General features: G+C 46.5%; 6 protein-coding genes across 10 annotated transcripts; 4 read left to right on the top strand and 2 right to left on the bottom strand.

The window, feature by feature from the left end:
* Window positions 1-10,210: 10,210 nt before the first annotated feature.
* UXT (ubiquitously-expressed, prefoldin-like chaperone) lies at window positions 10,211-16,114 on the top strand. The gene is made up of 7 exons (XM_012730270.1): window positions 10,211-10,256; window positions 10,430-10,536; window positions 11,465-11,546; window positions 11,656-11,723; window positions 11,992-12,099; window positions 15,733-15,796; window positions 16,012-16,114. Exons 2-7 carry the CDS (start codon window positions 10,439-10,441, stop codon window positions 16,063-16,065), a joined length of 474 nt encoding a protein of 157 aa, XP_012585724.1. The 5' UTR covers window positions 10,211-10,256; window positions 10,430-10,438; the 3' UTR covers window positions 16,066-16,114.
* A 1,239-nt stretch (window positions 16,115-17,353) lies between these two features.
* ELK1 (ELK1, member of ETS oncogene family) lies at window positions 17,354-29,053 on the top strand. 2 transcript variants are annotated; one of them, XM_004689992.2, is made up of 7 exons: window positions 17,354-17,445; window positions 20,929-21,021; window positions 24,425-24,697; window positions 26,637-27,086; window positions 27,708-28,154; window positions 28,674-28,775; window positions 28,860-29,053. In XM_004689992.2, exons 3-7 carry the CDS (start codon window positions 24,488-24,490, stop codon window positions 28,956-28,958), a joined length of 1,308 nt encoding a protein of 435 aa, XP_004690049.1. In that variant the 5' UTR covers window positions 17,354-17,445; window positions 20,929-21,021; window positions 24,425-24,487; the 3' UTR covers window positions 28,959-29,053. The 2 variants fall into 2 exon arrangements, with proteins under 2 accessions (XP_004690049.1, XP_012585718.1); XM_012730264.1 differs by having other exon boundaries at window positions 20,873-21,021.
* A 5,478-nt stretch (window positions 29,054-34,531) lies between these two features.
* Window positions 34,532-40,591, top strand: CFP (complement factor properdin). Its single transcript, XM_004690125.2, has 9 exons — window positions 34,532-34,686; window positions 34,772-34,922; window positions 36,359-36,534; window positions 36,939-37,109; window positions 37,242-37,433; window positions 37,602-37,775; window positions 38,003-38,194; window positions 38,329-38,440; window positions 39,956-40,591. The coding sequence occupies exons 1-9, from the start codon at window positions 34,602-34,604 to the stop codon at window positions 40,119-40,121; spliced, it is 1,419 nt and encodes a 472-aa protein (XP_004690182.1). The 5' UTR covers window positions 34,532-34,601; the 3' UTR covers window positions 40,122-40,591.
* A 3,763-nt stretch (window positions 40,592-44,354) lies between these two features.
* SYN1 (synapsin I) lies at window positions 44,355-85,165 on the top strand. Of its 2 annotated transcripts, none has more exons than XM_004689989.2 (13): window positions 44,355-44,869; window positions 55,378-55,435; window positions 55,542-55,633; window positions 57,164-57,320; window positions 57,494-57,583; window positions 79,538-79,600; window positions 80,248-80,390; window positions 80,471-80,545; window positions 80,642-80,744; window positions 81,909-82,061; window positions 82,383-82,470; window positions 82,573-83,164; window positions 84,089-85,165. In XM_004689989.2, the coding sequence occupies exons 1-13, from the start codon at window positions 44,493-44,495 to the stop codon at window positions 84,222-84,224; spliced, it is 2,127 nt and encodes a 708-aa protein (XP_004690046.1). In that variant the 5' UTR covers window positions 44,355-44,492; the 3' UTR covers window positions 84,225-85,165. The 2 variants fall into 2 exon arrangements, with proteins under 2 accessions (XP_004690046.1, XP_004690048.1); XM_004689991.2 differs by having other exon boundaries at window positions 84,127-85,162.
* On the bottom strand, window positions 71,232-75,208 carry TIMP1 (TIMP metallopeptidase inhibitor 1). 2 transcript variants are annotated; one of them, XM_012730268.1, is made up of 6 exons: window positions 75,098-75,208; window positions 74,165-74,373; window positions 73,046-73,125; window positions 72,761-72,887; window positions 72,282-72,406; window positions 71,232-71,499 (listed from the first exon to the last, which is right to left on the bottom strand). In XM_012730268.1, the coding sequence occupies exons 2-6, from the start codon at window positions 74,283-74,285 to the stop codon at window positions 71,329-71,331; spliced, it is 624 nt and encodes a 207-aa protein (XP_012585722.1). In that variant the 5' UTR covers window positions 74,286-74,373; window positions 75,098-75,208; the 3' UTR covers window positions 71,232-71,328. The 2 variants fall into 2 exon arrangements, with proteins under 2 accessions (XP_012585722.1, XP_012585723.1); XM_012730269.1 differs by having other exon boundaries at window positions 74,165-74,292; window positions 75,098-75,207.
* A 165-nt stretch (window positions 85,166-85,330) lies between the features above and the next one.
* ARAF (A-Raf proto-oncogene, serine/threonine kinase) lies at window positions 85,331-94,922 on the bottom strand. 2 transcript variants are annotated; one of them, XM_012730260.1, is made up of 16 exons: window positions 94,878-94,922; window positions 93,516-93,670; window positions 93,238-93,341; window positions 92,409-92,511; window positions 92,174-92,328; window positions 91,967-92,065; window positions 90,482-90,623; window positions 90,349-90,376; window positions 90,126-90,271; window positions 89,829-90,031; window positions 88,061-88,237; window positions 87,917-87,963; window positions 87,371-87,489; window positions 87,013-87,144; window positions 86,009-86,143; window positions 85,331-85,732 (listed from the first exon to the last, which is right to left on the bottom strand). In XM_012730260.1, exons 2-16 carry the CDS (start codon window positions 93,609-93,611, stop codon window positions 85,598-85,600), a joined length of 1,821 nt encoding a protein of 606 aa, XP_012585714.1. In that variant the 5' UTR covers window positions 93,612-93,670; window positions 94,878-94,922; the 3' UTR covers window positions 85,331-85,597. The 2 variants fall into 2 exon arrangements, with proteins under 2 accessions (XP_012585714.1, XP_012585715.1); XM_012730261.1 differs by lacking the exon at window positions 94,878-94,922 and adding an exon at window positions 93,973-94,637.
* Window positions 94,923-131,629: the final 36,707 nt, after the last annotated feature.

The raw sequence follows: 131,629 nt of genomic DNA, 5'->3' as shown, positions 1-131,629 counted from the left end.
ACATGAGTTCTGATTCCCGGAGGTGACCACAAGGCGCGGCAGACCTCTCCTGACCCGCCCGCTGCTCCTCTCAGCATTGCGCTTTGTCAGTTGGCCTGTTCTGCTCCCCACTCTGTCTCTGGTGAGTCCTCTCACTGCCCCTGCACCTCTGGCCTGTACCCCAGTTCTGTATGCATAAATAAATTAAAAAAAAGTATTGGAGTAGCAGGAGCGTAAAAGGAGGGGGGGAGGGATATAATAATAATGAACAACTATATACCAGAGACATTTTATGAAGGTGGAGTGGGGAATGGGATCAAAAATGGGGGGTGGAGTGAACGGGAATATGGTGATGGCACAGGGGTGATTGGGTGATGGGAAAGCCGGGAAGATTCCAACTGAGATGGAAAAAGGCACAAAATTATGTAAAAATAAACTATTATAAATAGGTATTGACAAGAATTTTAAAGCACTTTCCTCCTGCTGTATGTGCTGTTTGCTTGTGGCCTGATGTTTTTGTGGGGATTGGCTATTTGTTTTGGCCACACACACACAAAAAATAGGTATTGGAGAACCCTGATGGTGGTTTACCTTTCCCATTCTTTTATATAGATACATAGCATTCCATTATGTGACCGAATCACAGTTTATCTAACCATCCACTATTTGATTGATATTTGGATTTTTCTAGTACTTTATTATAAACAGTGATACAATTACATGTTTTTTCATATTTTTGTCAGTGTGACTTTGGAATAGATTGTGAAGCAGGGGATTGATGGATCAAAGGGTAAATGAGTGTGTTATTTCATGAGCTATTGCAAGAGATATCCTTTCACAGGAACTATGCCTGACCTGAGATATAGAAAGATAAATGCCTGTTTTTTTTTTTAAGGATTTATTTATTTTTTTCATACAGAACTGGGGTATAGGCCAGAGATGAGGAGGGTGAAAGGATTCACCAGAGACAGAGTGGGGAGCCGAACAGGCAGACAGACGAAGTACACTGCTGAGGGGAGCAGCGGGCGGGTCAGGAGAGGTCTGCCACGCCATGTGGTCACCTCCGGGGTAGGAGGGAATCAAACTCATGCGGAAGTGGCTTAAGCTTCTTAGTGCTGTGCTTTAACCCACTGTGCCACCAGGGAGGGCCGATAAATGCCTGTTTTAACACACACTCACCGATTGAGTATACTGTGAAAGTTGCCAGTCTTTTGGGTAAATAATGAGCTTAGTGCAGCTTCTTTTGTTTTCAGAATTAAATTTTATTTCACATTGATAAAACAGATTTATATTTTCCTATGTTAACAGCAGAGTAGTTCATTGGAATGAGTTTTCTTATAAACAAATTCTTCCAAATTTGAAGCCATTGAAGCAAAGTTCATGTTCTTCAAGATAAAAGAAAATTATTCCACTAATCAGGAGTTGCACACCATAACCTATAGGCCAAATCTGGCATGCCATCTTTTTTGATAAATAATCTTTATTGGGACACAACCATTCCATTCACTAACATATTGTCCATGACTGTTTTCAGTGCTACAGCGGAGTTGTTGAGTGTTTTGACAAAGACCATATGACCTACAAAGCCTAAAATATTTATTTTATGGCCCTTTCAGGAAAAAGACCATAAAGAGGTATTTAGAATATTAAAGTCCATACATTAAATATATGGTTTCATTATTAACATTCAATATAGCTCAAGACTTAAGTATGCCCATTATCCATTGAAACCAATCATAAAGACTTAGTCATAACTTAGTATGATTAGCAGGAATTGAGCAGACTAATAGTTCAGAAAATTATGTATTTCTGCTATGACTTAAATCCTGTGGTCATTGCTCTATAACCCCAGAATACTACAGACCCTCCTTGTTCTAATCATCAACAATTTTGATTTCAAAAGTTATTTGGCAGTAATATGGAATTTTTTGTACAGCAACTAATTTTTAAAAATCATTCAAAGTCAACTTTTCAAATTAGTGCATTGACAGACTCCTCCCCACCCAAGTTTTATTGCAATACAATGGACACATAATATGAGGGTTTTTTAAAGGTGTATTTATTTATGCGTACAAAAACTAGGGTACAAACCAGAGATGTGACTGAGGGCGGGGGGGACTTTGACAGGATTCACCAGAGACAGAGGGGAACAGAACAGGCAGATTGACTGAAATCCACTGCTGACGGTGAGACAGGAGAGGTCTACTATGCCCTGTGTGTCAGCTCCCTGGCTGGGGATCGAACTCCCGCACTGCAGTGGCTGCAGATAACTTCAGAGTGCTGTGCTTTAACCCATTGCACCACCAGGGAAGGCCCCTAATGTCAATGTTTTAATAGTTTAGGTGTACAACATAATTATTTGAATGCATTGAATATATTATGATGTGGTTGTCACAGTTTAGTTAACATCCATCACCTAACATAGTAACAAATATTTTTCTTGTGATAAATATTGTTAAGCTCTAAGGTTTACTCTCATAGCAACTTTCCAAACAGTATTGTTTACTATAGTCACCATGCATCCTCAGAACTTATTTATCCTATAACTTGGAATTTTGTAACATTTAATCACCTTCACCCACTTTGCTCAGCCGCAGCCTCCACCTCTGGCAGGCATGAAACTGTTGTTTTGTTTTGTTTTTAGATTTAACGTATAAGTGGGACTCTTAGCAAACAACCAAGGGGCACCCAGGGGCCCCAAACAAATGGGTACTCGCTCAACAATGGGTCCAGCCATTCACCACATTAAAGACAAAGGAAGCAGAATCTTGGTGCAGAAGCTCTTTATTAGAATTGGTGTTGCACAGATAGAGAAGAAGAAAGGGTGTTCCTAATGTAAACTCAGAAAATTGTCCATCCCCTTGTTGGTAAATGCCCAGTCAAATAGGGTTGTTCTGAAGCAGGGATTGAGACCAGAAAGCTTGCCACAAATCTAAGTCACCTTCTGGCAAGGAACCCCAGGAAAGGGGTTCTGAAGCAGGTCCCAAAGTCTGGAATTGAAGGAGATATCACACCAAAAGAAGAGTGGCCACTCTCAGCCTCCCCAAGTGTCTCTCACCCACGTGTCTCTTCCAAGTGTGCCTGCATGTCTCTCCTCCCCACATGTCCTCCAAATTCCCCCAACCCTCTGGATGCCAGTGTAAATCAGAGAAGCAAGAGGCCTCCTTCCTAGAATCTGCCTGCCGTCTGTGTTATGTAGCTTCACTGGGCTGCTCAGCTCCACCCCTAATTTCCAGGAGGTAGCCTTAGGTGCTGCATGTAAGTGGGGGTAAGTAGGGGCAGGGAACATAGTACACCCCCCAACAAGATCGAAACAGCTTTGTCTTTTCTGAGTTATTTAAATTTGCCTAATGCCCTCAGGGCCCATCCATGCTGTCACAAACGGCAACATTTCCCTTTTTATAGCTGAATAATATTCCACCGTGTACATATGGTCATGAGTCACTTAATGGCATTTCTGTCAGCAGCAAAGGGCACAGTCCATGGTGCTCCAATAGGCTATACTAGGTGTGTAGTAGGTTATACCAGGTATGTGTTTGACTACACTCTATGACATTGACACAATGACAAAATTGCCTAATGATGTATTTTTCAGAACACGTCCCCCTTGTTAAACAATAGACATTTGTTTCCAATACATGGGGGTGGAGATATCTTTTCGCTATGATGATATCATTTCTTTTATGTATACACCCAGAAGTGGAGTAGCTAAATCACATGGCATTTCTCTTTTTAATTATTATTTTTTAAAGATTTTATTTATTTATTCATATAGAACGGGGTACAGGCCAGAGATGCGGAGGGTGAGGGGATTCACCAGAGACAGAGCCAGGAGCAGAACAGGCAGATAGATGAAGTACACTGCTGAGGGGAGCAGCGGGCGGGTCAGGAGAGGTCTGCCTGGCCATGTGGATCTCCTCCAGGGCAGGCGGGGACTGAACTCATGCGGAAGTGACTTTAGCTTCTTAGTACAGTGCTTTAACCCGCTGAGCCACCAGGGAGGGCCTCTCTTTTTAATTATTTAAGGAAGCGCCACACTATATTCTATAGTGACTGCACCATCTACATGCCCACCAACAGCTTACACACCCTCATTGACACTCGTTATCTCTTGTCTTTTTGATGATAACATTCCAACAGAAGTGAGGTGCCATCTCATTGTGGTTTTGATTTCCATTTCTTGGATGATTAGTGACGCTGAACAACTTTCAAATGTATGTTGGCCACTCATTACAACTTGTTTTGGAAAATGTCTACCAAGTTCATGAGTCCATCTTTTGTTGGATTATTCTTGTTATTGAGTTATATGAGTTCATTTATTTAAATGGTAGGCCATATATTGAGAAATTATCTTCAAATTACAATGCCCATAAAGTATTTTCAGAGCTTGTTTAATAAACATAATAGGATAGTTAATACAAACAGATTTGAGATTCTAAAATTAGCCTTTGATGAATTAAAAGTATTCAGAAATAATATTTACCCCCTAGAAACCCAAAACTTATTTTCGCTCTGTTATTAGGAGAATAATTTTAGTAAATCATCTTAGAAAGCATAATTTTAATATCAAAATATTTAAAATTTCAAGTATGCTAGAATGTGATACTAATTATTTTCCCACTTGGTTACAGAAAAATAAAAGCACAAAATTATTCCAGTAGTCTAATCTAAGGTAATTGTTTTAGAAATCAGTAGTATAGGAAACTAAAAGTGATATCTAGTATCTCTTTATAAGGATGAATATATTTTAGAAACATCACCAGGTTGTGCATGTCAAGTTCCACCAGCGTATTAACCTCAGACATCCATAATCAGGAGGAATATTTCATCTCCTATGGGGGATATTAATGGAAAGCTGCATTTTGGGGGCCTAAATGTAAGAAAGACTGTTAAGCAGAAATAATGTGAAAAAAGGTGACAAAACTAGCCCCTGAAATACAGACACAATTATTAAGGGAGAGTAATAATTTTGCCCATTTACTGATGCTTGAATCCATTATCCTCCATTTTTGGGAAATAATATGATGTAACTCATTTTTATGTATCAAAATCATCACATAATACATAAACAAACATATATAAATATACAAACACAGCCTGGTGACTAATCAGTGATGGACCTTATCTTAATTCTAAGTCATAGCACGCATAAATTACTCTCCTCTAAACTGTCTATTTATACTGGTGTGTAGTTGAAGGAAGGGAGAGACTTCTGGGATGGCTAAATGAGGAAGTTGGTAAATCCTCTCCCCCAAAAGCAATTACAAAAGTGAACAAAATTGCCCAACCCAGCAAGAAAACTCTGGAAATGGCCAAAATCATATCACATATTGATAAGTGTTTATTCAAGATAATCTGCTGAATCTCAAAATAGCAGGCCTTTTTTAATCTAGAGTTATTCTCCTTCCCGTTAGCAGTCAGACACAGAAGTTTCACCAGGAAAGAGCAGGCTCTACACTAAAACTGGGAAGATTTTATTTAAAGCAGAGAGAAGCAATTTTTCATGTCTAAGAGCATTATTGAAAACAACAATGTTTTCTCAGTAGCTAACAATCAGAATCTTAAGATCTGTTAGCCTGAGGTCTCAACACTGATTAGGGCAAGCAAGAAATCAGTCATAAATCTGGCAGGGATGTGAAATGGATAAGAAAAGCCCCCTCACCTCTGGCCTGCACCCCAGCTCTTCTATGCAAAAACACATAAATGAAATCCAAAAAAGAAAGAAAAGCCTTATTCAGGTCGTACTTATCCTCAGTGGTCTGGAACGCCACACATATGAGCAATCTGCTTGCATTTTCTAGATAAACTGGAGAAGGCCCTAGAAAGCTACTCATCCCTCTCTAGGTGTAAAACACAATGAATGTAGGTAGGAAAAGGCAAGAAATGGCTGCACTTTGAATGTATTCCTCGAACTACATGCAGTCCCATCAGCAAAGCATATCCCTCTTACCACCTGAGCACATTTACTTGTAATCTCTGCCCAATCACATGGCTGACCATTAAGCTACACTCTCCCAGGGACTATCCCAACAAAGCCAGGCTGAAGTAAAAAACGATTTTTGTAAAAACTGAGCAGAAACTAAAGCAACCAGACACTTAAGAAACTGAGTCCTTAGAATTAGTTTAACATGTCACAATATGAATAAACAAACAAAACCACTCCTTAAGTATGAGAGGATCAGCAACTACAGCTGTTATGTTATTTTAAATGTCCTGTTTTCTCACATACATCAGATACACACTTAGTCATAAGTAACTGGTGGCTGAAGCCAAAAGACTGTTACAGGTGGTGCCCACCCTCCAACCCCCAGATGGGATTGCTCATGAGTATAGGTAGCTCCAGGGAAAAAGCTAAAAAGTATCACAATTTGGGATAGGGCAATGGATAAGAAATATGAGAGAGGGAAGCAGGGGTGCAGATTCATTCTGTCCTCAGAATTCAGCGTTTTCGGATCTTCCGTATTTGGGGTCAGCAGATTTCTGCCCTCACTGTGCCGATCTTCCAGAAGGCTGTTGTGGGCCTCTGAAGCTGGAGGCCTCCAGCAGCCAAACGCAGAGGGGAAAACTTCAGAGGCTTTGCAATTAGCCAAGCCACTAAAATTGTTCCCATTTTTGCTGCTATTACATCCTGGCAAAGAAGGCGAAGACCTGGAGCCAGGCGCCTCGCTGAGCTGTGACAGTGGCCATTTATCAGGTCATTCAGCTTCTGCAGCTGGTGTCTTGAGTGTCGCTTGTCTGGTGCTGTGCTAGGACATCCTGGCAACTTTGAGAGCTTCTCCTGTTGTGTCTTCTGTTGTCTTCATGAGTTGGAAACTGGCCTGGAGTCTGGCTTCGGTGTACTCCAGGTTGGCAGAGGCAGGAAGACCCCATCTTGGACACCTGGCCTATTGTTCAGGAGAGGAGTTCCATGTCTTCAGTGAGGAGAAGACACCACTTTAGCCCCTTTTGTTTAGGACTGAAAAACACTGGACACAGCTTTGGGTGAAGCAAAAGGTCATTTTTGGCTTCAATAACACTTTGTTTTTCCCTTGTTTGTTAGATAAATCCCATTGTTGTTGTTGTTCCTAAGCCTGAGTAGTCTTGCAATTGTGCACGTGCTGAAGAACTCAGAGAGTGACCGGTAAACTATTTGGGCAGCATCCTAGGCCAGTTTTAGCATCCTTGCTGCCCTGTAGCAATACCATAGTTAAACTGTTGAAAGACAAAGAGGAAAATGCGGAAATTGGCAGAGAAAATAACATTACTTTAACTACCACAATAAGCTTAAATCTGATGTGTTTTCAGAAACAGTACAGGGCAGAAGCCTGGGATGATAATCCTACTGCTGGAGGAAAGACACTGTCAACCGAGAATGCTCTATCTAGCAAATCTAAGCTTCAAAAATGAAGGCAAAATGGGAGTCCAGCAAGTCAGTGGCACAATGGAGATGCTAAACTATCCTTCTCCAGAGTCCCAACTAAACTACAGCAAACCAAAGTTAATAATGCATGAGAGATAGACAACTGCAGCATGAAACAGGAGCAATGGTCCAGTAGAAAGCATTAGGGAAAACTTTAATTGAACTGTGTTTGCAGCAATGTGGGAAAATGCAGCTTGAGGGAGGGTGGGGTGACTGCTGCACAGAACCCAATACAGCTGTTGACTCAGGGGCACGGACCCTCATCAGAGACTTGGGAGATGCAGCCCTGTACTGAATAAGGGTGTGCCTGTAGTCCCAGTAAGTCCCCTTCAGTAAGCTGAGGCTGGAGGATGGCTTGAGGCCAGTTCTGGGTTGTAGAGCACCACACCACACCACCAGTCTTCACTAAGACTGGCATCGATCTGGTGACCTCCCAGGGAACGGCCAGCTTGTCTAAGAAGGGATAAAATGGAGCAGGTCAATGAAAAGTCATTTCACCAAAGAATATCTGGGTGACGACACGACAAGATGTTCCATAGCATCAGCTTTCAGGGAAGTACAAACTAAGGTTGCCATGAGATCACTACACTACACAGTTATCAGAATGGCTACAGTTTCAAAAGTAGTGATGACCCAGTAGAAAAATGGGCCACTCATACATTGCTGATGGGACTGTAAAATGGAATTGCCACAAAATGTGTGCCTGATATTGAACATGTATATTGATATTGATGTTTATAACATTGAACCCAGCAATTGCACTCTTGTGCACTTGTCTGAGACATGAATACTTATGTCCACACAAAAACCTGTCCACTGATGCTCCTAATAACTTGATTTATAATAACCCCAAATTGGAATCCACACAGATGTTCTACAACAGGTGAATGGTTAAACTACAGTCAGGTCATGTATACATTGGAATACCACTCAGCAATAAAGAGGAATGAACTATTGACATAACTCCAAGGACAGTCCCTATAAACATGGTAATTACTAGAGAGGAAGGAGGGAAGAGCTTGGTTTTGGATAATGACAGAGGCAGGGGTTAAGGAGAGGGAGGAAGTCAGGTAACACACTGCATGGTATAGTAGGAAATGTACACACACATATTGTTTATGGCCTGTCTGTTCTGAGTTAACTTTCCAGCCCAAGGATACACCTATCTGAAGAAGCCTCAGCATGTGGGGCATGCCTGAGACTAGGTGTCCAGGAGAGTGATAAGGAGATCCTGGGGCTGAACAACATGAGCTCCTGGCAGTGGTGAAGGCCAATGAAAGGAAACGGGTTTGAGGAGAAATAGTTCAATTTGTCGATAAATCAAGCAGGCCAGTAGATCAGTGAATGAAAGCCCGCCATTCAGCTTTTAGGCAGAGGGCAAGGGTATTTATCTAGTTTCAAGGTAGTAGAAGCTGAGTGGGCAAGGGTTACAAAGGATAAGGGAGGAGTGGGCAAGGGTCAGCATGTCCATCCTTGCGACACAAGTGTCTGGAGGTTTCAGTGGACACCAGCTGCTTTTGCTATCACCTGGTGGTCAGCAATTCAGATATTATCAGATGCTCTTTCCCCTCGAAGGTAAGAAAACAAAGTTTGTTAAGCCTAGAGGGTAAATAAAGGAAACGGGAGAGTTTATGTGGTGGGACAGAGACAGACATATACTTTGTTGCTCCATCAATAAATCCATTCAGTAACTTAAGTACATAAAAATAACTAACAAAAATAAATTTTAAAAAACGTATACATTCAGGCCCTCTCTGGTGGCGCAGCGGGTTAAAGCACAGCACTGAGAAGCTAAAGCCACTTACGCATGAGTTCCATTCCCGCCTGCCCCGGAGGTGACCACATGGTGTGGCAGACCTCTCCTGACCCGCCCGCTGCTCCCCTCAGCAGTGTACTTCATTGATCTGCCTGTTCTGCTCCCCACTCTGTCTCTGGTGAAGCCTCTCGCCGCCCCTGAGCCTCTGGTTTGTACCCCAGTTCTGTATCCACAGATAAATAAATCTTAAAAAAAAAAAGCGTATACATTTTAAATAAGAAACTTTCTAACTACAAACTCGCTGATCTTGGGCAAAGGACTTGAGGGACCCTCATTTGACGCCCCTATTAAATGAAGTGATTGGACACAGAGTATTGTCAATATCTGCCTGAAGCTGTATGCACAAATACATAAATCTTTGGGGGAAAAAAAGCGTATACAGTTAAACAGAAACATAAGAAACTTTCTAACTACAAACTAGCTGATCTTGGGCGAAGGACTTGAGGGACTCTCATTTGACGCCCCTATTAAATGAAGTGATTGGACACGGAGTATTGTCAATACCTGCCTGAAGCCTAGTTATGGACTGCAGGTTGCAGGGCTAGGTTAAGTAAGACGAGGTTTTGAAAGTTTGTTTCTGTTTCAAACTTTTAAAATGTTTCCATTCATTCACGTTGCTGGAGTCTAACCCAATCCTCTCTAGTGAAATTCAAAATCCAGGGGACAGATCACAGGGATGTACTCGCTTTTTACAGACCAGAACCATACGCAATTCAGATGCCCTCTGCTTCCCAAACTTTAGCTTTTAAATACTAAACGTTTCACTCCTCTACCTCCACCTGAGCGCCCCGCCTCTCCCAAATCCACCAAATCCCATTAGCCCCATGAGCCACGCATGGCCCCACGCGCAATCCGTGTTCCCACGCTCCACAACTCGGCGAGCTCAGCAGATTCCACAGCGCCCAGCCCCTCCCTTCCTCACTTCTGCTGTTTTCTTGGGCTCAGGACCGCCCTTCTCCACCTGGCTATTTGGTTGGCCAGCGCCCTTACTGTACGTCATTCACCCGCGCCACCCGGAAGCCCTGGTTCATACCATCCGTCCTTATTGCCGGTGGCTCTAAGGTAATGGCTGCATTTGGGTACCCCTGGGTGGCGGGACCCCGGAGTTAGGAATTGCAGAAGGCGGAACCCCCAGCATGAGCTGGGCGATCCCACTCCCTACGTTGAGCGGGTACAGAGGTATTGCGCATGAAGTCAAACTGGTCAATGTGATCTACCCCCTCCCCATTCCTCAGGAGCCCATCATGGCGACGCCCCCTAAGCGGCGGGCTTTGGACATCACGGGGGAGAAAGTGCTGCGTTATGAGGCCTTCATCAGTGACGTGTTGCAGCGGGACCTGCAGTGAGTGACAGCGCCGGCCAGGGCGCTTGGAACGTTCCACGTGGTGGGCGGGACTTTCGGAGTCAGGGTCTAGCCTTCTGATTGGTGAGCGGGGCGCTCAGAGCCCAGCCCTGTGGCGCTCTTCACGGAAGGAGGGCGACTTCCGGGGTGCGCATTGGCTGGGACTTCGCGAGCTTCACGGAGGGTGTGTTGCGCATGCGCCGTATCAACCGTTGCTTAATGTGTAAGAGCTAAGTCTCTGAATCCGAAGTTCTCAGGTTCCTGCCCGGGCTTGACCGTTTCACCATCTGTGTGAACACGTTGCACCTTGCCTCGCTTTTCTCTGCCTTAATTTCCTCAGACGTGAAACGAGGAAGTTAAATGAGGCCTTGGTTAAGTGGCGGTTTTGAGTTTTCCATGTGTTCAGCACTTGAAAAGGATTTACATGAATATCAGAGGCTCTATGAGTATGAAAATTTATTTTTACTGTCATTATTACTCTGTTCAGAACTGGGACTTAGAGTTCTCTAAAAGGAATGGAGGATTTTTCAACAGTTAGAATAGGATATTCAGATTGGAGGAAGGTGTTGTGTAACACTTCTTACAGGTAACGGCTACCACAAATACAGAACTTACTATTTAGAAGGCACTATTCTTAGTGCTTTATGGTGAAAACTCATTTAATTCTCCTGATGACGCTAGAAAATAATATACTTATCCCTATTTTCTGAACCAAAGAGGTTACTTTCCGTAGTCACACAACTAGTAAGTAAAAATGGAGAGCCGGGATTCAAGCTCAAGCAGTCCAACCAGAGTCCAGATCTCCTGCACTAAAACACCTCTTTAGCCTAGGTGAATGAGGGTTTAGGATCATGTTAACATGTATGCCAAAAGGGACAAGGCTTCCTGATGGTCACCATTTTATTCTTGTCCCATCATCTCCCATCAGAAAGGTGTTGGACCATCGAGACAAGGTATATGAGCAGCTGGCCAAATACCTTCAACTGAAAAATGTCATTGAGCGACTCCAGGTAAAGACTCCAGGATTAGGTACCTTTTTGCAAGGGAGGAAGATGGGAGGAGACCAAAATCTGTCACATGATCCAAAAGTGGTCACTGACCCCTACCTCTTTTTCACAGGAAGCTAATCACTCGGAGTTATATATGCAGGTGGACTTGGGCTGTAACTTCTTCGTTGACACGGTGGTGTGAGTGTCTACCTGCCCCTCTGAGCCCACAGGGTTCAGCTTCCCCCTTCCTTCATTCAACAAATATTTTTCTGAGTATCTGGTACATACCAGACATTGTACTAGATGCTGGAGATGTGATGGTGAATGAAGTAGGACAAAACCCCTGCTGTCCCATAGAGCCTCAACTTGGGGAAGGAGGGGAAAGGGAAGTAATAAATCTTAAGTTGTGTGGTATGAGAAACATCATAAGTACTTTCTCTACTTCCTCTAATTATTCTGTCCTCAGCCCAGACACTTCCCGGATCTATGTTGCCCTTGGATATGGTTTTTTCCTGGAGTTGACACTGGCCGAAGCTCTCAAGTTCATTGATCGTAAGAGCTGTCTCCTCACAGAGTAAGTTTATTCCATGATGATAGTGTCTAAAAATACCACCCTTTGCCAGCACCCATCTCTTTGCCAATGGCCACCTGTGGGATCTATCTCCCTTCTTCCTCAGGACTCAGACTAAGGCAAGTGGGGCTGCAAAGCTCAGCCCCAGGTGTAGTGCATAATAAGCCCTTCATAAACGGTCTTCATGTTCTTCATTCACCCAAACGTTGATTGGGCATCCATGGTATGCCAGGCTCTGTAGTTGGTGGCATCCATTGTATGCCAGGCTTTGTAGTTGGTGGTGGGCAGACAGTAGTGAACAAGATAGAAAGGGTCCTTGAGGGTTTACATGAAGGATTATACCATTATACATTACTACAATTTTGATCAGATCTGGGGGTTCTCAGCCTATAAATAAAACAAATTACCTCTGACTTCTCCGTCTGCCAAATTCTGTGCTTTTCACTGTGCTTTCACCACACTGACCTTTAACAGACTTCTTTAAATACTGTTAGGATGGTCCCACCTTGGGGCGATTGTACTGGCTGTTCTCTTTGCCTGTAGCACTCTTTCCCCGGTACATGCATAGCATCCTTTCTCCTCACTCAATTTAAGTCTTGCTAAAATATCATTTTTCAGTGAGGCCTTCTATAACCTAACTTTGAAACTGCAACTGCAGGCACTCTTGATTCCCCTTCCTTACTCTTTTTCCTTTTCCCCCTAACACTTAGGACCTCCTTATGTTTACTGTGTAATTCACTTCTTTGTAATGTTGTTTGCCTCCTCCCACTAGCATATAAACTTCACAAATGGTATAGTTTGTACCCCGAAGTGACCAGACTAGTGCATAGTCTATAGTAGATACCCCTTGTTTGTTGGATGAGTTTAAAAGGAAACAAGTTGATGTGAGGGTTCAATGGGATCTAAATGGTGATGAGGAGGTGACGTGGGAAGAAAGTATGGGCTCCAGTTGGGTTTAAGGTTTTATGCAAGGGTGGGGGCTATTAAGAGTATGGATGAGAAGTTTGAAATGTAGCTAGGGAAGGAACACAGAGAAAGGAACATTTGAGTCACTCGGTCCAGTGAATAAGCCATTAGGCTCTGAAAGAGCATTCCTGGCAAGGGCACCAGCATGCCTGCTGAGTTAAAGGAACTACGAAGAGTGGAACATGGTTCCGAGGGAGGGAGGGAGGGAGGGAGGGAGGAAGTGGGTGCTGAGCAACTTAGATTGACAGCACCCCACCAGTATGAGTATCACTCACTGCAAATTCCTCTGGGTCACATTTGTCTTTATTATCACTCTATTCATTTCTTCCAAAGTCGCTTCCCCTAGGGTCTCAGTAAATCATTTGCCTGAGGGATGTGCTTTCACAGTGCAGTTCTGAGCCCTCGGCCATTTAAACTAAGTTAATTTACTAACAAAAGCTTTCCTTGTTACACTGCAAAATTTCTGAACCTTTTGAATAGATTTTAAGTTTTTGAGACTTGATTCTTTCCCCAAAATGGCATGTTTTAAGTTATCGGTCTTTTTAATATAGTGACCTGGTTTATTAGTAAAATGAAAAATGTGATTGAGTCTCTTACCACTTTACCATCATTAGTAGGACTCCTTAGAAGTTTAATCTTTCTAGAAGATGGGGATTTGAATCAATGTAGTTCACTCTCCTTTAAAAAAATACTTGGTTACTTTGAACTAACTTTCTTGCAAGTTATGGAACCAAAGCTATCTGTCAGTCCTTCCTGTTTTTAGTATCTCTTTGTTTGGGGAGCGGATCCTGTCTATGTGTCTATTCTTTCCTGATTACACAGAAAGGAGTGCACATCCACACCCATAAGTAGACATGTAAGGACTGTTAATACTACCTTACATAGTCACTAAGTAGTAATATTTAAACACCCCTTTTACGTTACAACCAGCAGTTGGTGAACTTTACATTTGTCTCCTTTTAAGTATTGTGCTCATAGCCTTTTATAGACTCAGCTTGTAGCATAAGCTAACTTTGTTCTTTTTTGATGTTCAAATTGTCCCTTAGAAGCTGATTAAGTTCAACATTCCAGTCAGAGCAGACAGACAAAAAAATAAATAAATGAGATAGTATGTCCCAGACTGACAATGCTGTGGAGAATAAGAAACATCACCTGGGATGGAGCAGTTGTGCTTTTAAATAATCTTTGATGGCCTGGGTGGGGAGGGGGTAAAGAAACAGAGAGGAGTCCAGGAACAACTGGAAGGATGGCCGGGTAGTCTGGACTGAAATATATATTTGGTAGATAGAGATTTAGAAATGGATTCATACTAATTGTTTCCAATTTAACACCCTGTGTTGTGACCTTCTGCTTTCCATGTAGCGTTTAGTTTCATTTATCCCTCAAACTGATTCCCAGCACAATGAAATCCACATTCCTTAGCACATCCAGATCCTGCACCCGCTTCCTACCGCTTCCTACTCCTTGGACCTTGTATCACTTTATTCTTCCACCATTTACTTAATTATTAACTCTCTGGCCTTCTCGCTGCTGCTCAAAAAGCCCCTTTATGCCTCTTTGGCTTTTTGTGGAAAAGATCCTCCTATTGTTTAACTCTTACTCGAAAGGCCTTCCTTCTCCTTTGTATTAGTTAGGATTCTTTTGGGTGACCAGTCAAAGCTGACTTAGATACAAGAAATTGACTGGTTTCTGTAATTCAGTCCAGGGGCAGTGAGGTTTCCAGCAACTCCACCTTCTTAGTTGCTAAGACCCTGACATCTTCAGAGTCTTCTCTCTCACACCGACATCCAACCCTTTGGTTGACCTACCTTGAAAATATACCCCAAATAATCATTGCCCATCACCCCAACTGCTGCAACTGTAGCCTCTGTCTCCATCTCTCACCTGGACTACTGCAATTGCTTCTCCACTGCACTTCTACTTCCACTCTCTCCTGAGCCCTAGCTAATTCTCCACACATCAGAAGGGTAGATCCTTTTCATCTTTTGTCAGTTCACATCCCTTCTCTGCTCACAGCCATCCTCTGGCTCTCATCTCACCTGACATAAAAGGGAGTCCTTTCCGTGGCCTTGTAGGCTTCACACGCGTGCTTACCACTCTGATCTCATCTCCTGCAGTGTCTCTTCACTTCTGCAACCACACAGGCCTCTTTGATGTGCCTCACTTGTGCCAGATACATTTCTACTTCAGCAACTTTGTATTTGTTACCCCTTGTGACCGGAATGCTCGGCCTCCATATGTCCACACAATTTTCTATATTTCAAATCTTTGTCCAAATGCTTCTCGTGAAGCCATCCTGAGCACTCTTAAGAGTTGCGGCCTCCACTTCTTATCCTCCCTTGTGGCTTAATTTTGCATTGTTCCATCATTTACTTGTTCCTCTTAATAAGAATTTAAGCTCCATGAAGCTAAAATTTTTGTTGTATTTGCTGCTGTCTCCCAGTATCTAAAACTACCTGGCCTAGAGTCAGCATTCAGTAAAAGTCTTTGAGTGCAGTCCAGATGGTGGCCAGGCATGCCTGCACAAGAGCAGGTCAGGTAGTCAGGTGTCCTGCCAACTGCAATGTGGAAGTCACGCAAGAGGTAGGTAGCTCTTCAAGTGAGGAGGGAGTATGGCCCTCAGGGTCATAAGTGGGGCCCACTTGGCCCTTTCTTGTTTCTTTTCTCCAGGCTCAGCGACAGCCTCACCAAGGACTCCATGAATATCAAGGCCCACATCCACATGTTACTAGAGGTGAGAACAGCTCACTCGATCCCAGACTCATGTCTCCTATGTGTATTTCGGGTGGTGACCTGAGAAAAGGAGAGAACCAGAAACCATCTTGCCTTCTAAACTGCAGCCAAGCTAGAGCCAGGCTGGCTGAGTGGGGTGTGCATGGGGGGTTAGAGCAAGCCTGGAGCTGGGCCTGGACCCAGCCTCTATTCAATCTCTTTCGTTCTCTTTTTCAGGGGCTTAGAGAATTACAAGGTCTGCAGAATTTCCCGGAGATGCCTCACCATTGACTTCTGCCCTCACGCCCCCGACATTAAAGAGCCTGAATTCTTTGAGTCACATGGCCCTTCTTTTCCCCCTTTAGCCCTTGCTGCTTGCTAAGGTACCCTGTTTATAAAGCACAAAGTTATGAGGAAACCCAGAGATCTCTCTTTGTGGAACCGTTAAGGCTCCCCTCAAGTCCCGCCTCCAGTCTGTTGCCTGGCAGCATTTACCACTTCACTTTCTGTGGTGCCCTCTATATTCTGTCTCCTTGACAACCTGGGCCCCTAACTTGACCCTTCTATCTTCCTGCACACACTCTGAATTAATGATGGTAGCCAATGGGCCCGTGCAGGGGAGAGATTCGTCCCCGAGGCAGTCAGCCTTTCACTCCAGGCCCTGAGGTTTACCCCTCTCCCACACTCCAGGTCGTTCCTCAGGTACCCTAAATTACGCCCACACCCGCCTCCGCCCAAACACGGCCAGGGCCGGCTTCTAAAGGGTCCCGGCTTCCACCAATGGGCGCAGAGCCGGATCCCGCCTCCCCGGCCCGGCCCTATTCCAGGTTGGGTCCAACTTCAGCCAATCAGTGCAGAGCCAGGTTCCGCCCCTCCATAACTAACTGCAGCTCGACCCTGCCCTCCTCACAGGCACTTGGTTTCCGCCACTCAGAGCTCCTTTGCACGTCTGGCAGCTGTCCTGCCCTCCTACCTCTGCTCGGTTCTAAATTTGTCTTTTCTAACCAATCACTGTAGCGTTGGCCTGCCCGCCTACGCAGAGCCCTGGTCCGACCCCCAACTTGCCGGCTGCTACGCCCACTCCTATACAAGTCCCGCTTCCGCTGAGCGGCGTGGAGTGCAGTACCGCCCCGTTGGTGTTTTGGCAGCTGTCTAGGAGAAGCCCGTCCGCCAACCAGCAGAAAGCAGGCCCACCCATCCCCTTCCTTGGCAGCGGGCAGCCTCCCTTCTGTCCCTTAAAGGCCAATCAGGGCGAAGCATGCGCCCTCAGACTTGTCAATCGCCTCTGGGCTCGGTGTCTTCCTGGAGCCAATCAGGATGGGGTGCCGGCGGCGAACAGGCCCCTCGGAGCCCAGGCGGCCATTTGCGTTCCGTCTGTTCCCCTTGGGCCTATCGCTGCTTCGCTCTGTGGGGCAGGGCCCGCCTCCCCGACCCTGGAAGCCGCGCAGTGCATCCGTGACGCTTTGGCCAATCTTCTAGCCTTGGAACGCTCGGCTCCTCCTTCATAGGCCCACGTGAGCGGTGGGGAAACGCAGGGGCGGCTTCTAAGGTGCTACCGCCGCCGCCGCCGCCGCCACCACCGCCTCGGATCCGGGGCCTGGGGGGCGGTGGGGCCGCGCATGGAGCCCCCGCCCCCCGGAGCTGCTAACACCGCCGCTGCGCTACGCACAGGTGAGCCAGGGGCTCGGAGGGTGGAGGGCCGGGTCCGTGACCCCACGTATCCTTCCCGCCCCCGCACGGGGGATGTGGCTTGGCCGGTGGCCTGCTGATGTTCGACTCCCCACCACGGCTGGTGGACCTGCCAGTGGCATTGTCCCCTCCCTCGCCCCTTGTAGTGGATCTGACCATGGCCTAATCCCCCCTTCTGTTTTATAATGGATCGGTCTGCGTGATTACATTTCTCCCCACCCCACCTTACAGTAGACTCGCCCGTGGTCTTGCCCCCCACCCCCACTTATTAGAGACCAATCTTTGGCATTGTCCAACTCCTTGACAGTAGGTGCATCTAAGTATGCTTCTTCCATCCTCAACTTTCAGACCCCGTCTGTGTGATCTTGTTTGTTTCATCCCTTCTGTTCCTTGTAGTGAATCAATCCGCGGTGTTGAGACCCCCCCCACCCGTGCCTCTCAACTGTTAATCTGTGAATTTGTATTTCTGCTTCCTCCAAACCCCCATCGCATCAGTCCATGGTTTTAGCACATACACACCCCCATTTTACAGTGGATCAGTCGACATGCTTGTAGTCACATCCCCTAGTTATCAGTCTTCCCTTTTGGTAGATACACTCCACTTCGTGGGCTTCTCCCCTCCTTTTAATAGTGGGCCATTTCAGTGCTTTCTATCCCCCGTTTTCAGTAGCCCAGTTCGTCGTGGCCTCGTCCCTCTCTCCTTTAGTCTCCACTATTGTGTAAGCGTCAAGGAGGGTTTCTTTCCCCTCGCCTCCAGTAAATAAGAGGAGCCTTGCCTCACCACCACTACCACCACCCCTTTACCTTTGCAGCAAATCTGCTCATTGGCCTTCCTGCTGCCAGTGCACTTGGGCTCACTCCCCACCCCCTCAAGCTCTCAAGTCTGGTCAGTGATTTGTAATCCTTTCCCCACGAGGGGCAGCCTGTATGCTTTTATTTCTCCCTCTTTTCCTTGTGGTGGATTAGTCTGTGGCCTTCCTGGCCTCTATCGCCTTTCTTAATAGTGGACCAGCCTGTGTGCTCGTTGAACCCAGGCCTGATTTTAGTCTAGAACACACACCCCCCACACACATTGTTAACAATTAAGACAGTTTGCCTTACTGTGATAAATGAGTAAATTAGTACTAGTACTAGTAAATTAGTCATACCATTAGAAGCTAACATTTATTGAACACCTACTAGGTACCAGACAAGGTGCTTTCTGATCAAGAGTTCATTTAATTTCTCAGCACTGCCCTGTGAGGAAACTGACATAGGGAGGTTAAATACTCAGAGGCAGCCAGTAAGTGCTTAGTTTTGGTTACCCTTCAGAACACAGGATAATTTTTGATATTCTCCTATCTCAGCTCATCCCATTCCACACAAAACCCCACTCCTTAAAAATCAAATTAGTTCCCATCACCCAGCCTTTTTTGTCCTGTTCTCTCTGCCTCCATTTATACCTTGTCTTGCAGGCATCCATTCCCAATCCCCGCAGACCTTCTATTAGTGATTTAACAACTTTGTGCACCTGTTTCCTCATTTGTAAAATTGAGGGGGGGGGTCAGAATTAGAAGCTCTGCAGTGTAAAGAAAGAATACCTGTGACTTAGTAATAGAACAAGCAACCTGCTTACTTCCCCACAACTCTGTTCCAGCCACACTGTCCTCCTCCCTCCTTAAATTCTCCAGGCAAGGTTCAACTGCTCGAGGCCTTTACATTGCCTCTTTTCTCTACCTGAACCCAAAGATCTACCCCTGGTCTTTGCACAGTTCTTTTCAAATGTCAGTCTCGCAGGACTCAGGGCCCCCTCTGTTTCATTTGCTTTAGCCCTTTATCACTGTCAGACACACACTGTAGAGTTTACAGGTTTATGTATTTATTGTCTGCCTCCCCCATTAGAATTGGAGTCCCGTGTGGGCTTACAGTTTTTGCCTGTGTGTTCACAGGCAGTGAACAAGCTGCTTAGTGAGAAGGATTGTGTACATGAATGAGGGTCATAACACTTCAGACCAGTGGGGGCCTGCGCAGGTAGAGATGAAGAGAGCATGTGAAAGCGGAGCAAGAGGCTGGTTAGTTGTAACTGTTCCATCAACAGGCACCCGCTGGGCACCTGCTGAGTACCAGGCAGTGCAGGACATATGGGAAGGCACAAAGCAGGCAGAAATTCCTGCCTAGGTAGAGCAAACACTTGCTACAGGTGAGGACTACTGACTATAGAAATACAGGTAAAATTAGTGTTTTAAACAAATGCTTCGGGTGAAGTAGGGAACGCAGGAAGAAAGTGTGGGGGTGGTTGAAATCTTGGGCGCAGGACAGGCCACACTTAGAAGGTGTCCAATTTAGGCCTGAAGGAGGTTAGGGTGGGAGGCAGGCTGAAGGAACAGCCAATGCAAAGGCCCTGAGATGAGAGAATGCCTGACATGTTCAAGGAACATGGCAGAGGCCAGTGTGGCTGGAGTAGAATGGAGAGGGGAGAGGGGAGAGGGGAAAGGAGCCAAATGGTAGGGTCCGTGGGAGGGGCTTGGGCCCCAAGTTGGAGGAGGATAACACACTGGCTAATGCAGGCATTTTTGAATGTCTAATGTGTGCCTGAGGTACTATTCTAAGTTACATATGTTGCCATTTAGCCCTCACAAAAGCTTTTGAGACTGGGTCTATTTTAAGGACACTTTCTTTTGAGAGTAAAGTATCTACATTTTACAGGTGTCAAAACAGACCCAGAGAGGTTGGGTAACTTGCTCAAGGTCACACAGCTGGAAAAGGGCAGGGGAGAATGAGACTGAAGACCCAGAGAGACCAGATTTGAGGACAGACAGGTTATTAGACACATTGAAATGCACCAAGGAAAAATTAATTTTGCCTGAGAAATGCTGGAACTTGGCACCTCCCTGGTGGCACAGGGGTTAAGCACAGTACTATGAAGCTATCAGCAGCCACGTCAGTGAGTTTGAGCCCCTGTCGGCTAGAGCTGACCCACACGGCACAGCAGACCTCTCTAGTCTCTCCTGCTTCTCCCCTCAGCAGTGTATTTCAGTCAATCTGCCTGTTCTGCTCCCCACTCTGTCTCTGGTGAATCTTCTCTGCCACCCCTACCACCACATCTCTGGCCTGCACCCCAGCTCTCTGGCCTGCACCCCAGCTCTTGTATGGATAAATAAATAAACCTTAAAAAAAAGAAACTTGATGATTGTGTAATAAAGGGGTCAACCAGGTGCGAAGGGGGAAGGGTGCTCCTGCAGGGAGAATGGCGCCCTCTGTGCTCAGAGGTGGGAACTGGATGAACTCCGGCTGCCTGTGATGTATGCATGCCAGGCTTGCCTTTGTACATGCTGTTCCATTTCAGAAGCGCCCTTCCCACAGATGTCAGGGTGACTTGCTGCTGCTGCCGCTGCTTTCTCAGGTCTCTACTCAAATGTCTCTTACTCAGGGAAGAGAATCCCCGACACTCTCTAGGACCTTACCTTTCTGCTTTTCTTCATCAAGAGCTGCTGTTGTACGTGGCCAGGATTACTAACCGGAGTCATACTACCTGGGTTTGAACCCCAGCTCTGCTGACTTCTGTCCGTGTGACCTTTGGTAAGTGACTTAACCTCTCTACCTGCATTTTCGCATCTGGAAAATGGGAGGTAATAATAATTCCTACAACCCGTAGTGTTAGTTTGAGGATTAAATAAGTTAATTAGTGAAAATGGTGTGTAGCACACAGTCAGGGTTGTATGACGGGTTTGTGTTTTTCAAATTAATATTAGTACTCATTGCATACGCTTAGGTACCTAACAAGCCTGTAAGACTGACCATCTCCAACCTTGACCTCCTGATCTTCCCTACAAACCTGCTCTCCTATTACCGTCCCATCTGATTTGATCCAAGTGGTCACTTTCCAGGTGACCAGGCCACAGACCTAGAATCACTCTTAATGTCTCTCTCATCTTGTCAGCAAATCCTTTTTGCTCTGCCTTCAGATTTTACCCAGAACTCAGCCACTTCTACCAGTTTTGCTGCTCCTACCACCATCTCACTCGGACTATTCCAGTAGCCTCTTCAGCTTCTCCAGTCAGTTCTCACAATAGCCAGAAGGACCCTGTTAGTCACCTCTGTTCACAACCCTCTCGTGGGTCCTGTATCCCCTGGCATCAAAGTGCAAGTCCTTGCAGGGCCCATAATGCCTCCCTGGGTCTGGCCCCTTAGCCCCTCTGCTTCATCTCCTGTTGCCTCCTCGCCGACCTCACCGTACTCCTTTCTCGTCCTCTGACTGTTCAGGCAGCACCCAGCCTCCAGGCCTGTCCCGCTGTTTCTTCTGTCCGGTGGTCACTGCCGGACTCCTTCACTTCTTTTAGGTCTTTGCTCGCATGTCACCTCATCGGCAACTACCCTCACAAATCACAGTTCTTAACCTTGCTTCATTTTTGTCCGTAGTTCTTAGCACCATTGGACATATTCTCTACTTGTCTACCTTGTATCTGGTCTGTCTCCCCCACTAAGAGGTATATTCCACCAGGGCAGGCTTTTTGTGGTTTGTTTTCTTTACTGCTGTATGCCCAGTACTGGCCCACAGGTGACACTCAATAAAAGCTTACTAAGTAAATGAGATAAATAAGCAGAGTCTGAGTAAGGATGATGACTAGAATTTTTATTGGGGGTTACATGAGATATGATAATAAACAAAAACCGTGTGGCTGTTGAGACTTGAAGCAGATCATTGGATTTTACCTGCCCTGGTAGGTTCTGTTGCAGCTGAAAGAGGAACTGGTAAAGTGCGTGCAGTCACTCTGAGCTCATGGCGCCTCTGGTACAAGAGACCTTCAAAATAAGCTCAGTGAAGCCTCTGATGACAGGACACTCTGATCTGGACGCTTCATGGCTTTGTGCCTTGTATAATTGCCTAAAATTGGGCCTGCTGAGCGAACTTCAAAACAGCTTAGACAGAAGAGGAACACACTGTATATTTCATTACAGATGAAAGAATCCAGCTGCAAATGACAGAGGGAGGTTCTTTGAAACCTTCTGATTTGGAAGGTCTTGTGTTTAACCCCACCCAACAATCCCAGCTAGTGAAGTTGATTGATGAAAGCTCGTTAAGGAACAGGAAATTCATGTATATTTCCAATTCACTCTCAGCATAGAGAACAGTTCTGAGGACAGGGAAGATCCGTGCTCTGTGAGACATGCTGAGGGAGCAGTCGGTGTAAAGGCCCAGTTTAGCTTCGTGCAAGTTTAGAAGCTAAGACAACTGGAACTCAACTGCCTGGGTCCAACTTCTGGCCCTGCTCAGAGCAGGGTGCTTAGACATCACTTAGTGCCTCCGCTTCCTCCTGTGTAAATCAGAATATTAAGAATACCTGCTTTTCAGAATTGGGCTGAGAGATGAGTGAGTCAATGCCTGTAAAAAGAACAGTGCAAGTCTCCGTGCCCTCATCCAAAACCCTTGGAGCCAGATGTGTTTCAGAATCTCGAATTTTTCAGAACGGTAACAAGGTACAGAGAAAGTGTTACGTAACACCGCAGCAAACTGTATCAACAGTCATGCTAAGTGAGGCTCAGTAAAAATCAGAGAAGGCCTTGTTTCATTTCAGATCAGGTTTTGCTGCCCAAAGGGTTGCAGAGAAACTTCTCACCTTTACAGCTTTTAGGATTTGGGAATAGCAGATAAGGAACTGCAAACAGATGAGGCACTAGTGCCCTGGCATATTGAATCCATGAAAAAACCTTCTGACGAGACAGTATTCTTAGTCTTATTTACAGGTGGAAAAAAGGAGGCACAGAGGTTAGAGAATATGCCCTGGGCCACAGCATATAAAGTAGCTGAGCCGAGATTCCAGGGATTCCAACCCTGGCAGTGGGGCTCCAGAGTCTGGGCCGTTGTCCATGGGCCATATACCTCTGATAGGAACAATGCCTGGCAGGGACTAAGTGCTCAGTAAATGTTATTGCCATTATCAAGGAGAACCGACAGAAGTAGGTGCAGAGAGTGTGTGATAGAGGACAGAGGAGAGCAGGCATCTAGTTGCAGGAGGGCTTCCCAAAGGCAGGCCCCTTGGGCTGGGACTCAAACTATGAGGAAGGAAACCCCACATGGAGTGAACAGCCTTGCAAGGGGCCAGCAGAAGGAACCTCCTGGAAAACTTGATGTTTGTTGTGGACCATTAGTGTAGTTTTCTATTCCTGCTGTACCAAGTTATTATAAACTTAGCAGCTTAAAAAACAAGTTTATTATTATCTGAGTTCTGTAGGTCATAAGGCTAACCTAGGTCTTATCAGGCTAAAATCACAGTGTCCACAGGACTACATTCTTCCCTAGAAGCTCCAGGGGTTCTTGATTGTTGGCAGAACTCACTTCCTTGAGGTTGTAGTATTAAAGCTTCTCAAAGACTGTCTGCTGGGGGCCATTCCCAGCTTTATGAGGTCAGCACATTCCTAGGCTCAGTGCCCCCTTCCGCTTTCAAAGGGTGAGTCCCTCCCATTCTTTGACCTGCTGCTGCCTTTCCGGTTAGTGCATCTGGTCAAGGCATCTTGCTAAGCTACCTTCCTATCTCCTGATTTATTAAGCGTTTGTGTGATTGGATTTAGCTCACCTGAATAATCCAGAATATTCTCCCTACCTTGAGGTCTGTAATCTTAAATTCATCTGCAAAGCTCCTTTTGCCGTGTTATATATTTGCAAGTTCCACAGGTTAGAACATGGACTTATTTGGGGGGGGCAGGAGAGGAGACGATTGTGTGTATTACAGTCTGCCCTCAGGCCCCCAAAAGAGTCATGTGTTTTTTATGTGTTCTGTCCCATGCAAAAACATTTACAACCACGCTAAGGTCCCCAAAAGTTTCACTCCGTGACAGGTCATCTGAAGCCAGGCTGAGGAGCTAAGCATTTAGCCTGAGGGTGTTTAGGGAATGATGGTGGGGTTCCAGGACAGAGTTGGGAGCAAGGTGGTAAGAAAGGAGTCCTCTTCCTGCTGACCTCCGCCCCCTCGTGTGTCCACAGCCTCTCAGCTCTGAGCCTCTGCCCTCCAGGTACCCCTGGGATGGCGTGAGCGCTTCCCCAGCGATGGACCCCTCTGTGACGCTGTGGCAGTTTCTGCTGCAGCTGCTGAGAGAGCAAGGCAATGGCCACATCATCTCTTGGACCTCACGGGATGGCGGTGAGTTCAAGCTGGTAGATGCCGAGGAGGTCGCCCGTCTGTGGGGGCTGCGCAAAAACAAGACCAACATGAATTATGACAAGCTCAGCCGGGCCTTGCGCTACTACTACGACAAGGTAAGGCGTCAGAGGTCAGGGCTGGACACCCCGACATCGATGGCAGTTATTTCATGTTATTGTCTGAATGGCTGGAACTTTGGAAACTACACTCGGGGTGGCCACTTCTCGGCCTTGCGCGTCCGCTGGTTCCCAGTCCATTGTTGCCCCAGCCCCACACCAGTTCCCATTTATCCCAGTCATTTCATGTCTTGGTCCTACTGTGTTGGCCAAAACCTTCACAGCAATATTAATACAGACCCACACGCACCCCCTTTCTGAGAGTCCCAGAGTCATACTGTCCCATCACCCCTTTCCAACATAAAATTGCTTTACTCCTATAACTAAAACTTTTTTAAAACACGACTAACGTGATTCTTCCTCCTCTAGAACCCCTGGGCCCATCCTGGGCTCCCCGCTTCTGTTGTAATCTGCTCTTATTCCAGCTAGTTGCCTTCGCTTAAACACCCATAGCAGTTTTAAGAATGAGGATTCCGTAAGATTCTTATTCCTGATATCCAGAACTATGACGACATTATACTAGCCTTTCCTTACCTCATTCTCTGGGACCCTCAACATTTTGATCAGTTCTTTTCTTCTCTCAGTACTTTCGCTAAATCCTCATGCATCATGCAAGCTCCTCGCCCCTTCCTCTTGATTCTCAAAGTAACACTGGTCTTGATATCAATCAACTGTTTTACTGTATTCTTCCTATGGCTAAACTTCAAAGTTTCCTCATCTTAGCCTCTCAGACTCCCAGACCAACACTGGGTTCTCTCTCATTACTGCTAATAGTTGACCAGTTCTTTCTTTTAAAAATTTTTTTACCTAAAGTTTCCAAAACAATATTCATTAATTCCTTTTCAGCCCTTTCCTGAGACGCGAAACCCACCCCATGATATATATACCTGACCATCACTGCAGATGCCCCCGGGTGTCCTTGTGGCGTCTGACGCCTCTGGTCCCAGAACAGCCTCAGGCCTATGCTGCACACCCCCAGTCACTTGCGGCATAGGCCATTTTCATATTTGAGACTTACAGTTCAAATCTCCAAAACAACAGTACCACTGTTGCTATCACTTGGTGTTCTGACACCATGCATCCCTGACACCCTCCAGACCTACTCTCAGAATACCCCCAACATGATCTGTGACCCACCAAGGCCAACTTGGAGATTATCCCCGATATTTATACTAGTGATTTAATGTTTTTGTCTAGCTACTCTCAGTTACTGCTTTTGCTAGCCGCCTTAGCTTAAACATCCATAACAGCGCTAAGAATGAGGGTCCTCGCCCTGTCTCCCTAGTGAACCTGACCTGTTCTACCCCAGTGTCAATAGCTTTAAATGATCCTCGGTACTAATCGTTTGTCACCACATTCTTCTATGCTAATTTAGTTTCTTTCAACATTTGTATCAATGACTTCATTTTCCTGTCTTACTTACCATGCTCTGGCAGCCATGCCCAGGGCCTGACCCTGTCAACCCACAGATACCTCTGGGTCCTAGAACCAGGGGGACAGCCACCCCGTACACCAACTCTCCTAGATGGGGGCCACTGTAGAGTGGAGCCAGTGGGTGAGGGGCTGAGGGATGGAGACTTGGAGGGGGATGTATGGGAGGAGAGAAGGGGCAGTAGACTAAAGGAAGAATTGTGGGGGAGAAACTGGAAAACAATGAGACAGGCATCTGGATGGGGAAGAAAGAGGTAGAAACTGCAGAAGGAAAAGGGAGGAGCCCCCAAATTGAGAAAGAGATGGGTAAGATGTGAAATGGGCTGGGAGGGGGAACATAGGAGGAGGTGGAGAGGAGTGTCTATGTAAAAAAAAAAAAAAAACAGGAAAGGGGTAGGTGGGAAGAAAGACACTAGGAGACATGCCCCTCCACCCAGCCCCATGTACACCCTCCCTCCACCCAGGCCCTTTCTTCTAAGCCCTTCTGTCCTGTCTTCGCCCTTCCCAGAACATCATTCGCAAAGTGAGCGGCCAGAAGTTTGTCTACAAATTTGTGTCCTACCCTGAGGTCGCAGGGTGTTCTACTGAGGACTGCCTGCCCCAACCTGAGATGGCTATCACCTCCACTGTGGCAAATGTGGCCCCCACTGCTATACATGCTATCCCAGGGGACACTGCCTCTGGGAAGCCAGGCACACCCAAGGGTGCGGGAATGGCAGGCCCCAGTGGCTTGGCACGCAGCAGCCGGAATGAGTACATGCGCTCAGGCCTCTATTCCACCTTCACCATCCAGTCCCTGCAGCCACAGCCACAGCCACCCACGCATCCTCGGCCTATCTCAGTGCTCCCCAGCACGGCCCCAGCAGGAACAGTAGTGCCCTCCTCGGGGAGCAGAAGCGCCAGCCCCAACCCCTTGGAGACCTGCTTGGAGGCTGAGGAGGCCTGCCTGCCTCTTCAGGTAAGGACTGGAATGTGGAAAATCAGTAAGAGGAGGGGTGTGCAATTCCAAAGTGAATGGGGCAGTAGAAGGGACATAAATGCCCTATGAAAGGACATGTGTCAGGAGGAAGGACACTTAAGTCCCCTTGGAGAAAGGGATGGGGAGAGCTGGGCTTGCACAGAGAGGGCAGGAGGTAAGCGCTGCGATTCCTTGTACCCTTATATAGTAGGTGCCCTGAACATATTTGTTAATGCACTGGTCCTCACATATTAGCACTCATTAGAAAAACCCAAGGTTTCTGACTATGTGGGGACGGATCAGAGAATTAGCACTTTTAACTAGTCCCCAGATGAGGCAGAGGTTGCTGGTCTCTGAGGCAGATTTTTTTTTGAGAACTACTGTGTTAATAAAACAGTAGGTATCCTGGGGATAACCCCCCAGGAGTCCTGGCCCTAGGGGCAGCTCTGCCCCCAGATAGGAGAAGCTGCCCTTGAAGAGGTCCCCCTTCACTGGCGAGGTCCAGTGCACTGCTGGAGCACCGGCCCCAATGTGCAGTATGTCCCCAGCACTATGATCACCCTTCTAATGGAAACTGACTTGGCTCCCGAGGCAATCTTTACACGCCCACTCCTTTCCAAGGTCATCCTGACCCCACCCGAGGCCCCAAACCTTAAATCAGAAGAGCTGAATGTGGAGCCGGGGTTGGGCAGGCCACTGCCCCCAGAAGTAAAGGTGGACCGGCCTAAGGAAGAGTTGGAAGCTGCGTCCAGTGCCGAGGTAGGGTTCGTGCCGGAAGCCTCTAAGGCCGGCGCGGAAGTCCCTCCTGCAGAGGGCGTACCAGCTCGGCTGCCCGCGGTCCTCATGGAGACTGCTGCGCAGGTGGGCGGCCTCCCAGCTTCCACACCTTCCAGCACGGAGATCGCTCAACCTCAGAAGGGCCGGAAGCCTCGGGATCTGGAGCTTCCACTCAGCCCGAGCCTGCTGGGTGGGTCGGGACCCGAACGAACTCCAGGATCGGGAGCAGGCTCTGGTCTGCAGGCTCCTGGGCCCGCGCTGACGCCATCCTTGCTACCTACGCACACATTGGTGAGTGCCGGCAGAGGGGCGGGGCTGGCGCAGCGCGGTGGGCGGGGTCAGGGCACGAGAGCCAATGTGGTTGTCCGCGACATTGGGAGGGTGGTACCTGTGAGCGGCAGTGGCTGTGCAGCGACCAGGCTGAAGGGCCAGGGCCCCCTTAATGAAGGGCTGGCGCGAATCCAAGCCCGAGACTAGCCCAAATGACCGACAGGTCCGGGAGTTTTGTAGGCTGGGCCTGAGGCCTCCACCCATCCCCGGGGCATCCCCTGGGTTTTCTGTGGAAACTGAGTTGGCGCATAGGCAGGGATTTTTGGCCTGGTATTTCCTGTGAGATGTGCAGGGTCTGTTGTAAGAGCCCGAGTTTGACTCCGTGCTGTAGGCGTGGTGACTTGTGAGGTTTGAAAATAGCATGTGGACAGGGTCTAGCGGGTGGTCTTGCCTACTGAGGCTGGGAGGGTGGGTGTGGTAGTTCTTTTTTCCCTCACCTTCCCTCTGCCCAGGTGAACTTCAACCACCTTTTCCCCACAGACCCCGGTGCTGCTGACACCCAGCTCGCTGCCCTCCAGCATTCACTTCTGGAGCACCCTGAGTCCCATTGCACCCCGTAGCCCGGCCAAGCTCTCCTTCCAGGTAGGATCCTCTGCCCCCACCCTGGAGAGGGTACAAGACCCTAACCGGTCCCCATCCATGATGTCTCCCTCTTTCTGTCCCCAGTTTCCATCCAGTGGCAGCGCCCAGGTGCACATCCCTTCCATCAGCGTGGATGGTCTCTCCACCCCCGTGGTGCTCTCCCCAGGGCCCCAGAAGCCATGACTACCACCACCACCACCACCACCTCCTTTCTGGGTTACTCCATCCATGCCTTGAACTTCTCTCCAGCCAGCCGTCTCAAGGAGATACATAGTTCATCCAACAGACTCGTTCTGTGGTCGTGGTGGAGTGGGGGTTCTTAGGAAAAAGGTTCTCTCAATAACCCTTCCACAGAAAAACACAACTTCTCTCTTCTTTGTCAGTCCCCTAGTGGCCGCCCTTACACGTCCCCATTCCAGTGGTGGGGATGGTTTATTTATTTATTTTTTGAAGGCCACTGGGAGGAACCTGGCCCAACCCTTTCAGGGAGGTGGTGAGGGCATCTCCCCCATCTCCACACATTTCCCCCAAGATGAGACAATCGGGGTCAGGCTTGAGAAGGACCTTTCTTTATTTATTTCTCAGCCTGCCCTTGGGGAGCTGAGGGAGCCTGCCTCCATTTCCAGGTGTGAGTAGAAGAGCTAGCTTGTTGCACTTTATTATTCTTGGCCATACCCAAGGGTCCAGGAAGAATTTGTGCTGTTTAACAGTTTGGGAGTCTCGGCCAAGGATGACTCACACACCCTTGGAATAGGCACTTCCACCTCCTGAGCCTCTCTCAGACAGCTTGTCCTATTCTCAAACACCTCTTGGCCAGGGAGGAATGCCCCTTTCGTTTGTCTCCCCCTGAGAAGCCATTCCTGTGTCTGCCAACTCCTGGGGTCCTGCCTGTTACCTCCCAATGGAGGGTTTTTTGGGGGAGTGGTCCCCGTCTGGGGGGCCTCTCCAGCCAGTACTCCAGGTCTCCCTATCCCCACTCCTGCCATTTTGATAGTATAATCTATTTTTAAACGGGACTTTTCAACAAGGGAGAGGGCGTCTCTTCCTATATTGAGATGGGGTGGGTGGGAAGGAAGGGATTGGGGGGAATCTTCCTGCCACCCCCAAGTGTTTATTTTTGATACCAAACGTGTATTTTCAGCTCCCTCCCAGCCCCCCATTTTCCTGCGGGCGGGTACAAAGGACCCTTTAAGTGTCCCTGGAGTTGGGAGGGAGAAAAGGGGGACATTAAAGCCTGTCCTATCTGAATTCCAAGCTGGAGAGGGTGGGTCCACAGGACTCCTGGGCTCACCTCCTGTCAGCATCGGCCCCACCTGGGCCTGGGGACCTGGGGGTTGGTGATTTGGGGGACGGTGCTACACCTGTCTCCATTGTTTGTTTCACTTCCCCAAAATATGGATCTTTTTTTCTAAGAGTCCCAGAGAATGGGGAATTGTTCCTGTAAATATATATTTTTAAAGGTGATACTAGAGACTGCTAGCATTTTTTTTCCCCTTGAAATTGTTGGGAAGGTGTGGCTGTGAGACTGATTGTGAAAGAGAGAGAACATGATGGAATGTCTAAGAAACAGTAGTAGAAACTGCATGTTAGTAGCCGGGTGTGTAAAAGAGAGAAAATGGAAAGCTGGGAAGGTGTATGACATTGAGTGTGAGCGAGTGGAAGCTGACAAACACGACATTGTGACAATGTGAGAAATCGTGGCTCGATGTCAGGAAATCACTGTAGGGCTGAATGAGCGGTTAAGGTACTGATAAGAAAATGGTGGCATGTGTTTGAAATCATGTTTATGAGAAGGCGTTAGGGACAGCAAATTCGTCTCTGTTCTACAGGCTGAGAATGAGCAAAACGACTGAATGACTAAAAATAATGTGTGAGAGCCTCCATGGACATGAAAGTGTGGTAGAGATGGTCAGAGACCATGTGGAAGTGAGAAGTATAACTGTATGTAAACAGGTGATTCTGTTTGAATCATGACACTTCCTGCCCGGCTGCTGTATCAACAGAAGTGACTGGATTGTATGTGTGAAAAGTTGATTGTCTGACAGCAGGTGGCTGTGAGGGCAAGATACAAGAATGCATGATTATATGTGTGAAAAGTTATTATGGGAGACTAGTAATGATTAGGAAAAAATGGCTTTGACTGGAAGGACAAGAGAGGCTGTAATTGTGTGTGTGTCCCTGAGACTAATGACAAAATGATTTAGAGTTACTATTAGAGTATAGCCCACAGGTTCAGGGGCTGTGAAAGTGTGAGAGAAACATGGTGAGAATGAGTGACTGAAACAGTTTTAGAGGTCAGGTAACTGTGACTGAGAGACTATAAATACCAATAACAAAGTCAGCTGTGTGAGAGAAAATGGACCACTGAGCACTGTGTGAGTGTGTGGGTCTGCAAAACATATCACTGGAGGCTGTATGTCAGAGACTGATGTTTGTGAGAGACACAGAGACCATGTGTTAGTGTGTGCAAGAAACCGACGTGGCTGTAATCATTTTTGATAAAACTATGTAAAGAAAATGACCGTGTGGACAACTGAGATGGACTCTGAGACATTATGTATGGAACTTGTTAAGCGCCTAGTAGCAGTTGTGAATCGTGGATAGCAAAAGATGACAGAGACAAAATGATGGTGACCGTGCATGGGTGACTGAGCATGTGTCTGAGAAATGTATCGTGTGGGTATGTGTAAAGCTTTTGCAAGAGATTTTATTCAAGTTTGCACATCAAGGAGCAGCTATGTTGGAAGCTACTTGAGAAGAACTATGAGACTAGGTGTCTGTGGCAGTGTGTGAGTGGCTGTGCCTGAGTGTGACGCTCTTAGCTATAACCAGGGACTGTGGGTGTGTGAAATGGGGGCTGGAGTGAAAAGAGGTAGGATAGATGGTGATTGTGTGTGTGTGGTAAATTTCATGAGAGGTTAGTGGTGGCTTTAACTCAGGGACTCTTGGAGTTTGTGAGAAAATGATGGCCTGACTGAGTGATTGAAACATCAAAGGGTGTGACCGTGTATATGTAAAATGCTAGTGAGAGTAAATGCCGGTGGTATTTGCCGAATGAGGCAGGCTCTACAACATGATTGTGTGTGCGAAACTGTTACTAGGAGACTGCGCAAAGACCAGGAGTTAATGGCATAGAAAATACGCCTAGTAAGTGGTGGAGGGGTGTCGGAGAGGCTGTTGCAAGCAGGTATGTGAACCTCTTGCTAAGAGATAATAGCAGAGGCTGTAAATCCAGAACTGTGTGTGTAACTGTGAAAGAAACGAAACACCGAGACCGAGTAAGAGACCACGGGTCAAATAGGCCTGGCCTAGAGGAAAGCCCTCTTCCTTGTCCTCTTCTCCCCACAGGCCCTTCCTCTTTGGTCCCCTGGGCTGGCTTTTCCCAGTTCTCCAAAACTTGAAATGCTGGAATTCCCCTGAACTTTGCCTTAGGCTTCTTCCCTCTTTAAGACATTGACTATCCCCCTCCTTCTCACAGTGGTGCCCATATTTTCACCTCTAACCCAGACTGTTCCTTTTGGCCCTTACCAGAATCTCTAAAGTTTCATTTATTTTATCTATTCACTCAGCACATGTTTACTGAGCACTTACTGTTTGCTCGGGCCCAGGTACACCCTGCCGACATGGCAGTTCAAAAACCAGACAAAAATCCCTGCCTTCATGGAACTGGTATTTTAGGGAGGGCAACAGTCAACAAACAGTAATACATCATATCAGGTGGCAGCAGCCCCATTAAATAAGACAAGACTCTCCCAGGCTTTGTTCAAATAAGAAACTTGCAGAGTCGTTTTATTGCCCAAATGTGCGGGAGAAGAGGAACACGCAATGCTCTTCCACAGGGAATCCAATGAGTATTTATACAATTTAGGAACAAAGAAAATATCATTGATAACATTATTACCAGGAAACATAACTAGATAAAGCAGCCATGTAGAATTACAGATTTCTTGGGAAGTTCATTTTCACAAGATAACACAGCGCTGGTGTTTGAAGTCTTAGAATCAACAAGACCCCTTTGTTCAAAGCATACTCTCAAAAACAGGCTTATATTATCAGGAAACAAAATACATCTGTAATGGATACCAATGTCAACACACCTTATATCAATAAAAACAATACCAACGTTCTTGGGAAAGTTGTTTTAACACTTGACCGAATCAAATTCTTTGGTCTTGTTTTAATTTGCAGGATGTTATTTCTCCCTCCATGAATTTAGGGGACTTCTCTTTTTCAGACTACTACTTGTAAATTAAATGATTCCTACTTTTAAAGCAGGCTCTGGAATTTCACTCATTAGGGCTTATTTAAAAAAGAAACAAAATAGGTCTGCAGAGCTCAGTCTTAACTGCATGCTGAATTAAGAGTAAAATAAGGATTACACAGAAATGTTTTTCCAGGTGAGACCTACAAAGAAAAGTAGAGACAGTGTCTTACAGGGTGGTCGGCGGCCAGCAGCAGCTGACATGTTCCTGGGGGCTTGTTAGAAGTGCGTGTTCTTGAGCCCCACCCAAGACACAAAATGAGAAGTGGCTGGGGCCCTGCAACCCTTCGTGTAACTAACCTCCCAGGTGATGCACACTGATCTTTGAGAGCCACTGGGTGATGGGATGGCATCTGAAAGAAGGGTCGGGAGGCCTCTGTCGGCCACTTTTCTGTCTCCTATTTTAAATCAAAAGCCCCTTAAGGACCATGATTTGGGATTGTCTTCTTGTTCTCTGCTCCACCCAATGCCGAGAGGAGATTCTGGCGCCAAGGGTGCTCAGTAACTGCTGAATAAATGTAGTTAGCAAACACAGAGGATCCCCTCCATGCCAGACTCTGCACTAGTGACTTTATTTTTTTGATTTCTTTAGGCATACAAAAACTGGGGTACAGGCCAGAGGTGCAGGGGCTGAGAGGATTCACCAGACAGAGTGGGGAGCAGAACAGGCAGATCAACTGAAATACACTGCTGAGGGGAAGCAGTGGGCGGGACAGGAGAGGTCTGCCACACCTGCACTAGGGTCTTTTTTGAAAAGTTTTGCTCTCAGTCTTCCCAACAAGCACTGTGATATAGGTTCAAGGAGGGAGGTGTCATCTTCAAGTTACTCTGATGAAACATCGCCAAGTGGATTCTGCTCAACCCACTCTAGCAGGGCCCTGATGTATCTCCAGCTGGGACAGGACAGTGGGTAACCCCAATTCGCTCTATCTTCCCCACACTCTGGTCACTTCCCTTTCTCACTTCCCTATGCTGCCTTTCCCTCCATGTGCTGACCGCAGGGAACTTCACTCAGGCAAAAGAAGGGCAGCAGTTAGGTCAGAATAGAAAATGAAGCAATTACCTCAATGCCTGCTCCACCCTACAAGGGGGTACACGCCACATTTCCTTCACCCTTGTTCAGAATCCCCACGAGGTGTACCCTATCCCTGTGGTAGAGATTATGCATTTTACAGGTGGAAAAACTAAGGCTGAGAGAGGTGAAAGTGATTTGCTCGAGGTCAGCCAGCTCCAAAGGCCTCTGCTCCATTTTCCCTCAGTAAGATTTGTCCAAGGAGCGTTGATTGAGTGCTGAAGAGTTGCTGAGCAGAGTACAGGGTGCTGGGGATACAGTGACAAACAAAACAGACCAAGAGTGAGCGGGAAGTAGGCGGCTCAGGAGCAAAGGTGACAGGAGAGGTGAGAGCTAAAGAGACCTGCACAGTGCCCTCCCCTCCCCCCTTGCCTGACCTCAGCCTCCCAGTTCCTCCTGCCACCCCCCCCCCTGCTGGTTCCTCTTTCCCACTAATTCCGGTGCAGGTCAAGCCTTAGAAAGCCAGGCGAGGCTACAGAGAACAGTTCTCAATATGCCCTCCCAAGCACAGGTCGAGGTCCAGGGGTCGCTTCTGCTGCCGCTGCTGCTCCTGCTGCTGCTCACATTACCAGCCACGGGTGAGTGAGTGGGGGCCCCCGCTGACCGCAGGGGTGCCCATCACTACCACATCCCTAACCACTTATCCCCCTTGCCCTGTTACAGGTTTGGATCCTGTACTCTGCTTCAGGAGCTATGAGGAATCCTCGGGCAAGTGCAAGGACCCCCTGGGGGATGGCGTCAGTGTTGAAAACTGCTGTCTCAACACTGCCTATGCCTTCCAGGAGCCCAGCAGCAAGCTCTGCCAAGCGTGCAGGTTAGGGGGAGCCTGGGCTTGGGGGCAGACTAAAGGGACTGGAAGGCAAGCAGAACTGGGCTCGTTCCTTCTCTGTGACCTCCCAGAGTAGCTCCAAGGCCACGGTCATGATTCCAGCTCAGGGTTTCTCAGCCTCAAATTTATTGACATTTGGGGCCAGAAAATTCTATGTTGCTGCGGGGTGGGGGGTGACAGGACACTAACCTGTACATTGCAAGATGTGTTGTAATATCCCTGGATTCCCATTAGATGCCAGGAGCATCTGCCTCCTTCCCCTAACCCAGCTGCCACAAACAAAAATGCTTGTGGACATTACCGAATGTGCCCCGCTGTACAAAATGCCCCCTGCCAAGTTGAGGACAGAGATAGAGCACTTGCAGTTTATCAAGCACTGTGGATGCGTGCAGCTCAGGTATCACTATCGTGTGCTTACTGTGTGCAGACTTATTGAGGGGTGGGAGAATTTGGGGAATTCAGAGGGCAGCTCCAGGCCCCTAATACTGATGATACATCATGTTCATTGGCACTTCCACATACCAGATGCGTCGCTGGGGTGGGGGCCAGCCGGAGGACTTCCAAGGGGAGCTCTGGTTCTTCATCATGATGCCAGCTTACGTGTACTGAGCCCCTTCTCTATACGTGGTATATTTCCTAACTGCTTACTGAGTATCCCAGATACACTGTAGGGAGGGCCCTGCTTGGGTCAGCAGTTCACCTCCAAAGCCTTATGCTGTGTAGAGGCTGCGAGTAGATCTGGCATCTGGGGTATTTCTGAAGAGCTCGCTGAGCTCATTGGGATGATGGCTTCTATTTCTTTTCTTTTTTTTTTTTAAGATTTCCTTATTTATGGATTCAGAACTGGGGTACAGGTCAGAGGTGCAGGGTCAGTGAGAGGACTCACCAGAGTCAGAGTGGGGAGCAGAACAGGCAGATCGATGAAGTACACTGCTGAGGGGAGCAGCAAGCGAGACAGGAGAGGTCTGCTGTGCCATGTGGATCATTTCCAAGCTGGGGATCCAACTCGCACTGAAGCGGCTGAGGCCAGCTTTCCAGTGCTGCACGTTAACCTCTTGCACCAGCAGGGAAGGCCCACTTCTATTTATGAAGGACTTTCTGTTTGCCTACTACTGTGCACCGCAGTGGCCTGGTACATTTCTGACAGCTGTTCTGAACTCCCAGTGTTCACACTTGTGTGCCTGGCAATGTCCTGGGGCCTTCAAAGGGTAGCTCCTCATCGTAAAGGTAAACGACATTTATTTAGCACTTACTATGCACCACCCTCTTCCCATTTAGTCCTCCAACACCCCTAAGAAAGGTCTCACCAGTCCATTCCACATTCACTTACCCTGAGCCCTGCACACCTGCCCACCCTTGCCATCCCATGCAGCATCTCGCCAGCTCTCACCGGATGGGCCACAATGCATTCCTCTCTGCAGGTCTCCACATTGGTCACCGTGGTCTGCGTGGGCCCCCTGCTCAGTGACCTGCACTGAAGGCTCCCAGCTGCGGCACCGGCGCTGCATAGGCTGGGGTGGGCACTGCTCAGAAAATGTGGCACCTGGGACCCTCGAATGGCAGCTTCAGGCCTGCGAGGACCAGCCATGTTGTCCCGGTGAGGGGGATCAGCACAGCGGGCAAGGGCTGCTCCCCACCCAGCGCTGGGATCAGGGCAGAGGCCCAGAGGGTGGGATGTGCCTGGCGTTTTTGAGGTGCCAAAGGAGAAGCTGGTATGACTGAAGGAAGGTGGTGGGAGATGAGATCAGAGGGCTGGACCTGGTGTGCTGCGGTGACTAGGTAGTGGCCAGAGGAGGAATATAATCTGACTCGCGTTCTAACTGCTCCCTCTTCCTGTCAGGATGACAGATTGTGTGTGAGGGGTGAAGCAAAAGTCCAGATAAGCGATGATGGTGAACCAGGTGTGGTGGAGGACAGGATTAATTGATGTGATGGAAATGAGGAGAGAGAAACCCCATTGACTCCCACACCTTCATCCAATATCCCTCTTTTCCCCCACAGAAATGGGTGGTTGGTCTGACTGGGGGCCCTGGGCACCTTGTTCTGTCACCTGCTCCAGAGGGACCCGAACCCGTCGTCGTGTGTGTGATCACCCCACCCCCAAATGTGGGGGACACTGCCCAGGAGAAGCACAGGAGTCAGAGGCCTGTGACACCAAGAGGGTGTGCCCGAGTGAGTGAGGGCAGCCATAAAGCACTGATGTGGGTGCCCAGGGTGGTGCCGGGGGTTCACAGCTGGGAACTGTCGGGATAGGAGGACTTTGACACATGTGACCACACTTGGCATATCCCCGCCCCATCACAGCACATGGGGCCTGGGCTGTTTGGGGCCCCTGGGGCCCCTGCTCAGGCTCCTGCCACAGTGGAACCCAGAGGACTGTGGAGACACGGAGCCGCACCTGTTCTGCACCGAAGCCGTCCACAGAGCCTCCTGGGAAGCCCTGCCCAGGGTCAGCCTATGAACAGCGAGGCTGCACTGGCCTGCCGCCCTGCCCAGGTACACAGAAGGGAGTCCTGTGACATGCAGCTTTTGATCTGGGCACACATTCTCTGCCCGGTGACTGGAGCTCTTTATTTGGCAGTAGTCTGCCTTGAGGGTCTAGGGGCTGGGCTAATGGTGAGGATCAAGATGACCTTTCTCTTAATTCCTTTCCCTCCCCAACAGTGGCTGGAGGCTGGGGACCTTGGGGTTCTGGGAGTGGCTGCTCTGTGACCTGCGGCTTGGGCCAGACCCAAGAAAAACGAGCGTGTGATCACCCTGCACCTCAGCATGGGGGCCCCTTATGTGTCGGTGCTTCCTCCCGGACTCACATCTGCAATACAGCTGTGCCCTGCCCTGGTCAGCACCTCCACATGCGCCGTTTCCATGCCCTGCTCTCCTCTACTGTCCAGTTCTGCTGCCAGCACCTTGTTCCTGCTTCTGCTTTGTCCATTCCTAGCCCTGATGCCTTGGTTCTGCCTCTGACCCCCCACTCACACCTCCTTCCCCAGTCCTCATTCATTTCTCTGAGCCCCCTCCTTGGCTCCCTGCTTTAGTGTGAGCCCCTGTTCCCCTTGTCTCTGCAGTGGACGGAGAGTGGGGGCCTTGGGCACAGTGGAGCATCTGTAGCCGCCCGGGCATAAAACACATAAGCTGTCAGGAAATCCAGGGCCAACAGTCTCGCTCCAGGAGCTGCAAGGGCCGCAAGTTTGATGGGCAGCGATGTACTGGGAAGCTGCAGGATATCCGGAACTGCTACAACATCCAGCACTGCCGCTGTGAGTGCCCCAGGGCCGGCCCATACCAACACAGCAGTTTTCTTTCTCTGCTGTGGACCCATGCCCTGAAGCCTTTCTTTCACCACCTCACTGAGACTGCTAATGCTGACTCTAACCCGCTCTTCTCCTTGCAGGGAAAGGCTCGTGGTCAGAGTGGAGTAACTGGGGATTGTGCATGCCCCCTTGTGGACACAACCCTGTCCGCAGCCGTCAACGCCTCTGCATAGCCCCACTCCCCAAGTACTCGTGAGTGAGGGGCCGGTGTGCCTAGGAGGGGGTCATGATACTGCTGTCCGCAGTCAAGGCAGGGGAGTCAGTTGTCTCCAGCCAGAGCTTCTACCACTAGGCCTAGGGTGCCTGCCTTGCTGAGCCAAAAATGCTCCAACTGCAGGAAGAGGGGAGTGATTAAAGAAGCTGAGAAAGGTTTTTTTGGGAGATCTATGTATTATTTAGGCACACAAGAACTGGGGTGCAGGCCAGAGGTGTGGGAGGTGAGGGGATTCACCAGAGCCAGAGTGGGGAGCAGAACAGGCAGAGTGACTAAAGTACACTGCTGAGGGGAGCAGTTCCCTGGCTGGGGATCAAAGTTGAGCTGCAGTGGCTGGCAGCAGCTTGATAGTGCTTTGTTTTTAACCCCTGTGCCACCAGGGAGGCTCCTGAGAAAGAAGATATTGAAGGGAGAATTAGACACTGTACCCCTCAGTCACTCATTTGCTCACTCGGCTGCTCTCCTGTTCACCCAGTCCTTTGTGTGTCCACCTGGCTCTGCTCTCTCCGTCCCTCAGTCATTCATGCCTCCACAGATGATTCCATATCACTTCCCCTCTCACTGGCATGCTAAACCCGTTTTGGCAACAGATGCAGACACATGACACAGTTCCCATGGATCCCCCAGGGGTTCTATGTGGGCAAGGCCTTGAAGGCATATGAGGAATGGTTGGTGCATGGAAAGGGGACTGACTGCTGCCTCAACCAGGGTGCAGGAGGCTAACCCAGTTTCCCTGGACAGGAAGAGCTTGGGGACAGCATTCCATCCAGGACATAGGTGATCAGCTGCCCAACATGCCCCCCCGTCGGCCAGGGCGACCCATGTGTTGGAGAGAATTAAAGCAGTCATCCCTTCTTTATTTCCATATACACCAAACTATGAGATTAAGCGGACAATTTCCAATTCTCGAAGGGCTACCATCTAGGAAGTGGTCTCCAGCTATGGAGTTTAGAGTAGATTCAGAAGATTAGGGGTGTTGAGTGGATGAGGGAATGAAGAATGGGAATGATTGAAAGAATCAGGGTGGAAGTGAAATGAGGGCTTTCTAAGCGGGAGAAATAACCCAGGCAAAGAGCCTTCTGGACATAGGACCAGGCCTGAATTTAGTGGAAGGGAAAGAGGGATTGGCTTGGGACAGAAATTTGGGCTCACGGCCTTATATGCCATGGCAAGGCCCTTGGTTTTTTTTCCAGTGAAAAAAGGGAGCGATGTAAAGAGTTTTGGGGGTAGAAGGCAACTTGTGTCAAATAGCTATTACCAGCACTCGCTGTGTATCAGCCACCAGTTGGAGCACGTTACCAGAATGAACTCATTTGTCCTCACTCAGCCTAGGGAGGTAGGTATTATTGCCACTTCTCAGATGAGGGGAACAGGCCAGTGAAAATACAGAAATTACCCAGTATCTCACAGCTAAAGCAAATAGGCTTGGGCAGTTTGATAAATGTATTCTTGCCTTTCTGAGCTTCTCCCTTCCGTCCTTCCCAACATCCTAGGCTCACCTTAACTACCGTGGAAGGTCAGGATGAGAAGAATGTAACCTTCTGGGGGAAACCATTAACAATGTGTGAGGAGCTGCAGGGGCAGAAGGTGATGGTGGAGGAGAAGCGACCATGTCTACATGTGCCTATCTGCAGAGACCCCGAAGATACGAACCCCTGACACTCCTCTCTTCCACTCTGACTCCCTGACCTCCTAGATCTCAATAAACCAGCCTTTTCCCCCAGGAGTGGGGCAATAGCATCTTCTAGAGCAAAGAGCACAGCATGAGTTAAGGTCACAGTGGACTGTTGGGAAAACCCTTTATTTTTTTAATGTGGCCACAATTTGGAGGCGAGTATCCAGCTCCAGCATCCTTTCTCTGCTGCCTTATCCCCAAAGTCTGCACCCCCTCCCCACCCATAATGCCCTGGGGCCACCCACACGTCCCTCTGCAGAGCTGCCTTATGGGTTTCCTGATTGGCTTACTTATTTGTCTCCCCGCCTCCTAGAGCTCCCTAGGTTCCCACCCACAGGAGCTTCTTGGCTGCTCTTGTCAATCCGCCTGAATGGCAGCAGAGGCGTGGCTGAAGTTGGCATCCCGCTGTGAGAGCACCTGCACCCACCCACTCCCAACAGCCCAATTCCAATGCTGCAATTAGTGGCGACAAATAGCTCCGGGGGTGGGGGGGGAAAGGGGGGGCAGACCGAAGAAGTGCCTATGAGGTGCTCTGTGGTGGAGTGGGCGTTGAGAGAAGCTAAAGTCAGCACTTGCATGGAGGAGCCCTGAGACCAAACCAGACACAGGTTCCTTTAGCATTTGTTCATTCAACACTAATTAGCATCTACTGGATACTACAGCTAAGTCTGGGCATGGGGTGGAGGAGGACCGGTAAAAGCAGAGGACATCTGAGCAAGAGAACAGACTCAGAATGGGTGATCCTTTCACTTGAATGTTTATTTGACACTTATCAACGCCTACTGCATACTAACAATAGTGCTGGACATCACAGGGAACAGAAAAGAGTCAACACACAGCCAAAGGAACAAACCCAGACACTAATGCTCTTAGTATATGCTCATTTATTTAGCGCCAATTAGTACTTACTGAAAACTGGGCCTTGTGTGCTGAACAAATAATAAAAATCATGATTATGCTAATGTTAAGTCTGAGAAAGTACTTGCCCGTGTGCCTTGTAGTATTTTAAGACTTTCCATAGCATAAATTATTTTCATCTACAATGAACCTACACAAGTTCTGTCATTATCCTCACTTCACAAAGGATAACAGGCACAGAAAGACAGTGGGTTAGACATTTCTGAAGCACTTCAAGAGCAAGGTTTAGGACTTCTGCTTTTGTGCGTGGAAGATTTGTGGCACTCAGACGATCAGGGTACTCTTCTCTGGGCCAACTCCCCTGATGTAAAATGGGTTAGTTGATAAGATAAAGCCGGAGAATATTAGGTCATCTTGGGAGGCATGAGTCAAAATGAGGGGTTCTGGTTGCTACTACTGGGTATGAGAGGTACGTTTTAACAAAAATGTGGAAGTTTGGTTGTGGTGTGCATTATGAGCTAGCTATCTATGTATGTGTGGAGTGCAGACCAATGAGTCTGTGCAAGAACTAAAGGTGTGCTGAGTATGTAGAGCATACCTGAAGTTATAATTGTGTGCACCATAGCTATGTGTTAGGCACATGCATATTAAAGTGGCAAGAGTATTATGGGTGTGTTTGTTATGAATGTGGGGACAATGCTGATAGGAGCATGTAGGAGGATGTGTTTCAGAGTTGTGGCTCACCAATGCACAACAAAGTCATTCTTGGTGTCCTTTCTATACACTCATTCCTGCTGGGGAAGATGGGGACAGTACTGGGAAGGCTTATCTTTTTCCAGTGAAAAAGTGAGGAGTTTAGACACTCCTGGGGGGAATTCTCACTCTTCTGCAAAGCAGTCCACAAAAAAATGTCTGGAAATCGAGTCACCTGGAGAAAGGGAGTGACACTTGGAACTACCAATACTAGGAACCTGGGAACAGAGCCCTTGGGAAGAGATAGTCTGGTAGATTCCTGAGGAACCCAACTTCTGGTGCCTAGAGCAGCCAGAAGTCTGTACTTGCAGCTGCTCCTGTCCCCCAGAGAGGGCACCATGGATCCAGCACAGCTTGTTTGCTTCAGTTACTGAGCAAAAAACTAGAGAGTACGTAGTTTGAAATGTTGTCAAATACTGGTTTTGTGAGGAATATTAGGACATGGAATGCCAGAGAGGACATCCAGGAGAGAGGGGTAAGGAGTAGCCAAGGCAAAGGCCTGGAGGTGGGACTGAAGCTCACTGTGGCAGAGGAAGGCATAGAGGATGTCTTGAAAATATTTGTCTTAGGAACTGTGGGAACCTAGGGGGAGAGGGAGTGAAATCTGAGTCCTAGGAGAGAGGATTTCCTGCAGACTTTGGGCAAAGATCATCCTTAGAAGAGAGGAAAAGAATTCTTCAGAAACTCCAGTACATTCAAAGACAGGGGGTGACTCCCCTTCACCTCTGTAGGGGTGGATCAGGTGATCATTTCTATGGATGAAGTAAGCCAAGGCTCAGAGAGGTTGAGTTACTTCCCCAGTGCCATGATGGAGCCTGAATCTGAACTCAGGCACTCTGACTTCAGACCCCACACTATTTTTGCCTTGTTTAAACAGGTCAATTGCTTAATGAATGAAGAATGAATAAATAATTGATAGTTTATCTGAAAATCCTGCAGGTAGATGAGATTCCAAATCTGCCTGCTTCTTGCTTTATCTTCTTCCACCTCACTTGCTCCATTATCATCTCTCACCACAGCCCACAAGGCCCTACTCAGTCTATTCCCAGCTAACATGTCTGATCCAATCTGCCACAATCCTCACTTTGTTTCAGCCACACTGGCACTACTCCTGGCAATTCTTAAAAAAAAAAAAAAGCATGAATCACAAAGTGAACATAACCCTTTGGGAATGAAATTGGAGTTCTCAGATTTTCTCATCTGTAAAATGAAAATGATATTACCTGCCCAATAGTATTATCATGAAGGTTGATGGGACAATATTTATAAACAGCTTAGTCAAGTATTAGGTACTGTCAGCAAATGATTGCTTTTAAAGAAGTAAGTGCTTTAATTGGGGTCAGAATCTTATAGTGGATGAGAGGATGGCTTCACAGACCACGCTGCCTGGACTGTAAAAGTCACTCACACATGTAGCAAATGTTTGGCACCTGCTGCGTGCATACCCTTGGACAGTTGTCCCTCTGAAAAGTTCTTGGGTGAAGGAGGAGACAAATTTGAGCACTGATAAATGCCAGGTGGTTGTCGGGAGTTTTGGCTGTCCAGGTAAAGGGATAGGGCATATGGATCACATGGTGGGGAGGGGACGGGAGATGGGCACACAGCAAGGCTAGAGCTTTAGGAAATGTGTCTGTGTAGCACCCTAGGTTTGCCCATGATTGTCAGTGGGTATGTGTTCTGTTGGGGTGTACACGTCTGTGTGAGTTTTCCTTGGTTCATGTGTGTTCGTGTAGCTGTGTGCATAAGCAGGCCTATACTGTGTACATGCATGCATGCTCATGTGTGTTACCTGGGCTTATGTGTGTCTAGATGCCTGGATTCTTGTATGTTCTCTGTACATGCCTCTGTTTCCTTACTTGTGTGTCCCCACTTTTGTGTAATTCCCTGTGTGCCTCCAGTCCACCAGCTACGAGAGCAAGGGTGTGTACTCTGCCCAAGTGTTCACCTCTGCCTGTCTTATGCTGTTTTCGCCGCCTCCGCAACTTTCTCTCCACCCAGCCTGTGTGGACGTGAGAGACTGATTTATTTCCCCGCGGGAGACTGATTACCCCGCGGGGTACTGAGTGTGACCTACCCCCCAACCCTCGCTGTGATGGGGTTATTTCTCTAATTCTGTGTCACCGGGTGTGCCCAATTCCCACCCACCCCCCATGCCTTCTGCTGTGAATACCAACACAGGAATCTGAATATCTACCGAGGACTCTGAATGAGTACGAGTGTGAAGACCAGGATGAAGCAGGGTGAGGGCTTGCCTGACCACCCATCCAGACGCTCTGGACAAGCACCCACCCCGCCCCCATTCCCCAAATTGCGCATCCCCAATCCGGGGGAGTGTGGGGGAGAGGGAAACAAGATGCGGCGTGGCGCGTGCGCACTGCCGCCTTCAGCACCGCGGACAGTGCCTTCGCCCCCGCCTGCCGACGCGCGCCACCGCCGCCCCAGCACTGAAGGCGCGCTGACGTCACTGGCCGTTCCTCCGCAAACTCCCCTTCCAGGTCGCCTTGGTCGCGTCCGCGCCGCCGCCGGCCCAGCCGGACTGCACCACGCCAAGCGCCAGATAGGGGGGCACGGGCGCGACCATCCGCGCTGCGGCGGCGGCGACTCAGCGCTGCCTCAGTCTGCAGCGGGCAGCCGAAGAGTCGCGTCGTGCCTGAGAGTGCAGCTGTGCTCCCGGGTCCCGCGCGGTCCGCTCCCGCGGCTCTTGACCTGACTGCTCCTAGGACCCCCTACCCCGCGCCGCAGCCATGAACTACCTGCGGCGCCGCCTGTCGGACAGCAACTTCATGGCCAATCTGCCAAATGGGTATATGACAGACCTGCAGCGCCCGCAGCCGCCCCCGCCGCCTCCTGCTGCCCCCAGCCCCGGAGCCACACCCAGTCCTGCGACCGCCTCTGCCGAGAGGGCCTCCGCGGCCGCCCCTGTGGCCTCTCCAGCTGCCCCAAGCCCCGGGTCCTCGGGGGGTGGAGGCTTCTTCTCTTCGCTGTCCAACGCGGTTAAGCAGACCACAGCAGCTGCAGCCGCCACCTTCAGCGAGCAGGTGGGCGGTGGCTCTGGGGGCGCAGGCCGCGGGGGCGCCGCCGCCAGGGTGCTGCTGGTAATCGACGAGCCCCACACTGACTGGTAAGCCACCGCCATGGACGTCTCTCTGTGCTCCCGGCATCTGGCCCCCCTGCCCCTATACCCTTTACCTTTAAATTATTTTCCTGGGTGCTTTCTGTGTGCTCCGCCCTTGCCCCCCTTCCACCCCTCAACCCCGCTTTCTCTGGGAGCAGTTATCGGGCGCTTGCTGTTTACCTCCTTCCCAAAAGCTTTGGCTTCAATATCTGTTAGCACTTGAGAGCCTGATGTGCCCTGCCTCCCTTCCACCCCCCCCCCCAAGCCCTTGCCCCAAAGACCTTGTCCTCTAATGGATCTTGTAAGCATTTATCAAGTACCTGCAGTGTGTCTCATCAGAGAGCCTCCCCCAAGGCCTTTGGCGTCCATGGATTTTGTGAACATTCATTAAGAGCTTAATGTGTCTCTTGTTCTCCTTAACCCTTGCCCGAAGGCCTTCTCCCGAATAGATATTGTGAGCATGTATCCAGAGTGTGCTGTATGCCCCCCCCCAACCCTCTCTGGAAAGACATTTTAAACTATTCAGTAAACATTGATCTAATACCTTCTATGTGTCCCCTCCCCAAAGACCTATTTCTCCAGAGGAGCTAGGACACATGAAGGGACTGATGTATGCCCCATCCTCAAACCCTTTTCTCAAATATATCATTTTCTGCAAATGAGTTCCATGAGCATATTTGAACCTTTGGTGTGTGACTCATCTTCAGACTCACTCCCCCAAATCCTTTTCCCACAGTGGATCTGGATCTGGAAAGCATTTATTGAATGTCTCCTTTATCCTCCATTCTCAAGCTACTTCTTCAAAAACTGTTCCATCCAGCATTAATCAACTGCCTGCTGTGTAAACCTTCTCTAAAGGCTCTTTCGTTCAATGTATTCAGCAAGCATTTATGGAGTGCCTGCTTTTACCCCATTCCTTTAACCCCTTCCCAGTGCTCTTTCATCTTCAATCTGCATGAATTGAGCACCTTCTGCATGACACAACCTTAGGCTTTCTCCATAAAGGCCTTTACGTGCAATTAATGCAGTGGCCAGATACCTAGCACGTGTTGTGTACATCATGTCACTCTCTCTTGCCAGAAAACCTTTTCTTTTTAATTACTCCTTAGAAGCATTTGTAAAGCACCTGTTGTGTGTCTGGTTCTGTGCCTTCTCCACAAGTCTTTCCTCCCCTGGATAGAGAATCACAAATTACCAAGATCAAGCTTTGGTGTTACTATTCCTCTTCCCCCAAAGACTTTTCTTCCAGTGGATCCAGTGGTTGCAGCCCACCCATTGCCCCCACCCCGACCCCCTCCTCCTCTACTGAATCTAATGAATGTTTAGTCATTATCAGCCAGGTGCTCAATTGGAATCAATCCCCCAAAGACCTTTTTCTTCAGTGACTCCTGTGAGCTTTTATGGAATACCTTCTGTGTGTTCTATATTCACACACACACACACACACACACACACACACACACACACTGCAGTATTCTTTTATTCCAGTGGATCCAGTGAGCATGTGTGCAGCACCTGTTGTATGTAGGTACTAGCCTTCATCAACCATAGCACCTGCATCAACCATAAGACCTTTCTCTCCCCAGAGTCTTTTCCTATGGTAAATCCAGAGCCCAACTTATAAGGGCTCCTTCTTTTCCACTCCCTTTAGTGTCCCTAAAATTTCCTTTCCCAGTCTTAAGTCGATACCCCAAAAAGCCTTTCTTCTATTTAAACCAATAAACAGTTATTGAGCACCTACTATACAATAGCCATTCTCAAATTCCTTCTTCCCAGTTTGAGTTCATCGTGTGTCATCTGCCTCAGAAGCTCTCGCCAGGGGCCTGCTTCAACCTGAATTTATTGAGTACCAGTTCTTTACGGTTTAGCTCACCCCTTCACTCAGAAGCCCTAGCCCAGCAGCCTTTCTCTCCTATGGAGCTGTGTATTCATTGTACGCATAGTCATCGCATACTTTCTATGTGTCAGCATTTGTTAAGCACTGTTCTAGTTCCCCTACTTCAGTTCTTCAGTTCCTTTAGCTTCCCTTCCTCATAATCCCAAATCCCAACTGGATTCTCTTTCTCTATACCTTTTCCTCCACAATTTACTCAAGTCCGCAATGATTTAAGGAACACTTACTGCATGCTACCAAGAATCCCACATCAGGTGTCTCTTCTCCTTTCCCTCTTGTAGCCTGACTCCCCCTTGAACAATCTCCTTCCTGCCTTTCACACTGCACAGTCCTGGGAGCTCAGAATGTGTACCTACTGTGTTTTGGCCAAGTCTTCTGCCCCTATTTATTAGCCAACTTCTCAACTACCCTTTTTTCCTCAATCCAAAAAGCACTTATGAATCCTTAGTGTATTATGTTCAAACAAGCACATCCTTTTATTCTTCATCAATGCATAAAGCATTATTGAACACATACTAGAATTCCTTTACGAGACCCGCTCGCTCAGGAGTTTTCTTCCTGGCTGCATTTACTCCATTGAAGTCAACAAATCTTAATGAGGCCCAGGCTGTACATTGCACCTTCCTTTAGACGTCCCTTCTCTACTCGGATCCTTCAGGTAGGTTATTTGCTGCTTTTCCCGTCATTCCACTAAGTGTATTCGTTATCTACTGCATACCAACAAGGCTTCTACCTTTCCATGATCACAGCACAGAGCTTTCTTTTTTTGTCTCCTCATATGTTCGGCAAGCAAGTAATGAACACCTGCTGATTCAGTGAAAGATTTCTCCCTCCCCTTCTGTGTTTCACAAGCCCCCCCCCTTTATCCCAGCCACCACTCCAGAGTTTTCTTCTGGTCAATGTCACAAACATCTACTTAGTGTCTACTATAGGTGGGGTGTGAGGGATGAAGGGAGAGTGCCTATGTCCACTAGGCTCAGCGTCGGGGAACAGAGACCTCTGCATCACCAATGTGCAGACTTCTAAAGACATGCAGACTTTAGGGATTTCATCCTGGAATAAAGGAGTTGTACAAAAATCTGTAATAAATTGCACACCTCGGTTCGGTCTGACACCTTCCCCACCAAACCTCAGCACTCTCATTCTTTCCTGGGTATCAGGTCCTCCATGACTTAAAGTTATAAATGCTGAGTTGAGATTCATCTCCCCTCTTTAATTTAATTCAGTGCAATGCTTTTCAAGCTGTTGGTTGTGCATTGACTTGTGACCAGCATTTCATTTTTTCATGAATTAAGACATACGAAAATAGAAAATACCAGGGTATATTGCATGTAGTAAGTAGAATGTTTATTTAGCAAAACTGTTACTCCAGTGAGGGATATAATCAATACTGTACATGATATCATGTATAGTTCATCTGTTATATAATGGGTTTATAGCCTATGGCATATGTGTGTGTGTGTATGGTTTTCTTCATGAAATAGAATAAAATAGAGTAGGAAATATTCTATTGCACATAATAAGAGTAAAAACAGAAACTTTCATTTCAGTTAAATATGCATATTTGTATGCATTCCACATGTACCTACACATAACATGTGATGTATAACATGTTATATATTGTTTGTGGATCCTATATTTTCTGTATGTTATATGTGTCTTATATAATATATATTACATATGTAGGGTGGGTTATTATGTAAATAGCTATGTAGTGGGTTATATAAAATATATTTCTTATTGTGGCTTCTTTTCTTAGACTTCCTTGGAAGCAGACCCTGAGACTTTGAGATTTATGTGCAGATTTGTTGGGGAGAGTTCTTGGGAACACCACCTGTTGCGGGGGAGGAGTGGGGGAAGCAGGAATTGGCAGAAGGAAAGGTTGAGCTATGATACAGCCACAACAGAGGGTGCTGCGGTCGGTCTTCTGGGGGGCCCCCCCGGAGCTGAGATGACCCTTCAGAGTTGCCACAGTCAGGTGGGGTGTCCAGGCTTTTGTATTCTTGCTTAGTCATTAACCTTGGGCTGCCCCCTGGAGGAGGCATAATCTTAGGGAAGGCAAACACCTGCTGCTGAGAGCAATTCCCAGTAAGGAACAGCACTGTGAGACTTCGGCAGTGGATATTCCCAGAAGCTGAGGGGCAGCTGCGAAGGCACGAAGGGAAGTGGTAAGGGTCTGATGGAGCACAGAGTCGACCCCTTGTACTGCGCAGATTCACTTGTTTCTTAGCGGAAGTTCACCCCACTAGGAATAGCATTTCCTGGGTTCTAATTGGGGTTGTTTTCAGGGAGTAACTTGAAAGAGCACATCAACTTCCACAACCTTGGTTGATTCCAAGGCCATAACTGGTAGTTATTGTCTCTTTCCTCAGCTGTAGGTTCTAGATGTTTACCCTCAGTGGCTTACCTGGTGAATGACCCATTCCGTCATCCATGAGTTTAGAGTAATTCCAGTTTAGCGTTCATTAGCCCTTCACCCTTAGCCCTTAGGAGACCCTTGGCCTTCTCAGGCTGTGCCTGTGGCATGTACCATCAGAGATGAGCAAAGAGCATCAACAGATGCCAACCCTATTCTTCCCTGCCCCCACCATACAGCAGCAGCCCTGCCTCCTTCTGAAGCTCAAGGTCATGCAATCCTGCCAAGGCAGTGGCTTTTCATGTCCACTGGCATGTGAAGCCTCAAGTGTCCAGGTGACAATCATAACTCAGGATTTAATGAGATCCTTACTGTGTCCCATGGTGGCAGGGTTCCCCTTGGAGAACTGGGACATCTAACCTTGCACAGTGCTAAGGAAATGGGAAACACACATTACAAACATTGATCACTGGTTTGGTCACTTCTGAATGTGTAGGCCCATGTATTTTACATTTTGGGGACACAATAAAAACAGCAATCATTGATTTAGGGTGTATACTGTGTTTTGGAGGATGATGCCTCATTTTTGCACCATACCCTCTCCAAGCTGGGATCTTAACTGCGACAGGTTGTTCCATCACTCTATCAGCCCAGCAGCTTCAGGGGTGCACTTTTGCACCTCCTTTACTGTAAAGCAGTCTCTGGTTTGGTGCAATGTTATATGGGATCCTATACTGGTGGATTAAACATTGTGTGAGCCCTTAGACAGTGATGCTGGCTAAGGCCTTGCAGTCATGAAAGGCAAACCCATATATAGAATATTCCAGTCAGAATGAATCATTACTCTCCTCAGGGTGGAAGGAGACCAATATAGTCAGCTTACCACAAAGTGGCTGTTAGGTTTTCTTGAGGGTGGTGCTGTGGCAGTAACTGACTGCTGACTTCCCACTACTGACACCTCGGTGTTGCTCTCTCTATTGCTGGACATTCAACAGTAACCCTTAGGGCCATATATAGACTTAAGCTCTCCTACTTTTGCCATGTCATTCACGTGCCCATATGCTAGTACCGTGGGGTTAATTCGAAAGGTTGGCTGACATCATCCAGCTGACTCTTGCTGTCTGCCTGGTTGCTTAGTGCCATTTCTGTGGTGGATGCTGTCCAGTGGGGGTTAACACTTTTCACTTTTTTTTTTAAAGATTTATTTATTTATGCATACAGAAGTGGGGTACAGGCCAGAGGTGCAGAGGGGGTGAGAGGATTCACCAGAGATATAGTGGGGAGCAGAACAGGTGGGTCGACTGAAATACACTGCTGAGGGGAGCAGCGGGAGAGATAGGAGAGGTCTGGTCTGCTGTGCCATGTGGGTCAGCTCCCTGGCCAGAGATCAAACTCAGGCTGTTCTGGTGTACCTGCATGGAGGTAGCACTAAGACTTAACCCTTAGGCCACTAGGCACGCAGCCCAAAGCCCTGCCAATCGGGAGCCCTGCTGCTGCCTTGCAAGTCTGCTCCAAGATGGCCCTCATGTAGTCAACTCTATATTTGTGGCTTCCACCCACATGCTAAGCCAAGCCATTTGTGAACCAAGCTTAGGTTTTTTTTTCCCCTTTATCCACTGGTGTTAAGAATTCCACTTAGCTAACTAAGGAAGGCACTAAAGCAACAGTGTAAATGACCAGGCACCCTGGCTACCTGTTCAGGCAGCTTGTTCAGTCCTGCCTGGGCTCCATCCTGGCTACTGGACCCTTGTGACTCTCTTACTTGATGGGCCCGGGAGGGCCCAGCTTGTAACAGACTCTTCTGGATGCATGGGCACTTGGCACCTCGTGGTTAAACAGTGTAAATCGGAGTGTAGGACCATACCAGAGTTTGTTTCTTCAAAGGCATATTGTTCTCTGCTGCAGATGGCATGCTCTTGTTCCAGAACTGAGGGTGAGGATAGGGACCTCACTTGGGCTTCCTGAGTTCCACACTACGTCTTTTTCCACTACTGACTCCCCTGGATCATAGGCTCTGTGCCATGTGGCAGGACTGCTTATACCACAACCCAAATGTGCTGTGGTGCCCCTTTCTGCTCCGTCTCCTGCTCAGGGATGGCAGCCTCTGTGTCACCGGAAATACAAACCACAGCACTATTCTCCAGGTATAGAGTATGCTGCTTCCAGAATCAAGGAGACCTGCCAGGTGTGGTGTTTCTTTCTTCATGGTGGGTGGCACAAGATACAATGTTTTGCTTCATTCTTTGGACCAGCTGTCCTGGATTTGCCTGGATATTCCCTGGACAGATCCCTAAAAATTCGAGTAATGTGGCAAGCTCATGAGACTTCACAGAGTTTCTCTTCCACCCTGTGGAATATACATGTCTTATGAAAGCAGTGTGTTTGCCACCTCTTGCTCATCTTGCCCAGTCAGCATGATGTTATTGATATAATGGGCCAGTGTAAGAGTCCATGGAGCATGCAGATGGGCCAGCCCCATTTGGGCTGTATTATGACATAGGGTAAAGAGAAAACCACCAACGAATATTATCAGTACAACGAGGGCGAACTGTTTCTGAGCAGAACCAAAAAGAACTCATTCACATCAGCCACCTGCCATATCTGAGGTCTTTCAATAAATAACGCCACTTGTCCCGTGCCAGCTACAGTCAGTTGAGCTCGCAGTAGTCTACATTCTCCAGTATTCATCCAGCCTCTTCAGGGGCTGAGCTAGTTAATTCCGTACAGATAAGAAAGGGCCCCTGGAGTCCTCCCTGGTGGCATAATGGGTTAAAGCACAGCATTGAGAACCTAGCAGAGGCTGCTTCACCCTGAGTACCATGAGTTCTATCCCCGGCCAGGGAGGTAACCTGCATGGCGCGGCAGACCTCTCCTGACCCGCCCGCTGCTCCCCTCAGCAGTGCACTTCATCAATCGGCCTGTCCTGCTCCCCACTCTGACTCTGGTGAATCCTTTCACTGCCCCTATACCTCTGGCCTGTACCCCAGTTCTGTATGCATAAATAAATATTTTGTTTAAAAAAAGAAGGGGCCCCTCTATCCTTGAAATCTTTCAGAGTAGCACTAATTTCCACCATCACTCATAGGACAGATACAGCACTATATTGGTCAGGGAAAGAGGTGTGGTTTCAGAAGCATCTATTTGGACAATATTTCTTACCCCACAGGCCAAGAAACCCATGGACGGGTTCTGACAGCTACAGATCTGTCTGTTCCAATTATGCATTTGTGATCTGGGGGAGTGGCCATGGGTGAATCTGTAGACCCACTATGAGTGGGACCCAAGCCAGGGTCTCGTGCTTTACCTGACGTCTGCTGTACTTCTCAACATGGCTGGTGCATAGTCCTTATTGATTTTGTAAGTTGCGTATATGCTTTGGGCCCTTCCACAGAACATAGTCATCTGGTGGGTTTCCAGTAAGTAGAGTATCTACTGTAATGTGTTCGCTCCACAGTCGGCCACAGGAGTCCTGGCCTTGCTGCTTTACTTATGGCGGACCACTGTTTTCCCCAAGCTTCCATAATCATCCTAGAAGTGTATCAGCAACATCATCTGGGATCCTTGCCAGAGTTTTAAGTTCCCTACAAGAGTGTTCCAACTTCATATCCTACCCCCTCGGCCCACTGTCTTCAGGATCCCGTGTCCTGAGGAATTTCCTAGCTCCTGGCCCTATGTATTAGCCAGATAATTCAGCTGCCTCTGCATGACATTCCTCTCCTTCCTTAGGCAAGCTTAGGACACCTCACTCGGTCAGGTTGTGCTAGGATTTGACTCTGGTTATTGATCTGGTTGCTGAGAGGGGAGAGGGGCTAGGTTCTGAAAGGGGCAAGCATTGTCTTGGAAGTCACCTGCTTTGTGTGAGGGCTCTGCATTATCCTCAAGCAGAGCAGTCTGTATTCTAGCAAGGAGGGGTGGGCTACTTTTGCAAGCCTAGTGGATTCAAGGGAATCTGTAAGTTCAAGGTATTACAAGTACCTCCCCAGATATTCCTATCCCAAATCTCAGGGTCACGTGCTTGTCTTATTAGAGTCTTGAGACTAGCATAGGAAATTACTGAGCTGGGAATTCAGCCTTCTCAGCTGCTTGGCTATGCTTGTAATTAAGCCCTAAGCCCAGCCCTCTCCTCTGTCTGCCCTCTGGTTGCAGGACAGAGTTTTCCAAAAAAGAGCCAGGGAAGTCTTCTGCCTTTTGCATTTTGCCTTGGATTGGTGGTTATCCATTGAGGATGTCAGGTCTTGTTAGTCAGTGGTACTTAGTGAATAGCCAATTACGTGTGGTTACCCTTTCCCTCACAGCTCTCAAATACCAGGGATATGTCACCAGCTGGTGCAGCTCCTTCCACCAGTATGTCACTAGAGTCCACCATCAGTAAGTCACTGCTGCTCCCAAACCCTAGGGGCTGGCACCATAATTCTCCCACTCCAGACAATAAGCTCCACACTGCATTTTTTCCCACTACCGACACGTCCAGGACCACAGGATGAGCCAGCTCACAAGGCCTAAGCGGTATCTCGCTTGCACCTGCTACAGAGCGCTTTGTGCTGCTACAGTGTGTCCTAGTCTCCCTACTGCGCCCCCCTCCCACCAGTGATGTCTCCTCCTTTCCTGCTGGTTGCTGGGTGACCCAGCTCCAGAACTGCATTACAATCTTCTTTGTACTCTGACTTCTCTAGCCCACTATTGTCTGGAAACAGATTTGAGGCAGAGATTTGCATGCCTGCCGGAGGCTTATCAGGAAGTGCGTTTGGGTTACACACCTGCAAGGAGGGCAGGGTCAGGCAGAGGGAGAAGCTGGGCCACAAAGTGCTTGCGTCAAAGGCCTCAGCTGATCCTAGGGGGAGCTCTGGGGCTGGGGAGGTCCTTCAGAGTCAGCCCATACTGAGGCAAAGAGGCTGACTTTTGTACCCACACATAGAACAAATATAGATCATGGGCTGCTTGAAGTAGATTTAACCTTGGCCAAGGCAATTCCCGTGACAGAAGACACTTCCCAGTAGGACGCAGCTGTGACTTGTTGGCAGCTGATAGTCACGGCGCCTTGGCCTTCAAGGGGCATCTGGGTACAGCTCCACAGTATGCACTACATTCAGGGGCCCAAGGCTTGTAGAATAGTGATATACTCTACACTCATCGTTTTATGAGTGAAAATGTGTGGGTATGAGACAGATTCTCTCCAGCACTTGTGCGGAGAGTGTTAGTGATGGTGTGTGTGTGTGTATGTGTGTGTGTGTGTGTAGAGGAGAGAGAGAGGTTGAGAGAGAAGGAAGGAGAATAGGAGACAGAGAGGAAAAGAGCCCTTCTGGGCATGTCTGTGAAGTCACTTAGGGCCTATTTGTGGTGTATGTGGCAGAGACCCTGATTGTGTGCATGTAGGTGGCCCCAGAAGTGGCTCTTCCCCTCATGAGAAACCTGTTTGAGGGTGAACTCCCGTGTGTGTGTGTGGAGGTGTCTGTCAGGTGTGTAGGTGTCTGTCAGGTAGGAATCTGGGCCTGGGGGTTGAGGCCACTGGAAACCGAGCCCAGCTGGGACGGGCTCAGGGACTTTGGCAGAGCATTTGTGATGCCCCTACCTACCAGCCTACCTACTTCTGCTGCTGCTGAGACCTCTCTTCCCTCCCCCAGCTCCCTGTCCTCCTCAAACGCTTTCCTCCCCACCCCCATCATCACTAGCTCAGCCTTCTTCAGAATCACAGCCGGCCTGCACCCATCAATCTGCTCGCCCTTTTCTGATACAGCTGCCCACCCACGACTGCTGTGTCCTTCACGGCACACAACCACGAGGGGCGCATGTGCTCTTCCTCGGAAAGGGCCAGAGTGGAGGCTCTACAGGCAGCACAGATGGGGGGCAGGGAGCCAGACCCAGCACACACAGATTCTCTGAGGTTCTTTGCCATTTACAAACCTCCATGCAGTGTGGAAGTATGTTGCAGTTTACAGAGCACTCCTCATTTTGCAAAGTTTTTCAAAAACATTTACAGTAGCAGGGTACTATGTAAGTCTATACATTGGGAAATGCCTGCTCTCTAGGGTTTAAGGATTTATTTCACAGCTTGCCACGGCCTTTGACAGGCATACACCCCCAAGAGGATTAAAGAGCCTTGATTGTTCTCAAATACTATTGAGTTTTTCAAAGTGTTTCAACAATTATAAGCACTTTATGGTTTTTCTACATGGCTCTCAAGGGGCAAAGGGGTCAAAGAAGTGGCCTGGATTTTGTTTTCCTGAGACAGGAGACTGATGGATTTGCTCTGCTTTTCTTCTCCAGGGCGAAGTACTTCAAAGGGAAAAAGATCCATGGAGAAATCGACATTAAAGTAGAACAGGTTAGTTGGGGCAAGTAGGCTTGGGGGGTCAACTGTCCACACTGCAAGATGAGTGATCATTTTTATGTGATGTGAATGAATCACCTATTTTTTTTGTCCTTCCCAGGCTGAGTTCTCTGACCTCAACCTTGTGGCTCATGCCAATGGTGGATTCTCTGTGGACATGGAAGTTCTCCGGAATGGGGTGAAGGTCATGCGGTGAGTATAAAAAGGGTACCGTGGTGTTATGGGAGAGGCATAAAGACAATGAAATATTATTCACCCGTGAGAAAGGAGGAAAGCCTGCCATTTGCAATGGCATAATTGGACCTTTTGGAGATTGTGCTAAGTGAGATCAATCACAGACAAATATAGTAAGTGCTTGCTTGGATTGTTCATAGATTTCTGGAAATGTGGACTTTAAGTGAAACTGCCCATAATGAAAGCAGGCCCTTGAATAATGTTTCACCACCGCCTGGATTTGTTTTTTCTCACCCTTATAATTTCAATGGTATAGAAAGAGGTGTTATTCGAGAACCTGCTTTTATGATGATATCATTTTAGTGTAGATACTAAAAAAGTCACACTTACAAAAAAACAGAGTAAAATGGTTACCAGGACTGAGGGGTGGCAAAAGAGGAGAAACTCTCAAGGGTATAAACTTAGATTAAAAAAAAAAGTACTGGCGATCTAATGCACAATGTAGTGACTATAGACAACATTGTGTTAAAATCATCAAACTTGCTAAGAGACTAGATTTCAATTATTCCCAAAGCAAAAAAGACAGTGATGTGTCACAACAGAGGTGCAAACTAGCCCAATGATGGGAATACTCCAGTTTATAAATGTATCAAGTCAGCATGTTGGTGCTATATATCAAAATATCAAATATATTTCAACTTAAAAAAGAACTTAGCACAGAGTACCGGGAGGTTGATTCTCTTTGGAGAATCCCTGGAGCCCAGGTGGCCCAGCAGGCCACAAGCCAAACTTTTCCGTTATTAATTCATCACACTTGCTGAACATGTTGCTGCTGTGTGCACTTTACTAAATATCTTACTACATACTTAGTTACTGGTTATTGAGCACTCTTGTGCAGCAGGAGCTAGTCTATGTACTGAGCCTGGCAGTGAACAAAAAAGACCAAAAAAATTTACAACAACAAAAACCCAACAAACCCTCTGCTGTCATGAATCTTAAATTCTACTTACTGTGGGACACACATGAGAAATGTAAGAAAAAATATGTAACACCAAAGGGCTAGAGGGACTGTTGGGTGGGCGTGGTGCCAGCAACCTGGAGCTGGGAAACTGGCCGTGGGAGACACTGGGAGAGAAAGCTACAGGAGGCGAAGGAGTGACCCGTGTAGAGGGAACAGGCCCTGTCCAGGTCGTGAGCTTAGACTCTGGGCAGCATGCCGTGAGGACAGCTGGTAGTCTGAGAGACTGTGACCAGGGAACTGTGAGAATTGAGCTGGTGAGCTGCAAGGTGACCCAAGCTAGGGCCTTAGCGAGAATGAGAGAATGACGAATGAATGACGGTAGGAGAGGCCGAAGTGGGTACCCAGATGGGCGCCGGGCAGAGAGGAGCTGCTGCCCAGGAAACAACCTGGGCTGGTGAGCCAGGGAGAAAACGCCATGCAATGTTTAGGAGCTGCTGAGATTCGAAAACTCGGTCTTTGTTCTAAGGATGGTGGGGAGCTTCTTGGGGGGTGAAAAACCCTCAATGCTCTTGCTCCTGCCACCCCAGGTCTCTGAAGCCGGACTTTGTGCTGATCCGCCAGCACGCCTTCAGCATGGCGCGCAATGGGGACTACCGCAGTCTAGTGATCGGGCTGCAGTACGCGGGGATCCCCAGCGTTAACTCTTTGCATTCTGTCTACAACTTCTGTGACAAGCCCTGGGTGGTAAGTGACAGGGAGCGTGCTACTGGCAAAGGGAAGAGTTCATGTACGGATGTGGGATCTGGGCATCGCTCTGATTTGGGGGGATGGAGGAAGTTTGCAAGCTTCGAGGCCCAGTTTGGAGACTCCCTCCAGGTGAAGGACTGGCTGACCCACCTTTCACCTGGCTTTCACAGTTTGCCCAGATGGTTCGACTGCACAAGAAACTGGGGACTGAGGAATTTCCTCTAATCGACCAGACCTTCTATCCCAATCACAAAGAGATGGTGAGTCTGGGGAAAATAGAGTGGGGAGGAGGGAAAGGCGTCACGCAATAACATTGCAAAGCTGCCGGTCACCAGGCCACAGGCAGGTGGAAGGTCAAGCCCTGAAGCCCTTCCTGTGAGGGCTTATGAGTGCCAAGAATCTACTTGTGTGGTTGCAAGTGTGATTTAAATAACTGATCCTGTTACTTAAAGCATCTCTTCTCACAAGTATTAAAAAGTGAGTTCTAATGTAAATATAACTAATAAATCACATTATAATTACATGTAGAAATCAAGTCATTGTTACTAACGAAATAAAATATTCTTCCTGGTAGAAATATTACCAAGGTTTCAAATCAAGATTGACAATAAAAATTATCAGTAGGAATGTTATGAATTGAATTGTTTACAAATAAAAAAGTTCTGATTATGAATATAAGATATGAGTGCCACAGTTACAAGTAGAGACTGAACCACTGTTACTAATGCCATCAAATTTTACTAATTTTTACAAGTGTTACAAATTATGTTTACTTATATGTATAAAAATCATCACCAGTTTTATGGATTTAGTTGCAAGTATATACTAACATTGATCCAATATTAGCAACTTGGTTAAGTAAACACTGCTACTGATGCTAAAAATTCTTGCCACTATTACATACCATGTTAACTGATAGAAGTTGATGGTGTTCTGAGTTAAGTTAATTTACAGATAAAGATCAAACATTTGTTTTTTGCAATCCAATTTGTTTATCATTATTATTATTCCACATCCTTTGAGAGAGAGAGTACAGTTGACTACTTAAGAGCATGGACTCAGTAGCTGGAATTTCTGTATAGGAATCAGAAACCCATAACTTGTTAGCTTCTTAAAATAGGGGTCCTTGCCTAAATGCTCTGTACTGCAATTTACCCATCTGCAGAATGTAACAGCAGTTCTTGTTTCACAGAGTTGATGTGAGGTTTATATTATTTAATGCATGTAAAATGGTTAGAACAGTGCATCTGGTACATAGTAATTGATATCTAAGTATTGATGGAATTTCCCTCTATTCCTTGTTTGATGAGTGTTTTTATCATGAAAGAATATTGGACTTTTTATGTTTACTGATATGATGATGTGGTTTTTGTCCTTTATTCAGTGGATAAAGGAAATTACATTAATTGATTTTCATGCCAGTTGAAACATGCTTGCATTCTTAAGTTGAACCCTATTTGGTCATGATGTAGAATCTTTTTCACGTGTTCAATGATTCCTTCTGCTAATATTTTGTTATGAATTATGGTATCTGTTGTGAATTATGGAATTATAGTAATAAGACAGCATGCTTTGTCTGATTTTGGTATCAGAGCAACACTAACCTCATAGAATGAATTGGACAGTATTCCCTCCTCTTCTATCTTTTGTAAGAGTTTGTGAAGGATTGCTGTTAATTCATTTTAAGTGTTCGATAGAATTCACTGGTGAAGACACGTGATCCTGGGCATTTCTATGTGGAAAATCCTTTTTTTTTACTTATTCAATCTCTTTATATTATAAATCTGTTCCAATTTTCTATTTCTTCTTGAGTCACTTTTGGTAGTTTCTATCTTCTAGGAATTTGTCAGTTTCATCTAGGTTTTTCTAATTTCTTGACATATTGTTGTTCATAGTATTATCTTACAGTCCTTTCTATTTCTGTAAAGTTAATAGTTATGTTCCTTCTTTTATTCCTGATTTTAATGATTAGTTAACTCTTTTTTCTTAGTTCAAAGGCTTATCAATTTTATTTATCTTTTCAAACAACCAATTCTTGGCTTACTTGTTTTTCTTTATCAGTTTTCTATTCTCTATTTCCTTTGTTTCTACTTTAATTTTTTACTTCTTCCATTCTTCTTGCTTCTAGTTTCCCAAGTTTGAAAATTGATTATTGATTTTATATACCTATACATACAGATTTACAAGTATGAATTTCCCTTTAAGCAGCATTTTTTCTGCATCCCTTAAGTTTTGGTATGTTTTCACTTTTATTCATCTCAAAGTGGCTTCTGATTTCCTTGCTAATATCTTTGAGCCATTAGGGCTTAGGAACATGTTGCTTTACTTTACTTTACTTCCACATATTTGTGAATTCCTCAATTTTCCTTCTGTTCTCTCTTTCACCTTTTTTCTCTTCTCTCTATTGGGACTTGGATTATGTTGATATGCTTGATGGTGTTCCATGGGTCTCTGAGAATCTGTTCTTTTTTCCCCCTTTCTATTGCTCAGGTTAGATAATCTCAGTTGAATGTTCTGCAAGATTGCTGATTCATCCTCTGCCAGCTCAGATGTACTGTTGAGCCTTTCTAGTGAATTTCCCATTTTAGTTAGTGTTTTTCAATTTCAAAATTTCTATTTTTTATAATTTCTAGCTCTATGTTAGAACATTATTCTCATCTCTTCACTTAGTTTCAGACAAGGTTTGCTTTAGTTCTTTGAAAATTATCTAAATTGTTTGCTTATAGTCTATTAATTCCAACATCCGTGCTTCCTCAGGGGGCAATGTCTATTGACTGCTTTATATTTCTGTGTTTGGGAAATGTTGCATGTCTCACAGATTTTTGTTGGAAACTGGACTGTTTAAATAATACAATAGGCAACTCTGGATATCAGATCCTCCCCACTCCTTGGAGTTTGTTTTTGTTGCTCTGTTTTTCTTTTTTTAGTGATTTTCCTGAGTCTGTTAATAATTGTTTGTCATAAAGTTTTTGTATATGGCCACCAAAACCTCTGTTCCTTTAATTAGTGGTCAGCTAACATTGGACAGATATTTGTTAAAATGCCTGTAACAAAGTAAGTCTCCCAACCTTTGTGATGGACTGTGTGCATGCTGAGTGGTACATGTCCTCAATGCTTAGACAGGCTGCTCACAATTTTGCGTTAGTCCTCACTTCCTGCTTGTACAGAGCCTCAGTCAGAGAATTTGGGTATGCATACAGCCTATGCATTGTTGATGCTTTCTGGGTCCCTAAGAATACTTCAGATCTCCTTACCCAACTTTTCCTGTTAAGTTTGTTGGCTACCTTGTTTTTTGCTGACTCAAATAAGTTTTAGTTTAAACAATTGCTGCTAAATATTTTTTGAAAAGTATCCCCAGGGAAAGCTGTTGATACTGGGTGGACTCTAAGACAGGTCAAAAGGACAGAAGTCTCATGATGAAACCTTCTAGAAAAATGCCAGAAAGATCAAATAAAGATGATTCCCCAGGGATGGTAATTTTCAGGGAATTTCACCCTGTCCTAGTTTCTTTAGTGGTAGTTAGACTACTTGTTTCCTCAGAATTTCAAGACTGTTGATTTGATAGACACCTGTGAAGAGGGAGAAGGGAATGGGAACAGGGAAAGTTCAAATGCCACAGAATTTACTGTCCTACTGAGATTCAACCAGTTTTTAAAAATAAATGCTTTCTAAATTGTAACCTTTTGGCCAGTTTCTAGAGTTCTGACAAAGTTGATTCTGACTAATTTTGCCAGTATTCTCATTGCTTTTACAGAGGAGAGAATTTTTATATTTTTTTGATTCTAGCATTTTTGCTGACATCACCTCCAGACATACCTTGTTCTTTCTCATTCCCCAGACCTAGGGCAATGGCATTTCAAAGAGAAGATCTGAGAGCTAGATATACTCTTCACTGCTAGGAAGACCTTGTTTCTAACTACAGAACTAGGAAAGTTCATACATATGAAATATGGTCATGCTAATACCTCTGATTCTAATTAACACATCACAGGTTTCCTCCTAGCCTTCCTGCATTCTATCTTTATATTTCTCTTCTCTTAACAGCAACAGTCCTAACCTGCAACATCAATATATTTACTTATTTGGGCAATCCTACAATATATAGAAAGTATTTGTAGAATCTGAACGTACCATTTGAAAAACAAGACTGCTAACAGACTTTGAGGTTTGTTTGCCCTTTTTATATCTTTAGATGAGGGCAGTCAAAGAACTATATTTAAAAAATCACATGGGTTAGTTCATTTTATTCTTATTCAGTATTCATTTTATTTCTAATACAGTTTTTTTGTCTTTCTATGAACTTTTAGTTTTATCCCTCTGATGCTGATTTAATTTCACATTTTTAATTGTAAAACATTAGCACGACTCCAAAAGTCAAAATCTAAAAGGGAATACATAAAGTTTAAAACCTAGGTAAAATGAAAAAGTTCTTTGAGAAACAAAGTTAACCAAAATTAGAACTTAACAGATCAACTTACATAAAAGAAGTAGATAAAGTTATTAAGGAGTTACCCCATTAAAAAAAGCATCAAGCCCAGATCATTTCACAGGGGAAGGCTACCAAATTGTTGGAGATCAATTAATCCCAATGTCATATAAGTTGTTCTAGGGAACAGAAAAGTAAGAGAAACTTCCACATTATTTTTCTAAAACAATTATAGCATTGATAAGAGGAATCATAGACAATTTCATCTATGAATAGCAATGAAAACTACTAAATAAAATATTAGCAAGTGAGTTCAAAACTGCATTAATAACCAAGTGAGTTTTCTTCTGGGAATAAAAGGGTGGTTTATTATGGGTAATTTATTAATATGATGCAACACATTAATAGATCTGAGAAAATTATATGCTCTTTTCCATATTTAAAGTCTCTGACAAAATTCAATACCCAATCTGATAAAAATCATTCAAAAATCAACTGATATCTCTTTAACATGATAAAAATGTGTACCTCAAACCTAAAGTTATCATCAAATCCATACGATAATATTAAAGGCATTGGGCATCCCTGGTGATGGAAGGGGTTAAGTCTCAGCACTGTGAAGCTATTGGCAGCCATTGCAGGCAACCACTGCAGCCTCAGTTCAATCCCTTGCTAGGGAGCTGCCCCACATGGCATAACAGACCTCTCCTGTCTCCCCCACTGCTCCCCTTAGCACTGTATTTCAGTAGATCCACCTATTCTGTTCCTCACTCTGTCTCTGGTGAATCCTTTTACACCCCCCCACCCCCCACACCTCTAGACTATGCCTTAGTTCTTGTGTGCATAAATAAATAAATAAATCTTTTTAAAAAATCTATTTATGTATAAAGAACTGGGGTACAGGTCAGAGGTGCAGGGGTGGTAAGATGATTCACCAGAGACAGAGTGGGAGCAGAACAGGCAGATTGACAAAGTACACAGCTGAGGGGAGCAGCAGGCAGTTCAGGAGAGGTCTGCTGTGTTATGTGGGTCACTCCATGGCCAGGGATTGAATTTGTGTTGAAGCAACTACAGCTTCCTAGTGCTGTGTTTTACCCTTTGCGCCACCAAAGAGGGCCCATAAATCTTTTAAAAAATATTGAAGGCAATTCTACTATGACCAAGAATAAGGCAAAATGCCCACTTTCTCCATTCCTGTCCAACATTATACTAGGAGGTATTAGATCAATGCAATTAGCCTAGGAAAAACAAATACACACACACACACACACACACACACACATATATATGTGGTAAAGAGGGCATAAAATATTTCTAGTTATAAATAATATGAAAATGTGCCTGGAAATCCCCTACAGAACTTATAGTAAAGCTAATTCAAATAATAAAAGAATTCAATAATATTGAATATAAAATAAACACACAGAAGTCAGTAGTTTTCATATATACAAAAATAACAAGATAATAATGTAATGGAAGAAAAAGCCCATTTATTATAACAGGAAAAAAAAGACAAAAAACTTGGCCAACAAATAAGTGCAATAAATAAGGAACAATTTTAAATCCAGACGCAAAGATAAATCCAAAGGTACACTTAACAAATGGGAAGTCAGCCCTCGTTCTTGGATAGGATGAGTTAATATCTTAAAGATGTCAGCTCCCCTTCTTAGGCCTTTATTTAATTTATAAATTTAATGTGGTTCCTCAAAATATACCCGTAAGTTTTTATCTTCAGCTGGATGGGTTGTTAGTAAAATTAAGATGGGAAAGCAAACGTGCAGGAATAAAACCAGGAAAACCCAGAAAAAGAAAAGCTGGTGGGGGCGTGTTGAGGGGGGTGTTGGGGAGGGGAATGACCAGCTCTACCAGCCTACAGGGAACCTAAAGCCTCCACCAGCAAACATATTATGAACCTTTTTCCAATTCATACAGTAAAATATTGACACGTGGACAGGCAGACTGACAAATTAAAAGAAGAAAAAGGAAAAGTCCAAATATAGATTCAGGTACATCTAGAAATTTAGTGGATGATAAACGTGCAGCCTTTGTTTTTGACTCTGAAATTCTGCATTGTCTGAAACTGATTTCCTCTTTTTAAGGCCCTCTTACAAACACCTTTATTACATGTATCCTTTAACATTTCCCCACATGCATTACAGAATAGTCATCACATCCATCTTACATAACACTGTTCTCAGCATAGCAGGCAGGTAGCTTTATTATGTGTTCTTTGAAACGGATTTTCATACACCGTGTGAAGTAGGTAGGAAGGGACGGATCCAGTTTCATCTTTTGCCTTATAGCTACCCTTTTTTCCCTACTAATCTCCCATATCACTTCTGTCATATACTAAAAATTCACTCTCTGTCCTAGTCTCTTGGCGGCTTTCTCTATACTTGTACCAATGCAGCACTATCTTAATAACTGTATTTTCTCATTAATTCTTGATAGCCAGTAGGACAGTTATACCCCCTGGCTGTTCTCTAGCTGTGTAGAGGCTATTTTTGTCAGGGACAGAAAGAACAGAACTTCAGAGGCCAGAAAGAAGACAGTTAATGATGGCTAGTGGTGGTAGGGGATGGCAGAGGTGTTAGACTTCCCACTGGCCCGCTTGCTGCCTCCATTTCCTCTTTTGTTCCTCCCCGCCCCAGCCCTCGACTGTGCAGCATACAGGGGCAAGAGGCTAGGTCTGGGTTTGCAGGAACAGTCTTCCCCCACCTTGTACTTTGAAGCTTTAGTGGAAAGCTTGCCCAGCCCCCAACTTGTGACGCAAGACACATTAGACTGCATGAGTCTGCTACCCCAACTATTCCTGACAAGGTTGCAGGCTGCCAGGAGCCCTCAGGGCCCTGCAGCTCAGTGTGTCTAGTTACAGTTGGGGGCAGGGCACATGGGGAGACCCTGTTAAGCTCAGTTTGACTTCTTTTAACTCCCATTCTGGTGGTCTGCTCATCTGGTGATCTACTTAAATTGTGCAGACCTAGGGGGAGGGCACAGTGGGTAGGAAATTCCACACCCTTGCTACCTGCACTCCAGGTAATTTATGGCTTAGTGCGTATTTCTAGACGGTTCATGATGTGACCCGTAGAGTCTGACCCCAAGACTCTGGGCCCAGGGTCCATGGTTCCTGTTTAATGAGGAAAGAGAAAGCACTTGAGGGTGAGGACCAGAGAGGTTAGGGATGCGGGGATTGTGTGAAGTAGAGAGGGCTGGAATGAGTGAGGAAGTGAAGGGAGGAGTAGGAGAGATAGGTCAGGAGGTTAGGAGAGGTTTCTTTTGAGGGGCTAATTTCAATGCAATACAAGTTCAGAAAGGGGGGCGTATCATAAGTGTGCAGCTCTTGGATTTTCATAAAATTTGAACATATTTCTGTCACCTGCTCCACAGATCACAAAGCAGACATGACCAGATGGATCCCCAGTGCGTAAGAAGTTGATCAGAGCTTTATTTGGGAGGCTTCAGGGGGCCCTTGGGGGAGGCTGATGGGCTTAGCGAGGTTTGTGAATTTGCAGAAGGTGGCCGAGTAGAGTCTGGGCCAAGGCAAGAGGCGTGAGGGAGGACTGAGCCGCAGGCCAGCAGACGTTGGGTCTCCAGGGAAGGCGGCCAAGCTCCTGTCTGCATGTTCTTGCTGGCACTCAGACAAGCAGGTGTCACCCCAGGGACCCGGAATGTGGCTTTGCAGGGTGACAAGGAAGCACCTGGAGCTGGTGCTTCTCCTCGTGGTTTCTGCTCCTAGAAGAAAAGGACAACAGGTGCTAAGGACGGGAGGGCAAGGGCCAGGTGGGGGTGTGCAAATGGGAGTAGGAAAGGTGGGGGAGGCACGAGGAAGAAGGAGCAGGGAGAGAGTGGGGAGCACAGGAGAGCTGAGGACAGGAAAAGGGGAGAGGAAGCAGGGGCAGAAAGAACAGGGAGGACTGGGAAGGGCGAAGCCTTGCCTGGGGCTGTGGGAAGGCTGCGGGTGGGCACACTCAAGGCCCAGTGGTGTGCTTTGTGGTTTCCTGAGATTTGGGAAGCCCCCTCATGTCCTCCTCCTTGAGCGCCTTGCAGGGAAGGACCACTCATTTCCGGAGGTGCAGTTTCCTATCCCTCCGAGAGCCCAGAGGGGTAGACCTGCGGCCATGAGTGGGACTGGACTCCCTTCGTTAGGGCAGACTGACCCCAAGGAGTCCACCCCAGGGATTCAGCCCACCAAGGTAGGGGCAGACTGCTGTGATTGCCTGAAATTGGGAGCATAGTCTCCTGGGGTGGGAGGTCCTTGGTCCTTGTTTTGTTCCAGGGCTGGGACAGAGGGAGACCTGAGGGTCAGGAGTCCACCTGGGCGGAGACAGGCTGGCTGCCCTGGGATGAGGAATTCCTAAAGAGGGACCTGTCCTCATAGGTGTTACCACGGCTACATGGTAGGTAGACCCAGCCACAGAGCTCTTTGTATTTAGGTTCCTGATCATGAAGGGGGGGGGGGAAGAGAGGACACTGGAACTGGGGAGCATTTATGGAGTGAGTGTCTGGGGTCTTAAGTGTTGTATCAGTAGCTTTGGGGCCTCAGAGACCCACCCTACTCCAGAACAAGGTCAGGACTTATATTTTGGTGGGGAGACAAGTGAGGGAAAGAATGGGCAGGATATCCTGGTGATTTGAACTCATGATGCTGCATATCTAACTGAGGATGCATGCCCTAGGAGTTAAGCCACAAAGACTAAGGGTAGGAGAAATTTATCAGGGAACCCTTGGGGTCCAGGCATTCAAGATGTTCTGCATCCATAATTCTTTGGGGGTAAAAGTCTGCACAGCACCTTCCATCCAGACTCTACCACCTCAGGGGGCATTATTGAACCTCTGGAACCTTAGTACCATGTCTGAGTTACAGGTAGTGTTGAGTTATGGCTAGTAATGCCTGAAGGCTCCCCCAGTGACAGATGTGGACAGAGCCAGGAGCAAAGCAGGGAGCACCAGGAGGGCAGGATTTATGGTAGGGGCCTGAGGGTCGCAAGAGGGGAAGTTGAAGCATGACCTCAACCCAGTCCAGTGCACCCCCAATCCGGAGAGGATTCAAGGAACATCTATCCAACATTGCTGCTTTCTGGGAGCCCCGGGCCTGGGGGAGGCCCCTGTGGTGTGCTGAGGGCTAGGACACTGAGTCTGGGGCCCCAGTACCAGAGGTCCCATCTCCATCCATCATAGCTACAGCTCTCTACAAAGGCTCAGCAAGCTTAGTGGAGGATAAACAGCCAACAACAGGGAGGTACACTCGGGTGTGTGAATATTTATTTACTCCTTTAAGAGATCATACCTGGGCCCTCCCTGGTGGCGCAGCGGGTTAAAGCACTGCACTGAGAAACTAAAGCCACTTCCGCATGAGTTCGATCCCCGCCTGCCCCGGAGGTGACCACATGGCGTGGCAGACCTCTCCTGGCCCGCCCGCTGCTCCCCTCAGCAGTGTACTTCCACGATTTCCCTGTTCTGCTCCCCACTCTGTCTCTGGTGAGGCCTCTCACCCTCCGCATCTCTGGCCTGTACCCCAGTTATGTATGAATAAATAAAATAAATCTTATAAAAAAAAAAGAGATCATACCTGCAGCCTTCTACTGGAGTGGAGCTTGGGAGTATATCTGGGGTCCCAACAGTTTCTGGTGTAGACTTTCATTCTTCTTTAATAGAAAAAAAAACACCTCTACCTGTACCCCTACATTGAGAGAGAACGTGTACCCTGATCATTTCCTTTTGCATGGGCTCTGCAGTGAAATGGGGATTTCGCCACCACTGGCATAGAAGGCATTCAGGGATGGGTAGTGAGAGTAGATGCCAGTCACTATTGATAAAAGAAAGCGTTGGTCTTATTATAGGAAGCTACTTCCTCATCTGTCGTGAGGGTGGGGAGTGATGTTTCAACACATGAGGAGCTGTTCCAACAGGGAGATTTTTCCAATTGGAAATATCACAAGTGGAGGAATGTATCAGTGGGGGTTGATCAATAGGGCCTATATGGATGGGTGGGGTTTTATGAATGAAGATATTTTCACATGGGCTTAATCAAATGAGAGATATCAGTTATGGGTATTTCTGAATGGGAAGATTTGATAATGGAGTTCATCAGTGAGAACATTTGTTAGGCATCTCTGAATGGGGCATATGCCAGTGGTCATGATGTGTGCATGGGGAGATTTGCTGATGGAAATTATGTCACAGGAAGCTATTTATGAATAGAGAGATGTGTCAGTGAGTGGTCAGTTGGAGCTATGCTAGTAAATGGGTAGCTATGAAGAGAGGTATTTTCACTAGGATCCATCAGGGGGCGATAGAGTGCTGCCGGCCGTTGGTGAACCGGGAGATTTCGTCTGTGGGGATGTCAATGGGGATATGTCGAAGGATATTTATTAAAAAGGAGGTAACTCAACAGGGGTTTTTTTAGTGGGATACTTAGGGGAAAGAGAATCTGTACAATAAGGAGAGAGGACTTTTCGAAGAAAGAATTTTCCAAAAGACCTGTCACCTGTAGTCTTGACAGCAGTAGAGATTTATAAATGTGGTTTGTAAATCCGCAGTAAGGACTTCACAGCAGGGAATGTTGTCACTGGAGTCCAGGAGGGGTGTCTTCAGAAGTCTTTGTCAGTGGGGAGGTTTGCACCCTGGAAATCTGTGTACAAGTAGCAGGGTAACAAAAGCATTACAAATGAGCATATTAAATATTTATAATGTCTCTGGGGGATATTATCAGGATCACAAGTTAAACGAAGGTTTCCAGGATACATGGAATTATTACAGTACTACATGTTATGTATGTTTTATTACACATTATCCATTATTTTCAGCATCGTAAATGATCCCTAATGTCAAACGTTACCTGAAATATTGTAAATAATTACTGATAAGATTGATCACTACTAGAATTGTATATTAAATTATATTGATCACTACTAGAATTGTATATTAAACCATAACTATTAGCAGTAACAAGTCACACTTTTTAAAAATTTATATATTTTTTACATTATTCTTCATTTGTGCATTTTTTCAACTTGGTTGTGATCCCCGTGGACTTCCCACCACCACTTCACCCAGGTGCCATCACCATAATCCCGTGTACTCTCCTGACCCCCATTTTGGCCTTGTTCCCTTCTCCTCCCCCATAGAGTGTCTCTGGTTTGTAGTTGTTAGCTGATGTTCTTTTTTTTACATATATTTTAAAAAAATTACTTATTTATGCATACAAGAACTGGGGTACAGGCCAGAGGTGCAGGGGCGGTGAGAGGATTCACCAGAGACAGAGTGGGGAGCAGAACAGGGAGATCTACTGAAATACACTGCTGAGGGGAGCAGCGGGTGAGACAGGAGAGGTCTGCTGCACCATGTGGGTCACCCCCCTGGCCAGGGATCAAACTCACGTTGCAGTGGCTGTGGATTGCTTCATAGTGCTGTGCTTTAACCCATTGTGTCACCAGAGAGGGTCCACACAACTTATGGTTCTTAAGTGCTATGTGTCTGACACTGTTCTGGACATTTCATGCTCACACTGGCCGCAGGAGTTAGGATTCCTTTTGTATCTCTCTTACAGATGTGGAAACTGCAGTAACATGAGTCTATAGAGGTAACATGATTTTCCCAAGGACACAGAGTTAGGATACGAAAGGGGCATGATTTGAATGCACATGGCCTGGCTCCTGGTTCATGTTCATCATTATGCTACATTACGTGTCTAGAGATGAAATCACTGTTACAAATATTACACATTAAGTTATTGCTGTGAGAATTTCATGTGTTTTGACCTGAGAAAATACCCTAGGCAGGAGCACACCCATCAGCATCCTACAACCCTAGAACAGTTCTCTGAAGGATTCTGGGTCAAGACAGTCAAGTCCACATTTGAAGCTCGGGTGAGGGAAGGGCTAGCCCCCAGGTGACCTGTTGAGCTCCCCGTGCTGCACACCTCACAGAGCTGTCACCCCCACATGCTTCCTCTCAGCCACTGATCAGTCTCTTCCAAGCAAAGATTCACACATTGACTTGTGGAAGACTGGGGTGAGGACAGGAAAGCATTACTCACCTTAATGGATTTTCTAGAAGGGAAAGTGGAAGGAAGTGTAGTGATTCCAGGACTACCGACACTCTCCAGGAGATCCCGTCAGAGTCTGGGGAAGGTGGCGTGTTCTGAACAGCCCTGTCCGTAAAACACTGGTTCCTGGCTCAAGGAACCACTTGCAGGTGGGCAGGTCAGCAGAAGAATAGCCTGCACACTGGGTTCCATCCTTCCCTGCCCCGAATTGCACCTTCCTCTCAGGAGCTAAAATAGCCGAGGTTCAGGGAACAGGTGGGCCCAGTAAACAGTGCAGGGAGCTGGTACCAGTGTTCAGTGCACTGCCAGGAGCCGCAACACTCTTGCAGGCTGCTGAAGCAATAGCAACTGAGCCACTGGGGCCAAGCCAGGGCCCAGGCCCTGTCCCTACAGTTGTACCTATCAGCAAGGGCTTCCACTTGCTTGTGTCCACGAGGTTCAGGTCCTCCCAGAGCATCATCAAAGTGGCACACTAACGTAGAATTGTTGCTGCAGCGGGCATCTCCTGCATTGTGTGCTCACCTCCACCTATCCTGATCCTTGGGCCCAGGGGGAGCCTCCTAAGTATGCCAAAGGCTCTGAGACAGGGAGACATGGGATCCAGGGGCCTATAGTTTTTGACCCAGAATTCCCTGCAGACTCGGGTTCTTAATGGCAGGAGCAGGGGCTAGTGTGCTCGGAGAGAACCTGGGGTCCTTTCTGAGGAAGATAGATTGGGGCCCTTCTCCAGGCAGATGCAGGTCAACAGGACACCTGAAGTTTCTATTGACTGTATCAATCTCAAATTCTGGTTCCAAGACCTCACCTGAGTCAGAAGTGGAAGGGGCAGGAACCAGGGCATGGGAAGCGCCCAGCAGCCTGGGCCTCAGCTATAGGAGCAGGAAGGGCAAAGGAAAGGCGTGCTTGGGAGGTGGGACAGTGTCTGCCACTCAAGGTTGGACAGGAACGATGACCCAGAAAGATGAGGCATGGGTCTCGAGGGCCCAGTTTTGGTAAGGAGACAGCCATGTTGGAAGAGGCTGGTGTGCCTGTCTGGTCTTGGATTTTAAACCTACTTCACTTCAGAGCTGGTCAAAAGAGCGAGGGGGTTAGGAGAGCTGTCTGCCAACTGACAGAGCATTTGTCAGTGAACTTGTCCACTGCAAGGGTTTGTAAATAGAGGGATTTGCCCATACAAGCACTGGAACGATGCATAAACTTGAGAGCCCTGGCAAACTGAAGTACTGAGTAGAAAGATTGGCCAGTAAGTTGAGGTTGGCAGCGCAGATTAAAGCAGCATGACTGGTGTTGCAAGCCCCACTGCTAATGCCAATACCTCAAATTTTATATAAAAAAAAATTCTGTACCCCTTACCCCTCAGCATTAGTCCTGGGGTGCTCCCACCAGGTCACATGAGTTTGTTTCCAAACACGACACAAGGACTCTGCCTGCTGGTGGCAATTCTTTATTTCACTGTCTAGGAGGAAGAGAGTGGAAGTAGAATAAAATGGGTTTGAACGCTGGGCAGGCTGTGGCTCCCCTGGGGGCAGGGTTCAGGCGTCCTTGAATCTCAGGGATTGCCAGGTGCATAGGCCTGGCTCCCGGGACAGGCAAGCGAGGTGGCGGCTCTGGGAACCCTTCTCCGAGCGTCCGAGGAACTGGTCTGTCCACAAGCAGTGAGTGTTGCTTTGCAGTTGGCAGGGGATGGACCTACAGGGAAACACCTAGAAGAGAGGAGGTGGCACATCTCTGAGGGTTTGTCCTCCTGCCCCTCCCCTACAGAGCAGAACCTTCCCCTCCCCAATTTTCATCATTGAGCTACTGGGGAGACTTGGTGTCACCCCATCAGGGCAAAGACTCTAGAAGGCCCTCCCGCTGGAGGGACAGTCACTAGGCTCAGCAAGACGACTTTAGCCAAGGAAAGGATCTGTTTCCCAGAGTGGAGGTTGGAGGGATGGGGGGAAGGTAGGCAAGCCTCTTGGGCAACTGCCCCATAGCAGTAAGAGACAACTAGCCCTCAGAGAACATGGGGGCATCAGGGAACAGCCTTGGAGTAATGAGAAGGGTAAGTGGTGGGGCCATGCACGTGTGCATGCGCGTGCGTGTCTGTGTGCGTGTGTGCGTGCGCGCGTGCGCGTGTGTGTGTAAGGAACAGACACAGAGCAGCAACCCAACATAAGGGTGAGTCGGTGTGTTTGGAAGCAGCACTTTGGGTTCTGGGAGAACATTCCAGGGAAGCAAGAAAAAAATCACAGGGGGTCCAAAGCAGACTGGGTGACTAGAGAATACAGTCACAAGGGAGAGTTAGAGGGAAGAGCGGGGTATCACAGGGCAAGGGGACAACCACAGGTTCTAGGGTAACTGTCTTGGGTTGGGGGGAACAGCAAGAGCTATCAGGGCCATCCCTGGGGTTTCAGGAGCTGTCTCAGCAGGCAGAGAGTAGTGAGGGGGAGCAGGAAAAAAGCCCTGGTCTGGGGAAGAGGCCTGCAGTGGGAGAGGGACTCACTGTGCATTCCTCACAGCCCTCCTTGTAGATCTTGGTGAAGCCCTTGCGCTGAGCAGAGGTCAGCTTGTTCCAGGGAGCCACGAAGCTGCAGGTGGTGATTCGCAGTTGCCCCTCCCACATTTGTCCTGGGGTGGGGGAGAGAAAAGAGGGGGAGTTAGACAAAGAGAGAGCAGAGGGAGAGGAAGAGGAGGAGGGGATCTACAGGGTGGGGAGGGAGAGAGACAGAGAAGGGGGAGGCGGGAGGGAGCAGAAGTGAGAGAGATGCAATAAGCAGTTGCTGATGGGGGCAGGGTGCCTGGCTGACACCCCTGGAGCATAGGCCCAGCTGGGGAAGCCCCTCCGGCTGCATCATCAGACAGGCTGAAATTGGGGCCAGCCCCACTTCCACAGGGCATATTCCCTCTGCGCCTCGCCCTCCCGGTTGCCAAGCAGCAGCTGGGAGCCAGTTGGCCTGGCACAGGGGGAGGCTGGGGCCTCACCAGCGATGAGAAACTCCTCGCTGCGGTTCTGGGACCGGTGTAAGTAGCCACAGACACTCTCCATGGCAGGAGTGTAGATGAACCGGATGTCAGGGGTATTCCTGGAGGCATTAAATCCTTTGAACATCTATCAAAGATAAGGGGGAAGTCTTTTTTACTGACAATCCTCCCACTCATCCTCCCACTAAATTCTCATAGCATCCTTTTGATAACCAGTGGCCACAGGCTTCTGTTTTGACCAGGAGGAAGATGTCTGGAACTGCCAGTGGGGAGCAGGAGAGATACCTTGGTCATCTTGATCTCATAACGCTTGTTTAAGGTGGTCTGGTTGACTTCTGAGATCCCCACGAACTTGGCCCTGATGACTGGGGGGAGGAGGGAGTGAGAAATAAGTCAAATGAACTGCATGAGCAAGTGAAATAAAGTAAAATAATAGTAATAATAATAATAATAGTGTTACTATATATATATATACCCATACATATATATATATAATAGCTAGCAAAGCCCTTTTTAAAAAAAAAAAAAGATTTTTTTAGTGTAGAAGAACTCTGTAGACAGAGTGGGGAGCAGAACAGGCAGACCTACTGAGGTACACTGCTGAGGGGAGCAGAGAGCTGCGCCATGGGTTAGGTCCCTGGCCAGGGATCGAACTCATGCAGTTTCCATAGGCCTTCGCAGTGGTAAGGCTAAGACTTAGGCCCTAGGCCACCAGGGAGGCTCCATTACTAAATAGATTGCTGGATACCAGGTGGGAATGCGCTAAGCCATCCACACATTTGTTAATTCAGTAACTGATCCATCCTATATTGTGTGCTGTGCTTTACCAGGCACTGCTTTAAGGCTTTTCCATATATTCATGATGTTTTCATTCACTCCACAAATATTTTGGAGCGCCTTCTGTGTATCAGGCACTGCTCTGACTATTACAGACATAAGCGTGAACAGAACACAGACGTCCCTTCCCTGACGGAGCACACACTTGTCAGCAGGAGAGAGACAGACAAAATACAAGCAAAATCAGTAAGTCTACGGAATGCTAGAAAGTATTACGTACGATGGGGAATTTCGGAGCTGAGCAAGAGGGACCAGGGATACCAAGAGCTAGCGGGTAAACTTTTACACAGGGTGGTTTGGGAAGGCCACCCCGAGAAAGTCTTCTTCCCCCACCTTGAGACAGCCACCCAGATAGAGCTATGCGGAAGGGTGTACCAGGCAGAGGGGACAAGCCCTGAGGTAGGGTCGAATCTGAAGTTATCAAAAAAGCTTGGGGATGCCAGTGTGCCTAAAACAGAGTCAGGCAGGGCCACGTGGAATTGTTCGAGACTGGGACGTCGTGAATCCTGCTGGCCTGTGAGGGAAGTGAAGCACAGAGTGTCTGGACTGAGTGGGCTGCAGACTCACCGACGTCAGAGTTGCAGAAGGCTGTCTGAGGGTGGGGTGGGGCACAGGTGCAGGCCTTGCTGGGGGCTGTCAGCCACAGCAACATCAGAATGCCGGAGGCCAGGAGTGCAGTGGGGGCCATGGTGGTTCTGCAGAGGTGGAGAGGAGGGGTCAGTGCAGCTGATGTAGGACCTGGGCAGCAGGTCTCTCTTCCTGGCCCCCACACACACCTGGAAGAGGGGTAGGCAACTTCACTTGGCCTGAGAACTTTGAAGAGCCTGGAGGAGGTTGGGGGTCAGGGGTGCTGTGGAATTGAAGAATTGTGGAGTTTGAGCAATTTAGCGGACTGGGTGAGTTGAAGGATTATGGAGCTTTGGTGTTGGCAAATAAAGGGGCTAGGAGAGTTTGAGGATTTAAGGGGCCTGGAGAAAGGAAAAGGTTGAGGAGTTTAAGCAGAAGAAATTGGGGTTTGCAGAGCTGGAGTTTGGGAATTCCAAGGTTGTGCATATTGAGAGTTATAGGAGGTGAAAGAACTAGGGAGGTTCAGAAATTTGGAGGATGTTGGGGGTTTGGGGAATTCGGGATGCTTGAAGGATAAGGGAGAAGAAGAAGTTCTGAGTTTCAGAGATTTAGGCATTTCAGAGTCTGGGGGATTGGGTGCTTGGGGAGTTAGAGGAGGTGCAGGGATTTGGAGGTGTGGGGCTTAGGGAGCAATGACAGGATCTCTCCGGGAACTGGCAGCTTTGGCAGAATCTGTGGCGTTAAAACTCCTGGGTTTGGAGGAGTTTAGAATGGATGTGAAAGGTTCGAAGGAGTTTGGAGCGTGGAGATTGGGGGAGTTCAGACCCCCACCCTCTTCCCCTTGACCAGCCCAGACCCTGGTACCCACGGGCCAGGCTGGGCAGCCTGATGTCTGGCACACAAGCGCCAGCCTGGCTTCCAGCCTTTGCCTACCTCTGCTGTGGCCTCTCCACGCGTCGGGTCCTCCTCGATGGCGGCAGGGCCTGAGCAGCGGAGGATAAATGTCCACTCAAGGGGTGGGGGTGGCGGTGCGGAAACCACAGGCCTCCAGGCTTCCGGGATGCATTACTCATCCGCCCACCAACAGTGGAGGCCAAGGGGCGGGCTGAGCTGTGCCGAAAAGGAGCTTTGCCCTCTTCCCCGCCTCCTCCCGGGCCTCTCCGACCTCCTCCCCCACGCCCTGGCAAGGTCCTCCCAGGCAGCCTTCACGGAGGGCTAACAGGCTGGATCCCCTGGGATCCAGGGGCCTTTCCTAACATCTCCAAACCCTCTCCAATCACCCAAGTCCCCCAAATTCCCCATGGTTGATGCCTGAATTTGTTCATTCCCTCAAGCACATTTATTGTGTACCTACTCTGTGCCACGCGTACACCAAAAAACCAAACAAATCTCTCTCCTGGTAGATCTGGCATTCTACGGAAGAGTAGGGGCGGTGGAGGAACTAAATTCAATAGGAGCAGTGGAGGGAGATAAGGCAAACATGGTGAGGAAACTGAGGCAAGAGAATTTAAGTGACTTACTCAAGATAGGTTAACAAGTGACAGAACTGGAATTTGAGTTCAGGAAGCCTGGAGCCAGAGCCTGGGTCGTAACGCCCTCAAAGACACAGGTAAATGCCAGCATTTATATAGCACAGCTGTGTACCAAGCACCTGGCATAATTCCTCCCACAAGAAGTCTCTGGGGTGGGTCCCCATTTTTACAGAGGAGAAAATACAAGGTGTAGAGGGATTGAAGAACGCTCCCAGGACCACTTGTGTGGCTGCAATTTGAACCTAGGGTAGCTGGCACCAGGGTCTTAACCCAGGCAGGGAACAGCCCTGGCAAGCGGGAAGGGTGAATGTTGGTGTGGAGGGGGAGGTGAATGGTGGTGAGAGAGGCCAGTGAGTCAGTAGAAAATGGATCCCCTCCCATCCTGCCCTGCTCCTTCCCCACCAACCCTCCCACACCCCTGGTGGGGGGTGGGGTGAGGCAATCCCTGCCCACCAGCTTCCAGATGCTGCCTGGGGTCCTGGGAAAGGGCTCTGAGGGTTCATTAATGTCCTTTCTTATTATTTTTAAAAATGTATTTGTTTATGCATACAAGGACTAGAGTGTAGGCCAGAGATGGGTGTGTGTGTGTGTGAGAGAGAGAGGGGATTCACCAGCAACAGAGTGGGGAGCAGAACAAGCAGATCTACTGAATCACACTGCTGAGGGGAGCAGACAGCAGAGGTCTGTTGTGCCAGTTGGGTCACCTCCCTGGCTGGGGATCGAACTTGTGCTGCAGTGACTGCCAATAGCTTCATCGTGATGCTTCTTAACCTCTTACACCACCAGGAAGGCCTGATATCCTTTCTTAGCTCAGAGAGGACAGACCATAATGATGATGGCAGTGATAATAGCAGTACTTATTGAGCACTTACTGTATATGCTGCCTAAAGGCTTTGTGTAAATTATCTCATTCAGTCTCCAAGACTCCCTTGTTAGTTAAAAAAGTTTCATTACCTCGGGCAAGTTAGCCTAATCAAAACACCACTGCCAAACCAGAAGCATCTAGAGAGTGTTCATTAGGTGTAGGGCACTGTTCTAAAATCTTTGTAAGTATGTCACAGTCAATCCCATTACCTCCTTGGTAATAAATGTTGGCTAATGAAGGGGTGATACACCAATAAAAATAATGGTACCCAACACTTTTTCGAAGATTGAAGCTTCCTGCATGCCACTCACTGTGCTGAGTGTTTTCCCCCAAGGAACTAATTTGTTTCTCCTGATGTCCCTGTGAATTAGACTGTTCCTATTCTTATTACATGGATAAGAAAACCGAGACACGCACATTGGGTGAGTGACCTGACCAGGAATGAGAGTGAAGAAATGACTGTGATGGAGGCACTAGCCAAGGTGGGGGTTGAGCAAGCCAGAAATTCTAAGGTGATTGTGAAAGTGGGGGAATGAGAGTGAATGAGACAGGGACTGAGTCAGTGGCCCGGCCAAGGAGAAGTGGGCGTAAAAGGGAAAGTCCTGCTGCAGGCAGCCCCTCGCTGACCTTGCTCTGACGCTGCTCCATGACTCTGAAACCTGAGTCAGCAGAGTTCTGTTGCCTGTCTGCCCATGAGGGGATGTGTCAAGTTGGGCTATTGTGCAGGTTTGGGTCTCATGGAGGGTGTCTGCCTGTGTGTGTGATCATCTGGGATGCTATGAGCCCAGCCGGGGTGTGCAGAGTTTGATGGTCCCGCCAACACACCAAGTACATGGGTCTGCTTGTGCCCTTTGTACAGATCAGAAAACTGAGACATGGAGCGGGCTCCAGTGACCTCCCTGGCGTCCTGCTTGACCTTCAGAAGAGAGGCCAAGATGTAAACCCTGGGCTCCAGGGGATCCCAGAGTGCAGACTCCCTGCACACACACGTGGGAGCATGCACACAGACAGTCTGTGTTCAGGCTTCAGTTGAGAGGCGACGAGAAGGATTCATGAAAACGGGTGCCCAGACACCTGAGGAGAATGTTTCTGCCTCTGAGAGTTGTGTGTGTGTCCTGAGGGGTCTTGTCCTGTGGGTATGTGTGCCATGGGGATCTTGAAGAGCCCTGTGGACATGTGCACAGTGGAAGCACTCCACGGCCACATCTGAGGTGGGTACACCTGGGGACTGGGGGGATGCACAGAGGGAGGAGCAGGCGCCTGGCAATAATGCTCTGTAAACTGTCACGCACTCTCCTCAGAGGAACCTCTGGCCCAGAAGGTTCTTGGCAAATGGCAAGGTTTGTAGTAAACTGTAAAGTGCCTGGTGCACTGGGACAGCCCTGGCAAAATACTTTATAAAGTGCTGTGTGAACTGAGACGCCTTGGTGAATGGCAAAGCACTCAGCAACCTTTATTTTTACAGTGTTGTGTGAACTGAAAGGTCTTCGGCAAGTGGCAAAGTACTTTATAAAGTACTTTACAATAAAGAGTGGCGATTGGTGCCAAGCTCTCTGTAAACTGTAAAGTACCTTCTCAATCTGTGCTGCTTGTGGGAGCTGTATGTGTGCTCCTGTAAAGCAGCACTAGGCTGCACACCCCAGACGTGCTGTTCTCTGTCAGAGGCAATGTGCTCAGCGTTACATCACCGCAGCCCTGGTATTATTGTTCTGGAAAGCCAGCGAGAGGATCCCGGTTCCCCTGTCCCAACAGCACCCCATCATGACGCCAGTCATTTGGGAAATGAGGAAGGTGGGAGTACAGAGGGAGGGTGAGTTCTGAAGGTCAGTCGGTTACCCCCAAGCCTGCTTCCTGTGCCTGTCGGGAACTGCTGCCGCCCAGCCGCCCTCCGGGAAAGGAATGCCATCTCTACCCCGCAGCCAGGCGAGGGAGGGGCGCAACCCCAGTGCCTTTGTGATGTGGGGCTGGACTGGGCCAGCTCGGTCCCCTCGACCCAGCTCAGGCTGGGCAAACACTTGGGATGTATCCCCTGAGTGTGTGCACACTCAGGCAGGAGTGTGGTGGTCATGGAGGCATGTGGGCGTGAGGTAGACGTAGCACGGAGAGCAGGTGTGTCCCCAGATGGACGTTTTGCTTACCTAGGGCTAAGTGGGTTTCTGGGGTCATGCGAATACCTCGGAGCGTGGGTGCCACTGTATGAACTGTGCACCTTTTTGTCTGTCATGGGTGCGCCCAGGAGTGTTGCATGTGTGTCTGAGATTGTGGTCGCAGCGTGGATATGCCCAATTCCACCGTGTGCTGCTGAGGGCTATGACTCTGTATGGCGCTGTGCTATGGGTGTGGGCTAGGAGAGGGGCCTTGTGGGTCGAGTACCTGGCTGGATGAGTGGCTCGGTGGTGGGTCTCTGCAGCCAGTGAGCTGAGCTCTGCTGAGCTCTATGTTGCTCGCAGTTGTCTCTGTCCTGTAGGTCTCGACCGGTGTGAGTATATCGGACCGGTGTGAGTATCTCTGGGTTTGGCTGTATAGATCTGAGTTCTGCATGTGTGTGTGTGTGGGGGGGGGTATGTGCGTGTGGATGACAGTTACATCCAGAGCTGGCTGAGGGATCCAGTTGCTACATGCTCACTACCACACCCCGTGCATGCAACACACACATACTCACTTCTCTATCATGCATCACTGTAAAAACTTTCCCTTTTCCGGCAAAGTCCTCCTCCTCCCCACCCCTTGCCATCTCATGCCTCTGCCTGGGAAAGCAGAGGTGGGAAATCTGGGTGGTGGAGGAACAGGCAGAGTTCTGAGTTCAATTCTGGGCTAGGATGTAGTGTGTGAGCCCCAGCCCCGGCCTGTCTCTGACCCACTTTTTCTGGGAAATGGCTCATAAAGTGTCTCCTGCTGGATGGGTGCCCCTAAGCACCACCCCCACCCTGGCAATCTGCCTTCTGGCCTGATCATACCGTCTTTCCCTCCTATCAGCTCAGCAGCACAACATACCCTGTGGTTGTGAAGATGGGGCATGCGCACTCTGGGATGGGCAAGGTGAGTCCCCTGCTGGGTACCTATGTGCACTTCTGAGGGTGCATGTTTCTGACGTCACGTACATGCAAGCAGAAGTGTATCTGTGCATCCCACGCGTGCACACCAGTAATCCTGTGGGTTGTGTCTTGCTGTAGTCTTTATCTTCTTGTATTCCCCCCCTTATGGGCAGTTGCCTCTGTTGACCCAATTTCCTCTGGGCATTCAGCCAGTTTTACTCATCCTGTGGTTGCCCTGTGTCTGTGTGGGCCTGAACACCTCCACATTGGGTACACACAATGTATTTCGCATTCAGGGCCTTGGGATTTTGTCACTGTAAAATGCAGCAGGCAGACTTGTAATTTGTAATTTGTGTATGTTTGCATATTGTATTCAACTGATTTTGGGCCTGCGGGCCCATCTGTATCACTGCATAGGCACTCAGCTTCGCCATGGCTTTACTGAAATGTGATGCACATACCAGTGGGTGAGCGGTGTTCAGTACGCTCAGAGGTGTATGTGCCTAGCACTGTGTGCACATACACTACCAGGACACTCAGAACTGCATGCTTGAGTGCAAAGGTTTTGAGACCTCAGCTGGTCTGTGTCATCTGCATGCAGCCCCCCGCTACCCAATGCTGCCCCATATCGACCAGGCCCCACTGCCATAGGTTAAAGTGGACAACCAGCATGACTTCCAGGACATCGCAAGCGTCGTGGCACTGACCAAGACGTACGCCACTGCCGAGCCCTTCATTGATGCCAAATATGATGTGCGTGTCCAGAAGATTGGGCAGAACTACAAGGCCTACATGTGAGTGAAGAGAACAAAGCCAGGAGGGGGGCCCTGTCCTATGCAGGCCACGCCCCCTGAGCCTCTCTCTGGTCCCCCAGGAGGACGTCAGTGTCCGGGAACTGGAAGACTAACACGGGCTCTGCGATGCTGGAGCAGATTGCGATGTCTGACAGGTGGGCAGCCTGAACTCAGGTTGGGTGGGGAAGTGAGGATGAGGGGTGGCCACCCAGGCCAGGAACTGACAGCTCTCCCGGTCCACGTCCCGGCAGGTACAAGCTGTGGGTGGACACGTGCTCAGAGATTTTTGGGGGACTGGACATCTGCGCAGTGGAAGCATTGCATGGCAAAGACGGAAGGGACCACATCATTGAGGTGGGTACACCAGGGGGTGGTGGGGGCAGAGGGAGGAGCAGGCGCCTGGCAATAATGCTCTGTAAACTGTCACGCACTCTCCTCAGAAGAACCTCTGGCCCAGAAGGTTCTTGGCAAGTGGCAAGGTATGTAGTAAACTGTAAAGTGCCTGGTGCACTGGGACAGCCCTGGCAAAATACTTTATAAAGTGCTCTGTGAACTGAGATGCCTTGGTGAATGGCAAAGCACTTTATAAACTATGCAGTACATCTTAATAAAGAGTGGTGACTGGTACTAAAGCACTCTGTAAATTGTAAAGTACCTTATAAATTAGGTGGTGTTCGGTGATGAGCAAAGGGCTTTAAAACACTGAAAACGGAACACTAAACTGGGAAGTCCTTTGTTATGGAAGTAAAGTGCTTTCAACATCCTAAAGTTCTTTGTAAACAGTGTTGCCCCTGGTAAATAGTAAGCAGTTTATCAGCTGTAAAATGCCTTGAAAATCCAGACTGCTTTAAATCGGACTGCTTTATCCATGGTAAGCCATTCTGTAAACAAAGGCACCCCTTGAAAACGCGTTCTAAGTCTAAACACACCATATGTCCCACAGCCCTTTGTAAGGGCTTTGTAAAATACATGTGAAGCCACAAAGTTCTTTGTAAAGGATAAAGCATCTAGCAAGCTATACATGGGGTTGGAGACACGTTTTCTGTCAAGGGTCTGACAGCACACATTTTATTTACAACTGGGCGAGCCAGACAGTTTCTGTTGCCACCATTCAACTCCCCCAGCGCAGCCACAGACAACATGGAAATAAGCGCGGCTGTTACTAGAAAACCCTTGTTGATGGACGGGGGATTTAAATTTCATGCACATCTCGAGTATCATGAAGTCTCCTGTTTTCTTTCAACCATCAAAAAGCATACAACTCATCCTTAGTTAGGGCCATGTAAAGAGGAGCGGAGGCTGGGTTTGGTGCAGGACCCTCATGTCTAGCCTTGCTTGAGACCGTCAGGTATCTTGCAAAAGGCCGGCCTTCTTCCCAGTGCAAAAACCACCCTCTCAGATGTCAGCTCATCACTGCTGCGGCTGCCATGCCTTTGGCCAACTTAAAACATTTGGCTACTGTCACCATCACATGTTCTCTCTGCCTCTCTCCTAAATGGCTCCCTTGTCCGCCCCTAGGTGGTGGGCTCCTCCATGCCGCTCATCGGTGACCACCAGGATGAAGACAAGCAGCTCATTGTAGAGCTCGTGATCAACAAGATGGCCCAGGCTCTGCCCAGGCAGCGGCAGCAGCAGCGGGATGCGTCCCCCGGCAGGGGCTCTCACAGCCAGGTCAGGCCCCTGGCAGTGGGCCCCGGGGGAGGGGCCGTGGCAGAAGAGCAGCCCTTGGCCAGGCTGTATCAGAACTGATCAGCAGCCAAGCCTCACCATCGCCCAAGTGAAGGCAATTACCAATTGCTTTAAAAAAAAAAAAAAGTAGTTGCTACCCTGACTCCCCTGAGTGCCTCCCCATCCCTACCCTGGGAACTGGTCCCCACCCCTTGAAGTCCCCTCAGCTCAAGCCACAAATATGGCAACACCCTGCCACTCGGATTGGCTGGCGCTCCAGCTGGTAACTATTTTTAACCTCTCCTGCCCCCTCCTCTGCTACAGACTCCTTCCCCCGGGGCCCTGCCCTTGGGCCGCCAGACCTCCCAGCAGTCTGCTGGGCCCCCGGCTCAGCAGCGACCCCCTCCACAGGGTAAGTGAGGGGCTGGTTTCCTTGGCCCCGCCTTCCCAGCAGCCCCCCCCCCGGTTCAGTTGCTCTCTCACACGTGTTGTGTGTGTGCACTCTGTCCCTCAGGCGGCCCTCCACAGCCTGGCCCAGGACCCCAACGCCAAGGACCTCCGTTGCAGCAGCGCCCGCCCCCACAGGGCCAGCAGCACCTTTCCGGTCTTGGACCCCCAGCTGGCAGCCCCCTGCCCCAGCGACTACCAAGTCCCACATCAGCGCCCCAGCAGCCTGCATCCCAGGCCCCACAGCTGACCCAGGGTCAAGGCCGCCAATCCCGGCCAGTGGCGGGAGGACCCGGGGCACCTCCTGCAGCCCGCCCGCCAGCTTCCCCATCACCCCAGCGCCAGGCTGGCCCCCCACAGGCTACACGCCAGACGTCAGTCTCTGGTCAGGCTCCGCCAAAGGCCTCAGGAGCGCCACCTGGTGGCCAGCAGCGCCAGGGCCCGCCCCAGAAACCCCCTGGTCCTGCCGGCCCCACTCGTCAGGCTAGCCAGGCGGGTCCCATGCCCCGCACTGGGCCACCCACCACGCAGCAGCCGCGGCCCAGTGGCCCAGGCCCCGCTGGACGTCCCACCAAGCCACAACTGGCCCAGAAACCCAGCCAGGATGTGCCGCCACCTGCCACCGCCGCTGCCGGGGGACCCCCGCACCCCCAGCTCAAGTAAGGGGACTCCACAGCAGCCCTCTCCTAGCTGCTCACAAAGCAGGCTCCTGCACCAGGAAGGCAGCCTCAAGTGTCAGGTTCCACAGTCTGGGGGTCGAGGGAGGGCTCTCCAGTCTGAGTCAGAATCTTCTCTTCCCCAAGCTAAGATCTGTCCCAGTCCAGAGGGGCCCCCCTCCATCCAGGGCCCTTCTCCTTCCACCCAAGATTCCACGCCAGAGTCCCAGGGAAATCAGTCTGGATTCCTCTCACTAGGCCCTGGGGAAGTCTCCTGCTCTCAGACCAGGCATCCCGGGCCCTCCTTGAGCATCTGCCTGCCCACCAAAGCCGCCTCTGCCCATCCCAGAGCCTTCCCTACTAGATGCAGCCTCCCCCAGCCCAACCTGACTCCTGGCCCAATTAACAGCCCTCCTTTGTCACCTCACACTCTTCCCAGCCCTCATCCTATTCTTGGTCTAGGTTCCTTTGTGGTGCAGCTCAGCCTCCTCCCAAATCATCACACCATCACCTCTTCTGGTCTATTCCAGACCTTCACCCACCTTAGCTGTCTTTCCTGCCCCTCCCAACAGTGCTCCCTTAGATGTGCCCCCAGGCCTCCCTTCTAGACAGCTCATCTTCACCTTCTTTATCAGACTCCTCCCAGTCTAGCCTAGAGGCTGATGAGATCAGTCCAGAACTCTTCCCTTCAGACCCAGGCATCTTCACTCTGGATCCAAGTTCTCCCAGCCTGATCCAGGGTTCCCCCACTGTATGGGAACCGCTCAGAGTCCAGTCCCATGCCTGTGGGTGGGAGGGTCAGAGGCACAGCCCCAGGACCAGAGGGGCAGGGCTGGGGCCGGGCCTGGGGTAACATTGTGTTTCTCTCCCCTTCCTCCCTTCCTCTTCCCCCCCTTCCTCCCATGCCTCCACCTTGTCTCTCTCTAGCAAATCCCAGTCTCTGACCAATGCCTTCAACCTTCCAGAGCCAGCCCCGCCCAGGCCCAGCCTTAGCCAGGACGAGGTGAAAGCTGAGACCATCCGCAGCCTGAGGAAGTCTTTCGCCAGCCTCTTCTCCGACTGACACCCCACTCTGAGAACACCCAAATCCCTGGGCAAACCCTCTCTGGGCCCTGAATCCATTTCTCACTTTTGGAATCTCCAAATCCCTTGAGAAGTCCTCCTGGTTTACCTCTTCTCACTCCTCAGAATGCCCAAGTCCCTTGGGAAACCTCACTCCTGGTCCTAAATCCAATTCTCAACGTTTGGAATTCCCAAGTCCTTTAGCATCCCACTCCTGGTCACATCAAGACCTACATTCTCTATTTTAGAACCTCTAAATTCCTAAAGACCCACTCCAAATCCCAACTGAATTTCCTTCCTGGAAGCTCCCAAACACCAGGCCACCCATTCTGACACTAACACCACTGAGTTTCCTCCTGGAGCCCCCAGATCTCTGGAAACTCCTATTCTGGTCCCAGATCTCTCAAGCACACTGGCTCCCCAAATCCTCCACACCCTCACCCATGCACCCCTTTCCACAGATCTCCCACCCCTCTGAAGATCCACCTCTTCAGAAGCCACCACCCAGACCCACAGGATCTCTTCCTAACTCCCTACCCCTCTCAACACACTGGGAGCTCCTCCCACTGCTAGGACCCCTCAGTTCTCCCAGGGACCCCCACCCCACTTTCCTGCCTCTTGACAGCTGTCTTTAAATATGCAAATCCCAACCATCCTCCCAAAGTCCTTTGCACATGGAAGGCCAGTGATCCCCCACTTCCCACCTTTGCCGTGATGTCTGTGTCTGTGACTGACGTGGCCTCCTTTCGTGCCGTGCTTGGCATATGTGGTCCTCGTTCATCGTGCCGCCTGTGGTGATGCGTGCAGTGGCGCTGTTTGTGTGGTCCGCACTCCCCACCCCCAACCCTCCACTCCTTGCCTGGACACACCCCATCCCTCAGCGGCTCTGAACCCCATGAGAAGAGTCGGGGAGCAAAATAAACAAGCAAAGGCCCAGCAGAATTCTGTGCTTCTTGGTGAAGAGAGGAGTCCTTGAATGATGGGGCAGACAGCGGGGACCCCCCAAATCCTATGGGGTGCTGGGGACCCCAAAAATCCAGTGGAAGGCACATCAGGCATAAATTCCAGAAAGGTTCTGTGTGGAATCCCTGCCACAAATCCCAGCCATTGGAGATGAAGGAGCTCCCAAATTTATAAGTATCCCCAGAGGCAAGAGGAAACCAAATTGTGGAGGCAGGGGGGGTCTCAGTTTCAGGGGGCTCCCCCAATTCCAGAGAAACTGGAAAAGCAATTGGGTACCCTCTCATCTCCCAGGGTAGGGATGGGGGAATCCTGAGGCAGTATCAGGGCAGAAACCGGCCATTGATTGGCTGGTGAGCAGGGCTCCTTGGTGCAGCAGGCTGAGATTGGCTCCCTAGTGGCCCGGGGCGGGGCCTAAGGCACAAGGCGGGCTGCGCTGAGCAGGCAGGCAGGCAACTCATCAGCCTGGGTGCGGTGCAAGGAGGGTTCCGAGGCACTCCTCTCAATCTTGGGGAGTGACCGCTGCAGCAGCTCAATCGTGGCCAGGATCTGAGGGCAGGGGCAGGTGAGCTGGGGTGTCTGGAGCCCTCCCAATATCCCAACATCCCAAGCCCCAGCCCAATGGGGGCAATGACACATGCAAATGTGTCCCCAGGAACACACACACACACACACACACACACACACACACACACACGCACGCTCCTCTCTCTCTCCTCCCCTCCGCCCTGGAAGTTAGAATACACAGTCCTCCACATTCACACCTGGGAATCTTCATCTCAGAGGCCTCCTCCCCAGAGGATCCAGGCCCCCTCCCCAGCCCACCTGAGGGAAGAGGGGTCGCTCCTCCCGCTGGAACTTGAGGCAGTCAGACAGCAGGCGCCGCATGGCCTTGGGGCAGTTGCTGGAGATTTTGCTGAGGTCCGGGGACAGATAGCCTCGGCCCACCATAAAGATTATCTGGGGAGGAGGGACAGAAATGAAGTGGTCTGGGCTGGGAGGCCCAGGGATTTTTGGATCTTCAAAGTCTTGGGTGGCTCCTTTTTGGTAACTGGAGTATTCTGGGTACTGAGGTCTAGAAGACTATATGCATCTTGTGGATCCATGGATTCTGGTCTCTGAGGACTTGAAAGGATTCTCTGCTAGGACAGGGATTTAAGGTTGGGGAAAGTAAAGGGCTGTAGGTGTCTAGTGTCAGAGAATTATGGGTCCACAGGTTTCTAGAGGGTTTAGGGGACTTTGAGGCCTGGAAAATACCGAGTCTGGAGGAAACATGAAGTTCTAGTTCAGAAGGGAGCTAAGTTCAGGCCATCAAGCGTTTAAATTTCTGTCCGTGTCTAGGGCCTACAGGACTGTGGGTTCCTGGGTCCTATAGGGCTGAGTGCTCAGGGCTCTACGACTGTTACCATCTGGAGCCTAGATTTCTGAAAGCCTGGGAGACTGCAGGCCTTGAATCCAGAAGTGAGTCTGGGACCTCGAATAGTGTGATACCTGCTGGGTGCCCAAAGGCCTAATGCTTGCAGGTATCTATGAATATTCCGGACACATAAAGGGAGTCTTTTTCTGGGAGAAATGAGATTCTAGGCTTTGGAGACTTGGGGCACTTTGCACAGCCAGGCCAGAAGACTGCAAATACCAAGGGGTCCAGAGTTCCTCTGGGAGTTTTGGGACCTAGAAGAACTTTGGGTATAGGGAATTCAAGAGATTCTGACCTTTGTGGGAACTCTGAGTTTTCAGCCCAGAAAATGTGGGGATTGTGGGGGAAGTCGGCTTCTACATTGCAAAGGAGAAGACCTGAGGAAAGTCTGCAGGTAAGGTGTGGGGCTCACCTGATCACGGCTGCCAATATGGCTGTAAGGCAGGGAGCCAGTCATGAGTTCGTAGAGCACGACCCCATAGGCGTAGACATCTGACTGGAAGCTGTAGGGGTTCGGGTCTTGCATACGTATCACCTCAGCCGCCTTCAATAGGTCACACGGGATAGGGAGACAGCAGTAGTCACAAATGGCTAGTCCGTCATCTCAGCCCACTGGCCATCCTGAGCGCAACTCAGAGCCACCCACAAGAGGCAAAATATGAGCAGTCCAGGCATACCTGACACAGGCAGTCCCACACCCTCAGCTTACCAAGTCTCAGCACAGCAGCCCACAATCCTTAATGCCCCCTGCCCACCCTGGCCCAACGCACCATCCATAGCACAGAACCCGAGGGCTGCTCCAAGGGCTGGGCTCCGCTCCACCGTGTCTTCACTGTGGCCAGGCCAAAGTCACCGATCTTCACTGTGAGCCCCTCATGCAGGAAGATGTCCACCAGGGTCAAGGGCCAGTACCGGGACCCCAACAAGCACGCCTCTCAGCCTGACTGGGAGCCCCCCCCCCCGGTCACACCTCTGACCCTGATCATGTCCTTACACCTGGCCTCCCTGTGACTCTTGGCCAAGCAGCCCCGCTAATAGCACCCAGACCCACCATTCCCGTAACCTGATCAGAAACATCTTGGAATTCCCTCCAAAATGTAACATCTCAGATCCTGACCAGAGTCCCCGAGAATAGCATCTGAACCAGTCATAGCTGACTCTCCTGCCCCAGAGACCCCCACAAAGCCCCTCACTGGCCACGGCTCTGCTGCCTGACAGGGACTACGCCTCACGTGCTGCTGCCTGTCTGTCTCCAGAAAGCCTAGGGCCATCGCTCCAGACCCTCACCCCACCCCACTGCAGGGACAGGCAGATACTGTTAGACTTGAGATCTCGGTGGATGATGTTCTTGGCATGGAGGTAGCTGTAGGGGTGGAAGCAGGTGGCCGGTTGGCTGGGGGTTACCTCAGTTCCCCACCCCAGCCCCCAGCTCCCTCCCTAGTGCCTGGGAGTCTGCTCACTCCATGCCCTGGGCAGTCTGCCTGGCCACATCGATGAGCTGGACCATGTCAAAGCGTGTGTCAGCCACGTGCAGGTGGTGGTAGAGGCTGGAGCCCTCACACCACTGTGTGATGATGGCAAATCCCGGCCTGGTCATGAAGCCCATGAACAGCAAGATGTTGACGTGGCGTGTCTTCCTGCAGCAGGGAGGGCAGCGTGAGGGCAGGGGTGGGGGTGGAGCACATTCTGAGTTTCAGTGTGGTGCTGGTCACGGCTGCCTTCGATAATCATTTCCACGCTGTCTTGGGAGGCTCAGGGCAAGCCTGGTCAGATTCAACGTATCTGTATGATATGTTTGCTGGGCTATGATTCTGTGCTGGGGATTTATGTCTCGAGCTTCCTCATCAAGTCTCCCAACACAAGCAGGGCCCTGTCGCTCTGCCACCAATAGAGTCTTCACCATCTAATACCCACACACTTCTGACCCTGACACAGGCTTGTGACTATTTTATAGGCAAGAAAGTGGAAGGTCAAACTTCCTCCCTAATAGATACATCAGCATATGACAGATGCCAGGTACAAATACTGGAGATATGTGACCATCAGCTATGAGTCATGAGGGGCTTAGGGCTTCGGCCACAAGTTAGATCCTGTGGCTTAATCCAGGCATTTCCAGGTACTTGCTGTGCCACCATGAGGGGGACACTTAGCCTCTTTGGGCCTCAGGTTTCCCAGCTATCACTTGGAGAGGTCTAGTAATTATAATTATATGGTGACTACCTGAGACGGATGCTGGGAGGAGAGTAAATCAGCTGTAAGGCACTTAGAACAGTACCCAACACAAGCAAACACTGACATTTCACTCCCTTTTTATTGCGGGGTAGCTGGGCCTACCTCATGGCACTATTGCATAGGAACAGAGCCACCCTGATATAGAAGAAAACCTTTGCTCCTTGTAGGAGTAATAACTACGGTTAGGAGGCAAATGACATCAATGCTGGTCTGCCATTTCACTGTCAGAACTGAGAACAGAGCAAACGCGCTTGCTTCACAGGGGTGGTCGTTCAGCCATGCACGTGAACGGCACGCTCAAGTCATTGGCATTTCACAGAGAGGAACAGAGTAAGAGTCTTCTTTGTGTGCATCCATTATGAGGATACAATGAAAGTACCACAAGGGATTCTGATCACATTAACAGTGTGACATAATTGTACCCATCAGCCGGGGGGGGGGGGATGGCCACATGGGGGACCCTGAAGAGTAATGCCAGTGTTGAAAGGGGACCACCAAGGTGTCTCAGCTCAAATGAGTTAATACAGTATTAACAATATATTCAGTAAAGCAACTGCAATCATCAAACCATGACTAAGTTATGGTTATGACTCTTTAATTGATGCATTATTATAACTGATTAGTAACAAGAATGCAATGCAACTAACAGTACTGCCGATGCGGTCTGAGCGGGGGAGGAGGGGTGAAGAAGGATGCCAGCCTTACTGACAGGGCAGCAAACATGCCAGTGCATGCAATGCCACTGATGTTCTACGGTCAGTCACACCCACTTCACAGCAGGCCAACGAGAAGACCATGTTACGTTAACCCAAACACAAACAATAACAGCAGAGGTCCTCTACACATAGCTATTTCCCAGAAGGGAAAGGGGCAGCCTTGATGTGGAGACAACTTAGGAGGATGGTCAGAGAGGAATACAAGCCCCGGTGATGTGCAGGAAGCCCCCAGCATGGCCTTTCCCCAGCCTGTCCCCTCTGCACCTTCGTGCTGTCTCACCTGAGCACCTGCATCTCGTTCTTGAAGGCCTGGGCCTGCTCAGCTGTGGGCTGGGCCACCTTGAGCACCTTCACAGCCACGTCGCCATGCCACCGCCCGCGAAACACAGTGCCGAAGGAGCCCGTCCCGATGCGCTTCAGTAGCTGCACCTCACTCGGTGGCACCTCCCAGTAATAGCCCGAGTCCCGGTACCCCAGATTTTTCTGTGGGCCACATGGGTGGTATCTCAGGGGCTGCCCATGTACCTCATCACACCGTCTGTGGTGTCCCCCCTCAAAGGGTCCCCCTGGGGCTTACCACTTTCTTCTTCTCATCAGACACAGACTTCCGTTCCCTCTGCTCTGATGGGGACTTGGAATGTGGGGACTTCCTCCCCGAGGATACACTGGCCGGGCTGGGGCTCCCCCGGGGGACTCCATCGCCACCACCTCTACCACCAGCAGCTACGGTGGTGGAGAGGATGTGAGTGGAGGCACATGGGCCAGGGTGGGGGGCTCAGGGTGCAGGCAGGGGTGCTCACCATCATTGCTGAAGCTCTGGGCAGTGAGCTGGAAGAAGAGGGAGGGAGGGTGTCAGAGAGGATGTGGGGGGCAACAGGAGAGGCGCTCCCCTCTGCCCAGTGTACCCCTGGGACAGCCCCTCTCAACACCAACCTGGAGGAGGCTGGAATCCATGGGGGCCGTGGTGCTGACCATATGGACGTTGGGAGTGGACGTGGAGCGAATACGCTGGAGGGGGGCATTGGCCGGGGCAGGGAAGGGAAAGAGCTCAGGGCCACAGTGCTGGGTGCAGGGGCTGGGAGGGGAAAGGCCACAAAATCACTGACCGAGGAACTGGAGAACCGCTCACATCCCTCCCACTGCCCTGTGGGGAAGGTGTATTTAGCCCACACAGAGTCAATGTCCACTGTCATTACTATTGTCCATTTCCTTAAGAAACAGTTGTTGGGTGCCTGCTACATGACCAATACCACTTCTGGTAGTGGAAATAAAACTGTGGACAAAACAAATAAAAGTTCTTGCTCTCATGGACTGACGTTCCAGCAGGGAGTGAAAGAAATAAAAAGCAAAGACTATTTAATATGTTCAGTGGTGGATGGGTGCAATTAAGGAAACCAAAAGTGAAATAAGGAGACAGAAAGTGTCACTGGTGATGTCAACAGCTTCTCTGAGAGGTGATATCTGAGCCCAGACCTAGAGGAGGGACAGCAAGTCACACGGGTAGTAGGAAAAGATAGTACATGATACTGCACAGTCTACGGCCTCGAACACGTTAAGTATGTCGGCTATATTAAAATGAGAGAGCTTTAAAATACACCTATCACTTATATGTTACTGTATCATGCCATACATATGTGATTTAGATTAAAATGGCACAAAAATATTTCTTGAGGTTCTCCTCACCGTCCTAAAATGAACTAGAATAAAAACCTAATATGAAATTCATTGGCAATGACACCCCAGTTAATAACATAATGTCCTAACTTTACTACTTTATATATTACACAGTGTATATACTACATGAAAATACTGTAAGCATAACACACATAAGAATATAAACCTACCCTAGAGACATTATAAAATATATAATATAGGCATATAAAATGTATATCTGATACCTTAGAGCACTGATATATTTTCATATTGAAATACTGTAGGATTGTATTACTTTGTATAAAGGAGAAATGAAAGGAAATTGATAATATGTATTCCAAAATGAAAAGGCTTGCTTATACTGGAAGAACTAGCAAACCAGATAGCTATAGTATACATACAGACATACCATATATTTAATATATCTATACCTTATGTTGACATCTATGCCTATACATGATTAATAAGAAAACTTTATTCTGTAACACATGGTATCTGGACACATCTTAATTCACTGGATCCTCACTGGAACCCTACATGGTAAGGACTATCATTTCCCCCTCTTTACAGATGAGAAAACCAAGGCCCAGAGAGATTAGGTGACTTGCCCAAGATCCCACAGCTCCATCCCCTTTACTCACACTTGCAGGGTCTCAATAAATAACTGCTGAGTAAGCTAATGAATAATGTATGACTTGGGGGCCTATAGGTGCCTTCAGATCTTTTTTTCTCCCAACAGCAGCCCTGTGGTTAAGACATCCCTACCTGGGTCCCTGAGGGGTTAGTGGCTCATTCATGGGGCGGCTGGAGGGAGCCTCGTGCTGTCTGGAGCCTCCGGACAAATCCTGGGTACTGTGGTAGACCCTTCAGAGCGGTGAGGGCGTAGAACAAGGGGAATAGGTCAGCTGTCTGTGAGAATGTTATGACTGGGCCTCAGCCACCCCACCCCCACCCATCCCAGGCCAGACTCACTGTCGGCGGTTGGTACTCATGTCGACACAGACTGTGGGCACTTTGGAGGAACAATGCTGGTGGAACTTGTAGCCACAGGTTTGGCAGCGGAAACCATGGAAGAGAAACTTAAGGCAGAAGTCACAGAAGGCCAGGCTGAAGAATGTCTTCCGTACCTGCTGCCACAGAGTAGGAAAGGATGAGGCCTGGCTCGTCCCCTCCCTGCTGCTGACCCCTCCATCCATCCTGTACTCACAAAATTATGCATGGTCAGTGGGACATCTTCAAGGACCTCCACAATGAGCTCCTCGCCATCCAAGGGGGCAATGGCTGTGTCCCAGGCAGTGACTGTCTTTCGCCTAGAGGAGGCATGGAAGGAAGGGAGTGGGTGGGAGTGTGGACAGGAGCCACGAGGAAACAGGGAAGCCCCCAAAATCCCTCTCATATGCCATCCATGCAGTAAATTCTGGCATGTTTCGTTCTCCCCACAACAAATCTAGGAACTAGTTACCCTCCTTGCTCTCATTTTGCAAATGGGGAAACTGAGGCTCAGAGGCACACAATGACTTTACCAAGGTCGCAGGAGAGCATGAGTGGCAGAATGATATGAAGAGTCCACACTCCTAACTGCAAGTCGAGCAGCAAATGAGGCAGTAAATAACTAAATCTCAGAAGTGCTCAGCACGGCCTCGAAAAGATGGCTTGTTTTGGACAGGTATTAAGACAACAGATGAAGCCCAGAACAGAGGACTCTATGGCAGGGCAGGAGGTCCAACTCAGCAGAGAATGAGGAAACAGAGAAAGGAGAGGGCTGGCAAACCAATGAAGTAGCGAAGGAACAAACTAGGTGAACTGCTGGAGGAAGTCTTGCAGCAGGATGAGGCCTTGGGGATGAGGAGAGAATGAGCTGCTGAGCTTACAGTCAGTAAACTAAGGAGCTCATGAAACAAAGGCTGGAGCGACTCACTGATTCTCTGAACGAAAGGAAGACTGCCGGAGACTCCAGGGCAGAGGAGAAGGAGTCAGAGTACTCGGAGGAGAGCTAGAAAGCTGGGCACCCACAGGGCTAGGGGTGCCACACTCACCCTTTGATGAGCCGATAGACCACGCAGCAATCCTGGTTGAGACCCCGCACCTTGAGGGCCTTGTCTAGAGAGTCATAGACACTCATGCCATCCCGGACAGTCACCTGTGTGTGTGTATGGGTATGCACATGTCAGGGTTCTCAGTGCCCAACAGAAACCCCAGCCAACTCTCCCATCCTTCTGTGAAGGCCTCCTCCCAGCCCTAGTCATCCTTTAGCTCCAAGACTTACGACTGGGCCCATCCTCACCCCCACCACTTCTGCCCCTGTCAGACTCACCACTGTTCGTTGCTTATTGGGCAGGTACACTTTGACAGTGCCCACTGCCCGGGATGGCTCGGCCCCATTGGCAGAGGGGCCCCGTGGTGGCTCCATGGAGCCTAGGACTTTGTCAAGACGGGCTGAGGCGGGGCTGGGCAGGTGCCATGGGGCTCCTAGAAGACAAGGGAGGAATCCACAGGACCAAAAACAATAGCTTGGAAGCTAAGTGGCAGGGGACAAAAAAGGTCAATCTTCAGGCTTCACGAACCCCACTGTAGCCTAATTTCCAATGAAGTGTCAAGGTCTCACATTCACTGCAGGAGGGGAGGGACAGGGGAGACGACACAAACAAACAAGGGGCAGCAGCACCGGAGTATACTTTGCTCAGCGAGCACATTGCTCCGGGGAATCAGGCATATGATGGACACGAACAGGCTGTCCTGGCTTTTCAGTGCCAAAGGGGGTTACCAGATACCGTGGTGAGGGAGGAGTCACAGGCAGGACAATCAGCTTTTTCCCTTAGTTTGGAGAAAGTGAGGACTGCTCCCAAGAACACTGCGGGCATCCCAAAGCCCAGGCTGTAACGACGGTGGGCCCACAAACAATGTGTTAGGTGGTTAGCAGGAGTCTCCAGACTGTGATGGGAGTTCCTAGGGGCGCAGCAGACACGATGCTCAAGGGAGATGTAAACGTCACTATGGTCTGTAGTGGGGACAAGAGTGGATAACTGGGCTCACCAGATGGTGTCACGGGGGAAAGGGAGGTTAAGGGTGCATCACCAAACACTGCTGAAGTGAAATGCAAGGGGATAATAAAGTGGTGGGGCTCCAAAACTCTCCATGACAACCAGTGTGAGGGGGTGTCACAGACATATTAGGTTGATAATGCAAGGAGGCTGGGGTGAATCAATGAGGGGTAATGGGAGAATCCCGAAACATACTCCCACTGGTTTGTAACTGATCCACCATAAGGAGAGAACGGGGTGGGCCGCGTTTCCACTCACTCCCCGGGGTGAGTTAGTAAGGCAGGGTCACGAAATACCTAAGAAGGTTAAGAGGAAACACCCGGCAAAACACACCGCAACCCAGGCCCCATTGGGCTGGGCCCCGCCCACCGAGGCCCCGGCTCTGCGCAGGCGCGCTACCACGCGCGAAGGGCGAAACCATCCCCCGCGACCTTACACCTCTATCCCTGTCTCCCCACTACCGCCCCCCCTCTCTGTCGACCATGGTCTAGCCCCGGGTCAAACCACTTCTCTAGTTCCGGACAGATGCGCCGGGGTCCAAACGCAGCCACCCTGGAGCTGAGCTTTCGGTCCCGGCCCCCTTCAGGTGTCCGGCGATCGCTCCAGAATCCTAACATTGCCGGGCCCGCCCTCACCTGTCACGCCGCTACTGCCGCCGCTGCCTCCATCTTGGGCCTGTCTTCTTGTTTCCTGGCAGAGTCCGCCTCCCCTGTCCCTTGGGCATGTCTACACCATTGGCTCCGCAGGGCTCAGCCCTCTATTCTTATTGGATCAGAATAGCGCCTGTCAAGGCAGGACTGGCGGACGGCGCGTTGTGTTCCGGATTGGGAGGGGCTACCTGAAACGTCAGGGTCTGGGGCAAGTTCGCTCGTCCTGACTTGCGCAGGCTCTGTCAAGAAGAAACCTGTGTGCTGGGGGGCTTTAACCTCGGTCTTGCCAAGTTGGAATGAAATAGGGTTTTGTTTTGGTCACTTGACGCCGACTTTAAAGGTTAAAGAATCTGAGCGAAGACTCCTTAAACATCCTTTTTGGGTGGGTGATCCACACCCTTAAGTACCCATATAGGGTTTTCCTGTGTTTCAGTCTTACCATCTTTGAAATGGGTTGGAATCCAACTAAATGATTTGCAACGTCTTCCAATTCTAAAAAACTGTAGTCATAGCTTTTAATAACAGCGGTCTCTGGTGTGACTGGGACTAGGATCCAGTCCTAGAAGCACTCTTTGGTGCTATATACACACCACATCTTCTTTATTTGGATGCCAAATTATAATAATGCTGTAGACCTGAAACTTACATAATGTTTTAAACCAACGTTACCTTATTAAATCTACGAGGCTTAAAAAAAAAAAAAACAGCTAAATAACCTTCCTGCCAATTTTACAACCCAAGCATACTGTTTTAAGGGCCTTGGAACCATTTCCAAAGTGCAAATAGCAATGCAAACAGTGCCTTTTCTCTGCTTCTCTAGTAATTCGAGCTAGGCGACTGGCTCCAAGTTGTTACCAGTTTGTCAAAGATATATGAGCTTCATTTTTCTTTTGGATAAGGGTGGATGGCTACCGCAATTACTAGCTGCATGTGATATGCCTATGTGTAGCAAATGGCGCTACACAAATTTTCTTAACTTGAGGACAGGTTATCTTTCTTGGGAACACGTTAGGAAGGATTTGTCTCTGCCTGGCTATGTAAAAGGCTGAAAGTTCTTAGTCCCTGCAATCTCTTGTGGATTACTTATAAATTGCATTGAAATAGGGTTTATTGTTCATTTGATAATAAATCTATTTCGTTCATTTCTACTTTTATGGAGAGGATTCACTGGGTTGGCATAAGATTTATTTTTAATTATTTCCCCAACAGTATGAGCAGCCTGCTGTGTTTGAAGTAACTACATGCTAATGCATGCTCTGAGGGGAGCAGAGGGGAGCATCCCATTACCCCTCATTGATTAATGCATAGAGCCTCAGCATCCCTCTGTGATGAAATTGGAAAGAGGCAAGGAAGAGAGGGGGCCGCAACATGATTCAACCAGTATTATCGAGCGCTTTTCTGCTTCTAAGTAGAGAGGTCAAACTTATGCTCACTGGGCTGCCATATAACCACTACTACCCATTGCTTTTTCCTGTTTGTATCTTTACCATTCAATGGCTTAAACTCAAAAAGATGGAAACACCATCTATTGATGAGAATATGCAGCAACTGTAACTTTCATATATTGCTATTGGGAGTATAAAATTGTCTAGCCACTTTGGAAACAATTTGACAGCTTCTCATAAAGTTAAACATAGACATACCATGCAATCTAGCGATCTCACTGCTGGTACATACTCCAAAGAAATGAAAATTGTATGCTGGCAATTCTTTAACAACTAGTTCTCAGGGGGATAAAAAAAAGTCTAATTCTTAGCATTCCTCAAATGTGGTATAAATACTCCCACCATGTTTTATTTCAAGGTGCTAATATGATGTCACTGAAGAGTTGAAAAGGTTTTAAAAAATCATTTTGGGTGAACCATGTACCACATGCCACGACCATATGTCCACACAGAACTTGTATGAAATGTTCATATTAATTTTACTTCATGATAACAAGATGCTGGAAACAGATGTCCAACCAAAAGAATTGACTAAGAAACACAGCAAGGGGATAAGGAAGACTACTGAGCAAGGCAAAGGAGCAAATGATGTCTATGTATCATAGACAGAAGTTGAGTGTAAGGAGCCAGTTATAAAAAAGAAGTAGTGTCGTCTTCCATTTGTATGAAATTGTCAGTCTGACAGAACTAATGCATAGTGAAGGAAGTCAGATTAGTTTTTTTTAAAAAAGATTTATTTATTTGTGCATACAGAACTGGGGTACAGGCCAGAGGCTCAGGGGCGGCGAGAGGCTTCGCCAGAGACAGAGTGGGGAGCAGAACAGGCAGATCGACGAAGTACACTGCTGAGGGGAGCAGCGGGCAGGTCAGGAGAGGTCTGCTGCACCATGTGGTCACCTCCGGGGCCGGTGGGAATCGAACTCATGCAGAAGTGGCTTTAGCTTCTTAGTGCTGTGCTTTAACCCGCTGCGCCACCAGGGAGGGCCCAGATTAGTTTTAGTGGAGGAGAATGACTGAGAAGGGCATGAAGAACTTTTGACTTGGGTTTTTATTATCATCATCCTCATCTTCTCACTCATTATCAAACATTAAAACCATCAGAAGCACTGTGTATTTTTTAAAGATTTACTTATTTATGCATATAATAACTGGGGTACAGGCCAGAGGTGTGGGGGTGGTGGTAAGAGGATTCACCAGAGACAGAGTGGGGAGCAGAACAGGCAGACACACTGCTGAGGGGAACAGAGGGCAGTTCAGGAGAGGTCTGCCATGCCACATGAATCACCTCTCTGGCTGGGGATCAAACTCAAGCCACAGTGCCCTGGAATAGCTTGATAGTGTTGAGACTTTGCTGTGCCACCAGGGAGGCCACAAAATTTTAAATGATTTTAAAAGTGGTTGTTGGTTTCCATTTTTGTTAATTTAAAATTCTTAGAAACATGTCCCAAAAATACATACTCAAAATCTGAAGCGTTCACTGACTGTTGCTGTAATGCTACCCATTTCAGAGCTGAGTAAATTGAGGCTCAGACTGCTCTGGCTGAGGAACAGAGAGCTCCAAGAATTCAGCTGTGGTAGAAAGGATTAAATGAGATTGCAGGCCAGGGGCACCTCCTTAACGCATCCTGGAGCCACCCCAGCAGTCTTGCGTGCATTGGGCTTTCCTCTAAAACCTGCCACTCCCATTTCCCAGCGCCACCGCCCTGCCAGCCCTTGTGGTTAGTCGCGGAGAGAAGGCCATTTCTCTCTTCCACACATTTCAGAGGCTACCAGGCATACACATTTCACTGAGGTGAAGACTGAGACTTAGCGGGGTGCCCCAGCGGGTCTGACTCCCCTGGGTCACTACATTGGTCTACAGTAAACCACCCTGCATTACAGGCCGCCGCGACCGGCAGCAAGATCTGCCAAAGCAATACCGCAGAGGGCTTTGAAATGCCGCCGACTTTGATGAGCTCTACCTAAGCAGCGTTTAGAAGTCTGCACAGAGCGGCCTTTCAGACGCCAAGGAGCCTATCGCTATGCAGAGGAGGTGGGCTTTGGGCTGTTTCAGCCAATGGGAGGTGGCTCCAGCCTGAGACTTGTTACTAACCAGCAATTAATGTTACTTATAAATTAGTTGTGGGGCAATTGTATTGTGCCGCCAAAGAGGTGTCTGGAAATTTCCACTTCTGAATATTTCTCGGAGAGATTTTTAGTAGACAACCCTGGGGTCAGAAGTGAGGGAAATTCACAAGTAAGTGAACCTAAACGTTATGTTTAACAGTAAGTTTCCTTATTAAAAAGTTTTTCCTGACAAAGTACGTTGAGCAGTAATTTGAACTTGCTATCCCTGCCATCCAAATCCATGACAAGCACACCATTAAACCTACAGACAGGCGCCTTTGTTTTAAGTTAATGTTTTAAATGTATGTTATATGCTATATATGGTACTTTCGTTTTTCATAAAGTGAAACAAATGTCCAGGCTTGTATGTTTTCGATTTCCAAGCCCAAGAATCAGATGAGTGTGTGTGTGTGTGTGTGGGGGGAATCGATTATTTCTCAATAAAACTAGGGAAAAAGAAAAATAAAACTAAGCCAAATAACAGCCCTGCAATTTTGTTTTCAAAGATTTACCCCAAGGAGGAGAACTGTTGTCATAACTATTTTTTAAAATATTTATTTATTCATACATACAGAACTAGGGTGCAGGCCAGAGGTGCAGGGGTGGTGAGAGGATTCACCAGAGACACAGTGGGGAGCAGAACAGGCAGACTGACAAAGTACACTGCTGAGGGGAGCAGCGGGTGTGTCAGGAGAGGTCCGCTGTGCCATGTGGGTCACTTCCAGGGCAGGGATCGAACTCCAGCTGAAGCGGCTCACTTGCAGTGCTGTGCTTTAATCCGTTGCACCACCAGGGAGGGCCCTGAACATAACTATTTTTTAGAAATAAAACAGAAGCATGAAAATATTTAATAGTCAAGCAAAGGAATCTATATAAACCTGCAAAGGTTGCAGTGGTGCCACCTTAAGATGCCATGGTCAGTGACAAGCACTTCTGGCCCCACCTGGTAGAAAATTCCACGCCAGCCATCATTTTCAGTTGTTAATTAATCAACTAAAGTAATGTCCAAAAAGCAACTTTCTCAAAAGAAGTGATTCTGAAATGTATATTTTTGTTTTTCATCAGAAATGCATTTGGTAAACAAAGCTCTCAAGGATGACATATTTATTCCATGCACCTGTACACTGACACAAGGTCTCTTTGTAGCTGAGTAGGAAGTTTAAATATGTGTTGGTTTATATCATATATATTCCACAAATCTTTATTCAATTTATAAAGCCATTGTAAATGAGGTTTCAGGCAAATATACACAGTAAGTTTTCATTATTTCTGGATAAGTGATCCACATCATCTTTGTTATATCATTCTTGACAAGATGCATGTTGTGCTATATGTGTGTGTGTGTGTGTGTACATTACTTTGTATATATAAAAGAATTCCTAATAGATCTTGTACTACCCATATAAGCATTGTGTACAGCATCGTCCTATGAGAAAAATCAATTCTAAATACACCCAGAATGATTTAGGACTGGATCATTTGTCTGGTTAGAGTGAGTGAGTGTCCTGAAGTCCACTGTTTAACTGTGTGACCTTGAATGAATTGTTTCCCTTCATGGTGCCTCAGTTTTCTTATCGTTAATAAAAAAGTACTTCCATAATAGAGCCATTGTAAGATTCTGTGAACTAATTGTATCAAACTTCACATGACTGTCGCATTAATGCCTGAACAGTTGTTTGCTGCTCGTGATACCACTATCATCAGCACTGACATTACTAAAGTATCACAGTAAAAATCTTTCTCTCTTGGCAGACTTGTATAATCCAAGTTCAAGGACACTAACGGGAGTATGAAAGAGTAAACATCTCAGTGAATTCAATGTGAAGCCTAGTTTCATTTCAGAAGACTCAGCCCCAGCGCTGACAGATGTTTTAACTAACCTGGGGGCTTGCAGGTATCAGCTCAGCCAGTGGTTTGGTCCTGAGAAGCCGGTCACTTTCTCTTCCCTTTCCTTTTCACAGATACCTGTTAGAAGGTTGATGAAGATTCTTTTCATTCTATTTTTTTGAGAGCTTTTATCAATCGAATGTCCTATTTTGTGGAAATACTTTTCTGCATCTCTTTAGACAATCACTTGATTTTCTAATCTGTCATTGTGGTCATTGTGGTGAATTCCATTGATAGATTTTCAATGTTAAGCCAATTCTGCATTCCTGGGATAAGCCCCACTTGGTCCTAATGTATTAGTGTATTATAGAATTTGATCTGCCAAAATTTTGTCTACCGTGTCTGTGTACATGTTACTGAAGGAAATAAGTTGGAAGTTTAATTTTCTGGTAATGTTTTTGTCTGATTTTGGTATTAAGGTGATTCTGACCTCATAGAATCAATGTGCAGATATTTTCACCTTTCCAATATTTTGAAGAGTTTGAGTGGAATTGTTATTTCCTTCTTAATACTCGGTAGATTCACCCATGATGTCACTTGGGCCTGGAGTTTTCTTTGTAGAAAGGAAAATATTTAACTACAATTTCACTTAGAGGATAGACACAGGTAGCCACAGTGTTTGTTATTTCCTTTAAAACTTGACAACACAGACAGCAAGATAGAGAGGCGAAACTGCAGTGCAATCACTAAGAAGCAGCCCTGAGCTGGGGTTTAGTGTGCAGGCTGTTAGGCAGGAGTGCACTGGAGAGGAGAGGAGAGGCCAGACTGGACAGAGCAAGTCTATTCTGCAGCAGTCACTAGGACGGGTAAGCTCTGAGGCTAGGCTGGCCCATAAACACTACTATTGGCTGCTGCTCATCTATCATTATCTCTGGTCAACAGTCCAGGCTTGGCTCATTTGTCTAATGAATATTTTAAATGTCTTTCCTTTGCAAAATTTGTGCTTGTTTTTTGGTTTTTGGTTTTTAAAAAAAAGGACACCCACTGTCAAATTACTGGGGTTTAATATGTGTGTGCCACATGAAACACCTAGAGAAATCCCTGCACTCACATGAGCCACTGTAAGGCACCTTTATCCCGAGGGATGGCTCCCTGCGCTCGGATGGATGTATCTTTGTATCTTTGGGTCATAGAGAATACTATCCCTGTTTCCCATGAAGGTGCACCTATTTACAGTTCCAGCAAACTTTAAAATGTTTGACAGTCTGTGGGGAGGGCAGTATATTGTGGCTTTAATTTGCAATGGTCCTTTACTAGTGAAACAGAGCCCTTCTTCATATGTTTATGTGCTATCTCAGTTTCCTCAGTTACACGTTACCTATGGGACTCCTTTTCCATTGGGCTGCCTGTTATTTATATGGATTTGCAAAAACTTCATATTCTGAATAATGGAGATTCTTCATAGTCTTCATATGCTGGAGAACTTTCATAGCTATATATGCTGCAATATGTTCTCCCATTGTCTTTTCATTCTGATGTTATAATATAACGTGCTCAACAAAAACTTCTAAATACTGTAGAATAATCACATTTCTTTAAGATTTTTGAGCTGGCATCTTTGCTTACAAACAATTCCTTACCACCACGTCATGAAGACATTCTCGTGTCTTATCTGTTGAAGGCCTTTATAGTCTGCCCTCCTTATTCAGCTCTATAATGCCAGGAGAGCTGGGCACTCGTGTGTAGTGCCAGTTTTTTCAAAATAGATATATAATTGATTCAGAACTATTTTCCTGTACCACTTCACCCATCCCAAATGTTCTGTAGTAATACCTTGACCTTGACCCCGCGTCCATGTTAGGGGTGCTTTGGTGCTGCCCATTCAGTTTCCTTTATTTGCTTGTGCACACCTGTGCATCCCCCCACTGGCCTCACTTCCATATATCTGACTTCTAATAGAACAGGTCTTCCAAGCTTAGTTTTCTTTAACAATCTGTACAAGCCAGGCCCTCCCTTAGCAGACCCTGTGCAAATACAGGGGGCATCCCATACATAGCAATACTTAAAAGTTAAGTATCAAACTAAAAACTTAGATAAATAGCTTGTATTTTCTCACCTTGACTGATAGACTTCATAATGACTAAGTAGAATAATATGGTCAGACCTATAGTTGGTAATTTTTTCACTTAAATTTTAGTTCTAGATTAATGGAAGAATTGAGCAAATAGTGCATAGAGTTTCATGTACCCATGAAACTCACCGGTAGTTTTCTTACAGTAGTGTGGTACATTTGTTGGAAGTAATGAAACAATACTAGTACGTTGTTATGGTCTAAAACTCACAGTTTACAATAGAGGCATCCTCTTTGTAATTTACAGTTCTTTATTGAAGATTTATTTATTTAGGGGGTCTCCCTGGTGGCACAACAGGTTAAAGCTCCGCTTTATGAAGCTCTCCAAAGCCACTGCAGCACATGTTTGATCCACGTCCAGGGAGCTGACCCACACGGCGCAGCAGACCTCTCCTGTCTCTCCACTGCTCCCCTCAGCAGTGTACTTCAGTGCATCTGCCTGTTCTGCTCCCCACTCTGTCTCTGGTGAATCCTCTCACCCACACACCTCTGGCCTGTACCCCAGTTCTGTAAGCATAAATAAGTAAATATTTTAAAAATTAAAAAAAAAGATTTATGCACACAAGAACTGGGGTACGGGCCACAGGTATGGGGGGTGAGAGGAGTCACCAGGGACAGAGTGGGGAGCAGAACAGGCAGATCGACAACTTACATTACTAAGTGGAGCAGCTCACGAGACGGGAGAGGTCTGCTGCGCCATGTGGGTCAGTTCCCTGGCCCCGGATCAAACTCAGGCTGCAGTGGCTGTGGATTGCCTCATAGTCCTGTGCTTTAACCAGTTGCACCACCAGGGAGGGCTGTAATTTACAGTTTTATGGGTTTTGACAAATGTACTATGACCTGTATCCCGCATTACAGAATCATACTCAATAATTTCACCATCTTATCCTAAAAAGCAATCTCCTGCGCCTCACCTACTTATCCCTTTTCTCCCTTTCCCTGAACCCCAGGCAGCCACTGGTCTTTATCATCTATAGCTTTGCCTTTGCCAAGATGCCACAAACTGGGAATCATACAGCTGTAAATAGAGCTTCAGAATGACTTCTTTCATTAGCAATGAAAGAATATTAGCAATAGTCTTGTGAGCATTTGGTATTACCAGTTTGGGGATTGTAACCATTCTAAGAGAGATATAATGGTATCTCATTATTGTCTTAAATGCATTTCCCTAATGACATAGATGTTGAGTATCTTTTCATATGTGTGTTTACCATCGGAATTTCCTCTTTGGTTAGGTTCTTTTCAGTCATTTTGCCCATTTTTAGTTGGGGTGTTTGTTTTCTTATTGTTGAGGCTTAAGAGTGGTTTGTATATTTTGGATACAAGTCCTTTATTAGATAAGTGTTTTGCAAGTTTTTTATCTGAGTCTGTGGCTTGTCTTTTCATTCACTCTTTTTCAGAGCAAACATTTTTATTTTAATGAAGCTCAACATTATTTTTCTTTCTTCCTTGGATTTTCATCGCCAAGCCCAAGGTCAACTAGATTTTTCTCCTATGTTATTTTCTGTAAATTTTATAGATTTGAATTTTACACATAGATCTAATACTCATTTTTGAGTTACTTTTTGTACAAATTGTAAGGACAGTGTCTAGAATCTCTCTCTCCCCTCTCCCACCCTCCCTGGATGTCCAGTTGTTTCAGTATCACTTCTGGAAAGGACTATATTTTCTTTTGAATTCCTCTGGCTCCTTTTCAAAGATGACTAGACTATAATTGTATGGAATTCTTATGGATTTTTCATTCTATTTTAGTAATCAATCCCACACTGCCTTATTATAATAACAATTTATAATAACAATTCTTAGAATTTGATCGTCAATCCTCTGACTTTATTCCTCTTTTTCAGTATTGTTTTGGCTATCCAGGGCCATTGCATCTGCATATAAACTTTAAAATCAGTTTGTCAATATCTACAAATAACTTTCAGAGGTTTTAATTGGGATTATATGGAATCTATGGACCAAGTTGGGGAGAATCAAAATCTTAACAATATTGAATCTTCCAATTCATGAACAGAAAATATTTCTTCATTTTAGAGCATCTTTAATTTCTCATATACATTCTGTATGTATTTTGTTACATTTATGTCTAAGTGGGGTTTTTTTGAGTGCTAATGTAAATGGTATTTTAAGTTTCAAATACAATTGTTCATTGTTTGTACATGAGGAAGCAATTGACTTTAAAAAGATTTATTTATGCATACAGAACTGGAGAAGTAATTGACTCTTATATTTAAATTTTCAAATGTAATAGTTTAATTTTACATCATTTTGTGCCTTTTTAAAAAGATTTATTTATTGATGCATACAGAACTGGGGTACAGGCCAGAGGCGCAGGTGTGGTGGGAGGATTCACCAGAGACAGAGTGGGGAGCAGAGCAGGCAGATCCATGAAGTACACTGCTGAGGGGAGCAGCGGGCGGGTCAGGAGAGGTCTGCTGTGCCATGTGGATCACCTCTGGGGAAGGCGGGTTTCGAACTCATGCTGAAGTGGCTTTAGCTTTGTACTGCTGTGCTTTAGCCCGCTGCGCCACCAGGGAGGGCCCCATTTTGTGCCTTTTTCCATCTCAGTTGCAATCCCGGTGAGCTTCCCATCACCAAATCACCTGTGTGCCATCACCATAGTGGGAAACAATTTACTTTTAAGTATTAATCTTATATTTTGTGACCTTGCTTAATTGTTTATGAATTCTTGGAGATTCTTTGTTTATTCTGCAAAATTTTCTACATAATTATGTCATTTATAAACAAAAAGAATATTTCTTTTTTCTCCATTAGTTTACCCCTTATTTTCTTTGTTTGTCTTATAGTATTAGCTAGGACTTAAAAAGAGTAGTGAGAGGAGACATCTTTGCCCTGTTCTTGATCTTAATGGTGAAGTTCTGGTTTGTAGCCCTTAAGTAGGATATTAACTATAGGTGTTTTATAAATTTTTTATAGGTGTTTTATAAATCTTTGCCAAGTTGAGGAAGTTCCCTTATATTCCTAGTTTGCTGAGAGATTTTAATCATGAATGAATGTTGGATTTTGTCAAATGTTTTCTTTGTATCTAGTGATGTGATAATATGATTTTTCCCCTTTTAGCCTTTTGATGTGATGGATTACATAAATTCATTTCCAAATGTTGAACCACTCATATACCTGCAATAAATCCCACTGGTCATGAATATACACATTTATTGTATTCAATTTAATAATATTTTGTTGAGGATATTTGCATGTTTGTTTATGAGAGGTGTTGGTCTATACTTTTCCTTTATTATACTGCCTTTATAGTTTTGCTATTTGTGTAATGATGACCTCACAGAATGAATTAGAAAGTATTCCCTGTGTTTCTGTTTTCTGGAAGAGATTGTAGAGAATTGGTATCATCCTGAAATGGTTGGTGGAATTTGCCAGTGAAACCATCTGGGCTTAGTGCTTTCCTTTTTGGAAGTTTATTAATTATTAATTCATTTCTTTAATAGCTATGTGTCTCTTAAGAAATTTATTCAAGTTATCAGATTTGTGGGCCTAATTGTTTATAACATTTCTTAATTGTCCTTTTAATGTCCATGACATCAGTGGTGATGGTCTCTCTTTCAGTCCTGATAGTAGCAATTGGTGTCTTCTCTTTTTCCTTTGGTTAGCCTGACAAGAGGTTTATCAATTTTATTGATCCTTTAAAGAACTAGGTTTTGGTTTTGCTGATTTTCTAGTTTTTTATTCCTTGTTTTATACTTGCATTATGTCTATATTGTTCTTTCTCTATTTTTTAAAAAAAGATTTATTTATTCATGCATACAGAACTGGAGTACAGGTCGAGGTGCAGGGTGGGTGAGAGGATTCACCAGAGAGAGTGGGGAGCAGAACAGGCAGATCTATGAAGTACACTGTTGAGGGGAGCAGCCACGTGGGTTACCTCCAGGGCAGGAATCGAGCTCATGCTGAAGTGGCTTTAGCTTCTTAGTGCTGTGCTTTAACACGCTGCACCACCAGGGAGGGCCCTCTTTCTCTATTTTTAAGGTGGAAGCTTAGATTATTGATTTTAGAGTTTCTTCTCTAATTTGTTTATTTTATGTTGTTAATTTCCCTCTGAACACTGCTTTCACTCTACCCCATTTTGATAAGCTTATATAATTTTCATTTAGTTCAAAATACTGAAAAATTTCCTTAGAGTTCTTTTTTGACCCATGTGTTATTTAGAAGTGTGTTTTTAAACCTCCAAATACTTCGTGATTTTTCTAGCCATCTCTCTGTTACTGATTTCTGCTTCAATCCACTGTGACCTGATTGCAAACTGTGATTTCTGGTTTGTTGTTTTTTTTTTTTTTAATTTGGTCAGATGTTTCTTATAGCTCTGCCTTGGTGAATGTTCCATGTAAGTTTGAGAAGAGTGTATACTCTGCTAAAAGAAGCCATTTATAGGGCCCTTCCTGGTGGTGCATCAGATTAGGATGCATCACTGCAATAGAGCAGCAGCCCCTTAAGTGTGAGTTTGATCCCCACCCAGGAGTTGACCCACATAGCGCAGCAGACCTCTCCTGTCCCACCCTCTGCTCCCCTCAGCAGTGTACTTCGTTGGTCTGCCTGTTCTGCTCCCCACTTTGTCTTTGGTGAATCCTTTCACTGACCCTGCGCCTCTGGCCTGAACCCCAACTCTGTATGGATAAATAGATAAATCTTTTTTAAAAGTATGCCAAAATAAACAAAATAAAATCTCCGATATTAAAACAAAGAAGTCATTTATAGATGGCAATTAAATCCAGTTGGTTAATGGCGCTGTTCCGTTCAACTATGTCCTTTTTGATTTTCTGATTGTTGGATCTATCGATTGTTGATAGGGGTGTTAAAGTCTCCAATTATAATAGTGGATTTGTCTAGTTTTTCCTTGAAATTCTCAGTTTTTGCCTTATGTGTTTTGATGCTCTGTTGCAAGGAGCATTCATATTCAGGATGTTATCTCAGAGAATTTATCCCTTTGTCATTATGTAATACCACTCTTTATCCCTGATATTTTTTCTTGCTATTAAATCAGTTTTGTCTGAAATTAATATAGCTCATACCTTTCTTTTGATTCTTGTTAGCCTGGTTTAGCTTTCTTCAGTGCTTTACCTTTAATCTGTCTCTGTATTCATTTTAAAATGGGCTTCTTGTAGGCAACATATAGTTTGGTCTTGCTCTTTTATCCACTCTGACAGTTTGTTTTTTAATAGATATATAGAGACCATTTTTGTTCGAGTGAGTATTAATGTCATTGAACATCATCGCAGACAATATCATCATCACTGGAAATCTAATTGCTTGTAATTGTATTCTTTGCATTTGTTCTTTGTTTCTTCTTTTTAAATCTTTCCCTCATTTTCTACCTTCTCTGGTTTTAGTTAAACATTTTCTGTAATTCATTCTTTCTTTGCATATCAATTATGCTTCTTGAAAAAAAGATTTTAGTGGGTATTCTAGAGCACAGTATACATTTACAACTGATCCAAGTCTGTCTTCAAATGATGATATACTGCTTACTGGGTACTGCAGGACCCTTATAACAGAGTATTCCCTATTCCTCCTCCTGTCCCTTGTAACACTATTTTCACTTATCCATATGATATAATCATCTAGTATTTTGTCACTTTGAACAGTTAACTATTAGGTCTGATTGGAGTTAGAAAAGTAAAGATTTTCTTTTGCTTTAATTTATTTTTTTTTCTAGTGTTCTTTTTTTTTTTTTTTTGCATATATCCAAATTCGTGACCTGTATCATTTTCCTTCTCTCTGTAGAAATTTTAAATTTTTTCCTATAAGGCAGATCTACTCGCAACAAATTCTCTGTGTTTGGGGGGGCCTCCCTGGTGGTTCAGGGGTTAAAGATGGCCAGCCACTGCAACATGAGTTCCATCCCCAACCCGCTACTCCCCTCAGCAGTGTATTTCAGTAGATCTACCTGTTCTTCCCACTCTACCTCTGGGGAATCCTCTCACCTGCACCTCCATACCTCTGGTGTACACTCCAGATCTTGTATGCATAATTCAATGAATCTTTAAAAAACAACAAATTCCCTGTATTTTTGTTTCCCTTAGAAAGATTATTTCTCCCTTTACTTTTAAAATATATGAATTATTATTTACTTCTATGCATGTGTTTGCCTACACAATTTACAGAAAAAGAAACAATGCAGTATATACAGAATACCCTCTTGACACCTTTTAGGAGCAGAAAGTTTTATTGCTGCAGCTCAAAGAATACATTTCTATATATGTGAAAGCCAAAATGAACACATTTAAGTTAAATGGTAGCCTTATTGAAAAGTTTTTGTCCAGTTATGGAACTGTCAGCTTTATGTTCAACGAAATATAAAAGGTTACTCATGAAATAATTTAAACCCTTTCAATATCTTCTAATAAACAGGTAGAAGACAGTGCCAATTCTTTCAAATATTTACAACAATACCAAAAGCTTAATGTTAAGAGTTATAATAATATGTGTGGCTAATATGCATTAAAACTCTCTAGACACTGAGAACTGTAGACTCTAATTTGCTATGCCTCTCCCAGATTATCCTTGTGATGGAGATTGATCAATTATACCTGTGCAAAACTAATATAACTGCATGCCCACCACGACATAGAATCCAACTATCTAAAACAATGACTTATCAAATACATAATCTATATCTAAACTTGTAGATTCAGAAGCTTTTGGAGCATTCTTAAGCTTTTTAAAAATATATAAGTTGTATTTAACATTAAGTAAAAACAATGAACTAGATAATATCACAACAGTGACTGAAGTTCACTATTTGGTTTACAAAAACTGTTTTTGTAAACATCTGTAATTTCTTACAGCATAATGCAGTTGTGTTTTTCTCAGTCTAAGATCAAGTCGATGCTTTTCTTGCATTATGGTTAAAAGAATAAAAATGAAAAAGACTTTTATACATAATAGCCAGTTTAAAGCTTTATGGAGGTGGGTCCTCCCTGGTGGCACAACGGGTTAAAGCACAGCACTGTGAAGTTACCACAGTCACTGCAGCACGAGTTCAATACCTGGCTAGGGAGGTGACTCACATGGTGCGGCAGACCTCTCCTGACCCACCCACTGCTCCCCTCAGCAGTGTACTTCATCAATCTGCCTGTTCTGCCCCCGACTCTGTCTCTGGTGAATCCTCTCACTGCCTCTGCACCTGTAACCTGTACCTCAGTTCTGTATGCATAACTAAATAAATCTTTAAAAAAAAGAGTTATGGAGGTGGCAAGCAGATGTTCCTGAATGACTGGTGCAGGAGAACAGAGAACATAACACTTTCCTCTTTAACACTGGCACTGATTGCTACTTGTGTAGTATTGACAATCATGAGCTGAGGATGAAAACTAAATGCAGCTGAAATAAGTGTACAAAATTTTAATATATTCCATCACAATGAAAGTTAAATCAAAAGGAGAAATATTATTTTACATTTACTTGCTTCAAAATATTCATTATTAACTGTTAAAAAGGCCCTCCCTGGTTGCGCAGCAGGTTAGAGCACAGCACTGCAAGCCTGCCGCAGCCACTTCAGTGTGAGTTTGATCCCCGGCCCCAGAGGTGACCCACATGGCGTGGCAGACCTCTCCTGTCTCGCCTGATGCTCCCCTCGGCAGTGTGTTGACCTGCCTGTTCTGCTCCCCACTCTATCTCTACTGAATCTTCTCACCACCCCTGCAAGTCTGGCCTGTACCCTAGTTCTGTATGCATAACTAATAAATCTTTAAAATAAACAGAAATCCTTGGTCCTTCTTTAAAAAAAAAAAGGACATAAATTATAATTTAAAAGTATACGTAAAAACTTTGTAAGTGCATACCAATCTCGGATTCTAAATCTCATTCCCTTCAGAAGGGCCTTGGGGCAGGGGAAACAAATAATCTTGGAGCATCTTGTGCAATTAGTAGGGATGCACTCAATGATGGAGACATGTCAGAAGGACATGAGAACCAGCCTGTAGGGGCCAAAATAAGATCAAAATAAAAAAGTAAAAGAAAGTAATAGATTTTATCCATTTACATAAAATAAGAATCCACAAGTCCATTCTGATAAGTACATAGACACATACATGCATACAAGCAATAAATAAATAGATACGGTGCAATCTTAGTCTCTTCAGGTTGCTATAACAAATTACCACAGACTGGGCAGTGTAAAATCCAAGATCAAGGTTTCAGCATGGTTGGGTTCTGATAAAGGCCTTTTTCTGGTTTGCAGATTTCCAACTTCTTGTTGTGCCATCACTTGGTGGAAGGGGAGAAGGAAGTCTCTGGGATCTTCTTTTTAAGAGAACATAACACTTTCCTCTTTAACACTGGCACTGATTTGCTACTTATGTAGTATTGACAGTCATAGCTGAGGATGAAAACTAAATGCAGCTGAAATAAGATTTATTTATTTATTTATTTATTTATGCATACAAGAACTGGGGTGTAGGCCAGAGGTGCAGGGTGTGAGAGGATACACCAGAGACAGAGTGGGGAGCAGAACATGCAGGTCTACTGAAGTACAGTGCTGAGAGTAGTAACATTTGAGACAGGATAGATCCGCAATGGCTGGTGATAGCCTGATAGCATTGAGACTTTAACCCCTGCGCCACCCAGAAGGCCCTGGAATCTTTTTTATAAGGCACTAATTCCATTCATAAGGGCTCTGCCCTTATGATCTAACCACTTCCCAGATGTCCCGTCTCCTGACACCATCACCTTGCTCAGTAGGTTTTTGACGTATGAATTTGGGGAGGACATAACCATTCAATCTGCAGTGGCTAATCACACCTTAATCACATGATCAAAGCTAATATTGGGGCAAGCAGCTAGGTATGGCATAACAGTGTTTTAGTCAGCTGTGGACAGCACCTTGGTTGCGTTAGTTCCCACATTACTGTTGCCTAGTAACATCGTAACTGATGAGATGGAGTTAGCATTTGTACCAGTGGCAGCCTGCTGGTGTTTACCACATCACTTGATAGCATCATTTCCCCTTCTGCTTGATTTAATCTCATGTTGTTTTGTTCATCATGGTCGTAAAGAGTACAAAATCTACTGCTAATATTGCCAGTCAGAAGCCACATTGAGTGGTTGATTTGGAGGCAAAATTCAAAGTGATTAAGGACTAAGAAAGTGGAAAATCAATGATGGCGACTGCTCACCAGTCAGGCATGCCCCATGCCACCATAGCTATGATCTTGGAGGACAAGAACAAAGTGACAGAGCTATTAAAAATCTGCTTCAATGAAAGCAAGAAATCTAGAAAATTTTTGAGAAGGAACTATATCAGATATAGAGAAACATCTAATGTTAGAGAAACAGCTAATGACCTGAATAGAGATTGACACAGATCATATTCCTCTCAACTTGTGATCATTTGATCACGACCAAAGCAAAAAAAAAATTGTGATGAAAGAAAAAAAAAAATCTGGACCCAACTATAATGTTAAATTTACTGCTAGTTCTGGGTAGCTTAAATGATTCCGGAATTGTTATTCATTATATAATGTGACAGTGGGTGGTGAGTCTGGCAAGTGCTGTAAAGGCAGCTGAAAAAATTCTGGAAACTAGAGATAAGCTGATTGTGGAGGAAAATTGAAACTTACTTGCCAGAACAAATTTTCAATATGAATGAAACTTCCCTATTCTGCAAATATGCATGAAAGGACTTTCATCCATAAGGAGGCTAAGTCCATACCAGGTTTCAAGGCTTTTAAGGACAAGATAAGTCTTGTGTGGGTACAGTGTTTCAGGCTACAAATTAAAGTCCTTTGTGATCCGGTGCAGGAAGGACCCAAAGACCTTCAAGCATATCAATAGGCATACATTGCCAGTGCCAGAAGTCATGGGTGACCCAGTTCCTCTTCCAAGGTGCCCTCTTGAGTTGTTATGCCAGTGAAATTGAGAAGTACTGTTTGGAAAATAACATTCCTTTTAAGATTTTGCTTACTGCTGACATCCTCCTTTTAGTGGTGATCTTCACCTCATTATCAAAGTGGTTTTTCTCCCTCCAAAACCACCTCTTCGATCCACCCATCGGATCAAGAAATTGAAGCAGCTTTTAAGTCTACTACTTGAGGAGGAAATTAGCACAGTATATAGTTGCAACTGAGGAAGACACTGAGGCAATTCTGGAAGGATTACAACATCTATGACTGCATCAAGAATCTTGTTTGTGCTTGGGTTGATGTCACCAAGGAGCATATGGGTTGTATGTTTGAGAAGACACTCAAGAGAGGTTCATCCATGACATCAAGGGATCTTTCAAGGATGAGGGGGATGCAAAAGTCAATGAAGTCAAAGTTGAGATGCAAAGAAGTTTAACCTGGGTGTGGATGAGAATGACATTGAGAAGCTCCTAGAAGTGGCTCCTGAAGAACTAACTAATAAGGAGTTGTTGGATCAGGAACACATAGCTGCAGAGGCAAAAGGAAAGCAACTGAAGGAGAGGGAAAAGAACTGCAAAGAAAATTCACAGTGAAATTTTTCCTTACAAATTTGAAACCACCTCCCAGGTGGTTAGGACGCAGCACTGCAAGCCAGCTGCAGTTGCTTCAGTGAGAGTTCCATCCTCGGCCCGGAGCTGACCCACATGGCGCAGCAGACCTCTCCTGACCCGCCCGCTGCTACCCACAGTAGTGTACTTCATTGATCTTCCTGTTCTGCTCCCCACTCTGTCTCTGGTGAATCCTCTGACTGCCCCTGCACTTCTGGCCTGTACCCCAGTTCTGTATGCATAAATAAATGAATCTTTTAAAAATATTGAAAACATGGGCCCTCCCTGGTGGCACAGGGTTAAAGCACAGCACTAAGAATCTAAAGCCACTTAAGCATGAGTTCGATCCCCACCCTGGAGGTGACCTCATCGCGTGACAGACCTCTCCTGACCCGCCCGCTGCTCCCCCCAGCAGTGTACATAGTCAGCCTGTTCTGCTCCCCACTTTGTCTCTGGTGAATTCTCCCACCTCCTGCATCTCTGGCCTGTACCCCAGTTCTGTATGCACAAATAAATAAATCTTAAAAAAAGAAGGAAAACATGGTCCCCTACACCAAAATTGTTTTCATTAATAGAGACAAACGTTTATAGTTCATGACCTGCTTATTAGCAAATCTGTGATGAAAAAAAGAAGCAGAGCACCAGGGACATATTTCTGGAAAAAGGGCCCCTCTCTAGAAGAGCCCTAAGAAAGTTCTTCATGGCCTAATCCAGAGGAGGCATTGTTGGGGAGAGACAGCTGCAGCTACAGCCTCTTGCCCCCCCCCCCCCCCCCCCCCCCCCCCCCCCCCCCCCCGCGAGAGGTATGCAGAATATTAAGGTCCTGACCCTGCGTAGGCCTAGGCTAATGTGTGTGCTTGCATCTCAGTTATTGACAAAACATTTTCAAAATTAAAAATTGTAAAAATAGAAAAAATTGTAGAATAAGGACATAAAGAAAATATGTACTGTATAATGTATTTGTATTTAAGCTGTATTGTTACCAGTCAAAAAGCTTTCAAAATTAAAAAGTTTATAAACTATAAAAGTTACAGTAAGCCAACATTAATTTCATATTTGAGTCTTCAAAATATCCTATTCATCATCATCAAAGTATCGCTATACAAGATACTTAAAATTAGAAAGAGAGAAACAGTGGTTTGAAAATAGAGAAACCTGGCAGGTATCACCTTCATCACATAATCAAAGCTAATTCGGGGATAAATCTGTTCCATACTAAATTCCATATTAAATGTGATTAAAAATTAAACCAATGTTACCTTAATAAAATTTTTTAGCAAGAAAAAATTAATTTAGACTAAATAAAAGTGACTAATAAGAATGGATAAAGCCAATGTGTAATTCTGGATTATATCCTGGACTAGAAAATAATTGCTTTACAAGTCGTGATTAGGAAAACTCGGATTAGATAACATTTGAGTGAGGACTTTAGATAATATTTGTATCAATGTTAGATTTCCTGAACTTGATAATTTTTGTTGTTGTGGCTTTGTTTTTTTTTTTTTTTTGGCTTGGGATTCTTATTTATTATTATTTTTAAAGATTCTGTTTATTTTTGTGTAGAAGAACTGCGGTACAGGCCAGAGGTGCGGCAGTGAGAGGATTCACCAGAGGCAGAGTGGGGAGCAGAACAGGCAGATCCACTGAAATACAAGAAATGCTGGGGGGAGCAACTGGGAGACAGGAAAGGTCTGCTGCACCATGTGGGTTAGTTCCCTTGCTAGATCCAAGGAACTTGGGCTGTGGAGGTGGTAGTGCTGAAACTTAACCTCTAGCCTACCAGGGAGGAGGCCCTGTGTTGTGGCTTTGGGAAAGAATGTCCTTGTTAGTAGAGATATACTCTGAATTATTTGAACAATGTTTAATATTTGTATTCTTATTATACTCACAGTAAACATAAGATCCCAAATAAAATTTTGAAGCAGGTTATGATTTATAGGAATAATCACATCAGTTTTCCTTTGCCTCAATTCTTCCCCTTTTGGGGACACAATGAAGTAAGACCCACATGTACAGGGGTTGGACTAGTGAGAGAAGTTCCAGAATTGGTAACTTAGAGTTTAGAGGGGATTAGGGAAGCTACCCACCCCCTTCCCTCTGGAATGTAAATGGCTGGTTCTGTGTTTAAGCTCACTTGGAAATGTAAACACCTACTTCTGGGTAGTAAATTTCTCCCCAGTTCTCCTGTTAGTGAATCACCCTTTTAACCTTTTATTATGTAATCACTCCCCGGGCTTGCTTGTCTTTTAGCCCAAATTTCTTTCCCCTGAAAACCCTAACTGTCCAGAAGCATCCAAATGTTTTCTTTACAGTGCCGCTTTATTTAGAGGTAAAGGGAATTCATAGTTGCAATGTAATATTATTGTCTATTCACCTACCTATGTGATGGAGGAAAGAGAAAAGAATGGTTAACAAATGAGGAATCTTAATGAAGAGTATAGAGTAGTTCTTTATACTGTTCTTGCAATTCTTCTAAGTTTTAAATCATTTCAAAATAAACATGTAAGCAATGTAAAATTAAATACAGTGGAAAAGCAAATACCCCATCTTGAGCAGTAGAATGCTTGCAAACATACTTTTTCTACAAATACTGTCCACTTATAGATAATGTGGGACTTCCCATGTCAACAGATTTGACTCAAGAGTTTCCTGTCCCTTCCTTCCTGGTGCCTGCAGTTCAAAGGGCACACATCCAAGGATTCCGAGGAAGCCAAAGTCTAAAGGGCAGAAGGCAGCTGGGATGAGGGAGATGAGAAGTTCTCCCTGAAGAGCTGTTGCAGAACTAAAGAATGAAAGGGGCTTAGCCAAGTGGCAGTTGGTGTTGGGACCTAGAAGAATTTTTTTTTTTTTGGCGGTGGGGGTAGGGACAGAGTTCATAGGGCAAAAAGTGCTTGACATATAAAAAGAATGCCTAAACATTTGCAGAATAAATGTTTAAATTATATTTTAATTCAAAATACACTTTAATGACACAGTCACTAAACAAAGTTCTTGCCCATCCTTGAAATCAAGATAAAACTAACAGCAGGTCAAGCTGTGGATTTCTACTTGTTTCTGAAGAGATCCTTAACTTTTACATGTTAAGTGGATTTTTCTGTGTTTTTGCTGAAAGGATAAAAATGAACAATTCGATGAAGGTAAAATGAGATGAAAATGTTCTCATTTTCATGAAAATTATTCCATTGTAAAGATTCAGTAAAGATTTGTTTTAACTTTATTCCAAATGTTTTGAATTTTTCAATAACATACATATACTTCCTTTCTCTCGCTTTTTCATTTGTCTATATTTTCTTTCTGAAAGTGGAATATTCAAAATAAAAGAACTGTGCTCTTAAATTTGGGAAATAAAAGGATGTGGCAAATCAACAGAAAAGGATGTGGTATAATCTCTTCAGTAAAATAAGCATTGTGATGTATTCCTTTTTAATGTATTTCCCCAAGCATTTATATTTATGTCTATATAGCCATCAAATACATTTTAAAATAAAATTTTATTAAGGTAACGTTGGTTCTTAACCTAAGTTTCACTGTGCAGCACAATCCATCATATATGCACTGTGTCATCATCACCACCAAAAGCTAATTTCCATCCATCACCATACAATCAAACGCATTTAAAAATGAGAATAGGAATCTCAGTGCGGATAAAAGCTGCAATCTAAAATACTTGCATGGTAATTCACATAATGGGGATATTTTCCCAAGCTGCTAGTTATTCTTAGAAACCATTTCTTCTGCCTCCTTGATGAAAAGGAAGTGCAGACGCCATCTGTTGTTAGCTGAACAGCTGTAGCTGGAACCTGATAGTCCGTTGGTGGAGTGTGGGAGGTTAGGAGCTCTCATTCCAGATTTTCTAATTTGTGTCTGCAGTAGCCTTTCTAAATAGGCCTGATGATGGCTCAGAATACAGGGCCCTCTGCTGGGCGATGTGCAAATTTTCACCCAGAGAATTTTCTGGAAAAAAAAAACAAAAAACAACATCAACCAGGCTATGGAGAATAAAGTGAAAACATGAGGAATAAAGTGAAAACATGAGAACGAAAGAAAACAACTAAGTATTCATTTGATTTTCTAGACAACAGTAAATAAAGGAGTCTGCTTTAAAGATACAATATTTATCATGAACTTAGAAAGCTTATGTATCTCTGTTAGCAACATCTAAGATGTGTTGATGTGCTGTTTATTTTTTACAGTTAATTACTAAAATGGTGCATTTTATTCATCACCCCAAGAAGCAAAACCATGTAATTTTCAACGTTTATAACAATTGTTTTCAGGTGGTACAATAAAAAAATATGATCTGTGACTCAGCAGTTTTCTTTTGAGAATTATTTATATCCAGCCACACACTGAAGCAAAGAATGCCATGAAACCATTGTATTAGGTGCTTTGAAACCCTTTGATAATAATCTGTAGGCATTAGAAGTGTTACAATAGGTTTATTATTTCCTCCTATAACTTAGTTAAGGTATCAACCAAAGAGAAGAATACAAAAGAGAATACATTATAGATTTCCACATAATGAAATAAGTAATATAGCTGATAAAATGAAGACACTAACTTGGAAAGATGCCATTATTTTATTGCCAGCTGAATAAAAATAAGCTGAAGAACAATAAGCACTCACTGATCTCATTTTTGCTTTAAAAAGGTTGGTATAAGAATAGCCAAATGTTAAGAAGCACACACAAACAACTCTATTTTCAGGACGCCTATTTTGTCACTGTTTTTTTCTTTTGTGATATCTGATTTGTCAATTATAAAAATATTTGCCCTAGTTTTTATTTAATACGCCCAAGGTTATTGTTTTTTTTCCCCACATTTAAAAAAATACATGAAGTTTCTACCCAGATTTAATTTCTTTTTGTTTAAGGGATAAGGGAACTAACTATCCAGTCTTCATTCCTCCCCCAAATAACAATGTAAGGGAGGTGATGAAAACTTCTAATAAAAAAGGAAATTTCAGAACGCCCTAGATATCTGTAGTTTTATAAGTAATGAGATGTAGAGGAAGAAAGTATCATACAAGAGGCAATTAAACCCATCACTACCCAAAAGGAGCTAAGTCAAGGCATTACTTGAATAGGGGAAGCCATCACACCTGGGAATTCCTGTATGTGCTACTTTGGCATCAAAATCTACAACTTAATAAAGCAGGAAAGATTGTAGAGAAACAGAAATAAGATGCTTTCACCTTAATTGTCTAAAAGAAGAGAAAAGAAGAGTCATTGAAAATAATTAGTAGTAAAAGTATTAATAAATTTTGTTCTCTGGTTTTAAGCCATGGAATTTAAGGCAGCTAAATGAAATGTATTTGCTTTACCTGTTTGTTGGGGAAAAACTATTGCTTAATATATGCCAATCACAAAATGAATTCTAAATGAGTGAAAGACTTAGATTTAGGAGCTGAAATTGTAAACCTTTTTTGGAAGATATAACTCCCTGACATTGGCTTCATAGTGATTTCTTGGATATGAGAAAGAGCAGAAGCAAGAAAAGCAAAAATAAGTAAGTGGGACTATATCAAACTAAAAGTCTCCTGTACAGCAAAAGAAACAATCAGAAAATGAAAAGGCAACCTGTGAAGTGGGAAAAAATATTTGCCAATCATATAGCTGATAAAGAATTAAGATTCAAATGTATAAACAAAATAATATTCAAGACCTGTAAAGAGCTCATATGGGTGGGTGGGGGGGATATTAAGAACTCTACTGAAAAAATGTGTAAAGGAATAGACAGTTTTCCAAAGAAGACATACAAATGACCAATGGTATATGAAAATATACTCGAAATCACTCATCATCAGGGAAATACAGATAAAAACCACAACGAGATACCACCTTCCTTGTTGGAACGGCTGTCATAAAAAAGACAAGAGTTAATAAGTATTGGCAAGGGTGTGGAGAAAAGGCAGTTCTTGCAAACTGTTGGTGGTAATGCAAATTGGTACAACCATTATGGAAAAGTATGGTGAGTCCTCAAAATTTAAAAATATAAACAAAATAGATCCACTATGTCATCCAACCCCATACTGGAATATATATCCAAAGGAACTGAAATCAGGATCTTCTAGAGATACCTGCCCTCCATGTTCATTGCAGCATATTCACAACAGCCAAGATCTGGAAACAATCCAGGTGTCTGTCACTCAGTGGGTGAATGGATGAATGTGGCATATACATACATGCACACACATGTATATATCACATCTTCATACCACACATATGGGTGTTCGGCCATGAAAAAGGAATCTCTGCTATTTGTGACAACTTGGATGGATTTTGAGGCTATGTGAAATAACTCAAAAAAAGACAACACTACAAGATATCACTTAAATGTGGAATCTGAAAAAGACAAACCAATAATACCCAGTACACTGGGGTTGGGGGACTGGGGGTAATGGGGAGATATTGGTGAAAGAGTTCAAACTTCCAGTGAAAATCTATGCGACTGTTCCATAGCAAAAAGAATAGAAACAAGTATTGATGAGAACGTGTGCTGGTGGCAGGAAGTTCAATGCAACTGGTTCAACCCTACAGAAAATAGCATGGAATTTTCTCAAAATATTAAGAATAAACATCTATATTTTCCAGCAATTCTGCTCCTAGGTAGATACCCAAAGAATGCAAGAGCACCCCTTTAAAGGTATACATGCACTCCTATGTTGATTGTTGCACTATGATTTTAAAGATATATTTATTTATACATATAGAACTGGGGTACAGGCCAGAGGTGTGGGGGATGAGAGTACTCACTATAGACAGAGTGGGGAGCAGAACGGGCAGATTGACCAAAATACACTGCTGAGGGGAGCAGCGCGCAGGTCTGGAGAGGTCTGCTGTGACATGTGTGTCACCTCCCTGGCCAGGCATCGAACTTACGCTGAGGTGGCTGTGGCCAGCTTCGTAATGCTGCACTTTAACCTGTTGCACCACCAGGGAGGGCTCATTATATATCACATCTTCTTAATCCATTTACCTGTCCTTGGACTCTTAGGTTGTTTCCATAATTTGGCTGTTGTAAATAGTGTTGAAATCATGGGGCCTCCTTGGCGTGGCAGACCTCTCCCGACCCACCCGCTTCTCCCCTCAGCGATGTACATCATCGATCTGCTTGTTCTGCTCCCCACTCTGTCTCTGGTGAAGCCTCTCACTGCCCCTGCACCTCTGGCATGTACCCCAGTTCTGTATGCAAAAGTAAAGAAACGTTAAAAAAGAAGATATGGTAGATAGACACAACGGAATACTACTCAGGTATATAGGAAAATGGAATCTTGCCATTTGCAGCAACAGAAATGGACCTGGACAGGATTATGCTAAGCAAAATAAGTCAGAAGGAAAGACAAATACCGACAATTTCACTCATGTGGAATACAGAGAAAAGAAAGGAACAGACAGAACTAAACCAAAACAGATGCTATTAATCTGACTAGAATTGAGGCCACTGGAGCAAAGTATGGAAGGATTCTCATGGGATATGGTGGAGGACTATGGCCTGGTGGTGCATGCGATTTGGCAACATACATCTGAAAAGGTGTGAACCTGTAATGGAACCACGTATAGTGTCCTAAATCATTATTATCTTAAAAATATACAAACAAAATTTCCAGCAAAAGATTAACAAGTTCTTGTAAATGTAAAGCATGGTGATTATAATTAATATCTTATCATATATTTGAATGTTGCTGAGAGAATAGATCTCAGATGTTCTCACCATAAAAAATATAAATGGTAACCGCGTGAAGGGAGGGAGGTGGTAGCAATTGCTATGACGATCATATTTTGTGATGTATAGATGTATATCAAATCGACATGTTAAACTTGAACTTCCAAAGTGTTATGTGTTAATTATATATCAGTAAAGTTGGAAAATGAATAAAGATAAGCAACAACCAAAAATATTGCTGGATAGATTGGAATCACTATGAAAAGTAAACTATTCTCAGACATTTCAGCTCCTTCTACCCCTATACACGTTGCATATAGTAGTTGTAAATCATTTTGCAAGTTCATTTTTTTACATGTGATAAGAAAACGAATCCCTTTTTCATGAAGGGTCACAGTATTGGAAAATCCCCAATTGAACAACTAGCATAATGACCACTGACCTTTTAGTGGTGGTTGTAGTGTGATACCTTACATCTGCAGTGGTGTGAACTTTAACTGCTAAAACTCATTTAGTGTTGTAAGTCGTTATGTCAATAAACATTAAAAAAAAAAAAAAAAGGCATAGAGCCAGGGAAGCCACATGGTTCCCATCCGCAGGATGGCTCTGTGATGGCTTTACCAACTCCCCCCCCACTACTGTTCCTTTCCAGGAATGTTCGAATGTCCCCCTCCTGCCATGTTGGAAAAGAAGTGCGTATCATACACGTTTTCTGAGTATATGGACAAAGCCGGGCCAACACTGAAAAATCAGTTTATTTTATCATATCAATGGAATAAAGAAGAAAATCAGTATGGTCAAATCAACAGCACAGAAAATGCATTTGATGAATCCATAAGTAAAACTCAGCACGTTAGGAATACCCCAAGCTGATAAAGAACATCTACAAGAAAACTAAAGCTAACATCAGACTTGGGGGAGAAAAACTGAACGTGTGATTACTTACTGAGGCGATTTTATGGTAGCTGCCTTAACACCTTTGCAGATAATTCCAACCTGTGACTTATCTCAGCCATGGCTTCTCTGCTGATTGTCTTTTTCACATAAGCTGTGGATTTTCTTGGGTCTTGATAAGTGGACTGGGGTTTTTCATCTTAACCAGAGCATTTTGGATATTCTATTATGATAATTAATCTTGGGGGGAGACACTGTATTGTGAGACTTAACCTTTTGAAATTTATTTTTAAAATGTTAAAGTTTTTCAAATAAATCAAACTCAAATGTTTTATGGTTGCCCATCACTGCTAGTATTTGGCAAGTACAGGATCGCCCCCTTCAGGTGCCGTGGCTGCAGTGCACCCACCACCAGGGACCCATAGTCCTCCACCTCCCCACCCTGCTCTCCCCACAGCCCCGTGGATGCATCTAGGGTCAGCTTTCCAAGGTTGGTTTCAAGTTTGGCTGTGCCCCTAAGTTTGGTTTCTCTGTATTCCGCATATAGTTGACACCACCTGGTGTTTGTGTTTCTCTTTGTGGCTTATTTTCTTAAAGCCATCCTGTCAAGGTGAGGTGGGTAGGCCTATCTTCAACTTCCTGCTGGGCCCTTGAGAATTCAGCTCAGCAGAGGTAGAGCACTTAATCACAGTACCTTTGTGGAGGTGGGTGGGTGGGTGGAAACTCACCTCCCCCTTCCGCCTGCTGGCGCCTTCCCAGAAAAATCAGGGCCCACTGCCTTACCTCTTGTGAGGGTGTAAACTCGCCTGCCAGCTGGGCCCCGCTGACACCAGAGGTGAAGGGAATGTGTGATCCTGATAAGACCTGAGGAGGCTGTGATGAGATGGTTGGGGTTCAGATGTGATGTTGGCATTAGTGAGCAGGCTCCTTGCAACACAGGCCGGTTTATTAAGGAAAAGGCATTTGCATAGACACAAGCAGGCAAAAGTTGCATTTTATTGTTGCATTTTAGAGGGACAGGTTTATTCGTGCAATAGGGTGAACCTCGTAGAAAGGGGAGTCCCTGGATCCCTGCCCCATCCAAGAAGGGTAGAGCTGAGTGTTCAAGAGAAGCTAAAAAAGACAAGAGAAGAAAAAGATGACTTGGAGGAGGCATCTGGAGCAGAGAAACGTGAAGAAACCGCGCTCGTTTTTTGTCCTGGGCTTGCACCAGGGACTAGCGGGTCATAGAAGGGAACACTTGAAAGAGATGAGACGTGGGTGAGAAACCCATGGGGCGGCTGACAGTGGCAGCCTGTATGATGACTTGCATTTTGAATTTGCTCGTTTCCAGTCTTATCTGGTCCCTTCAACACTTTCCCATGGGTTCCCACCAGGAGGTGCCTTAGACTTGGGGCGGGCTTTTGGGCGTCAGTGGTCGCTTTCGGCCAACCCCATTGCTGGGTGTTTGAGGTGATGGGTAACTTTGGGTGTTTCTTGGTGGAACCATTTTAACTATATTCTTTCTCTTCTCTTTTCTCTATTGCACACTAATTGCATTAAAGTTCTTTTCTACTTAAGGACTTAGGCACTAAGAGGATGTTTGTCTTTATGTGGTGAATGGTAGAACCCATTTAGAGCAGATTTGGGGAGTCCTAGGTGCCCCTCATCTGCCCACAAACATTAGGAAAAAGAAAGGAGGTGCCTGAGTAGACGCAGGTGGGCAGGCAGCTACTTCTGAAAGGGGCAGGTTTGTCGAAAGAGCCCGTTTGGGGACAAAAACATTTTGCCAGAGCAATAGTTGTTCTTATACAGTGTTCTTTTGAGGGGTTCATTCCTTTATGGATTGTTCTCTATTGTTAAGTCTAGATCTGATCGGCTTCATCTGTTTAAGGACTGGGGATTCTTTGTAATGACCCTCAATCAACTCCCTCCATGATTTCCTGACCCTAAGGATTTTTCCAGAGCCGGCTGAATGACTATGTTCATCGTTGCTCCCACTCCAGTTTGTGGCCTTGGAAGCTTCCACGCTAACATTTGTACTCTAAGCTAAGCCTCCATCAGACCCATCTCCCACATCCTTGTTTAGTCTGTTAATGCTGAGTGGGGTGGAGGTTCAGTTCACTTCCTCCTGCCATGGGGTGGGGTGGGGTGGACTCTCAGCTCCCTACTCTCCTGATGAAAAGGGGGCGGATGTTCCATTTGTTTGGCTAGTGTGGGGCTGGTATCACCTAACGCTTTCTGTTGTTAAGCCACCATTTCCCTCGACCTTTGGCTAGAAGAAACTAGAGATATCACTCCCTCCTCTCCTCTCCCCCACTCTACCCTCCCATACTCCCCTCTTTTTTCTCTCTGCCTCTCTGTCTCTGACTCTTGGCAGTTCGGGATTGGCAGCAATAAGGAAGCCAGTAAGTTCACTACCACGCTGTTTCTTAAGTCCTGAGGCCGTAGGCAGCCCCGCTTCAGAGCCTTCCTGGGCCATTGGGTTTGCTGTAATAGGGAGGGTTGGGGAGAATGTAGCTACTCCAGCTTGACTGGGGCTGAAAGTCCGTTGTTATTTCTATTTTTGTTTAAGTATTTTATTTCTTTTTTTTTAAAGATTTATTTATTTATTTATTTGTGCATACAGAACTGGGGTACAGGCCAGAGGCTCAGGGGTGGCGAGAGGCTTCACCAGAGACAGAGTGGGGAGCAGAACAGGCAGATCGACGAAGTCCACTGCTGAGGGGAGCAGCGGGCGGGTCAGGAGAGGTCTGCCGCGCCATGTGGTCACCTCTGGGGCAGGCGGGAATCGAACTCATGTGGAAGTGGCTCTAGATTCTCAGTGCTGTGCTTTAACCCGCTGCGCCACCAGGGAGGGCCGTATTTTATTTCTTTATGCATATAAGGACTGGGGTACAGGCTAGAGGTGCGGGGGCTGACGGGTGTGTGAGAGGAGTCACCAGAGACAGAGTGGGGAGCAGAGCAGGCGGATCTACTGAAGTACACTGCTGAGGGGAGCAGCGGGCGGGTCAGGAGAGGTCTGCTGGGCCTTGTGGGTCAGCTCCCTGGCCAGTGGCTGCAGAAAGCTTCATAATGCCGTCAGTGCTTTAACCCCCTGCACCACCAGGGAGGCCCAAGTCCATTATTATTTCTTTTGGTACTCAAGTTGTCCAGATGTGGCCAGTGAGTGCCCCCTCAAGCCACCTCCCCTGTTATGCCGATGCCCCAACTGTTCTTTGTGCTTCCTTTAATTTCTTGGCACATTAATGGCCCAAACTCATCTGGTGTGTTCCTACAAGGCATTTCCCTGAAGTGCCCTGTGTGGCCAGTGGGGCATGGTGTTTAGAAATCATGATGCGGCCTAGCAGACACCGCCACATCTCCAGGGGGCTCCACAACCAGGTTTTCTTGACTGGAGGTGCGCGAAGGACAAGGTTAGACGTGCATCTGATCACGGTAAATGCTCCTTTGGCAGCACCTGGAGTCCCTACCGGTTCACCTGGCATTGACTGCTGAGAGGGGGTGAACTTGCACTTTGCCAGGTGAGGTAGAGCCGGAGGGTTCGGGAAAGATCTAAGGGCTGGTCCGATCAGCGTGAAGGTTTTGCTTGGGGCAGGAACAGTTCAGGGGCTGAGCCAAAAGCCTGCTGGGCGATCAGTGGGTCCAGTTCCTCTATCTGCGGATCTGCGTTCAGTGCCCTCAGGCCAGTGTATCCACTGGGCCGCCAGGGATCCGACTTGCCGCAGCTGAGAACTCGCTGGCTGGGCTGTTTAGGAGGGTTACGTCCCTTATCAGCACCTTTCCAGGTCCCTCCCTGCCCTCTCCCATTTCCTGCCCTTCCAAGTTAGTGGGCACCACTTACTGGTAGTGCTTGGGCCGGAAAGGAGCTGGGGGTGCCTGGCTGCGCAGCCCCGGAGGCGCCTCTTGGGCACTGGTGCCCTTGGTGATGGAGGGGGGGCGGGGAGCCCCACAAGGAGTGGGGACGGCAAGGAAGTCCTTATCTTAGGTAATAAACGGAGAGTATTGAGGGCTTACTAAGTGCCAACCACCGCGGAGGCAGCAGCACATGCTCTATCCTTCAGATGTCTCGTGGAGTTAACCCCCCTTTATTTTGCCTTTGATTTTTATTTTATTTTTATTATAATTGTTTATTTTTACATCATTTTGTGCCTTTTTCCATCTCAACTGCAAACCCCGTGGACTTCCCATCACCAATTCACCCATGTGCCATCACCATAGCCCCTTGTACTCCCCCCATTTTTGATCCCATTCTCCACTCCACCCCCGTAAAATATCTCTGGTATATAGTTGTCCGTTTTTATTATCCCCCCCCCCAAGTCCTATGAGTGAAACCATCGATATTTTTCTTTTTCTTTCTGGCTTATTTCACGAAGCATGATCCCTCCCAGCTCCATCCATGTTGCTGCAAAAGGCATGAGTTTATATTTTTGATTGCTGAGTAATATTCCATTGTTAAAAGGCACGAGTTTATATTTTTGATTGCTGAGTAATATTCCATTGTTAAAAAGGCATGAGTTTATATTTTTGATTGCTGAGTAATATTCCATATATGTACTATATCTTTTTTTTTTTTAAAGATTTATTTATTTATTCATACAGAACTGGGGTACAGGCCAGAGATGCGGAGGGTGAGAGGATTCACCAGAGACAGAGTGGGGAGCAGAACAGGCAGATAGACTAAGTACACTGCTGAGGGGAGCAGTGGGCGGGTCAGGAGAGGTCTGCCACGCCATGTGGTCACCTCCGAGGCAGGTGGGGATCGAACTCATGCGGAAGTGGCTTTGACTTCTCAGTGCTGTGCTTTAACCCGCTGCGCCACCAGGGAGGGCCTGTACCATATCTTTTTAATCCAGTCATCTACTTTTGGGCATTGGGGTTGTTTCCATGTCTTTCCTATTATAAATAAAGCAGCAATAAACATGGGGGTGCAGGTGTCTTTTTGAATCAGTGTTTTTGTATCTTTTGACTCTCCCCCTTTTTAAAGCTTAATAGAGCATAAAGAATCGCACATATTTACTGTATACATCTTGATGAGTTTGGGCATAGGTATAGGATACCGTCACCAAAAGTAAAATTCTGGACATATCCACCACCCTGAAAATTTATTTAATGTTTTTTTTTCCTTTTGATAAGAACACAATGTAGGATCTATCTTGTTAATATATTTTATTTTAGAGATTTTTTTTTATTTATACATACAGGAACTGGGGTGTAGGCCACAAGTGTGTGTGTGTTGGAGGAGTTGAAGAATTGACCAGAGACAGTGGGAACAGACCAGACAGATTTACTGAGATACACTGCTGAGGGGAGCAGTGGGGAGGAAGGAGCGGTCTGCTGCACCACGTGGGTCAGCTCCCTGGCTGGGGTGGGGAGAGTGAACTGGTGCTGTTTTGGCTAGAGATAGCTTGATAGCACTGTCTTTAACCCCTGTGCGACCAGGGAGGCCCTGTTAATATATTTTAAAGTGTCTAACACCTCACTGTGAACTATATATGTGTACGTTAAGTATATATAGACACTATGCTGGGCAGCAGATTATCTAGACCTTACTCATCTTGCAGAACCAGAACTTTGTCTTCAGTGAGCAGCAACCCCTCACTTCTGCCTTCCACCCCCTCTTTGGTGAGCACCATTCTAGTTTCTGCTTCTTCTAAGAGTTGGTCTGCTGAGAGGGAAGCATGTCCACAAATAGGTTTTATATAGACCTTGCCCCCACCCCGGACCAAAGAGACCCAAGATAGCAAGAACTACAAATCCCATAATGTCATCACCACATAGGGAGGAGGATTGCTGGGAACTGAGGGCGGAGTTAAGCAGCCAGGCTTGATTTGTAACCAGGCCTTGTAAATAAACCCTTTATTACCCTATTTGTGTGTGCCTGCAGTTGAGTCATTTTTTTTAAAGATTTATTTATTTATGCATATAGAACTGGGGTACAGGCCAGAGGCTCAGGGGCAGCGAGAAGATTCACTAGAGACATTGTGGGGAGCAGAACAGGCAGATGGGCAAAGTGTACTGCTGAGGGGAGCAGTGGGCAGGTCAGGAGAGGTCTGCCACGCCATGTGGTCACCTCCGGGGTGGAGATCGAAGTGGCCACGGCTTATCCTAGCTTTGCAGTGCAGTGCTCCAACCCGCTGCGCCACCAGGGATGGAAGGCCCCCAGTTGAGTCTTATTATAACAATGCGTGTGGGGACCCAGAGTCAGGCCAATCCATTTCACATTAGGGTAGCCCTGCCCGGGTCTATTCTAGTTGCATCTTCTTTGTGTAATCATCTCATGTATGCAAAGCCATGCTTTTTGTCCTTCTTTGACTGGATTATGTCACTTAGTACAATGTCTCCCAGGTTCACACATGCTGGCATACATGGCAGTGTTTCCTTTTAAAAGGCTGGGTGATATTCTTTAAAAAAAAATATATATATATATATTTATGCATACAGAGCTGGGGGTACAGGCCAGAGGTGTACGGGTGGTGAGAGGCTTCACCAGAGACAGAGTGGGGAGCAGAACAGGCAAATTGACTGAAATACACTGCTGAGGGGAGCAGCGGGCGGGTCAGGAGAGGTCTGCACACCATGTGGATCACCTCTGGGGCAGGGATCAAACTTGCACTGAAGCAGCCATGGCTTGGCTTAGCTTCTCAGTGCAGCGCTCCAACCCACAGCACCATCAGGGAGGGCCGGTTGGGTGATATTCTACTGTATGTTCATGCCATATTTTCTTCACCAGCACACCTGTTAATGGACATTTAGGTCATCAGTATCTTGACAATTGTGAATGACGCTGCAGTGAATGTGGGAATGCAGACAGCTTTTTGAGATCCTGACTTAACATCCTGTGGTTATATACTTAGAAATGGGATTGCTGCATAATATGGTGGTTCTGTTGTTACTGGAATGCTGGTCTCTGTTTCCTTCACCAATAAAAGGAAGCAGTTTGAAGGTCCTGCCTGGTGGCATAAGGGGTTAAGTTGGAGCACTGTGCAGCTATGCACAGCCACTGCAGCAAGAGTTCGATCCCTGACAGGGAGCAGATCCACTGGGCATGGCAGACCCCTCCTGACCCGCCCACTGCTCCCCTCAGCAGTGTACTTCAGTCAATTTGCCTGTTCTGCTCCCCACTCTGTCTCTGGTGAAGCCTCTCACTGCCCCTGCACCTCTGGCCTGTACCCTAGTTCTGTATGCGTAAATAAATAAATCATTTTTTTAAAAGGAAGGCAACAGTTTGAGGAAAGGCAGCTTAATTTGTTGACAAATTAGGGAGGGCCCCAGGCTCATGTCTGCAAGATACAGTCCTGCTCTTTGGCAGAGGTAGTAGAGGCAAGGTAGTAGAAGCCAGGAGTGGGTAAGGGTTAGGAAGGAGAAGGGAGGAGTGGGCAAGGGTCAGCCTGACCGTCCTTGGGACACAAGCCTCTGGCAGTTCTGGCTACTCCAGCTGTTTTTGCTATCACCTGACTGTGGCTAATTCAGACATTATCTTCCTAGGGAGGCTCTTTCCCCTGGAAGATAAGAAAACAAAGTTTGTTAAGCCTAGAGGGTAAATACAGAAAGGAAATGGGAGAGCTTATCTGCGAGGACGAAAGAGATGTATATTTTGTTGCTACATCTTGTTGTTTTTTTAGTTTTGGGAGCATTTCCATGCAGTTCCGGTTTGGTAGGAGCTGCTCACTCCACAAGGCCACCAGCAGTGCTCAGGGTTCCCATTTCTCCCCCTCCCGGGAAATGCTATCTATTTTTTTTTTAATTATTGCCATTCTAACAGGTGTGCGGTAATATCTTTGTGTTTTTGATTTGCATTTCCTGATGTGAGTGATGTTGAGCTCTTTTTACATACCTGCTGGCCATTTGCCTTTCTTCCTAGGCAAAGTATTCAAACCCTTTGCCCATTTTTGGGTAAGATTTTGTTTATTTATGCATACAGAACTGGGGTGCAGGCCAGAGGTGCAGGACTGGTGAGAGGATTCACCAGAGACAGAGTGGGGAGCAGAACAGGCAGATTGAAATAACACCGCTGAGGGGTGCAGTGGGTCAGGAGAGGGAGGTCTGTTGCGCCATGTGGGTGGGCTCCCTGGCCAGGGATCCAACTAATGCTGCAGTGACTGAGGACAGCTCCTTAGTGCCACACTTGCTTTAACCCGTTTTGCCAGCAGGGAGGGCCCTGGTTTCATAGTTTTGCCTTTTCCAGAATGGCAAGTTATTGGAATCACATAGTATATAGCCTTTTCAGGGTAGCCTCTTTTATTTAGTGATAGGTGTTTATGGTCCCACCATGTCTTTTTGTGGTTTGATAGCTCATTTATTTGTGTTGTTTTTAAAAACAAAAAACAAATACCCACCACCATTCCATACACCCCCTTCACCCCCTTCACCCTTTCTCTCACACCCACTGTCTTCACCCCTGATAGCCTCAGTTCGGTTATCAACGACCATTCATTTACTCTGCTTTGTCAATCCATCTGCTTTGTTTCCTTATATTCCCCATATATGTGAAACCACCTCATATCTGACCTTCTCTTCCTGGGTAACTTTGATTTGCATCATCCATTCAAGTTCCTTGCATGCTGCAAATGGCAGAATTGCATCTTACAGCTAAGTAGACTACTACGTCTTCTGTATCTGATCATCTCTTGGGGGCACTTAAGTCTTGTTTCTTTTTTTTTTAAGATTTATTTATTCATACAGAACTGGGGTACAGGCCAGAGATGCGGAGGGTGAGAGGATTCACCAGAGACAGAGTGGGGAGCAGAACAGGCAGATTGACAAGGTACACTGCTGAGGGGAGCAGCGGGCGGGTCAGGAGGTGTCTGCAGCGCCATGTGGATCTCCTCCGTGCGGGCGGGGATCGAACTCATGGGGAAGTGGCTTAAGCTTCTTAGTGCAGTGCTTTAACCCGCTGCACCACCAGGGAGGGCCCTTGTTTCTTTTTAATGCCGAATAAAGTTCCACTGTCTGGTTGTACCACACAGTTCATTCATTTACTTACTGAAAGGCATCTTGGTCACTTACAAGTTTTGGCAAGATGACTGGAGCTGCTGTGAACACCCATGTGTGCGTTTCTGTGTGGATGCAAGCAAGTTTTCATTTATTTACCTAAATACTAGGACCGCGCTCACTGAATCCAGGAATAAGAGTATTCTCAGTTTTGTAGAAATTGAATAGTTGTAATCCTGAGTGGCTGTGCCATTTTGCATTTTCACTACCGAGTGAGCACAGCCTAGCCAGCTTTTATTTTTTATCAGTGTTCTGGATTTTGGCTACACAGACAGGTATGTAATAGTATCTCATTATTTCATTTGACAATATCTTAATCACATATGATACGGGGTATATTTCATGTGCTTATTTGCCATCTGTGTATCTCCTTTGGTGGGGTGTCTATTCAGATCTTTTGCCTGTTTTTTAATCAAGTTGTTCTGTGTCTTACTGCTTATATTGTATACTTGGGACAACAGTCCTTCATCAGATACATTTTTTGGGGAAATATTTTCTCCATAGCTTATTTTCATTCATTTGAGATGCTATCTATTTTTCAGTGATCTTTCCTAAATTTTATTGGTAGTATGTAGAAATGTAATGATTTCTGGTGTATCTGGCCTATGTTATAGCAGGTTTGCTGAAATTAACTATTTTCTAATTCTTTCTCTACAGAGTCTTGGGTTTCCTGTATAGACAATCATCTTCTGATAATTATGTATCTTTTCTTTCTGCCCTTATTATAGTCTCATACACTAATCTACTACTAGTATAAGGATAGTGAATTTCCTTTCTACCCTATTTAAGATCTCCAGTAAAATAATGGGTAGGAGTAGGTGGGAATGGTTACTCAAATGTTTGTCAAGTTCTTGTTCTTCATTCTTCCTTTCTTCTCCAACTGTTCATATGGAATTACTGTCAATCTTCTTCACAATTTAGAAGTTAGTGATAGTCTGTTGATAATAAACTTTCCCTGACTTTATTTACTGAAATATTCTTACTTTGCTTGCATGTTTAGTTTGGTAAACACATTTTTTTAAAAGATTTATTTATTTGTGCTTACAGAACTGGCGTACAGGCCAGAGATGCAGAGGGTGAGAGGATTCACCAGAGACAGAGTGGGGAGCAGAACAGGTAGACAGACGAAGTACACTGCTGAGGGGCAGTGGGCGGGTCAGGAGAGGTGTGCCACGCCATGTGGTCACCTCCGGGGCAGGCGGGGATCGAACTC

This window comes from Condylura cristata, unplaced genomic scaffold, assembly GCF_000260355.1.
Source record: "Condylura cristata isolate star-nosed mole 26May11 unplaced genomic scaffold, ConCri1.0 scaffold00027, whole genome shotgun sequence".
In the NCBI taxonomy this organism is placed as follows: domain Eukaryota; kingdom Metazoa; phylum Chordata; class Mammalia; order Eulipotyphla; family Talpidae; genus Condylura; species Condylura cristata.
Note: the sequence above shows the minus strand (reverse complement) of the source record. Positions and strands in the feature narration are given on the sequence as shown.

Excerpts from the sequence above, each read along its gene's own strand:
- CFP (XM_004690125.2), top strand. The coding sequence starts at position 34,602 with ATGCCCTCCCAAGCACAGGTCGAGGTCCAGGGGTCGCTTCTGCTGCCG. Across the intron at positions 34,687-34,771 it reads GCTCACATTACCAGCCACGG|GTTTGGATCCTGTACTCTGC; the intron begins GTGAGTGAGTGG and ends GCCCTGTTACAG. Across the intron at positions 37,110-37,241 it reads CACCAAGAGGGTGTGCCCGA|CACATGGGGCCTGGGCTGTT; the intron begins GTGAGTGAGGGC and ends GCCCCATCACAG.
- TIMP1 (XM_012730268.1), bottom strand. The coding sequence starts at position 74,285 with ATGGCCCCCACTGCACTCCTGGCCTCCGGCATTCTGATGTTGCTGTGG. Across the intron at positions 72,407-72,760 it reads CGAGGAGTTTCTCATCGCTG|GACAAATGTGGGAGGGGCAA; the intron begins GTGAGGCCCCAG and ends CCCCCACCCCAG. Across the intron at positions 71,500-72,281 it reads AGGGCTGTGAGGAATGCACA|GTGTTTCCCTGTAGGTCCAT; the intron begins GTGAGTCCCTCT and ends CCTCTCTTCTAG.
- SYN1 (XM_004689989.2), top strand. The coding sequence starts at position 44,493 with ATGAACTACCTGCGGCGCCGCCTGTCGGACAGCAACTTCATGGCCAAT. Across the intron at positions 57,584-79,537 it reads ATCCCAATCACAAAGAGATG|CTCAGCAGCACAACATACCC; the intron begins GTGAGTCTGGGG and ends CCCTCCTATCAG. Across the intron at positions 80,546-80,641 it reads CAGATTGCGATGTCTGACAG|GTACAAGCTGTGGGTGGACA; the intron begins GTGGGCAGCCTG and ends ACGTCCCGGCAG.
- ARAF (XM_012730260.1), bottom strand. The coding sequence starts at position 93,611 with ATGGAGCCACCACGGGGCCCCTCTGCCAATGGGGCCGAGCCATCCCGG. Across the intron at positions 92,066-92,173 it reads ATGAGTACCAACCGCCGACA|GGTCTACCACAGTACCCAGG; the intron begins GTGAGTCTGGCC and ends ACCGCTCTGAAG. Across the intron at positions 90,032-90,125 it reads CTGATGAGAAGAAGAAAGTG|AAAAATCTGGGGTACCGGGA; the intron begins GTAAGCCCCAGG and ends TGTGGCCCACAG.
- UXT (XM_012730270.1), top strand. The coding sequence starts at position 10,439 with ATGGCGACGCCCCCTAAGCGGCGGGCTTTGGACATCACGGGGGAGAAA. Across the intron at positions 11,547-11,655 it reads ATGTCATTGAGCGACTCCAG|GAAGCTAATCACTCGGAGTT; the intron begins GTAAAGACTCCA and ends TCTTTTTCACAG. Across the intron at positions 12,100-15,732 it reads AAGAGCTGTCTCCTCACAGA|GCTCAGCGACAGCCTCACCA; the intron begins GTAAGTTTATTC and ends TCTTTTCTCCAG.
- ELK1 (XM_004689992.2), top strand. The coding sequence starts at position 24,488 with ATGGACCCCTCTGTGACGCTGTGGCAGTTTCTGCTGCAGCTGCTGAGA. Across the intron at positions 24,698-26,636 it reads TGCGCTACTACTACGACAAG|AACATCATTCGCAAAGTGAG; the intron begins GTAAGGCGTCAG and ends CGCCCTTCCCAG. Across the intron at positions 28,155-28,673 it reads TGCTACCTACGCACACATTG|ACCCCGGTGCTGCTGACACC; the intron begins GTGAGTGCCGGC and ends TTTTCCCCACAG.